The 121,896-nt window shown below is 46.9% G+C and overlaps 4 protein-coding genes across 4 annotated transcripts in view; all 4 read right to left on the bottom strand.

The window, feature by feature from the left end:
* Positions 1-6,985: 6,985 nt before the first annotated feature.
* Positions 6,986-18,754, bottom strand: LOC119445926 (proteasome subunit beta type-6). Its single transcript, XM_037710228.2, has 6 exons — positions 18,598-18,754; positions 18,342-18,409; positions 17,064-17,195; positions 10,187-10,316; positions 9,633-9,777; positions 6,986-7,175 (listed from the first exon to the last, which is right to left on the bottom strand). Exons 1-6 carry the CDS (start codon positions 18,721-18,723, stop codon positions 7,048-7,050), a joined length of 729 nt encoding a protein of 242 aa, XP_037566156.1. The 5' UTR covers positions 18,724-18,754; the 3' UTR covers positions 6,986-7,047.
* Positions 18,755-27,103: 8,349 nt separating this feature from the next.
* Positions 27,104-63,034, bottom strand: LOC119445924 (uncharacterized). Its single transcript, XM_037710226.2, has 8 exons — positions 62,822-63,034; positions 58,373-58,438; positions 44,387-44,555; positions 36,739-36,912; positions 35,647-35,696; positions 34,340-34,454; positions 27,706-27,855; positions 27,104-27,221 (listed from the first exon to the last, which is right to left on the bottom strand). Exons 1-8 carry the CDS (start codon positions 62,898-62,900, stop codon positions 27,182-27,184), a joined length of 843 nt encoding a protein of 280 aa, XP_037566154.1. The 5' UTR covers positions 62,901-63,034; the 3' UTR covers positions 27,104-27,181.
* A 16,882-nt stretch (positions 63,035-79,916) lies between these two features.
* Positions 79,917-116,545, bottom strand: LOC119445922 (uncharacterized). The gene is made up of 10 exons (XM_049663731.1): positions 116,158-116,545; positions 114,125-114,232; positions 112,516-112,711; positions 110,565-110,691; positions 107,775-107,949; positions 103,811-103,878; positions 94,605-94,683; positions 89,065-89,173; positions 88,560-88,663; positions 79,917-82,114 (listed from the first exon to the last, which is right to left on the bottom strand). Exons 1-10 carry the CDS (start codon positions 116,539-116,541, stop codon positions 81,731-81,733), a joined length of 1,734 nt encoding a protein of 577 aa, XP_049519688.1. The 5' UTR covers positions 116,542-116,545; the 3' UTR covers positions 79,917-81,730.
* Positions 116,546-121,293: 4,748 nt separating this feature from the next.
* Positions 121,294-121,896, bottom strand: part of LOC119445921 (uncharacterized) — a 4,587-nt gene continuing 3,984 nt past the window's right edge. The window contains exon 1 of the mRNA XM_037710223.2: positions 121,294-121,896. This exon is cut by the window's right edge and continues 3,984 nt beyond it. Coding sequence (XP_037566151.1) covers positions 121,296-121,896 — 601 coding nt within the window. The 3' untranslated portion in view covers positions 121,294-121,295.

Here is a 121,896-nt window from a genome sequence, read left to right as displayed (position 1 = left end):
ACGCCCGTGTGCTTGCGTTGTAGTGCACGTTAAAGAACCCCAGGTGGTCCAAATTAATCCGGAGCCCTCCACTACGGCGTGTCTCATAATCAGAACTGGTTTTGGCACGTAAAACCCCAGAAAGAAGAAGTACATGCAACTATACAGAACAATTTGTGCTTCTTTGCATAGTTAAAACTAAAAAAGAAATAGAACTCCTCAGATCCCCTTATTCTTTAAGGGACACTAAAGGGAAAAATGATTTCTTCTGTATCAGTAGATTACTCTCCCACGATACCAAAAACACCACTCTTACTGCAAGAAGGCACTTGGTAAGCCAGAAAAAAAGTAACACACAAAAGGTGAGTGGCGACGCCACCTTGAAGTTCCCGCACGAGCTCACCGTGATGTCATTGATCTTGACAGCGTCTTCTAGGTCTCAGTTAATTCTTTAGCGGTAAAGATTGACTACATTCTGTTCTAAAGGAGCCCAAGACTGAATGTGGCAAGTTTCGAGAACTTTTCCTGAGCCAATCTGGCCCAAATACGAAAAATTACTTTAGAAGTCGTGACGTCACATTGAAGTGCTGACGTTGAGGTTTCCGCGCGAAATTCAAAAATTAAACTTTGAGCTTCATTTTTTCTTCTAATTGACCTATTGCAGTGTAATTACCGACAGCAGAGTTTTTGAAGAATACTTTATCAGTCTAAGTTGATTTATTTTGCTTTAGTGTCCCTTTAAGCCGTGTTACATACAGAATTTTACACCAACTTGGGAGAAAAAGGGATGAACTTCATTGTCCAAACGGCTCATTGTGTGAACTATCGTCGCTGGTAACACACTCAAGTGTTGCTTTGAGGCATGAGGAACTATACACCATGCCCGAAATTGTGATGCAAAGTTTGTTAGCTTTATGAAAAGAATAATAAAAACAATACCATATGAGTCAACATAAAACGTCAAGAGCCCTTGGAATTGGAACTTGGTCTGTCGTTAAAGGTATAGGTTATAGCGCTTTTCCTCTTTCTCGTGTTAACTCAATAGTAGAGGTGTGCAAATATTCTAAATTTTGAATATGAATTGAATAGTCCCTGCTACTCGATTAGAGAATTCACTATTTGAAGTTGTCGAATATTTGGATCTTTCGAATATATGAGGTATAAGTGAGTACGAACATTATTGAGCTCCTGAGGAGAAAGAATTAAAGCGGGGCCTGAGACCCCGCCAATCAATCCGGTGGCTCCACCCAGGTCGGGGCCGGTAAACAAAGTCCTTCGGTGACAGCCCGGGCCCTCTGGACAGCCTTGAGCTGAGCGATGAGCTCTGAGCGCTGAGTCCCAGGAGGACTGGTCAGGAAAGTCAGGAATAAGGGATAAAAACACTTTTTGTTGTCTCCAGGAAGATAAAATGACGGATGTGACGACTGTTCTGAATGATTCTGCTGCAGGGACAGCGGTAGTTGTTGTACGGGGACACCAGTTCCTGAGCAAGTGCATGGGACCGATAACTGGTGCTGAATAATTTCTGATCGTTCAATAAAAATGGCTTGCGTTTAGGCAGCCTATACATGAATTTGTTCAACGCTATTATTTGACAAGTTTTACCACGTTTGCATTCCTTAAGGCAATGTGTGATTGCTGTGGTATTGCACTTTTCTCCTTTCATTGAACAGAACACTGTACGTTCACCTGTTAACACGCTGTTCCCTTCTTTCATTACTCTAATTGCCATGGTGCTCTAGATAATTGAAAGCAGATGTTTATCACATACAAGCTTGTCAGTTGTCGAGACATGTAGGTAATTGCATACGGTATTGCATGCATGTGCCATGTACACGGTGTCCCAATTATCATGCGCCGAGTTAAAAAAACAAAAACACGAATAGTTCTATGCGAATAAGACCAAGTTCAGAGTCTTGTTGAGAAACTGCCAGTAATGTTTTAGTCCTTGACATCCAATTAATTATTGAACAGCAAATATATGACTTTTTAATTCTTTGAAATGTCAAGAAGCCGTGAGTAACATATATATGCACGCATGAAATATGGAAGACCAGCGAAGCTGTACTTGTTGATAATTATATTGAGTCATATATGGTTAATTGCTATATTGATTGAATAAAGACACATACACATAACTTCGTTGTTGTTATCGTCCTTTATTTTCTCTTTACTTTGTCACCATGGTAACCATTGCTTGTGATATACTGCAATTGGTTGCCGATGCTTTCGCGCCCACTCCCACCTCTGTTCGCGAAGGCGATCCTCATGGGCATTCTAATGTTCTTCATCGGTCACAGAAGGGTTATCTGACGTTACGGATTCTTTGGATGTCACGTGTTCTGCTATAGCGGCTTCCCGTCGCCTTCACGCTAATTCACGCTGTTGCTCATGGTGACGCTCTTTCTATGCACATTCTTCGTCTTCACTAAGGACTACGTGCATCCTGGCCATAGCAAGAACTGCTGATGACGTCGCTAGAACGATGTCGACGTCGCGAGAAAACGAGGCGCATACATTGGTGGGTACACAATGACGTTTTATTATTCCGCCATCCACTCCAGAGCCACGGAGCACTGCCGGCATGCAGCAGTCTACTGTGAATTCAGTTTTGTCAACGCGACTTTTTTCTACACACCCTGTCGACGTACGCACTTTTGGTCAGAACCTAGTCATATCCAGCTTCGCTATAAAATGCAAATCCTGATGTCAATTAGGCGGTTGTAGACAATCGTTAAGACGAGTCAAAATGAGGTGCTTCCAGCAGGGTACACATCATGTGCTAGCTTTCTCTGGCAAATAGAGAAAGCCCACTAACTTTTAAAATTACCATGTGACTGCACACCCATGCGCACAAGATAGCAGCGACATCAAACTGTCCCAGTACGAAAGCAAGCTGCTTATCTTTTACTGGACTGAGTGGCAGTGATAACAGCATGCATCTTCTTTCCACGACGTGTGAGCAGCTCCCGGCGATTACTGCATACCAACATCAAGGAAATGTGCTGCCCTGAATGGTGAGTGAATTGAGCAGCTTGCTTTTCCCTTGAGACTGTTTGATGGTGTGGGTTTGATCCCATGCACACGGGTGTGCAGTGACATGGTATTTTTCATGTTATGGGCTGTCTCTACTCGCCAAAAAGAGTAAACATGCCATGTGTACCATGCTAGAAACACCTCATTTTTACTTTTCTTGCGATACTCTGCAAACACGCAATTGACATCTTGACAATAAGAACAATTAGAATGTTAGATAATTAATTTTGATTAAATAACTTGGTGTGAAGGAATTTAGCATTTCTTGCAGTTTTTAAACAAGACTAAACAATAGGCGCATAATATTACTTGCGTAGAATAATCTATTTTGTCAAAACTTGGTGCAGGATAGTTGGGACAAGCTGTATAAGCCCGATTTCGTTGATTGCCATATTGATTTCACGCAAACTTAATATTTCATGTTACTTAAGAAATGAGAAAATATTCTATATTCGATTCAGCAGTCGTTTTACTTGAATATTTGTGTTCGATTTAATTAGGAAATTTCACTATTATGGCACCCTTGCTCACTAGGCAATTACTTGTGAGCTTTACACCATCCATGCAGTTTTTACCAATAGGTTCAAAGAATAGCTTTATCTAACTTTCTTAACAATAACACTGGCATTAAAAAAGAGAAATACATAAAGGAGCCCAGCTGCATTTCCGCCCGCACTGACCACCCACTGAAGGCACGCAAATACAACTGCCAAATAAACGCATTGAAATAAAGCTGTTTTCCATGAACAGTGCACGACTGGAACGGTCTACCTGCGCAAATTGCTACTGCCTCTCCCACATTCTTTCTAACGGCATTACAGAACCACGTGTTAATATGAGTGCAATATTGCTTGTCCTAGTGTTTTATTCCTTTTGTTGATTATTCCCAAAGATGTTAGCCCAGATAACTATATTGAGATGTTGTTCTTTTGTGTGTGCATGACATGCATGTTCATCTTTATTAGTTTTTGTTTTTGCTTTTTACTCCCATAGTGCATAGGCATATTACACATGTTTGTTCATATTTGTATAATAGTATTTCTTTTTTATTGAAATAGTGCATAGGTATTTTAGATGCTTTATATGCTGCATCATTTGCCTAACTTATATGTCTCTTGTTATTTATTTCTGATGTTCCCCCGCCAATAATGCCCTAGAGGGCACTGTAGGTATTGTATATAAATAAATAAATAAAACGAAGCTATTGTTGCCTGCACCTCAGACCTGGATTCGAAGTGGCTACTCCTGCTGGGCCAGTATATTGCCAGATACGATGTGGTTATATGTCATATGCATGATAGATGCAAGCTCCAGCAAACTGGCTGATATAGCACCGAATGTTGACCAACAACGCAGTGCCATCGCAGGTTGTGTTCTGTGTAATCAAACATTAAATTGCAACATAAAACCTGTACAGTACTTGGAAATTCAAACATGACACTCGAGGCAGATGGCTGCCAGCACTTGTACCACCGCTAAACATTGGGGGGTCGAATGCAGTCACCATTTCTCACAAATGCTCTTACCCTTATTGTACGCCACAATGCACCAGCTCGGCTTCCCCAGCACCCAATGGTGGTGCAACAAGTGCTAGTTGCCACATGCTCAGAGTATTGCATTTAAATTGCTGAGCACTGTACGTACATATAATGTCCGCTGATAGGTATCTCTAAAGTACAGACCTACAAATGGAATAGCACATGACATTCAATGGCTTTCTTTATTTTATTTCTGCCACTGGGTGTGCGCCCATTCTTGGCCACTCACACACGACGAGGCGGTGTTGTGAATTGCAATGCACTGGTTTACCATGCAGCATTGGGCATGTCAGTTAAAAAAATTAGTACAGCGTAACCCACACCTGAATGAAAAACAGTGGGAAGCTTTGTCATGGTGTCCTGGACTGAAGGCTCCACCCACAACCAATTCCTCCCGGTGGGGAGCACTCTGGTGCGATTTTGCACCACTAAAGTTTCTCTCTGGCCAATCTGCCAGAGCATATATGTGCCAGGTATGTGCCAGTCCAACAAATGTATTCAGATGTGTCAAATTTAATTACAACATGCCGCATAGTAACCTATGCAAACAAAATTCGGTACAATCCATCGCATGATGACTGTCAGCAGTAGTGCATTTAGCACTGAATCAATATAGTGACACAACATATTGCCACTGTCAAAACGAGCTATGTAGACATCTAAAGCAGCGGGACTCCTCTTTCATGCTTCCCCCAAGAACATTATTCTTCTTTCTGGGGTCTTGCGTGCCAAAACCAATTCCGATTTTGAGGAACGCTGTAGGCGAGTGCTCTGGATCAATTTTGACCACCTGGGGTTCTTTAACGTGCACTAAACGCAAGCACATGCGCATTATTGCATTTCGCCTCTATTGAAATGTGGCCGCCGCGGCCTAAGAACATTCAGCGGCATCTAGCAGCATCACCGCGAAGCCTGCACATGGTCGACAAAATGCATGGTGCGCTGGTGCATGTGACAAACTCGTTCGGGCTCCTCTCTCGCACTTCTTTTTGGAAGTGCTGTGCCATCTAGTGCACTACAGAGAAGTTTGTGCATGGCCTCCGAGACGACAAGCAAGGCGCGTTGGCGCCGGCAAACTCTGAGGATTGTCCCCTCGCTTGCCACACACACCCAGTGGCAGCAAGAGCACGCTCTGCAACATTGCAATTCGAGTCGGAGCGCAGGATGGACCTGCAGAATGTATCATAAGACAACGCTGGCGCTATTCATCTTGTTGGTTTACTTATTCCCATAAAAAATAAATCAAACAAAATTATCCAATGCAGTCAGGAAGCACAAACTGTTATGCAACTAAAGCTGAGGTGAAAGCTGATGCTGCCTGCAGACCTGTTTTCTGGGGTGGTCTGGCGTCTTTTTTTACGGAACGGGAGATGTTATAGGTAAGCGAACACACAAATTTACTAGTCTAGGTCGACGGAGATTATCTCAAAGTTACTGCTCTCACCTATGTCTGGGTGTGCACTGATGTGGGCTCGTCCCAGGTGTTCCATACACAGGATTTATTTACTGTATTGACTCGTGTAAGGGCCACACCTCCAACTTGGCAGTCCAAAATTTCGGGGAAGAAAAAATTCCGGGAGAAGCAACGATGCCGCAGTGCCGCGATGCAGCGTGCGTACATGCGTGAATTTTTGCACACTGCGTACTTTTGCGTGCTGCTATTTGATGGCGAGAGCTGCACATTGACCTCTGATGCAATGAATCCAGGGTGAGCACAAGTCGTCAGCTGCACCGGCTCCATTGTGACCAAAAGTCCTCTGTAAGGCCTGCACCTTGACAAAATTGTGGCCCTTACACGAATCTGTACGATAGTTGTACAGCACACCACAGGACATAGATAGCTGTCCACAGGATTTGCGCATTACATGACAATCGTACAGAAGTGAAGTCTGCACCACGGTGTAAGAAATATACTTCAGGTATTGAGAATCCGCCCAACGGCATGATGAGATATTCTTCAGTGCAATGGCCTAGGTTGCCTAAGTTGATAGGCAACCTAGGCCATTGCACTGAAGAATATCTCATCATGCCTTTGGGTGGATTCTCAACACTGAAGTATATTTCTTACACCCTGGTGAACTGGTTTTGGCACGTAAAACCGCAGAAAGAAGGTTGCCTAGGTTACGGCTTGGCCCCCGAGCCGCAGCACCCCCCACCACACAGCTGCGGCCGGCGCAAGTACACCGCCGCGCTTTCTGCCGCGGCGAGCTGAGAGTGTCAACAACTGATGTATACTTACACCGTGGTCTGCACACACACAAAGCCTCTGGTCATGCAAACTGTCCGGGAAAGAGAAAAAAAAAAATCTTTATTTTGGGATGACTATAATTCAATGCCCAAGCTGTCTGTGAGTGCAGGTGTGAAGACGACTGACTCTGACTCTGAACCAGCAATTTTGAGCCTATAGGAAGGCTTGCTCAGGAGTCAAACGCTGGCCAGCACAACAGGTTTATTGAACTCCGCGAGAGCAGCAGATACAAAGAATAGGGGTAGCTCATCCCTGGTAAAACTGCGGAATCTCATCTCCTGTGAGAACCATGCGCTCCACTCCGTCCTTGGTGATCACTCCTAGCCGGACGACACCTCCACTGCTGCCGTCACGAGCAATGGCCAGGCCAATTGCTGAAAATAGACAAGACAAAATGCAAGCATGACTGGAATTGAAAGAGAAATTTGCTATCCACCTCACAGATGGTATCTCCCTTGGCAGTATCCATTGCTGTTTTGCTGGTTTCATGACCATATGAATGAGCCAGGTGGAAAGTGGAAGCGAAAGACCATCATATTAGAACAGAAGGCCACTACTGTAAAGGCCGTCATGTCAGGTGCTAAAAAGTCTTAGATTCCTTTGCTATTGTTTTATTAAAATTTCATCTCATATGTGGCTGGCTGTGAATCTGTCTTATTTGCATGTTTAGAGTTGAGCACACCATTGGGCACATGCTGTAGACACGGGCAAAAACGGATGTAATGAAGTACGGTATTTACTCGCATAATGAACGCACCCCCCACTTTTCCAATCAAGTGTGCTTTTTTCTTCTTTTCCTTGCATAATGAATGCACCCTGAACTTGCTGCCGTGAAGTATGAGAGACATGGTACGATTCGGCATATGATATGGCATCCGGCGGGTATGATTGTATCGGACGCCAAATCATACTGTGTGTCTCCTACTTTTATTGCGATAGCAATCATATGGAGACTTGAGGTGCATTTTCCAGGTGCACTTCGCTCGCTGTTGCTGCCACGCTTGCTCATGTCAGCAATTTGACAGCGAGTGTCCGCAGTTATCGAGTGTGATGGGTTTATATTTGCCTGTGCAGGTTGACACAATGCTTGTTAATTTAGATAGTTAGCGAATGTTTCAAGTTTATACAGCTGATAAAACTACTACCTTCACTTCGTATAGCTGTCTACACATTTGCTAGTGCAATTGATGGTTCGCCTTTCAGGGTGAAACTGCGACTTTTTTTAGAGGTGGCTGCGGAAAAATAGCTCAATATTTTACCCCGCATAATAAACGCACCCTCCTACTTTGCGCATATTTTTTGGGAAAAAAAAGTGAGTTTAATTATGCAAGTAAATACAGTAATTTTGGCTCCTTCTTCAGATTTGTTATATTGAGGTTTCAGTGTATTATTTTATTTAATAATTGTTCTACTTGAATATCTGTTAGAAACAAACAAATGTGAAAATGTGAATGATCGACAGTTTCAATTTCGGTAAGTAAGTTGCATTGCCATTTACACAGCCCAAAGCCAAGACAACCCAAAGATGAAAAATTTGCTTACAGTTAACCAAATTTTTGGACCTGCTTGATTACTAGAACATCCCCACGATCCTGCAATCTTTTCTATAGAACGAATGTATAACAACTGCAGTATCAGACATGATCCGCACACGTGATGTCAGAGAAATGGCATCTGTAAACAAGTTTGCATTATTTAGGTTGTTCCCCACTTTCCGGCTTTCATTGGCGAGGTGGTTTCTCAGCTTCGAGAGCCATACGGCTATTCCAAATAAATATGCATTGACTGGGCACCAAACTAACTTTGACTGCTGACACCCGGCGAAGCAAAGCTCGTTAGGCGTAACAGACATGACGGTGCAGCTGTGACGAAAATTCACTGCTTACCAATGAGGTGATGGGTGGCAAAAACGCAAACTGTCACAAGAAGTTTGCCGCTATGCTGACATACAATCGCAGACTGATAATTTGGATTCAATAGGGTCTGAATGATCGAGAGTCCAAAGTATCGGATTCATCAGAAAATGAGTTTGTTTATTTCACAAGTGTCCATAAAAGGTGCTGTATTCTCTGATTATCACTTTTTAGGATACTTTTGCGTGACTAGAGCCAGATGCATTGGCAGCTACAAGTGATGGCATACTAGGCACAGTGCCCGCGATCTTATCACAGTGCCAGGAGCCAGGAATGCTGTCGCCCGACGATGCGCTCAGTACTAGTTGCAAAATCTTGCGAAAGTGAAATTACCTTCAAAAGTGATCGTCTGAGAATGCAGCCCAAGTTTGTCAATGCGGTTCTGCGCATACATATGCTTGCCTTTGACCAGAGTTGGTATAACGTAAGGATTCTGTATCTTTCTTATCATCCACCATTCACAAATGACCAATTATGCCGATAATGTGGATGGATCGCCTCTCAGACCACTGACACAGCACATAAAGGGAAGTATCAGAATGAAAACGCTACATTATCTCGGCCCTGGTCAGCATGTATTCTGACTATTGTCATGCTGTCGCTACATCTACAAGAAAGTATGGTCAAAGCGTGCACCAAATCTCCAACTATTGACAACAGCACAGAAGTTGACTGCGCTGCGATAGCCAAATGATTGCGGGTTTCTTCGCAACAGTTATTTGCAGTTTTTTTTTCTTGACCAACCAGGCATGTAACAGTGCACATTTTCATACTGAATTACTTGAACCATAAAATATGAGTTGCTAAATATTCGAGCAAGAACAAGCAGCGGCAAGAGTGAAATATTTATTATTTGTACAATAAATATTTTAAACGTAAACGGGGTAAACGTAGTCTCTGTATACACGGCAAACTTACCGTTTGTGACAAACTTGAGGCACTCCTCCTTGGTCATGCCAGGCTTGTAGTTGGCATCGACATAACCATACAAATAGGTACTGCCTGAGCCACCCATTGCCACAGGCTGACGCAACAGCATGCCTCCCAGTGGAACCATGTATACCTGGACGTAAAGAGAGTGATATGGTTAACCCTTCAGATGCCATTAAGGCATTGTGAACGCGGTTTTGGTTGGTTTCATATCGGATTAAAAAGAAAAAAAAAAACATGCATTAGAACTTGGTAAATACTGTAATAATTCATTGTGAGCTACCGTTTCCGATTTAATATTTTCCTGAGGCAGGCCGAAAATGGTCAATTTCGATGGGAGATGACGTGTGCTGGACCCATTCACTGTACTCTAAGCACCGCCAAGATGGACGCTGCTGCTGTTGGAGTCACTATTGGGATAAGGCACATGCGTGCCGACTATTGAAGTTCGAATTATCTGGCGAAGGCTAAGAAACATGGCTGTCTCTCTGCATTCTGATAACGCAAACAATACCGAAACACTACACCAACGAGCTTGTTACCTGGCCTCCATTTTGACGGTCCCAACCCGCGCAGATTATCCCAGCCACCAGCTGATCACGATAGTTGTAGCAAAGCTCCCGGAAAATGTTGGCGGCCGTCTCCACCTTGGCTGGCTGGCCGGTTTCCATCCTGTGACATTGGAAAGCCAGAGCACCAAATTGTAAAGCAAAACCACAAACTGTATTGCTAGAAAGCCTACACAAAGATATGATGCTAGAAAAAAAAATATGCAGATCCAATGCACATATATGTGAAGCTTTAATAAAGTGGTAAATAAATGCTATACAACTAATAAAGATGCATACAATAGTGTTTATTTTCATCCTATGCAACGTGTAACCCAGGGGTTCTCAGGTACGTTCATCCCAGGGAACCCTGCTAAGCTCCATAAAGTGCCAAGGAACCCCCCCCCCCCTCCCCGATTTAACCGAATTATCGAGGGTATCAAGAAAACAAACAAATGCTGTACTACGTCAACACGCTTTTATTTACTCAATGAATCGTCAAATCTTGTTTCTATTTAGCACAAGACCAGTGCGGAAGCTGAAATTCTCTTTATCTCATGACTGATTAGCGCTAGCAGCGGCGAAGGCCTCGCGACATCCTTCGCGGCGCGCGTTTTCATCTGAGACGCGCTTTGCACCAACGGGCGCACATCCCGATTATTTTTTCGCCACTCAGCTGCTCGCCAACAAATTGTCCGTCCATCGCGATGTAGCCGGTGCTTTTTATCTTCGACAGCTTTGCACTGAGTAAAAGCGAAACTACTGCTTGCCGCAACCGCTGTCGACGAAACCGCGGCCGCTATATATCGACACGATCATGGACGGCGACCTTGCGGTTCAGAAGGCAGGCGGCTGATGCAAGCGCCAAGTCAAAACGAAACTACCGTTCGCTGCAAGAAGTGTGGACGAAACCGCGGCCGCTATCGACGCGATCATGGACGGTCACTTTACGGTTCAGAAGGCAGGCGGCTGACAGACGCATCGAGTGAAACCGAAACTACCTTTCACTGCAAGAAGTGCGAACGAAACTGCGGTCGCTATCGACGCTGCCATCGGAGGCGACTACGCAGTTGTGAAGGCATGCAGCCGACGTGCGCATCGAGTGAAAACGAAACTACTACTTGCCGCAACCGCTGCGGACGAAACTGTGGTGGTTATTGGTGGTCATCGACGCGATCAGAGATAGCGACTACGCACTTACGGAGGCACGCGGCTAGCCGCCAACGCGGTGTTACGCGCGGCGATAAACGCAAGAATAAAGACTTTAAAGGCACAATTAGGCACGAAGTGCTTCGGCGTTGCTGTCAGTCACGTGCCGCGTACGATTGCCGCTGAGGACCACGGCGATGCGGACTGCGCCGCTTCGATTCGGTTGGACGCTACGCCGTTCTTGCTCTTCTGCGGCGCGCATTTGCGATGCTCCGCATTTTTTTTTTAATTTTTCCTCCAACGTATAGGTCAGTGCGCACGCTATCGGCACCTACCCTATCTACAAATAGGAGAAAGGCGCATGGTGGTAAGTTACGGCCTCCGAGATTCAAGTGCGAAAGCTTAGGCGCGTTGCCCGTTCTCAGAGGTTGGGTGGCTACAAGCTGCTTGCGTATTTATTGCGCAGTTCGCGCGTTGCTGTTATGCACTGTGATGTGCTTTTTGACACTCGGGCATGGGTATTGGAGGTTCTTTGGATCAAGCGCACCTCGTGTTCGCCGTTTTAGACACTTGTCGAGAGCGGGACCAGGAAAAATTTATCAGTGGCTCGCGGAACCCCGAGCAGGGGCCTGCGGAACCCGTAGGTTCCGCGGAACCCACTTTGAGAACCCATGGTGTAACCCAATGCCAATTTTATATTTATATTTATGCATTACACTGTTTACAAAATACGTTGAAATGCAAGGACCAAATCAAGTGGATGCACAGAGGGATATGTCTCATGGCGATGTGTCATGCTTCTTGGGGAAAGACTGGCAATGGCAGGTGAGTGCTGTGAGGACGCTCAACTCACTTGCACTTCCTGATGTTGTTTTCTCTGCACGGCTCTCGCGTCTCCTCGAATCCAGCTTCCTCGCGTTGCAAGTTTGTTGCCGGTAGTTGCGCAGCCGTACGAGAGATGGCACTAGTGTTACGATGCTAGCGCTACCTGGTGGCATGGATACGCAAGCGCATAGGTTTTTCTCTTCGGCTTGGGGTCGCATGCTCGCTGACACACTCCCGCGATCGTTCAAACGCGCCATCATTCGCATGACTGTGCATGCGAATGATTAGGCATTGGTGTCTTGCATAGGACAAACATATTTGCTCGATATCCTGTAGCAGTGAGTCAGACTTTCTCGATTTGTCAGTGCCCATCGGCATGTTCCATTGGTTGTAAGCAGGCTAGCTGGAAATGGTGTAAAAAAGGCGCAATATATGCCCTTTTGATTGTTTGCACTACTGTGTTGTCGTTCCTTTCTCCCAAGAGCACATCTGAGATCCCAATGTGGAGCTCTTGGGCTATTGGACAATAGTTTTGACAGTTTTGTTAGGTTCAAGACAACCTTTGTTTAAACCGAAGCGTAGGCCTACTGTGGATTTTGATCACTAGCGTTAGCGGCACGTTTTAACTTGTCGACATGCTAACCCTTCTCCGAAGTTCTTGGAAGATATTCGTCGGTACGAGCGCCACATGGTCTGCATCCTGAAAGAGCAAGGCCTAGCACCCACAGAGCGTTGGCAAACCTGAAGTGAGTAAGCAAGGAGGCCTCGTGGGTGGTCCAAGTTTGTTACGTAAATAGCTTCTTCTACCTTTTTGATTCTGGGAGCCGGGTGGCCGCGGGCCACAAGTGCCGCTATACCAAGGCTGTCTGGTATTGCGGCCCGACATTGGTCGTGACAGTGGGCACCGTCTGTTCAAATGCCATGTGCAGCAAACGGGGTAGGACCACCTCACAGAGCTGACGTCTCCTTGCGGCTGCCTGTTTTGCACCCACTTTGGGTGTTGTTTTTGCATGCCGGTTGTTATCGAGTAGCAACTCGTTAGGCATAAGGCTTTTCTGAGCCGCCAGTAGCACGTGGAGGGCACAACCTGGTGGACCGTGGCGTTGAGGTGTCGTCCTGTGCTTCCCTCATTCTAGCTAGCCTTTCACAAATTGAAATTACTAGTTTGGCTAAAGCAAGCATGCTTTGTTCACATGAACTTAGCATCTGAGTAGCTGCCCAATATTTTGCTAGTGGAATTGAACATTGTACCACGTGGGCGATGCGCATGCAGAATTGCTCTCCCTTGTTTCAGTGTTTGTTAAGTGTGTTGAGTGCAGGCAGCGTGAGCGGAGCCACCCTTGGCTTGCTGCTATCTGCACATCGTCTGCACAGCCACCTGCTGCGCCGGACAACGATCTAGCCTCCCGAAGCAATGGAGATGCCTGTGGCAGGTTTGGTGAAATGGCTGCCTTTGTTGGCTCACAACCTGCGGCAACTAGGACTGAAGCAAGCAGTCACCAGTGGTTGCTGCGGCTCTCTGGGCGGGAAGACGCACCGGTGCGAGAGACGCTTGCTCATGCCGACCACCGCATTGCCATTTCTGAAATCCTAGGCTGCAGTTGTGCCATCTAAATCTGCAGAGCTGCTGCTGCGAGCAGTGGATGCCAGCGGTGTACCCAAGACATTGTCGGTGCGCGTTTTATGTGCAAGAGTGCATGGACATTTCGTCGGTGCAGCCACGGCTGCATGTAACTCCTCCTGTTCAAGAAGCATGCATTGATGTTAGACCGTGTGGCACGTTTTTCCGGAGTATGTACCGTATTTTCTCGCATATAACCCGCAGCAAAAATTGAAAAAAATTGCTTAAAAAGTGGGGGTGTGGGTTATCTGCGAATATTCGCAAAGGGAGGGGGTTGGGGTCGGCTTCACGACAACGCGCGGCCTGCTGTGCAGAGTCCGCATGTCTATCGACATGTGTTAAGCCAATAAAAGGCTAACACAGGTTATAGAGGTTATAGCCAGATCCACATCCGGTAAGATGCTTTTCGCACGCTTTTCGCATGAGTCAGGTGACGTTTATTGTAAACCCAGCTTGCACAGTTGGCCAGCCTTGTTTAGGCATGATGAGTGTCTCGGCCGCAGTCTTTTACAGTGAAAGAGAAACTGAAGATCGTCGCTGCTGCTGAAAAAATTGGCAACAGAGCTGCTGCGAGGAAGCACGACGCCGACGAGTCCTGCATTCGCGACTGGCGAAGAAAAAAGAGGCTCTCGAAACTGCGAACAAGAACAGGCGAGCGTTTCGCGGCCCGAAGACTGGCGCGTACTCCCAGCTCGAGACGCAGCTTGCCAAATTTATTGAGGAGCGAAGGAGTCGTGGCCATGCTGTGTCGACAGAGATGGCACAGATGGAAGCCCTGAAGCTGGCCCAGGAAATTAATATTTCACGCGAGTTTCGTGTGAGCCGTGGATGGGTGCAGCGTTTTATGGCCAGGCATGGATTTTCGATGCGGCGGCGAACTACCATGTGCCAGCGGCTTCCCGAAGCTTACGCGGAGAAACTGCTCAACTTTCAACGTTACGTCATCGGACTTAGAAAACAGCACAACTATTTACTATCTCAGATAGGAAACGCTGACCAAACTCCAGTATATTTTGAGATGCCAATGAAAACGACTCTGGAAAAAAAGGGCTCAAAATCTGTTAGTGTGCTGACTGGTGGGAACACCAAGCTTCGCAGCATAGTGATGTGTGCTTTGGCCGACGGTACCATACTGCGCCCGTATGTGATATTCAAGCGAAAGACCCTGCCAAGTACACCATTGCCCCCAGGAATTGTGGTGCAGGCGGAAGACAATTCCTGGATGAACAGTGACCTTGTCATTGACTGGATTCGAACAATTTGGGAAAAAAGACCAGGTGCATTGTTGGCACGCCGGTCAATGCTGGTGCTGGACTCCTTCCGAGGCCAATGCACCGACGCGGTGAAAGCTCACCTCGCTGACAACGGCACAGACCTTGTCGTAATACCTGGCGGAATGACTTCCATGCTCCAACCACTTGACGAGTGTCTCAATAGGCCGTTCAAGGCACACGTGAAGCGGCTATATGCCTAGTGGATGGCTGACAGTCTTTATGCCCTCACGCCGACGAGACGCGTGCGAAGGCCAGGTATTGAACTGCTGTGCCAGTGGATCGTAGATGCGTGGGGGGGCGATCCCGGCCGTGTCAGTGCCCTACGGGGCATTGACAACGTTGTGGCGGTCATTTGGAAATAAATTTGTTTTGGAAACAAAATAATGACTGCGCGTAGTTATAACTTCCTAGTCCTCATTTTTTCGGATAAGTGTGCGGGTTATACGCGAGGTAATTTTTTTTTTCATGGAGTTCAAAGTTAGGGGTGCGGGTTATATGCAAGGGTGGGTTATACGTGCGAAAATACGATACGTGCTTTAAGGTTGGGGGAATGTGGGGGCATTAGACTATCACCCGTCCCCTGATGTAGCTTTCCCCGCATGGCTCTCATGTCTTTTGTAATCCAGCATCCACGTGTAGCTGTGCGCCGCCGGTAGTCAGAGAGATGGCACTAGTGTCGCGATGCTGGCACTACCTGGCGGCGTGGATACTCGGGCACAAAGTGAACCAGCTTTCTCCTCTTTGGCTTAGGGTTGGGGTCGCGCACAGCCAACCGCGTGTTTGCTAACAGGCTTCGCGAAACTGTTCCACGAAAGGCTTCAGAGCGGGGCACCGGGATGGACAAACATCATCATTCGAATGCGCCACCTTTCATGTGACTGTACACACAAACGATTAGGCATTGGTGTCTGGCATGGGGCAAACATTCGCTCGATATCCTGTTGCAGTGAGTTGGACTTCCTCGTTTCGTCAGCGCCTATCGGCATGTTCTATGTGTTGTAATTAGGCTAGCTGGGATTGCTGTATAAGAGGCGCAATGAATGCCCTTTTGACTGTTTGCACTACGTATTATGTTGTCGTTTCTTTGTCCCAACCAAGAGCACGCTCAGACCCCACACTGTACAGAAAAGTACGAAAGATACCTAACAATACTTAAGTAGTCTGAACACTTTGTGTCACAATGGCACATATGCAACAGCCAAATCAAACCAAGTAAATCAAAGAATCTGTTGAACATAATGCACTATACTTTGAAGAGGTCTGTGCGCTTTAGAGATTTAGATTTGGTGATCTGTGTGCTTTAGAATCACTAGATTTGCAGCCTACAACACAACAAGAGCACTTCATGGTCCTCGCGAAAAGAAACTTCGAGACCAACAGTGACCGCGCAGCTTGCGTCAACATGAAGCACGTTGTAATACAAGCAGACGACACTTGCTGTGTGCCAGAAGTGCTTGAGTGTAGTGGTAAATGCTCGTGTAATCTCTTTCTGTTACTTTCTTTTTATAGAAACAGATTAACCATTCTATTCAATTCCATTAACCATTCTATTTTAACATGCTATTACGAACAACATTTGCTCACCATAAAGTTGGAAATATCATTGACACGACATGGGTAGCCAATCGGATAGCTCGCCCAACTGATGTCAAGCGCGCCTGCTAAATAGATGGCGGCAGGTTGGCTGAAAATTCGGGGGAGCGGCGCTGCTGCCATCGGTAGGGTTGCACATTTTTAAAGCCTTATAATAAATTACATGCCTTATGTGGAGGGGTTACATGGGTCACTTAATGATCAGGACTTACCCTAATGACTCAGAACACTTGTACAGCATTGTCAAAATCGTTTCAGGGTCCCTTAAAAAGACTTGAGGATAGGGCAAAAAAAAATGTAGCATTAAAGAACCTTTCAAGCTTCATTCTGCACTCAAGCGAAATGTTGCTGACTGTGCTCATATGTAAATAAGGCCTCAATGTAGTCTGAAGAATGAATCGTGACTCACTCATAGAAGCTGAGGTGGTAAGTCACTATGTCCGCGATGGCCTGTGTGTCTGCAGCGGAACCCGAGCGGCAGCAGTAGATTCGGTCTGTCACACGTGTCAGCTTGTCAGAGACACGGTTGGCCACGTAAGCACTGCAAGAAACCCATTTAGATTAAAAACATGCCTAACCAACATTTAAAGATAAAAAAAATAACAAAGCAGAAAAAAATAAACACACCACAGGACAAAAAATATTATAGGCAATTGATAGTTGGCAAACAGTAAGACATGACAGCTGGTTGAGATCACTGCAATGGAAAGTATGTAATCATTGTATTCACCTGGTATGAGGCCAAAAATTGGGGGCGAAGAAAAGCAGTTTGAAAGCAACCCAAGGACCATGCAATGAGCGACCAAAAGTAAAAGATGCGCACAACATCAAGAGACAGGAAGATGGCACTGTGGCGTAAATATGAAAAGCAGAAAGGTGATATTATAGTAGAGATTATGGAGAAGTAGTAGAGTTCGGCGGGTTGTGTCATGCAGTGAACAGATAATCGATTGTTTGATAAAGTAACAGAATGGGTCTCAAGGGAAAGCAGATGTATAGTCAAGAAAAATTTACAGGCATAGGATGGGTTCGATTGATCGAGGACAAAAGTAACCAGTATTCTCCGAAAAAAAAAAAAAAAGGTCTTGTGCTGTCCTTGTGCACAGTCCTTGTGCTGCTGCAGCAAATTCAAATAAGCTGATGATGATAAGTCATGAACAGCAACACACAGGCTTGTCCACGTGTAAACGCTCTATCATGTTGTACTCAAACAATAAGACCAGAGATAGTGTTGGACTCTGACAGTAATACTGCAGTTCTCAGTTGTTCCAAGCGTGCTCAGCCACGCGTAGCTCCAGCAGTGTCATGCACACCAAACCTCCTTCAGATTATGAGATGTGTGTGGTTCCCGCTATAAGTAATCCATCTGAATGAACAAATGCGAATCTGGAAGCCAAAGATTTAATGTGCTTTCTACACCTCTTCCGTTCTTTTGTGAAAGACAGAGCGTTCCTCAGCAAGTTCTGAAGCTCACGAGCGAAAGCAAAGCTACATCAAAGCGAGTACTAACCGCTTGTGTTGCCACTATGGTTTTTGCCACACATATGACAGCACTAGTCAACTTGTCACGCAGACTAAATTCAGCTACAACATATACTATACACACAAAAAAAAATTTTTACACACATGTTCTCTAACCAATCATACAGCAACAGCAAAACAAGCATGATTGAGAAACTAAGCTTACCCTGTGCTCGTCCGCGAATCTGCTCCGATCACGACGCCGCCATCAAACTCCACCGCAACAACAGTTGTCTGAAACGCAGAAACAACACGCTTATAGAAATCTTCGCGAAAAAATGAAGGTGTCAAAAGGTGCCTGAGCTTGGGAGATAAGTTTTAACAGAATTGCATGTCACTGCGAGCGCCGGTCGCCTCATGCACCCAACACACATGACACCCAAATCACTCACGCGCGATCACCTAGGCTGAGAGAAGCTCACCCCTGTTGAATGTTCAGATCTCATCCAGTCGGGGACAACGTCGCTCAAGTCAGGGGGAGCGAATAAATTCATATCTGCGCCGGTTTGAGGAAACGAAGAATGACCCAACACATTTGCGAACGCCATTTTTGCTTGTACAGTGATCTCGATGTTTATGCGGTTGTTGTGCAGCTACTGGCCAGAGCTGTAGCCAAAGAAGTCTGCAAAAAGCGTCAAGCCAACTTCAATGGTTCTTCTGGCTGCCCACAGTAAAAGCCTTTTAATATAATTTTCTCATTTCTACGTGGCTTTCTTATTGCTGTAACAAAGATAAAATACAGATATGAGTTATACAGAGAGAGATGCTGAAAATATGGCTACAGTGACCTGCCAGCCATGACGTGTTTCGGCGCAAGCAGGCGCTAAGGCATTGCCTTCGAGATCTGTTACTCAGAGGCAGCCGTGGCTGTGTTTTAGGCAGGGGCGTGGGTTTGAACAATGAAAAAAAAAAAAAAAAAAAAAAAAAAAAAAAAAAAAAAAAAAAAACTTAACGAGTTATAACCAGGATCTGATTATGAGGTGCGTCGTCTGGATTAATTTTGACCACCTGGGGTTCATTGAAGGAACCCTGAAACGATTTTCACGATTTTGTACAAACGTACCGAGTAGTTAGGGTGGAGTCATTCTGTTCATTAAGTGACACATCTAAGTGCTCCGCGTAAAGCGTGTAATTTATTCACCTACATCATAATCGGCCTATCTTTATGACCGCTGCAGGACGAAGGCATCTCCCAGCGATCTCTAATTACCCCAGTCAATTAATTGCGTTTGCTGATTCCAGCTTGCTCCTGCAAATTTCCTAATTTGATCACCATGCCTAATTTTCTGCTGTAATAAACTGCACTTCCCTTCCTTCCCTTCACTTGGCACCAATTTTGTAATTCTAGCGACCCACCGGTTATCTGCCCTACGCATTACATGACCTGCACAGTTAATATCGGCTATCACTCTTTGCTCCCTGATCCACACCGCTCTCTTCCTGTCTCTTAAGGTTACGCCCAACATTTTTCATTCCATCGCTCTTTGCGCGTTCCGTAACTTCCTGTCAAGCTTCTTTGTTAACCTCCAAGTTTCTGCCCCATGTGTGAGCACCGGTAAAATGCAATAATCACCAAGGTGGTTGAAAAGATAATCATCTTTTCAACCACAATGGTGAGCTCTCAGTGAGGATTTGGTAATGCCTGGCGTATGCACTCCTCCACATTTTTGTTCTTCTGTAAATTTCGTTCTCGTGATCAGGGTAACCTGTGCACGAGTAACTGACCTAGATAAACGTACTCCAGCACAGACTCTAGACGCTGACTGCCGACCACGAATTCTTGTTCCCTTGCCAGGCTATTGAACATTACCTTTGACTTCTGCATAACCGGAATAGGGAATATGGACGCAGGAGCCCTGAAAACTCAAGCTCAACTCATTTCATGGCCAAAAAGAGGCAAAAAGACACAACCTGGGTCACTTTTCTTTACTGCAACAAACGATCACCGCCAATCCACTCCTGCGAAGGTGGTCGTGGTCAGCGAAGCTGTAGATATGTTGCACCTAATGTAGGGAAACTTGTCAACCACCGATCCCATGATGTGCGCCCATTACCCACATTGCGGTTCAAAGCGATGTATGACACAGACACACGTTTCAATGCAGTTTACAAAGCCTTTGTTTCACTAATTATTACGCTGAAATGACTGCTATAACTTCTGTAGAAGAACTTCTTGCTGGGCGAGTTGGTGCATAGCTGTATCGGGAAGCGTTGCGCACACACACGGACAAATACAGGAAAAAAAGGAAACGTAAACGGATAGAGGATATCACGCGGAAAACAATTTTGTGCGCAGCTTCTGTTGATTTGAGGTGGGCCTAATTGGCGACCCCCCCCCCCCCCCCCCTAATTTCCCCCTTCCTTTTTTGTGGCACGTGTTAAAGCTGCCTATATAAAGCAGCCTCTACACAAATAAAACCAGTTGATAGTTTGCGCTCTATCCGTTTACATTTCCTTTTTTTTTTCCTGTGTTTGTCCGTGTGTATGCGCAACGCTTCCCGATATAACTTCTTTGTTGTCGTTTTTTTGTGTGATGTTTCCCGCTCTTACTTTGAAAATATTTTTACCCAAAGTTAAATTGATGCATGACCTGTGTATAGTAGTTGGTTGACTCGGATCCTTGAAGTAACCGAGAACTAACTTCCACCTGTTCGGGGTTTGTACCCCCCCCCCCCGGCTTAACCCCCCTCTTTTCTTTAACCCTTTTTCTTTCCTTGCGCATTTGAGTACTGCAACTAAGATGTAAGACGCGCAATCGTCTGCACACCCACAAAAAGCGCATTTTTTTGACAATTTCCCGTGAAAAAATTGCCAATACCATCTAAATAGCAGTAATTTCAAACTGGCAGAGATCCTGGGTACGCTACTGGTGTAGCGGTATACTTCTGGTGGTACCGCGTGGTACTCCGCTTCCCATGCAGAAAGTGTGGGTTCGATTCCCGATGGATGTACATTTTTTTCTCCATAATTTCTATTTTTTATGTTTTGCATTATAGAGTAGCGAAAGCGTTATAGCCCATTTCACCATCTTCACTAGTTAGCGGCGACGCTCTCTTTTTCCGCTGAAAGGTGCAAAAAAAAAAAAAAAAAAAAAATCTTACGAGCGTAATATAGGGACAATCGCAAACACGTATACGTGCTAGATATTTTCATGTTATCAGGCGATTATCAAACCGAAATAATACTGGAAACAGTGACTTTGTAGTTTATACATTGCACAAACGCTCGCAGCAATGCGACCATCACTCGCAGCGCGGACAATCTCTTTTCGCTTCAGAAGAACAGCGAACATTGTGCGTACAATGCCGCCACGTATAGAAATTGCGTAGGAAAGAGACCGGCGAGAACACGTTCGGTTCAAATCAATCCTAAATATTTAACCCTTGCGTCACCGCTTGTAGGAGGCGCGACATAACAATACCCGCAACACCACTTGGTGGTGTTGGACATAGCGATGGCCGCACGGTGTAATAGTTCGGAGGAACGCCGCGGCTTGAGAGGAGGGTAGTGTTTAACCAGCCGCCGGAAAGTAAAGCTAGTTTCGGTTTCAAGGAACATGCGCGCTCCTAGCGCTTGCCAGACATCCTAAGTTATTTTTTTCTTATTTCTCTTTTTGTGAATTTTAAATCGGGCGAAGCGCGGAAAGTGGTCGCCATCGTGCGTCCGTCGAGCTTGCCTCCGCTCACCCTTGCCACTCGCTCGGCAATATCACAAGTCAGATCGCGCTTGGTCGTCTGCTTCGGTTGTCGTCCCAAGTGTGAAGATGGAAAAGATAAGACAGAGAAGCTTGACCAGGGGTGCAACGAACGGAAGACACAGGAAACCAGGTCAACCAAGCATTAGACGAAGATGGCTAAATCGGGGCATCGCATGTGTTGCGCGGCTCTGTGGTGTTCGAACACCGGGACTTCCAGTTCTGCGAAGTTTTTCAGGTTTCCTAATGACCACAGGTAAGCACAAGTATTTCACTCTATTCTCCGAGCAGGTATTCATTTTGTATGAGTAAACCAGTTCTGTGCAAGCCTACATAAGGGCAGTGTGGCTCGACTCATTCGGCATGACGGCAGTCCATCTGTTGCCGATGAAATACTTGTAATGAAGGGCTTGAGTGCGTGTTTTTGGGCTATACATTTTGTTCACTCTTTGTCGACATGCACAGCCAAGGTAAAAAAAAAAAAGAAAAGAAAAGAAAGAAAGACGTGGTGGTTAATAATTTTCGCATTGGTTTGGATCTTCTGGAATCTATTTTCACTCATTATGTACAAATTTACGTTGTGAATGAAAATTGCTTCTGTAGATTGTCACTTTCGCACTGCGTGGAGGTCAGTCTTTTTCCAGTACCGAATGTGTGAATAAAAACAAAAGCGTTCAACTTTTACCTGTGTTGAGTTTTGGCTGGCCGAGAAATCGGCTAGTTTTAGTTGATCCACTTCACAACACACGAACAAAATTAACGATTGATGGTGCCAGGAAGTTATTTTCTTTATGCTACCTCCCACTATATCTGTGGACTATTTGAAGTGTGACCCTAAACGTAACCGCAAGTTAGGGATTACAAAGCGACTACTTTCACGAAATGACGAAATGTAATATATTAATCGCGAATATTGGTAATTAGTAACGGTTCGCTATATAAATATTATTCATTATAATTGCTTGACACTGGTGCCTACGAGTAATGTCCCAGTAGTTTAGAAAATGAATAGCAGCTTGCAAGGTAAGCCTGGGCCGGTATTTTGTAGCGATGCCTTTTCGGTAATAATGCCTTTCGCGCTTATCGCGCTTTGTCAGTGGTCAGAGCGACAGTCCGCTCGCGTTAACAACGGGATCAGCCGGCCGTGAGCGGTGGATAAGTCATAAGTCATCGCTACAAAATCGCGGCCCTGGTAGGAAGAAAACGCTTTCTAATACACGACACACTTCAGCGGGTTCTGCTCCGCGATTTGGCCAATGTCGCCGCACGGCCAGCGGACCTGCAAGAGAACACGAACACAGTCCGCTTGCATGCGAAGTGGGAAAGGAGGGCTTCAGCGGCAACCCTCCTGCTTCCGGCTGCCCGCCCTCTCCCTCTACTTTCTGACCTCATCAGTGACGTCATGGAGGCATTGTTGACGTCATGGAAGCGGCGCTGCCGCCGCGTATCGGCATGGGACCGAGCGTCCCATGAGAGGTACAGGGAGTTTCCGGCCCCTGGTTTAACCACTCGTACCTGCGTTACTATAGCGCGCTGACACGAAATGCTTGTGAGAAAGCATTCCTTGAGAGATACCCTCTGTGTCTAGGCGTATGACAAAAAATCCTTCCAGGGGCCCTCTAATGTGCACCCAATAAACGGTAGACGGGCGCTTTTGAATTTCGCCCCCATCGAAATGTTTCCGCCGCGGCCTCGGGAAGAGCCGATGCAAAGCACATGGAGTTTCACCACCGATGTTTAGGCAAATGGCTTTGTGGTTACGCGTAACCGCTACACGTCGTACGAGCATGGAACTTCAAAATGCCAGTCTCTGTATTTCTTGCCAAAAACTGTACTGACCTAAGTTCCAACTTTCCGTACGCTGAAAGCAACGCATTACATTACGGATAGTGCAATTAAATTACAAGAGAGAGAGAGAGAGAACAAACTTTTATTCTGAGCAAGCGCAGTCAGCGCCCTAGGTGGTCGGCCTCCTTATTCCAGGTATCCGCGGGCTGTGGCCATCTCCCGTGCCCGTTCAATGAGGCTGCGCTGTCTCTTCGGGTCCGGGTCTGATCGCTTGGCCCCCCCCACTGCTTTTCAGAAGTTAGTGCGTGATTGTCTATGGTGCCATGTTTTCCGACACACCTAAGAACCTACCAGAAACATACATCGTTTGGACTCCAGGTCACGAGTCCCTACTGGGGAATGAGGCAGCCGACGCTTCCGCTCAAGCTCACGTTCACCGGGCTTTCTCACAGGACGCGCCAACGGAGAACGGATGAAGTCCCGAAAAAGTACAGCGATAGTCTGCAACGTACACTACAGACTAGACAAAAGAACTTACCCACAACCTCACCCCAGCCTAACAAAGGAAGAGGCAGGAATCCTAAGGTTAACCTGCAAACCAACAGCTACGTCCACGGTATTCTATTGCACCGAATCTCGCCTATCCAGCATTCATACTTCGGCACGTATACTGTGATGTCCCAGACACCCTAGGCCATATGGTATGAAATTACAATAATTTTTTTTTCAGAGCGCAGTTTACTCGCTTACTGATGAGCTCAACAAGTTCGACGACCGACTTCTGTAGGAAGAGAGAATCCTCCAACGTAGACGTGCCTGCATATCCTATCAGAAGACTGTTAACGCATTGTCGTGCTTCTTGCGATCTATCGGACGGCGCGAACGCTTGGAGTACTTCTTGTTTTTTTCTCTTTATCATCCTCCTTTCTTTATAAACCGCTTCTCCCCAACCCACGTGCATGAGCCGGAGATTTGCTTCTGGTTAACTCCCCCCCCCCCCCTCTCTCTCTCTCTCTGTCTCTCCTAGCTATAAGAATAAAATGAAAGGCTGCCCGCTCGGTGCCATCGATAAACTGAAAACCGCACCAAAGTCGCGGCAACAACGGATGGACATCATGCACAATGAACGTCCCCAAAGCTTCGGCGCTTCATCAGCACTGTACACATTTGGCGTTATTAGACCATTGCACCAGACGGTGCACACCAGGTTGTGAAAAGATACGTCTGTGCTGTATTCCTTGTACTTCATAACTTGTGCGGCTTAGCGGTCTCTATATAGCTAGCCATATCTTTAAAAAAATCATATAAGCCCACATACGTCCGTATTTCCAGATCATTATGTATAGCTCTTGTAGATGTAAACTTGTTTCCACATAAATCCATACGATGTGTTATGGTATGGTGTATATATACTGCGTGTCCCACGTAACTTATGCCAAAATTTAAAAAAATATGCAAATGCCAAGTAGCTGGACAGAACCAAGGTAATGTTGCTTGCCGTCGCTTCGAGCAATCGTGCAATTTTTTCTATTTCGCCTAATTACATAATTAATTATCATTAATTAACCAACTTCTCAAATATATTCAGAGCAAAAGTGTACATGAGAAAATTGTAGACTATCCTGGAAAATTCCCTAGCCCGCTTTCTATTGCTCAATACATGCTGCACATAACAGTTTTTTTTTTCAAGCCTGAATGGAAGCCTGTGCAAAAAAAAAAAAAAAAAAAAAAAAAAGGTGCCACGCTATTACAGTCGCGCGGCATCAGTATGTACTACTTACCATAAAACATCGTATGAATTAATGTGTGAGTATAAGCGTATACACGACCCATGGAATGATCTGGGAATACGGATGAGGCCATATAGGATTTTTGAAATGTAGGGCTAACTATATACGAACAGCTGAGCAGCAAAAATTATAATGACGTGTAATGAACCACTACCCATCGGTATACTTAAGCTGCCAGCGCGTAGCACGAGAACTGCAGGCAACATGTGTTTGAATTTGCCTTGTGCCGCAAATACATACTGAATAAGATTGTTATAATTTGCTGGATATCTTCTCTGGAATCGAGTACTACTAAACTCATCTAAAAGCTAAAAATAATTTTATTCGTTGTTTTAAGAACGTTTCTGTTAAATTATCAAGTGTAGTCGCATTTGTGAAACGATATCACGTGCGCATTAACGAGTGTTTGCCATTTTAACATTCTTTTGTTGTTCTTTATTTTTTTTGTGGAGACATGAAATTATTGCGCATTGTGTACTTGTATTCTTTTGTTTATAACCTTGAATCCGCACTAACCTTTACAGCTATGGGTTTAATTAAGATAAATATCTGTAAAATTTTATCAGACTGTAAATAAACTTCAAAATAAATTATTTTGCACACAATATTCAGCGTGCCTAATAATCAGATAGTGATTTTGGCACGTAAATCCCAGAGAACATGTTTGCCCTTTAAAAAAAAAAAAAAAAGATTCGCGCTTGGTTAACTGCGCAAGGTACTTCTTGCACGCCACACAGTGGTGCATGGCGTCTGTATTTTGAAGGTTGCAAGGCAAATTTGTAGTAGACGAGGACAACGCTTTCTCCATCCCAAAATAAATAAATAAATAAATAAATAAATAAATAAATAAATAAATAAATAAATAAATAAATAAATAAATAAATAAATAAATAAATAAATAAATAAATGGAAAGTACTTATGGGGATTGGGAATGCCTGTTGCTGTCGTAGTAGTTCATCGACACGGCCGAAGTCTGCAAATTTTTTGCTTGGTTTTGAGTTTGCATTATTTCCTCTTTTAGTTCGCATTTATATATGACACTTCCTTTCGTGAAAATGTGCACTTTTTCTTTTCTCGCTTTACGAAAGGCTGTAATTTTTTGTAAGCTATTTGCTCGAAAAAAAAAAAAAGAAAGTCTGATGGAAGGTACGTCGCCTCTAGCGTGTTCAGTTTTCAAGGCCGAGTACGAAATCACAAGCTGGCTGCTCCTTGACCAACGCTCGTCTTTATTCCGGGGATACAATCGAAATTTTATACTCACCTTTTCCAAGAAAATTCGAAAAATTATGAATTGCTACGCTTTCACTAATTATTATGAGACATTTAGTAATAGATTTAAAGCTATACCACACTGATGATGATTGAGACCCATATCCCTGGAATTATACCTCTGTAACACCATTGGCTGAATACCTTCACATACACCGATCCTGCGGTAGTCTGGGAAGATCGGGATTATTTGGACACGCATGGTTATTGGGCGAGGATGTTCTGCAACATATTTAGTTGTCGTTTTGCTCTTTAAGTATGCGGATATTACTGTGACCTCGTTTGTTTGTTGTTATGGGCATCAATTGGCCAAATGCAAGCTCGCTTATTTACGCGCACATTTCAGGGGGACGGCAGAAAAGAAAAGAAAAAAAGAAAACAGCTAATCTTTTGGGAAAAAAAGTTTATTGAATCTAGTAAAATGGTAACCAAACAAAAAGAAAACAAGACAAACACGGAGGTGGTCACGAGCAGAAGCTTTTTGGCATGACGACGACATTCCGGCTGAAAAGAGAGAGAGAGAAAAAAAAAAAAGACGTGAAAGTTGAGAAATGATTAAACAAGAATGGCAGGTGTGGCCACTCCAACATCGTCTACCCTAATGAAAAAAAGAATACAAATTGTGCATCGTCCACCCAGGGTGAATACATAAGGATAGAAACAAGAGGACGGTACATATATAGCACGTTTCCCCCACTCGCCGACTCATTGCAAAAGGTTAGCTGCTTCAAGGCACAAAAGGGGAAAAAAATAAATAAAGAACGATGCAGCCACATTTTAATCGTGAAATTTCTTGTGCGAAAAGATCCATGTATCAGAATATTCGCTTATATAATGCAAGATCATATTCACAATCTCGTAAAATGTATAAAGTTCACACGTGTACACTTAAAATACTCGCTAGCTTAATTTGACTGAAAAGTCTATAATACCAGCTGGGGCGCCCACGATGGACAAGGCGATAGACTGAAACTTCGTGCGCACCCACCCGCAGTTTCTCTGCTGCATGCGGCAATGGTTGAGGTAGCGCTGTCCGTCCGACCCGCACACGGGGTCCAGTATGGGGAGGCAGCGCTTGGGGCACTTGGGGGGCTCCAGGCACCGGTTCAGGGGCACCATCTGCACGGGGTCCTTGCTCCTGCGAGCACAGCCGTTGTCTTTTTATTGCGATAGCAATTATATGGACACTCAAAAGCAGATTTCTGCCGTCGGCGTCGCCGTCGCCGTCACCGTGAGGTTCCGTATGACGTCAATGGAGATGAAATTGTCGCCGCGCGCCGAACGCTGTATGTGCGAGTGAAAGGGCGCGAGGGACGCGCGCTTTCACGGGGAGTGAACGCACGGCGGAGAACAAACGCGCGTTCTGCGCTGTGCTCCCTTCTTAAGGGCTGCAGAAGTAGGCGTCTCTTTCCTCCTCTACAATCACCATATATGTAGAGTAAACGTACCTTCTTCCGACGCGCGAGAGGCCGTGGGGGAGGGGAGGGAGGCGACGTTTAGCTGCGGCACCAAGTGCCTATTTATATCAGAGGCTCCGGCAACAGTCACCAACGCCGCACGCATTTTGAGCGAACGCGGGCAAAACGCCGACGGCGTCGACAACAGTTCTGCGTGTTGCCGGTGCTGCTGCATGTCCAAGTTCATACAGCTGATAAAGCTAATATCATTACTCCGTATAGCTCTCTACAAATTTGCTATCGCAATTGATGCTTCGCCTTTCAGGTGAAACTGCGACATTTTTCCCCCTCAGATGAACACGAATTTTTCGAGGTTTAAAATAGTAGTAGTAATTGGTCGTCATTTTTACTGCGATAGCAATTATATGGACACAAAGCGGATTTCTGCCGTCGGCGTCGCCGTCTCCTGTACAATCACCATATATAGAGAGCAAACGCGACTTCTTCCGTCGCGCGAGAGGCCGTGGGGGGACAGGAAGGAGGGAGGGGAGGCTACGTCTAGCTGCGGCAGCAAATGCGTAATTATATAAAAACGTTGCGAGGCGAGAAGGTGGTAAGTACTTCCAACGCTGCTCGACGAGTGTCCCGTTCTGATCTCGTCGAAAACTTCTGAGCCGCCCCCAGAGGCACCGGCAACAGTCACCAACGCCGTGCGCGTTCGGTGCGAACGCGGGCAAAACGTCGACGGCGTCGACAACAGTTCTGCGCGTTGCTGGTGCTGCTGCATGTCCAAGTTTATACAGCTGATAAAACTACTATCCTTACTCCGTACAGCTCTCTACTAATTTGATATCGCAATTAATGCTTTGCCTTTCGGGTGAAACTGCGACAATTTTTCTTGACATGCGGTTTTAGGAAGCAACCATAATGATACACGTTTTGCGTCGAAACATATAGTTTCAGGCATATTTGCCTTGTTTGTGGAGCTGTTATGTTAAAGGATATGAAGGAATCTTTAAAAAAATATATTTCTGTAAATGTTTACGTTATGTTGTTTATAATGCAAATTTGATATGAAAACAAAGTTTGCGGACTAGCCAGACCAAGTATGGGGGCTTTTCAAGATACCGTATGTTAGCAGTCTGTGTTTCTGCGGCTGCGTTGCGACGGTTCTTCATCAACAGTTGGCATCGTGGTGCACCTTTGATCTCAGAGCATCACTACAAATATATGTAAAGTGTCTCTGTTGCATTATCATTGTAAATAACCCTGTGCGTTTCCGTGGGTCCGTATGTGGTTGGTTATATGTTAGTGAGTGTGGACTCGGACATTTCTACAAAAGCGTGCCGTCTATACAGTGTGCCGTACTTTGTATATATTATCGTCCTAGTCGAATTGTGCCGTCATTCTGACTCAGTGTTCGTATCGTCTTTTGTTGAAATGAACTTTTTATAAATACATTCATGTTAACGCGATAGCGTTAAGGGCCCTATGTCGCAGAAAATCGGGCGTCGGCGTGCGATGTCGGCGGGTGGTGGCGAAAATCATGCCCAACCACGCCGGCCCTCCGACAGGGGCGTAGCCAGGGGGGGGGGGGGTTGGGGGGTTCAACCCCCCCCCCCGAAATTTTTCCGCCCCCCCCCCCCACTTACCCACCCTTTGTTCTTGTCGCTTCGCGCTGGCATAATTCATGAAACCGGTGCTACCATCACAATTTCATTCCTGGGCGCTTCCGTTTGGGTTGGTAATTTACAGCGAATCATGTCTGCATATGGAAAAAACTGTCACGTTGTTTGTCAAGGCTTTAACACTCTGTGAAGTTTTGGGCGAGAATGTGGCGGCCGCATTCTGAAGCAAGAAATGCACAACAAATGAAGCAACAAATGCGGCAGCCGCATTTTAGATGATGGCGAAAACGCTCGAGGCCCGTTTACTTAGATAGGTGCACGTTAAAGACCCCAGGTGGTCGAAATCTCCGGCATAGGTACATTTCCGCCGCTGCCCTTCAGGTGCCGGTTAGGCCGCGCTCGCGCAGCTACGTTCACACTTGGTCTCGAAGCTGTTGGAAGCGGCAAAATCTTACAAAAATCCGCCCGCCTAGGCGGCAAAACAGGCAGAAAAACAGGCTGCGAGCCAAATCGGTCTCGGGCCGATTTTTTCGCCATGGCGAAGCGGAAACGCGGCGGAAAGTCGTTCTGCTTCACTGGAAGCTACACTAGCATGTAAACAACCGGTCGTAAAATTGAACATGGCACCAAAAGTGTAGGCTATAATGCTGATCGACGCAATCAAGAACCAGCCCTTGCTCTACGACAAGAGTGGCACTAAAACGAACTGTCAGCAATACTCGCGATAGTATTCAACGTCGCGCGACCGCAGGTGCGGCAACGAAGCCTTGGCGTGACACAACTTCTCGCGCTTTTGCAAAGCCAGGAGAACCCACCACCGCCGTTTTCGAGGTGTCCGCGTCTTCCGTTTATTTATTTTCCATTTCTAGAAAACAAGTAGGTAGAAGTATAAAAGCCATTTCTTCTTCCACTTCCACAGCAGACAATAGTTAGGCAGATTCCTCGTTGGCGCTCCATAATTCTCCTCGCACGTGTACGGTATGTTGCAGAAGTCGCGGGGTGCTTTTCTCGTCGCGACGATAGAGTGGGAGCGTAGGTCTCACGTAGGACGCGCAGGCTTTGGCGATCCCCAACACAAGGGCCAGCCCGGGTTTTAGCTGTGGTGTTCCCGTGGCCCCTTCGGGGTCCTGGAGGCGCCGACAATACGAAATGATGAAATGATATTACAACTTGTAAATAAAAGCTATTAAAGAAATATTGTCACGCCTAGGCACCAACCTGTGACCCAGCGCTACCGCGCCCGTGTGAGGAGAATTACGGAACGCCAACGAAGAATTTACCAAAGGTCACATATGACACGCGAAGTTGCGTAAAATGATCACTTTTGATGACGGTACGTGGGTCAATGAATGAACATACCGCTCGAAATAATGCGATAATGAGCACCACCCCGCCGACAAACGGACGCAGACTAGATGGATCTGGACGAAAACGGCAGCGGCGGCCGCGGCGGCAGCAAAGCAAATGTGAACAACTTGGACAGGCGCGGAAAAATTTTCCGGCCGCTTTAGCTTTTCCGACCGCTTTGGCCTTTCCGCCCGCTTGCCGCTTCCCAAGTGTGAACGTAGGCTGTCTGCGCGAGAAACGTCTCTTGTTTGCGACTGCGCCCCTACGGAAGGCTGGTAATTATTGTTGTGTTGTTGAATCCTAAACCAGCAAATTACGGAAGGGTGGTAGTTGTAAGTAAACTCTTGTTGCAGGCGCTAACAGTTCTCGTCGGCGTTCACGCGTCCTGAGAAATTCATTATGTGCACTATGCACTGAACAAGACCGGAGTTCATTCCTGCATCACTAGTATACACTAATCAGTCGAGATTCTGTGAGGTACAAGGTCGCTTCCTGTTTGCACTGGCGTAAGTGAAGCAGAAATGAGTTGCACGCACTACTTCAAATGCGTACACATACCATATCTATGCTGTGCGGTGAAATATTCTGTACAATTCTGAATCTGTTGACGTAAAGGCAAATGACGGCTGCACGCTAGCACACAGCGGAAGACACAGCGGCCCACGTACTTGCCGCAGGAAATTCAACCCTGTCGTAGGAGGGAGCAGGGGGACGAAAGCTTCGAAAAAAAAAAAAAAGTCTTACGCGTTTTTGCGCGTATTTAAGTTTTCTAGCGCAAAGACGCAGCGAACAAGCTATTGCTACGGGAGTAGGTATAGCCTGGTCACACGTGCATTTTCACGCGTATAGCCGTCCTTGACTTGTGAAACTCACTTCGCCCCGACAAGGACGACGCCATCTACGCTTAACGGAAATTAACAATTAATGATGTCTTCTCCGATCGCACGGGTCGTCTCAATGATGCGTTTTTGAAGACTGGTTCATTCAGTGGTGCGTTGACAGACCGTCGCTCCAAACGCCCACTGTACCTGTCGTACTTACCCTATTTACTGAGCTTACTTTACTAAGTTCTGCACAAGCACACGCGCACGCGAGGGGGGGGGGGGGGGGGGGGGGGCGGTCCAATGTCTTTGATATACATGTATATAGTCTGCTTAAACTACCGATATTTACTATCGATAACGTGACGTAGCGGAAAGCAGAAGGATTTATGTTACCACTCGTTGCGGACAACGCCGCCTTTTCTGCCTCTTTGGACATATAATGCTTTCGCATTAATATAACTCCGAAAACTTTTTCTGTTTGCGCTGAAAGACAGAATTTTTCTTGATTTTAACAGAATTGATCCCTATATGATGAAGTGAAGAATATTTGTCATCAATACTGAGATATATTAAATTTGTTCGTCTCTTTATTATCTTCAACTAAGATTTGTGTGTAGCTTCATCAGCCACTTAAGTACAGGCAGATAACCATCATATGTGCGAATGAATTGGTTTTAATTTTTTAACACGGTGCAAAATACGATCCTAAGACCTACGGTGTTTCGTCATCATACTTCTCATGGCTTAAGACCGTAGGTCTCAGATCGTACCTTGCACCATTTTATTGCGATAGCAATTATATGGACACTCCAAGCAGATTTCTTCCGTCGGCGTCGCCGTCGCCGTGAGGTTCCGTATGAAGTCCAACGGCGATGAAATCATCGCCGCGCGCCGTATGTGCGAGTGAAAGCGTGCGAGGGACGCGTGCTTTCACAGGGGAGGCGACGTTTAGCTGTGGCACCAAATGAGTATTTATATAGGGCAGCAGAAATAAGCGCTATTTTCCTCAATAAGCCATTACTACTATTTATAAAAAAATGTCGCAGTTTCACCCAAAAGGCGAAGCATCAACTGCGATAGCAAATTAGTAGAGAGCTATACGGAGTAAGCTCTCTAGCTCCCAGCTGTATAAACTTGGACATGCAGCAACACCAGCAACGCCCAGAACTGTTGTCGACGCCGTCGGCGTTTTGCCCGCGTTCGCACCGAACGCGCGCGGCGGTGGTGACTGTTGCCGGTGTCTCTGGGGGCGGATAAGAGTCCACCTCCTGGACTGTCCATTTGAGTCGCTGCAGATTGGCTGGAGCTGCACGAGTGAGGAAGAGACAGGTGCCCCCAGCCAGTCTCCTCGCTCGTGCAGCTGCAGCCAATCAGTGACAAGCGACAGATGAACAGTCCCCTAGGTGGACTGTTCACTTTTTTTCTTTGGGGGGGGGGGGGGGGGGGCATTCTCCTCCCTCAGCACTGTTAGGTCATGTAGAGCAGCTGAGTGGCGAGGAAGTGAGTGAGTGATACTTAAGTTGTCAACGCGAGCGCGTGCGCGCGCACACACACGCACACTAGCGCTAGGCGTTTAGGGAAATGGTCCCATTGCATGTATGCGTTTCCGGTGATAACAATTTGTGCGCGTACCAATAAAAGAAAACAAAAAGTTACTAAAGCAAAAAAAAGCTAACTTATTTCTTCATTAGTAGCTTTCTCACTCTCCCCCGTCCATCGTTTCTCTCTTTAATAACCAAACTTCTACCATTCCCCTGATTGAAGAGGCAGTTTATGGAAAAGGAAATAAAGTTGCAAATATCGCGCTGCTCCAGTGCCGTCTTCGTCTTTTCTTTGTGTCCCAGCATATTATTTCACCGTAGCGCGCTGCGATCGTTCAACTTGCTAATAGAGTTTTAAATTTTCTATATAATTTGTGGCTGAGTCTTGATAGGACACGTAACAGCAGAGGACAGGGGACATCGGTAAGAAAAATAATGAGAAGGATTTGCTACGACAGCAGGGAGAAGTGGAGAGAGTGATGGGAACAACAGTGAGAAGGCAGCGCGTCGGACACTGAGCTCGAGTTTGTGGGTAGGTGTATGATGTACACCGTATACATTCAAAGTCCGCGATCCGAATGAAGAGCCAGATGAAAAGCAGTTGCGCAGAAACGCCTGTTACGCGTCCTGAACACCAGTTATTATGCATCGCAGTTATATACGTTCTGCCAACGAAGGTATATAGATGGTGGCGCCTCGTCCTCCGGTAACGCGCACTCCACATAAACAGCGCACATGTGGAATCTGTGAAGGCAACAGTAGCGCGAACACGACGCACTAAAAGCTCTCCATTACCAGATGACGGAAGCAATGGGCCATCCGTGTGTACCCCCCTATATAAAGGATGTCGTGTGCGAGGGTACAAAGACGCTTGTACAGACTCACCCGCAGGTCTCCTTCTTGAAGAAGCACTCGTTCAGGTAGACCTCGCCGTTGGAGCCGCACACGGGTTCGTACAGCTCCGAGCAGTCCTGCGGGCACGAATGCAGCTTGCGGGCCTCTTGCGCACGGCGAGATACCACGAGAGTTGAGCGTGAGAACGGTATAAGCACAACGACGCTATCGCAATGCTTTTGTGCTATCGGGCACTTTTTTGTTTCAATGCATAAAACGGTACGTTTTGTTAAGAAAGTAACTGGAACGCCAATGCATTTCTCCGCAAAGTTCGGGAATTAATATCGCGAAACTTGTGTCATCCTGAGAAATCATTACAAGTGTATCCGCCTAGCGAAGTTCACGGCTAGAACTTGTAAATTTCAATATGGACCATAAGGTAATTAGTTAAAAACTTAATTAGTGAACGTTTGTTAATTATTCGATTATGGATTTCAATTTATTTGTGCAAGTAATGTATGCCTCTTCGAGTAGACCAGCTCATGAACTAGAATTGTGCTATCTGTCACAGGCAACCTTTAAAAATTTTTGACATTGTTCGTAGAAACACCCCGCATACGGTCACAAATAAAGCGCCCCGAGGACAATTTTAGCTATATCTGGATTAATATTGACCGTCTGTGGTTGTTGAAGGTACACGAAAATTTTAGCACGTGTGAGTTTTTTTGCGTTCCGCTTCCGTCGGAGTACATGCTACGGGAACTGGAGTAGAACCTGGAACTAGACCAAAGCCTTAACTGAGTTCGGAACGCTGTTTATCGCAACGAAAAAATGGAATCACTGTTTTTTACTAGATACATGGTGCATGATGCACCTTACCAGAATTCTCCTTGCATTACAGGACGCAGGTAAATTTACAAGTCACAGAAAGACAGCGCTGCGTTGCTATTTCGGTCCAACCTAGCACGCGGCGAAACTAACGCATTCAAAGCCCTCGATAGCGTAAATTAGACAACTCGTAGCGCGCAAGTTAGACATACAGAAGATAAAAGGATAAATGGAACGGATGTGATCGACTATTTATTAGCCCCAGACCCATGAAGCTAACTGACAATAAAGGAAAGTGCAGGGGAAATTAGCCGTTTCTTTTTTTAAATTGAAACGTAGAAATAATAAGGAGCCATGGGACAGCACGGAGGCAGTAGCACCCGCGCTGCCTTGTCCTCTGTATTCGGTGTTCATCAAGTTCGCTTTGGGATGCCATCCCCAAATATGATGCATGATGCAACAACATTTTTTTTTTGATAGCCTTCCTGATTTGTGAAATCGACAGAAACTAGCGAGATGCAATGACTCACCTCTGGCGCTCGCTATGCAAACGGCCAACGTCTGGGTACCAATAACCTTCCTGCAAAATAAAGATAATGAAAGAACAGCGGTGTGAATCTATACTTCGAAGTGACCCGCACATCTTGAGTTCATTTAATTGTGGCAACGGCACAACCACAATGACGAGCGAATCGTTCTCGTATAGCTCTCCTCGTCACCTTTCATTTCTAAGCGGCCAACGAAGCAGGAAAATCCGTTTAAATCATTGTGCGCTCACTCACACTCGAGCTGGTCAATTCACTTCCCGCTTTATCCCTTGGTCACTATTGCGACCGAGGTAAAGTGACAACGCTATAGACAACTATTTCCTTCTTCTTGCAGCATCGTGAAAGTGTTCCCTTGAGACCATAACATAATAAAGTAGCCTCAGTAAGTACGAGAAATACACTGCGGTAAAACAGGCAGACGCTGTATACGTAAGCAATCCGTTAGTGCTTGAATTTACAGTTTCCAATCACGTTTCCCCAGATATGCTGCCTGTTGATAGCGCGATAATTCCCCTTGATATCTGTGCGTGTGCTCCTATGCTAACTGCTGCACAATGTCAGTGGAGGAAGATTTACAGTTTCTTTTTTTTTTTACGTAACATTGCAACGTCCCTGACAACTCAAGTGCTATCCCCTTCTTTGGGATGTTCAAACCACGTTGATCTATCAGTCCTTACGTATGTTTGCGCAGAAGGTCGATTTCCTTTCTTTCTTTCTTTCTTTCTTTCTTTCTTTCTTTCTTTCTTTCTTTCTTTCTTTCTTTCTTTCTTATTAGAACACAAAATATACAAACAGATTTCGTCAGCCCGCCAAAGCAATGATGCTTTGGACGGTGCGTGTGTGCTGTGCTATGTGCTCTCTCTCTCCTCCCCATCTTTCATTCTCCCCCATCCGGCTCCCATGTGTAGGGTAGCAAACCAGTTATGCTAAACAGGTTAACCTCCCTGTCTTTCCTTCTCCCCTCTTTCCTTCCTTGAGCGGGAGTGAGCAGTGCTTTGGCCTGAATGACACAATTTTGTGCTCTGAGAACAAAGGAAACGATAGGAATTTCCTACGTAACACGTGGTCACGTACCCGCAGTTCCTGCGCTGCATGATGCAGAGGTTCGGGTAGAAGCGTCCGTCCTTGCCGCACACCGGGTCGTAGATGTCGAGGCACTTGTCCGGGCAGAGCGGGTGCCGGCCGCGGCAGCGCTCCCAATCCACTACGCGCACCGGCTCGTGAGAACCACGCTTCCGTCTCTGTTTCCTGCGGAAGAAGTGCGCGATTGTACACACAAAGCTCATCGTGCTCAATGAGCAAGAGCACGTTGTCCGAGAGCGATTACCAGCATCGTGGCCGCCGGTATAGTCATCGCCGCGTTTTCACGTATTCCAGCGGAAAAACAGAGGCGTAATAAACGGACGGGGCAGTAGCGTCTGCCTAGATTTGGGCTCCAACTCGGAACCAATGGATCAGTACAAACTATACCCCAATAACTTTAGTGCGAAATCTCTTTATCCTTGTCTCCCTGCCGCTTCACTAGAAAGTTGAAGCCGTTTTATTTTCTTTCTTTTTTTGTGGCTGTTTTACAGAGAAGAGGGAAAAAAGAGAAAAAAAGTATAGATACTAAAATACCTATGTGCTTCGGACCGTAGTCCCTTTTTGGACTCCCACCACCAGGATCCATTTCAGTTGCGGTGATGTAAGGAAAGAGCCGGGGTAATGTAACGATTCTACTCTAATGTGACTCCTTTTCACACTTCGTCAGTGGCTCAAGCTGTGCGCCACCTACGTTATCATCGGGCTCGTCCATTAATGAGCGGAGATAACAAAAAAGAAACAAGAACCAAACACGCGTGCGCACGCTCGCACGCACGCACACACACACACACACACACGCGCACACACACACACACACACACACACACACACACACACACACACACACCACACACACACACACACACACACACACACACACACCACACACACACACAACACACACACACACACACACACACACACACACACACACACACCACACACACACACACACACACACTTTCTCGCGCGCGTTGATTCGTAACTGAGGAAAACAGAAGCGCGAAAGAAACAAGGACGAGACGAGTGCACAGGACTGCCGATAATTTCCAACTGAGGTTTCTTGCAGAAACGTCATATTTATATCCACATACGAGACCAGCTTGGGGTATCACATTCATGATAAAACAGTCAAATACCATGCTGGTCTCGTGCTGTACTTACACATATCACGTTTCTTCAGTAAACCTCAGTTGGAAGTAAGCGTCAGTCCGGTGTACTCCTCTCGTGCTTGTTTCTTTGGCGCTTCTGTTTTCCTTCTCCTAGATGACTGGATCTCTCAGGGCTCCCGTTTCCATCACTCCGGAGCTGGGGTAGAAGTACATGCGCGAGCGACGCCTCTTCGACCTTGCCGCGAGGTGCATGGTAATAGATGGTCTTCAGTATACCCTGCTGTCTCGCGATCTCTGAGACCAAGTAATGACCTGTAGATGGAAGTTTAGATTCGAGCCCCTTTGCGCACTATATAGAACCATGATTCGAGGCTGTATATCGGGGACCTCCGAGTGGTGACGCTTATCAAGGTTCCCCTTCATTCTTTGCCAATATCGTTCTTTCTACTCTTCCGCCATAGGCTTTTTTTTTAGGGCCACTTGGTCGTCCTAGCCAAGCTGTTGGTCAGCAGGCAACCAGCATACTTTCTCGAAAGCGGAAAAGTTGGGGTTGCAACCAAGTCCTGCTTTATACGAGCGGTTGTGATGAAACACAGCTGCATGCCTCCATGGCGTGTTTCCATTCACCTTTTGAAGTCTGGGTAGAAAGAAACATCTTTAGGCTCTTAATCAGCCTTTCTGCAACGGGAGTTAGCTTTAGGCTGGCATTGGTGCTGGAAAGTGTATAGTTTGATGCCTTTTTATTCTGCCCACCATCGAAGCTTCAGACTTCGAAAAGCGGGTCGATTACCAACAGAGATGACCTTGGACATTTTAAAACACGCTTCGTCCGAGGAGTGGAATCAACGCGCTTTGCATCTTCACGGCCAGTCTTGGCAGCCACATACCGCGTGCACTCGTTCGCAGCAACCAAAAATGCTTGAGCTTTTTTCACGTCTCCTGACGCCGATCCTCTTGGGTCACTACATAATTATTGCGTGTCGATTTATGTACCTCCAGCCTACATAATACAAAACTGCTAAGCAGGAGCTAAGCAGGAGAAAAGTTTTCAGAGATTAAAATAATAATAATAATAATAGCAATCGCCCTAAGGGTAGCGAAAATTCTGTGCAGTACCACAGGGTGAAGCCAACCTAACAACAAATAGCCGCAGCGTTTGCTTCACCGCAGTGTCACTCTTAGCGCAGTGAAGCACACGTTGCTGCGGAAGGAGAACGATTACGGCTATTCATTCGCGTTAAACGGCCGCCGCCCCGAGAAAAAACCCTACACAAAGTTCGTTTCAATCCTGAAAATCTAGGAGGCCGTGGCACAAGACGGAAACACGCTGGTTGAGCTGGCGTTGGTCCTGTGGACGCGCGACATCGCCATGACCATTGGGGCCCTCCAAACCTATGCCAAGAATATAACTTTTTTTTTCGCTCTATATCATTGACGTTAATGTTTATTGCGCGACAAAACACTACAAGTGACGCAGCAGAGAGAATACAGGGGAAGCGCTACTACCAGCTGAAGCTTATTCTGGACATACATGCATTTATACCACGTTGATATAAACATATGCCGAAAGGGCCCAGCATGACATGGCAACGGAATGAAAATAGGCTTTAAAGAAGCCCAGGTTGTCAAAGTTAATCTTTCACGTAGCTTATGTGTCACTTTGGAACGTTAAAGGGCCTCTAAACCAGCTCCGATATTTTTTAAACATTTCAAGTAAGCGCGTGCATCGATTTCGGAATGCCGTCACGATCAACCATGTCAAACGCTGCGCGCTACGCACCGCGGGCGCGCAAAAAAAAAAAAAAAAAAAAAAAAAAACAATGCTGTGCTTCTCTCCGAGCCTTTCCGGTATCCCCACACCAGGGTGCATCTGGTGATGTCAACGGCGGCGACGATCTCGAATTGGTCGAGCAAGAACCTACGACTTCCGGTTAGTCTGCTAGCAGGTACGCGCGCTCCCTGCTCTGCCTCGTCGCGTTGCTCGCTTATGAATCGGTAATTACAGCCTGCAACGCAAGTGCCAAATTGGTCACATTCGAACACAGTCGTGCTTAGTGGTCTGATTAGCTGCGCGAACAGAGTTCGACGACGTTGGCCTTTCTAGACGTGCGCACGGGCCGGCACGGCAGCAACAGCTGGTAGCCGAGAAGTGCGGAGTCGCGGCTAAGGCTCCCCCACGTTACCGGCACGGTAACTTGCTGCACGGCGATTACCATTAGCGGGCCGCCGTTCGACGGTGGTTTTGCTCGCGAACGGAGAGATTTCCTTGCCGTAGAGACAGCCTCCGGCAGGACTCCGGAATGTTTTTGGGAGGGGGGTGGGGGCAAGTATTGCCGTCTTTGTATGCTGTGTTATTATTTTTTTCTCAATATCTGTCAATCCTTTTTCATTTACATTACTTTTTATTATTTTAATAATTAGTATGATTTTAATTACATAAATTATTATTTTAATTCATTTTAACCGTATTAAATTTTACATAATTGCATCCTCGCTTATTCTGCATTGGTATACTCTTTAAAAATGGTTGGGAATTTCAGAAGTACTGAAAACCTGCGCAGAAGTACTGAAAACCTGCATTGGTATACTCTTTAAAAATGGTTGGGAATTTCAGAAGTACTGAAAACCTGCGCAAACCGCGCAAATGACAAAACGGGTTCGAAAGCTGCGAAAAATCATTTTTAATATTACTGCATTCGCTCCCGCAGTGAAGCAAATGTGAACTGACACAAGTACACAAATGTGATACAAGTAGGCAAGAAAGTAGGCACTATAGGTACAAAACTATCATCACAGATTGACGAGCTTCATGGCTGGCATGACAAGAGGGCGTTGGGCAGGAGAGGTTGTCAAAGGAGGCCGAAGGTCGCTATTCAAAGGTTCTGCCATTCTAGACACGGATCGACTCTTTCATAACGGCATCCAAGTGCAGTTCCACAGCTCTCTTCTTGTGCACATGGAGGAGGAGGAGGAGGTGTGTCAGCCTCCTCTGCGTCATTAGATTGCGCAAAAATGTTTTTACTCGCCTCAGAGCACTGAAAGATCGCTCTCCTGAAGCAGCTGACGCAGGCAGAGTAAACACGAGTTGCGGGTACCGGACAACCTGGACCATCATCTTACTCATATCTGCAGACTTCCCCTGCAGAATTTGTAAAATGCGCTCACTTGCGGCCGGACCCTCGTCACACAGGAGCGTTGGGAGAAGCACGAGTTGCGCTGAAAGCCTGCTGATGTCAACATTTGCAGCGTGTGCTTCTGAAAGCTCATTTAGGTCGTTTGCCGCGAAGTTTCGACCTTCAGCAGCGTCAGTCAAAGTGCGCTCGAGGCTAATCAGCTGCTCCATGCCAGGCTGTTCAAATCGCCGTCGGATCTCGCTGGTAATACGATCGATAGCGGCAAAAAACTCTCTTCCCTGTGACGACTTGCCGTGAAGCGCCGCAGGCTCCTCGGGCTTGTATGTGAATTCGAGCCGTCTGGGCGGCTGCAAAACTCTGGGCACAGGAGGTTCCTTTAGACTGAACTCTGTTGCTCTTGAGTTCGTCCGCTGCCATAGGACGTCAAATGAGGCGTCAGACCGTAGCCTTGACAAGCGGTCACAAAGAGCCTCTGCTGCTTCTTTTGCTCCAGCAGCGCGGTAAACTTAGCAGTGAAGCATCCTCGATAATTCCTCGCATGGGCCAAACAGGGCTGTAGAAAGGTTGACACCCAATAAAGTTTCGAACTTCCTTAATACTTCTTCATATCCTTTTATGGCTGTCTTGCTGGTGCCACTGGGAGAGCTTTGAAGTTGTACCAGTTCCTGCAAACTCGCTTGCACCCTTTCATAGTTCTCAACGAACCTGTCCATTGATTTTACTCTTACTGTCCACCTCGTTGGACATACTGCTAGCAGTATGGTGTTCGGCCAGGAACGATCCTGTAGGGTGTCCGACCAGGAACGATCCCAGCTATCACGCAGCACGATTTAAAAAAGGAAGAACGGTGTTACGCGAAGCAAACTTAGTGCGTATTGTTTCCAGTACTGTGGAGTAGCCGCCAGTAATTTTTTGGGTTACTGAGATTTAATTAAATAATTGTAATTAATTACCTAATTCGAGAAGTACTGTTCTAATTATGAAAGTGCCAATGAGAAAATTGTAGAGCAACATGAAAAACTTCCGCTACACCTTTCTGTTGCTCAATACGTGCTACATAAATATGTTTTTCCGAGCGCGAAAGACGCCCGCGAATACACGCAGAATTGCCGCGCGATTGGCCGCTCGAGGCACTTTGCGTGTATTCGCGGGTTTCTTTCATGCTCGGAAAAACTTTTATGTAGCACGTATTGAGCAACAGAAAGGTGTAGCGGAAGTTTTTCATGTTGTTCTACAATCTTCTCATTGACACTTCAATAATTAGGACAGTACTTCTCGAATTTGGTAATTAATTACAATTACCTAATTAAATCTCAGTAACGAAAAAATTACTGGCGGCTAGTCCAATGTACTGGAAACAATACGCACTAGGTTTGCTTCGCGTACCGTCATTCCTTCTTTTTTTAAATCGTGCTGCGTGATAGCTGGGACACCCTGTATATATATATATATATATATATATATATATATATATATATATATATATATATATATATATATATATATATTGTTAGACAGCTAGTACTGTGAGATGAGCTCAACCGGTTTCGAGCGCTTGCTGGGACGTGGAAAATTACGGGACCTTCGGGCGAGTTGGTGTAGCTTTATCTTAATAGCACAGTCCGTGTCTCTGGCTGTGCTAAGATCACAGGAACACTTCATTTTCCAACCTGGTGTCGCACTAATTGTGCTACAGCAAATATAAGATCTTTTATATAGTTTTTTTTTTTTTTCAGCACACTAGGCTACACACGGGAACATTACGAGTCATATTTGCGCCTGTGTTGTCAGTCTGGCTGAGCCGAATGATTAGACGTATAGGTCCGCATGGACGCAACAAAGCAGGGCGTTCTTATTCTGCCACGAAAACGCAGTACCCGCTTCGGCTGCATCATCAAAGGCCGTCTTTGATCTAGGAGCCTCTCTACGGAAAGTATCCGCCAAAATATTTTACTGTGGTCGCTTTTTTGTCCGCGATTCATTAGCTCTGTTTTCTTTTTTTTTTTAGAGATAAGAGACAGCGAGAGGCAACGTCGCTTGACGCATGCGATAACTTGCAGAGCCAGCAGCGGCGTCGCGGATTTCCGTCCATGCGCTGGACGGCTCACGGCTGAGAAAATGAGGTGCAATCAGACACGGCTGTCTGCTTTGAAAAGAAATTCTTGGGTTTTACGCACCTTAAACCACGACCTGATTATGAGGCACGCCTGTAGTGGTAGACTCCAAGTTAATTCTGATCACCTGGGGTTCGTTAACGTGCGCGTAAATCTAAGCGCAAGAGCGTTTTCGCATTTCTTCCCCTCTGAAATGCTGCCGCTGCGGACGGGATCGAACCCACGACAATCGGCAAGCTCGGCAGCGCAATGCCATAGCCAACTGCGCTACCGCGGTGGGTAGTGCCTGCTGAAGCAAAAGTGCTCGAGGGACAGAGTTTGTACTCAAGCTCCCCGTATACAGAACATTTAGGTTAGGTGTTTTCATTCTTTCTTTTTTCTTGTTTTTAGTGAGGTACTGCACTATACATACAATGCTTCAGACGGTACACAAAACACGTGCGTGTTCTTTTTTTTTTCTCATTTTTTTTTTCATATTGGCCATTTAGATGTACTCATAGAGATTGTGATTTTCTCTTAATGATGAAAACTTACACAGCATATTCAAAGTTGTTTGGTTGTCCTCTGGCTCAGGGTGTCTCTACTGGTGAAACAGAAGACTGAAGCCGGAGGAGGCGCAAGGGCAGGCCATCTCCGGGGGGAGCTATTCTGGATATTGGGAAATTCCGCAGATAATTGTCGTATTCCGCCTTGTTGGAGCTTCGAGCCAGTAAGAGAGACTGCAGCAGCGCTTTGAGCCGATGAGAGTTGACGAGACGTCAAATTCGACGATATGGCGGAACTTTAAAGCTTCCACAATAGCACGCCGGGTCAATAAAAGTGACGTCATTCCTCTCCACAAGTGGCGCTGGCGTCCCAGGTGCCCGGTAGGCCAAAAAAGGTTTCGCGAATGGAAACTCCGATGGTGGCTTCGTCTATGCAAGCTGCTGCTTACATTTTACTTTACATGTCTCTTAACTTCCCACAGACGTTGGACATCTCCCCTCCTTTCCCGTACAGAATGTTTAAAAAACTGGCCTCCTAAATCGCTCGACACCTGAAGATTGACGACTTGTCATGCCACCTTTGAACAGGAAAGTAAGTCTATGAGCGCCGCTATTGTTGACGCTCAAGCAAAGCATAGCCAGCAGATTCCAAATAGTGGCCTCCGAGAATGACGGCCAGATATTGAAGCGCTTCATATCGCAATAGGGACGTGAATCAGTGAAGTGGCTGCCACTCCCCACCGTGTCGCCAGCTCTGTGTTGATGTTCGCCGTAATCAGAGCCACGCCACTTACCGACAGTTGGCGTTCATCATGGAGCATTCGCTGTTGTAGACTCGGCCGTCGGACCCGCACACGGGAACCGGAAAGGAATCACTGCAAGGCGCACCACACACAAAGACTCCAGGGCTGTCTGCGACTCGCGGTGCATTTGTAGATGTCAGCGGCTGCTCTGTGGTCGTGCCTGAAGAGGAAGCAGACAGAAACGAGAGAGAGTTTTATTTCACTGGCAAATATAGCATGTGACGAAAGATACGCTCTATAGATATGCCGTCGACATTCTTATAGGTCTGAAGCAATTATCTCTGTCAACTGGAAATTTTCCATTATATAGTGTACATCACATATGCGTCAAGTATGCGCTGATGACAGAGGTGGCCCTGACTGAGGTCGGTCTGCTCATTAACGCGCTGAACAACAATAAAGTTTTATCGCTCTCTATCTCTCTATCTCTCTCTCTGTGTGTCTCCCCTGATCCCGCATAAAGGAATTCCGCATCAACTTCCGTACTACGTTCGTACGTGCCAGGTCGACCGAGCCTCCCGAGAAAGAGAAAAGTGCCGTCGGCATGGCTTACTGTCGCCCACGCACTCTTTCACGCCGGGGTCCGCGAATTCATGTTCTTTATTTCTTAATGTTTTTCTCCGTGTCCTAAGAGGTGGCCGCACACTCAGCGTACCGCAGCAGCCTAACGAGAGTTGCGCGCGCCTATAAACGCGCTCAGGACCGACGGACCTCTTAAGAGCAGAGTGGGCTCTCATTTGAAAGTCAAGTCTGCGAGCGCGCGCGCGTACTCGAGGCTTTCAAAAACGTCCTCGTCGTCGTGTGAACGAGCTACCACGGCAGCGGGTGAAGCGTTTTATCGTCGCTACGCCTCGGCTGTTTTGCCGCTGCATCTGCGGCCCGCCGTGTGTGTGTACGTGGATGGCATGCGTCGTTACTTCCTCACACACCCTCTTCTCGGACGACGAGGCCCTATAGATGTTTCTCAAACAACAAAGCAGACCTTGGTGTAGAGTTAAATTTTCTTACGGCTGAGCCTTTCGAGGAGCCCCCCTGTCGCCGAGAAAGCCGGCGCGTGCGCGCAGAAGCTGTTCGTTACGTCATTCACGAAAACGAATGATTGCGTTGCGTTCAAACAACGTCACCATCTCTAGGATCTCGATGTGGGCCAGTTGGGGCACCATCTTGGAACACTATAGCGTAGCGCAAACGATACGCGCGCAGGAACAGAACAAACTAATAAAAACTCGTTCCCTTCGCTTCCTTGCGTCCGCTTATAGCTGTCGCTGCGCTAGTGCTAAACGTTTTTATTGCGATAGCAATTATATGGACACTCAAAAGCAGATTTCTGCCGTCGGCGTCGCCGTCGCCGTGAGGTTCCGTATGACGTCATTTGGAGATGAAATCGTCGCCGCGCGCCGAACGCTGTATGTGCGAGTGAAAGGGCGCGAGGGGCGCGTCTTTCACGGGGAGTGAACGCACGGCGGAGAACAAACGCGCGTTCTGCGCCGTGCTCGCTTAAGGGCTGCAGAAGTAGGCGTCTCTTTTCTCCTTTACAATCACCATATATGTAGAGCAAACGCGCCTTCTTCGGACGCGCGAGAGGCCGTGGGGGAGGGGGAGGGAAGGGAGGCGACGTTTAGCTGCGGCACCAAGTGCCTATTTATATCAGAGGCTCCAGCAACAGTCACCAACGCCGCACGCATTTTGAGCTAACGCGGGCAAAACGCCGATGGCGTCGACAACAGTTCTGCGTGTTGTTGCTACCAAAGCCGCTCACCTTACTTCGTATGACATTGCTGTGCTGCTATCGCATTCATTGCTTCGCCCTTAGGGCGAAACTGTGACATTTTTTTTTTTTTCGAGTGTAATTCTGAGGCACCGCGTCCTCAAGACATGCATGGCTGGTCAGAGAACGTGGAGTATCGCGATGGAATAGAACGTGGCTTCTTCTTGTTCCTGCCTCGCGGCCGCTATTCACTCACGTCTGCAAAAACGCTCGAAACGCAGTTTTAGGTATATTCGACTTTTGGGAAAAGAGTAACAAGAGGAGACGGAGGAATCGGGCGTTTACGCGCGAGTGGAGCGTACTCAACTTGCTTTAAGGATTTACTTGGGTAGGGTTATACAAGATTCAAGATCACTCAAAGAACGTCTGTAACTTTAAACAGCAATTCGCCGAGCACTAGAACCCAATTTGAATTGGCGCACGACGTCGGTGGACCACGTTTTCCTATTTGGAGCCAGCTCTGCAAAAATTTGGATGACCTACGCGGAATTAGGAACGAACAAGCACGTCGTCGTGAATGCCACGTAGCTTTGTTGCATCGAGAAGCACATAAAATGGGGGCCACGCCGTGGTGCTACACTGGACACCGAGCCATCACGGCCACGGCATTTTACGAGCTCATTCAGCGGTTACAGAAAAAGCAGAACTTGACATTTCGCTGCCAATTCGATAGCAATCGCGTTCTAAAGATATCGATGCTACCGTCTGAAATTCTGAGCGCCTCCTTACTGCGCTTGACTCATGTGTATAATAGCTATAGCAGTTGAACCCGGAGATATCGAATCTGAAGGGGATTACAAAAGAGATCGATATATACGTAATATGATATATAAAAGGAATAATTTAAACAAAATTTTTAAGGGGATTTTACTGCGTTCGTTATACACAATAATTCGTTATATGTGGGTTCGAAATATCCTGGTTCGATTTATAACATCACTTTCTCACGACGTATCTACCATTGAAGTTTAGGAGTCCACTTAGATCAAAGCGAAGCCACGGAACGTTACTCTGTGTAATCGAGAGTTTGACAGAAGCTTGTCTGGCGAGTGAGAAACATGATACAATAAAACCAACACTCGCCAAAATATATAAATAATGAAATGACTAAAAGTTCACGTCTTGGGGACCACGTACGGGTCCCTTGCTCGCAATGGATGGCCAAGGCAATGAACCTCCTCCGTCAATGGCATCCGTTATCGCCACGGAGAAACTTTTGCCGACACGGTTACTGCTAGAATAATTGCATGTTCAGACGATGCTCCAAGTAATAAACAGGACACGTAGTAACCTGCCCGTCATCTACGCGCTCGCGCTGCGCAATCTTACACATACTTAACCGAGGACCATTGCCTTTGTTGTCCATTGGGACCAGGGGACGCGTACGGGCCCGAAACGTCAAGTTTAATTCAGTCATTTCATTATTTTTAAAATTTTACGAGCGTTTCCTTTATTTCACCAACTTCAACACTTTACGTTTACTTGACGGTATCTGTACAGAATACAGCTTTGTGAACACGAGGCCGTACGACCGAATGGTTAGTGAGAAGGTGTACACCGACCAATCCTGACAACGATTAGCGAAGGAGACTGGTCAACGACGGAGATGTTCTCCCGAACGGAAAACCTTGCGAATTGAGCCTTCGGTCTTCTTAAAGTTCGGTGCAGAGTGTTATCAGCGGGCAAATGGATGGATGCCCAACGCACGAGACACGCTGCTAAGGCATACACAGTCGCAGTCCGGCACACGGTATAGGCACTCCTGGCGCAATTGGCGCAGCGAATCGGTTTAAGAGGTTAGGTAAGCGAAAATGGATGGCAAGCATGCGCGTCGATGTGCCCAAGTTCCTTCTCAGTAGCGCAACTCCTTCTACCGAGAACAGCACGCCAAGTAAGAACGAGAGAAATAAATAGCAGGAAAGCTGTTTCCGCATCCACGTCACGTACGCGTAACAGCCGCGGTTCAGGCTATGTCGGAGAGCGAAAGTGCGCGGTCGGCGAATTGACGTCGCAGTCAAAATAGGCCTCATTTTTCAGTGCGTTTACTCCTTTCGTTTGTATTGTCTCAAGGCTGCCCGCGCCGTAGACGTCACCAGCCCGTTGGCAAACACCGCTTTGCCTGCGTCTCCACGAAGAAAAAAAAAAGTAAAAGCAAAAATGAATAAAACCAGGATGAGAACGGATGACTCGCTCCAACTCTCTCTAGAGTCGCGGTGACTAAAGGAGGTGGCGAAACGTCCATTGCTCGCGCCTCAACGATAAACCATTCCGAGCACGAACCATAGCATGGGGGGGCCCCCCACGTAGTTATGTACACAAGAGAATCGCGCTTGACACCTAACGTGCAACAGTTAATAGCGACCGCGCCCACTCGCTCAACAAAAGGCTGCGTCGCGCAGAAAACAGCCAAGAATGCTAAGTCGACCTGGGAGGGAGTCCAGAGAGCTGGGGCGTGCCCTTGAAAAAAAGAAAAAGAAAACACACTTTCGAAATGCGTGACTTCATCCCCTTCCTAACGCCGCGTAGGGGCCTGTCCGGCGTCGGCGTGCTGTCTGCCGCGCGATAACCCGAGAGATGCCCTTGGCGAAGCGGCGTGGCGCGGTGCGTACAACGCTCGCAGCAGACATTCGTGGATGAAAACAAGAAGGAATGATGCGGACGCCCCACACGGACGTACGTTGCCGAGCTCACAATTTCTTCCACGCGCATAACCACGTGCGGTCCCCTTATAATGGACGCCACTATATTCATATGCGCCCGTAAGCTTGGCCGCTGCGTGTCTCGCCTGCGAGGGCTGCGGCAACAGATTGCGACCGGCAAGGTACACCGGGGTGTGTACAATATACCGTAGATGGGCCGCGTTTTCAGGCACATATACCAGTCGTGAGCAGTGCTGTAATCGCTGGTGCAGCTAGGGGAACCGAGATTGCCACTGGGGGGTTCTTGAACGCGGAGACGCCGCCCTGCGCCCTTGTTGTACCTATTAAATTCCTGCAAGATTGCGAAGGGGCACTGCTGGTGCAGTGCACGTCGCAATCTGTTTGTGTTTTAACGTGGTTCCATCCCTCTTGGCGCAGTCCCTGCGAAGTGGAGGGAGCGCACGAGATCTCGACTGCTTCCTTTGGGCCTGCCGAGACCCCAGGGAGGCCGAGAGAGGCGTTGCGGGTGGAGTGAAATGTTCATAGCGTATGGGCTAGCTGCGGCCCGTATATAGTACATGCAAAGTGCAGGAGTCCCGGCCGCCTAATTGTGGGAGCAAGCTGGGCACAAAGGGGACCGCCGGCGGCTTTGAGCTGTGACTTGCAGTGTCGTAGCAGCAACGCATGACTTTGTCAGGGCTCGTATTCTGTAACGTCCCGTTTAATGTTTCCTTTCATTTTCCAGCGGGCGGCACTGTAATGCAATGGTGGTACGTTGCCCCCATCATTTGATAAACACTTCTGATGTTTGTAAGTTTCACCACTCGCTGAAACGAAAGTTGCTGTTGCGGGAGAGAATGTGGAATTGGTTATACTGTCGGCGTACCCTTCCCTCCCAGAGCAAAGCAGCGGGAGTATAAAGCCGCTTTCCGCAGTAGGTTCGCATCCCGGGAACTCACAAGTTACTTCAAGCATTTGTGTGTCCGTTAAAATCATGTGGGCTTATAACGAAAGTGGTCGTTTCAGAGGAGTCGCCTGAATCCTCGAGCGAGCGCTCGGATCACGGTCAGGTTTGGCAAAAAGATCCGATCTGCCAGAAAGAAAGAAAGAAAGAAAGAAAGAAAGAAAGAAAGAAAGAAAGAAAGAAAGAAAGAAAGAAAGAAAGAAAGAAAGAAAGAAAGAAAGAAATATTAGCGCACTGCGCTGGATCGCAGTCGAAGTTGTTGCGCAGAATCTGAAAAAGTGATGGTATACGTTAATGATACGCACTGCGAAATAAACGGCCCCTTGCCCTAACGGCGGAAGAGCAAAAGGGAGCAATTCGTCGCTGTGTTATAGGTAGTTCATAGAGTTTCCTTCAATAATCACTAGAGAGAACTATGGCGCTGCAATCGTTCAGCCACTATGGGAATGATGGGAAATACATGCACCTGCCCGCGAGAAATTCATAAGGGCGTTCTTTGCCGCTTGTCGATGTTCCTTGGGGTATAAACAGTTTATTATATCAAAAGCCGGAGACGATTGAGCATGTTTTTCTTTACTGTAGGAACGCGGTTTTCTTCTGGGACATACTTCAATGTACGTTAAAGAAAGACCTGCCATTACATGAGCATGGAATAAGGTGTTGAGCAATAAAAAATGATGATGGTGTACATTTTGATGTATTAGTGTTACTGGGCCTGCACAGTATATACGGATATCTCGGTTGGCTTTCCGCCACAATGATGTTGGTGCAAGATATGTCCGAGAATATTTTCGCGAGGCTGTAATAATTTTTCTCGAAGTGCATTAAACACAGAGTTGTGTTCCGGAGTGGGTGCCGCGTGTAGAAACTGTACTGCACATGAAAGCTTTCTAATTTCAACAAGTTAAGCTCATGTTAAGCTGGCATGAGGTTGGCAACTTGGACTGAAAATCTCTCCGTCGCGGAAGTCAAATAGAAAACTCGAAGCGATTTCGTAGCGATTTATTACATTCCTTATCATCATCCGCCGCTCCGAATGACCAATCCCGTCTTGCACGGTGGCGCGAAGTGGCTATACCGAGCCAATGACGAATTACTAAAGTAATGGAATCGCTGCCGTAGCACAACTGCATGGTAGGGCGACGCACACACAATGCGGCTTGCACCGGCGGCAAGTTTTTTTTTTTTTTTTTTTCGTTCACTTTCCTTTAGCTTATTATTTCAACGCTTCAATTAAAACTGCAAATAACTTGCATTATGCCTTCATTGGCTTCATTCTGGGTTGGCTTCATATCGTTGTAACTACCAAAATTGGGCCCCTCGGTTTCCCTTGTGCTCGTTCATTAAAGGAATGATATATATATATATATATATATATATATATATATATATATATATATCATTAAATAGGACACCTGATTTGGGGCGACAAGTGGAAGAATTTAGTTTCAGTGGAACTTAGAAGAAAAACAAAAATGGGGGACCATTCTTTTGTCACGACCAACTTAACTGTCCGTTCGTTATTTTATATCATACGTCGCGCCGCGTTGCTGATACCGGCGATAACGATCGATGGCGTGATAATAGAAACAGATCCTTACACAATACGGGTCCTTTGGATATATCCTCATGAGACCCCTTGTACACATTATATATTGCACATTGCTGGCAATCGTTTTCCAAATTACCTCGGAAGCCATTATCACGCAAAACATCAACTTCGAATATCAAGTCGGTTGCATGCGGCACTGATATGAAAGTGGTTTAAACGTGTGTCTTACCGTCAGCTTTTGTGAATATTGGCACTAATTTGATGTAGGCGGTTGTGTCGTCAAAGACAACGAAAGGCGCTCGTGGGATGCGCTTTGAATATTGCGAGTTGGCAAGAAAATTCGGGATGTAGTATCAACCTGCCAACTTATCACCACACGATGTTACGCCTTATATATGTGCTTAGGCAAATAAAAACGGTTTTTACGGCAAAAAAAAAAAAAAAAAGAAAAAGACGAGGAAACGGTTACTTTCTTCGTGTACACGGGTCTGCTGCCTTACGAATCTAACCGCGGTATTTAAGCGAAAATTGGTTGCCACGTTGGCTACGTATGTAAGTCGCTAATGGATTTTAAAAGTAGTTAATGTCCCAGATCTGCGGGTCTGAGGGGGATATAATGCAATGAAAAGCTTTGCGGTTCGCTGCTTGCTACAGTCGGTATACACGTATACAGCGCGCGGTATCCTCAGCTTCGCATGGGCCACACCGTGCACCGGAGGAGCAAGGAGGTTACTCGCATTAGCTCGCATTACCGCCGCACGCCGTGAGCGGCCACTCGTGAAAGTAAATGGATGGAGAAGGAGGACGGTACGCGTAGCAGCCGTTTAGGCCTAATTGCACCGACAGTTTGTTCGCCGGCGTCGTATACTATAGAGCGTTGCGTCGAATCCAAGAAGTACGCAGCGTCAGCTGGCTGCGGCGCCGAAGAATACGGACAGCAGTTCCGTGTCCGAGAGTACAACGACAGCTTATTGTGTCGATTTACGCTTTCTTTCTCAAGTATGTGCAAATGCATGTGCCTTTAGCGGCGTGTGCCTGAGGGAAAGGCAAAGAAGGTAGGGCATAATTGTAATTTCTTGAATGTTTGAAAGTAATCATCATCCGCAGCAGCAACAGTTGGGGGTGTAGTGCTGCGTACGCATAGAGTTCGGTTCTTGAATACTAGTGGGAAATGTCGCTTCACGACCCGTTTAACTATATGTGCCGTGGAAATAGTGGGTAATTAATTAATTTTTCCACGCGATTTCGCACCGGTGTTGGTTGGAGAAGCGCGCTGCGGCTTCGTTGCATCTGATAACAACACGCCCTCACAGCACACAGGTGTTATTGCATTGATATGGCTGAATGGTTCCAAAACAACGCCTACGCTATATTATAAGGGACGCCGCGTAGTCAGCAGGCTTGTGGTGAGGCAGAGAGGCTGTGGGGGGTGGGGGTCGATAGGTTTTATTTTGACAGCCTGGTTTTCTTCGACACGCGCACGAGCGTTATCGTACAACTCCCGCCGCCACGGTTGGGAAACCAGATTCGCCAAACCCTCATGCCCAAGGCATGTACCCGCCGGGATTGGTGTTACAGCAGGTAATACACGGTAGTGTACAGGCGCACGAGCCTCGCGGTGTGTGCGCGTGCAAGGGGAGGGGGTTGGGGGGGGGGGGGGGTCTGTAAGTGCATGAGACCGGCACCGGAAGGAAGGAGCAAAGGGTTCGCCCCTCCGTGGGCCCCCGCGTGAAAGCGACGTGAAGAGGGTCTGGGATCGCCGTTTAATTGCGCCCGACAATTTGGCGCGGCGCGGCTTTTTCCGGGAAGGGAGAGTCAGCTGGCCGCCCGGCGCTGAAGGAAAGTACGAGAGAGAGAGAGAGACAAAAGAACAGCGCGCAGGCTGCCGACGCTTTCTTCAGCAATGAACCTGACCTTGCGGTACGCCAACGAGCCATGGCCTCCTCTCCGTACTTGTCTCTCTCTCTCTTATTAGACCAGACCACGCGCGGTACCGCGGTTCTCCGCGGTGGTCGCACTCCACGCCTGCAACACATAATGAGGAACGCTCGCGGGCTAATAGCGGCCAGCTTGTTTTGCTTTCGGATTGTCTTAAAATGGCTAGCGGTCATTTATCAAAGCACTCGCGGCACGGGATAAGACAAAGAAGGGGGAAACCTATAGAAGAGGGCCTCGCGAGGGTGAGCTCTGGTGTATACATATCTACGTAAGCACTTGGTGTTACGGAACTTGGCCGATACGAGAGAGACGCCGACAGGTGTAATGCGTCGACCCCGAGTCTTTTCGCGTATATAACCTGTTGTTACCTGCCCTCCACCCCCTTCTCCACCTTCGCGCAGATACTTCCCTGTATAGCAGAATTCTTTGCTGGGCTAGTTGGCTAAAAGACACGACGGAAGTAGCGCGAATATTCGAAAAAAAATAGAGGCCGACAGGACAGAGCGCTACATTGGCGCAGTCCTGTGAGACGCTATATCCACTCCGTCAAGAAGACATCTTTCTTGGTCCTCCGCGCACGCCTTAGTAGCGCTCTGTATACTAGTCAGGGCAAAGCATATAGCTGGGAGAGAGAGAGAATAAAGGGGAAGGCGGGGAGGTTAACCAGAGGGGAAGATCCTGTTTGCTACCCTACACTGGGGAGAGAGGGGAGGGGGAGGTAAAGTGACAGAGCAGAGTATTGCTATTAACGCTCTGTCCTGTCGCCTCAGAGTAGGAGAGAGCATACGAGAGAGATCTCTCCTTTCTCTTTCGAATTTTCGCGCTACTTCCGTCATACTCTCCTGTGTTCAGGTTTTTCGCAGCTGTAGAGAGAGAGTGAAAGAGAGAGAGAGAGAGAGAAGGAGAACTTATTGTGAAAACTACGAGATGCAATTGGCCTGAGGTAATATCCTAGCCTGCTGTACATGCAGGCACGGACTCGAGGAAGTGCGTCATTGAAGACCAAAGCAACTTGCTACGGGCTTTCTCGTGGGAGCTAGAGCAGATCACGCTCACGGGCAAACGCGGCGAATAGGAGAACAAGAAAAAGCGGCGTATATGGTTGCTTGTTATCGTGCGTGAGACTGATAGGGAGTGTACCTGCTTTCCGCTTGATGTCTGGGGCCACTATCTCGCATACTGTGACAGCATTATCTCGTGACAGGCTTTTGACCACACAAATAGATAGTTTTGGTATGCGCATGAATGTGACACTTCGAAATTCTTATTTATGCACGTAAAACTTACTGAAAAGCATATATTTGACGATTTTTGATACGCTGGAGCGAGCTTTCAGTTCAGGATAGTTCAGCAAACCAGTAACGAAATAATTATTTACTATGATAATTTTTACGCAATATTTCACTTTTTCTGTCGCGAAGGTATACTATCTGTGGCCAGAAATAAAAGAAAACAGGCTGTTATAATTTTTTCTTGATGTAGAACACTGTTTGGGTGTTGCGAAGTTAAGTGGCAAATAGTCCCAGGTAAGCTCGATTGAATGACAACGATCGTTAAACGATTGAATGTGAAAGTCAGCGACCTTGCACTCTTGCCACTGATAGGATCTTTGTATTAGTTCTCGCTAAACGTCGACAATTTTCACCTCAGACGTCGCCTTCCCACAATGTGAACAATTTCAGTATGCGTAGAATAGAAGAGTGTTTCTTCGTTAAGACAAATCAGGTGGCTTCCAGCGTTGAGGAGGCAGGCGCAGCAGGCTTCTAATAAAAAAATGTCTGACTTGTGTCGTTTGGCTGGTTGATTTCTCCCGTCACTTCGAGACTCACATTTCCGCGCAGATGGATCGAAAAAAGTAACGCAACCGAGTCGTGAGATCGATTTTATAAATGCAGAGCTTGCTGCATAGGGAACCATGGCTAAACAGACAGCAATTTACAGAAGTATACGCTCGAGCTTGCTAAGGGCTGCAGGCCGTTGGCGATACAGCAGTGGTTCTTAACTCGGTGAAATCGAGGGAAAAAAAAATTAATGTGTCAGGTTCTGTGCACTTTCCCATGCCCGCGCGTGAATGAAGTCACGTGCAGGAAGCGAATAAATAAAAAGAAAAGAAAGAAAGAAACAAAGAAAGAGCATCATTAAAATAATCCAGCTATATACAAACGGAAGGACTCTACCTGTACACATCAAATTGCACACACATACACCCCCCCCCCCAAAAAAAAAAAAGAGAGAGAGAAGCATTTATTTTCTCTATAGTTAAATTATTGGCGCTTCTTTTTCTTTCATCGCAGGTGGTCAAAGTTGATGGCGCGATAATCTTTATTTCCGAAGAGAGCGGCAAAAGCACGACGTCTGCAAAGTGCCGTTAATAGAGGCTAATGGCTGTGTCCGTATAACAACCGGCGAGTCCTTTCGTAATACTACGGGGAATCTTTATCTCACCGGGTGTTCCCCAAGCTCGCGAACGAAAGGGTCTAAAATTGCGTATAGTCTCACTCGTTTCGATGAACGTAGCGCAAGCCTTGACCCCACTCCTTCTAATCGGGCGAGCCAGACAAGTTTGTTCATTATTCCGCCGCCTGCGGCAGCCTTTCCCTGCTTCACCCTTCCGACCGATTAAGTGGAAATCGTGCGAAACTGCTTGCAGGAGCTTTGGAAACCCGGAACTTAGGAAGAATAAAAAGATGTTTGCATTTATTCGTCTTTTCGGTGGGCTTTCTGAAAGTGAGAGGCGGATTTAGTATAGATCGCGCGCACGTACGTCATTAGAATGCGCCCTTCGGTTCCTGGCTCAGAGAAGTTCAACTGTTACGTGATTGCCTCATTTCGGAAACTTCCGCTTGTAGATGCTAAAGATTATGTTAAATGGAAAATGCGACATCCACCCCCAGTCGTAGCAATTGCTACAAAGGAAACCAATACGGGTTTCTAGAAAGAAAAGCCTCGCAGTTGAAGAAAATTTCGTCCTGGCCCGGGACTTGAACCCGGGACCACCGCCTTTTCGGGGCAGCCGCTCTACCATCTGAACTAACCAGGCGGCTAGCAGGTGGCAGGGCGACGTCAAATTTATCAACAACTCGAAGCAAAGGCAAGTGTTTGACGTAATGGTTCAGTGGAAACCCGCTTCCGACTGTTTCTACTAAACTATTACGTCAAAGATTATGTTTTTACCTTCTTTAACCATCGCGAGTAGTTGACTAAAGTATCAAGAAGCCGCTATATATAGACAGATAGAGAAAATGAAAGGGAAAAAATCATTTTTTATAGCCGACCCTACCAAGGAACTTCGTATTTAATAAAATGAGATTATACTCGTACATGGCAGCAAACGCGTATAGTTCTATTCTTAAGCTAATGAGGGGGGGGGGGGGGGACAGAAACGCTGAGATTAGTTGAAGACGCAACCAAGAATTGTTGCAAACAGATGAAATCAGGGGAGGCGTGAAGGAATAGAAAAGCGGTTAGTGAACCGTCACTAAACCGCTGCTCAGTCGCGCATCTGCACTGGCAGTCAACACAAAGTCTGCCCTCCCCCTTTCCTCCCTAATACCTCTTCTCTACTGTTTTCTAGTCTTTCTACAGCAAACTAGCTCGTAAGTCTCTGTATCACAATATGGACCACAATATATGGCCAAAATTTGCGGCAAGGTAGCACGCGGTATTGCGGTAATGAAATTGTTGAAATGGCAGACCAAAGGAAATTACACTTTTTCAACGAGCTTGTTTTTATCCGCGCTGTTGCAACAGTGCATCCATGACCCCAGAAACTTCCGGTCATGCATTTCTGACAGTCAAGTTAGTGAAGGAAAAAGAAGTATTTTGTTTCATAATATACTATAGGCAGATGTTCTTGATGCGTTCGAATATCAGGAAAGTGCCCCATGCGTCGAGATAGTGTATGTAGCTTTCTAGTTGTACTTAGCGGTAAAACTCACTTATAAAACATTCTTACTCTGCAGATAGAACTGGGGCCAGCAGGAGAGTTCTGTAGAGTTCTAGGCTACTGTAAGTTTTGTGGTTGCAGAGCACTTGACCGTAAATCTTTGGGGAGCTTGGTTTATAAATACAAAAATTGGAGGACGCTTCGCTTTTAAGAGTGGAACGCGATAGCATTCAACTATCTTTCCTGACTGCTTCTCGCGCTTCCCGACAACTGCAGCTTCAGCAACCGTAATGGTTACCGGGAAACACTGGCGGCGAACGCTATGCACGAAGGCGAGCTTTCTGGTAGAAACACGGCCTCTTACGCGGGGCGATCCCGGAGACATTGCACAGCCGCGGCAAGAAAAAAAAAAAAAAAAAAAAAAAAAAAAAACGCATAATTTTCAGGTTTCCGTTTTTGTTTTGTATTTTTAATATTTCAGTCTGAGAAGATTTAACATAAAAGGCATGCGCTGTGGGTGTTTTGTTTCATGACATTTCTTTGTGGATTGTTATTCTCAAAATTCCGGGGAATAGCTTTGCCAAGAATGCAAGACAAGGTATGAGCAACATTAATGATAGAATTGTGTGACAATATAACCCGCTTATACCGCATGTCATATAAGAAGGCGCGGCATATAAGAAGGCGTGGCATATACATGTATACATGTACCTACATATATTCGGAGGGCCTGCGCGGTTGGGCGTGATTTTATCCGCCACCCGCCGACATCGCACGCCGACGCCGGTTGCCGACGCCGGATTTTCTGCAACAGCGGGGCCCTTAACGCTATCGCGTTAAAATGGTCTGTAGACTTCGTAGTCAGAAAGACGAGTCTATAAGGGGCCACAAAGCCTTCTACTTGAAGCCTCTAAGCAGTCTATGCATTGTACAGCCCTTGCGAACGAAAACCTTTGTGAACTCGGCCCCAAAGGTTTACGAGAGAAAGCACCGTCGATTGCCCGTTACACGAAGGTTGGCTTCTTACGGCTTCTTAACTAGGGGAAGCCCGGAAGGCCGATCTTTATTCGTCGACGCGTATAACGATGCAGCGCCTGCTTTGCAATGGCGCCGGTAGTTGGGCAGCGTCGGTCCCTTTGACACGCACGCCAAGCGCAGCCTTGCGATGGGACGGAGGACGCAGTCTGTGTATGTGCGAAGAATAGTGCGCGCACGTTTTCGGCAACTCACCCTCGCTGCCGACGCCGTCCGGCTGGAGGTCCCTTTGGCCCGGCGGCTCGATCGTTGTCGGCACGGCTGTGGGAGAGAGGTTCGGGCGGTGACAACAAATAACAGCGGACGCGAGATGCACTCAACGCAGCAGAGGCATTGAAAAATAATGACAATGATAATGAAATAACAGTCGAACCCGGGTACAGTCTAACCCGGATATATCGAACCCACATAAAACGAATTATTGTGTATAACGAACAGCAGTAAAATCCCCTTGAAAAAGTTTTCTATAAAATGCTTATTTTGTATATCGAATTACTTATATATATCGAACTTTTTTGTGATCCCCTTCAGATTCGATATATCCGGTTTGGAGTGTATATCAAACCCACATATAACGAATTAATGTCTATAACAAACCGCAGTAAGATCCCCTTGAAAATTGTTGTACAGACTTTTTTTATATATCGAATTACCTATATATCGAACTTTTATGTGATCCCCTTCAGATTAGATATATCCGGGTTCGAGTGTATATCGAATCTGAAGGGGATCACAAAAAAGTTCGATATATAGGTAATTCAATATATCAAATAAAAAGTCTGTACAAAAATTTTCAAGGGGATTTTCCTGCTGTTCGTTATACATAATAATTCGTTATATGTGGGTTAGATATATCCGGGTTCGACTTATAAGTTGTATTTAAGAGACAGCTCCTTAAAAGGACACTAAAGAGAAACGAGTTGAAGCTAATTACAGCTGTTAAAAAAAAAGAAAGCCTCTCTTAACGCGAAAGAAGGCTTCGTATGCCAGAGAACACCTGAAAAACAAAAAAGGCCGATGAACCCCTATCGGCGCCGCTTTGAAGTTCCCGCACCAGATCGCAGTGACGTCACAAATTTTGATGGTGTCTAATTAGGCCCATGATAATTGTCTATCGGTAAACATAGACTTTAAGGGAGCCAAAGACGCAACTTAACAAGTTTTGGGAACTTTTAGACAACCACGACGGCCGTAATACGAGACAACACTTTGAAATCCATGATATTACGCTGACACTGCGGTTTTGGTGCGAAAAAAAAATGTAAGTTTGGCCTTCACATTGTTTTAATTAGTGAGATACCTATTACCGAGAAATTAACGAAAATAGGGTTTTGAAAGAATAATTTGTAGGTCTAGGTTGATTTAGTGTTTCCATTTAGTGTCCCCTCTGGTGTCTCGATACTCCGACTATAGAAAGAAAGTACCTTTATGAAAGTGTAAGCGTAAGGTGTCAGCCCCCGCTCACTGCATAGACTTTTCAACGGTGAAACAGCTCGATGTAGTGGAGAGCCAAGCTTGGCACACCTTTGCAACTACAGCATAAGTGTAATGCCGGCCTTTAGTGTATTTATGGGACATTTTTCTGTGAGCTGTCTTCAGTGGCTTGTGTGACCTGACTTTGAGTTTGAGTGGGCTTTATGTGAGTTTTCCATTGTTTGCTGTGGCCTATCTTTTGTACAGTGCCGTCTTGTCTTTATATTCGCAATGTTATTCTATGTGAAAAAGCAGCGGCCCCGCCACATAAAAGTGGCAACATAACCTAAATGTCACATATTAAAAAAAAAGAAAGAAAAGAAAACGCCACAAATCTCGGTAATAATATTGTACGTCAGGGTGCGTAATAACAAAAAGCTCATACGCTTGAATTGTTCGTAAGAGCAAATTCCAACCACTCATGATTCTGTGCATATTATCAGCCAGGGTGGTCGGCCAATGGCAGCAAAGAAGATTTACGAACTAAAGGCGCTGTGAATTCGGCCGCTGATCCTTGAAAGACAAATGAATTTCAATTTAATTTCAAAGCAGCTGCCACATCTAGACGCGACTACTAAACATGTCCCAAACGTATGCCCCCCTCCCCCTTCTGCATCCATCCTTCAACACAGCCTTACTCGTCACAGATTTGCTCCTCAAAGCTAATCCAAAGGAAAAGCAGATAATTTAAAACACGTTTATGTGCTGTGATCGACACCAAATCTTGGAATCAACGGAAACAAGTTCTCGTCGTCGCGCGCTGTTGATTCGCGGCAACATGCCACATGTCATGTTACAACGGTTCTGTAAGCAGTAGCTTAAAACGGAGGAATTATAAAACAGACGTGACGTTAAGTGAAGTGTACGCGCATAAGCATACAGGTATGTGGAATAATAAGGAGCAACGGGAAAACCCTAAACACGCTGCAGGCGCAAAATCTCAACTGACGGCGTATTGGCAATATATCGGAAATGGCCATGAAAGTAATGAAAAAGTATAAAGACCAGGCTCACATCACTTCAAAGATGGCACAATAAGGCGATCGAGCGTGAAAAAAAAAGAACAGCAAAAAAAAAAAACAATCAATCTACAAACGAGATTTAATCTTGGAAGTGAATTAATTCAGTTTGGATCAATCTATCAAACTAGAGAACAACGGCTGACTTTCGTGGTTGCTCTAAGACAAAAAGTCTCTTAGGGCAGAGCTTCTTGCGGTGTCTCTGACTGAGTCTCCCAGAAGCTTAAAACAAGACTGTATACATGTCCCACGAGTCCTAGCACCTTGTTCCGCGCCGAACCGTCTAATCCGGCTGTACAAAACGGGTTCATTCCAACTTTATACCTCAGCTCACTGTGCAAAAAGAAGCATCGAAGCGGTTAGACGGAATGTATGAAAAATAATTCTCATGTTAGGGAAAAACATCTACGTTAATTTTCGGGGTCGAAAACCCGGTTGCAAGGTCCGTGCGGAGTTGACAATATGGGTGTCGCAGTCGTCAATATTTGCGGGCACGTTATAAATGCTGATCTCGAAACAACGCAAGAGTGGCCGCAAAACCAGTTTTTAGAGCAGAATCATGAAATAAAGCGTAGTTATAAACTTATTGGAATACGAAGCTTTAATTTTGGGCCTGCGCTGTGCGGTGGCCCAAATGAGATCCGAACCTCTGGAGATGAAAGCGAATTTACTGGTTTGACCCCTGCGCGTGCTATGAGATTTCCCTCGTGCCCTCCTGTCTGAGCTCACCTCCACAGTCGATACACATGGTTATCTATACGTCACTCTTTGAGCGTTAGAGGGAATTTCAAAATTTGACTGCCGGGCGTAACTTCCTCAGGATTCCCAAAATTCCTGGCTATGAGGACGCTCAGTTTACATTAAAGAAAAAAAAAAGTACACCATGCTTCCACAAAGCAGAAGCAGTCATCGAATGTCCTCACTCTCTATGTCGTTATTTAGTATCGCCAATACCCTGTAATCTTTTATTTCGATCACCATTCGTGTTGTCACGTGCACTATCACGTAATTCTTGCCGAGCAGCGTTGGGCTTTGTAATTCCTGGTTGTTCTCTAAGTACCCTCATCGTGAATTCGGGTTGTCTATATCTTTTTTGTTTTCTGTTATGTATTCCACACGACTGCGAATATGCCATCGATGTGCCTGAGCCTTCCTGTACCTTTGTTCGCACTGTTCCACATCATCTCGACCAGAGTGCAACAATGCGATCTTCCTATTCTTACTCAAGCGCTCAACACTTACCAGACATCAATCATCCTTACCTTCTTATCGCAAAATAAATAGTCCAAGCTTATCATCAAAACGCCATCAGCGACTTTGCACGAAGACACATTGACTCATTTATTCGTTTTGAGCGAATAAATGCAAAAAAAGAAAAAAGCGGATGTGTTGTCATTGCTGTACGTAGTCTGTGTCAACCAAAGTTTGTTCAAGACCTGTGGCTGGGACACTAAACTTTGTCCCTTCTTTCCAAGCGACCATAATTATGGTTTATGACGCTTCAGTACCTCTATTGAAGTTTGAGTGTTAGTATCGACAAGCATGTACGCATAAACAAAACAAAGAGACTATCAACTATGTTCTTTGACGGAGGGAGAGCTCCATTATTGTTGGCTCGCTGCACCTACATTGCAGCGTTGTTCGTTCGTTATCACAGCTTCTGAAGGCAACCCAACTTTAGCATTAGACACTGCATCACCTACTCACGCTCTCGTGAGTTTACAGAATATCCACGAAGTATGATTGAGAAGTTTTAGGATTTGCGAACGTTTGTATCGGCTTTCCTGCTACCGCACTTCAAAAAGTGGCCTGCGTAACTTTTCTTTTTTCCCCTAGACATTCATAGACGGCAGACGAATGAACTGCTTCCACTGAAAAGAGGCGATTGCGTGGATAAACACTACATCCCGAGGATTTTCTCGCTAGTTGTTGGCTTTGAAAAATCAAAGCTACAGTAGAGTAAACGACCAGAATTGATGCAACTCAGTCCTCGCATCCATGTAACATATTATTTCTTTTCTTTTCTCGTTTTGTTTTGTCCGTCTTCGAGCACTGCGTACCTCAACCAGTCATCGGTGAAACAACTATCTCAACAGGAACCTAAGATAGTTCAGTTGCGTCCGCTTTGACAAAATGCAAAACCCGGGCTTACCTTGTGCCGCATGATGACTGAGGAGCAGGAACGCAACGCAGGAGCCGACGAGGATATTGGGACCGAATCCGGTAGACATACTGCTTCCGATAAAGACGCGACGCTCTCGACTGCAGGCCGGCAAACGGCTCTGCCAGTCTAGCGGCAGTCGGGTTGCCCGCGCTGGCCGGGATAAAACGAAAAAGAAAGTACGGAGAGGGAGAGCGTTGCAGAGACGGAGAGAGGGAGCGAAGACCCGCTGAGAACTTTCTTTCGCCTGTTGTCTTTGGCCGAGCCAATGGGGGGAAAAGAAGCCTCGACGACGGGGGGGCAAGAGGAACCGCGGCGCGCCGACGCAACCGCTCCTCTAAAGATCCTGCACGGCCTTGGAGAAAGGGCGCACACCTGGAGAGGCGCCGAGGTGCCACCCTGCGTCGTCGTAGGTTTCGCCCCCCTTCTTAGGATGGGAACAAGGGAGTTGAACCCCTCTGGAAGGTCATGCCCCCTCCGCGGGTGATCATCACCCCCCCCTCCCCCGTCCTCCCCCCCCCTCCCCCCCGGCGTCACCAACATCACGCCAGCTGGGATCGCGGTGGCTTCAACGCGCGGTGCGATGTCGACAAATATGCGCGCCGATCTACAGAGGGCGAACGTCGTCTGCTGCAACGGCGGCGGCGCTTTTTTTGCCGTCTACTTACATGCAACGCTGTATGTAGGCTCGCTATCGTCTGCTACGGACCCTCGTTCGTCGTCTGCTGCTTCTTTCCCTCGCCCACTTTCTCACGGATTTGAGACCTTCTCCGAAATCCAGTGGCGGCTCTTTCCGGAATCGCGAGCCGACGATATCGCCGCGTGCTTTTTTGATGAACGGGCACGGAGCACCCGAGTAGGGGGTTCAGTGCCAGTTCTTTCTCACCGTGTCAGGAAAGCGAGCCACCCCGCTGATTCGGTTGGTAGCAGACGCGTTGTCCAAGATAGCAGACGATCCCTGCCAGACGATGAAACGTCTGGCTATACTCGCGAGCGCAATATACCTGCGAACGCTGCAGAATACGCGGAAAATCTGTGAGCCCATCTGGTGTGGTCGCCCGTATCCGGGCGCCTTATAAGATATGCGAAATAAAACTTTCAAAAGACTTCGCTTTACTTCGGTCAACGCCAGAAAGAAATGCGCGCGTGACTGGGAATAATCCTCGCCGAGCCGCTGAGTAGGCATTAGGCACATCGAATGCGGGCGCGCGTTTCACTCTCAATAAATTTCGCGGAACAGGGAGCTCATTGTGTACGGCACGGGCGAAAGAGCTCGGAACGCCGGGAAGGCGCCGTAGTAAAAGAAATAACAGAAGAATGAAGCAACAGAGTCATCCGTGTGATGTGGCCCATACTTCTCGGCCAACTCGAGGGCGTGACCGAGGTCAATGGCACATCCGTGAAGAAGGCGCGCATCCGCCCCAAGAGAAGGCTGCTTTGTCTACGGGTAGTTTATAATACAGGTCGTTCTAGCTGCACGTTCGCCTCCCCAGCATTTAATACGTCGTGACCTTTTCGCGTTTTTTGTATATTGCGCACGGTTTTCGCTCTCTCTTTTTATTTGATTGCAGCGCTGCCCCACCATCTCTTCAGCACGGCGGGTGTGGCGTGTGGCCCTGCCCACAAGGTTTTGATAACACTTATTGCCCGCTTCCCGAGTTATACATTGTAGTCTTTACTCGGTCGTGTTGAAGCCGAAAACGTGCAAAAGCAAAAGACAGCGGAAGAGCGCGCTTTCTGACGGGTGACTTGGGTGCAATACCGGGGCAACGGCTTCAACGGAAGAACGAGTGCCGCTGTAAAGATGCAAAAAGCTTATACCCGACGGGAAATCGATAATACGCGACCAGCATGCAATCTATCGAGTGAATTCTGCGAGAAGCGTTGCGAAGACAGTGGCAGATATCAAGCGCTTGTGGATCGTTGTTTCGCCTTTAACGAATCCCGGTCACGGTACAGAGATCCGTGCCTTATTATGCTTGCGCATTATTGGCGCACGCAAACATGGGTTCTGTCAACGTTGTACTGAACTTTGCGGGGCTTTTACCTTTAATTTTACATGATTTTTTTGTAGCAGCATTAGCGCGGAGAAATCGAGTATAGTAGAATACTGCGGCACCTAAGCATGCTGTCAGCACGGCTTCGAACGACACAGCTACTATTAAATTATTACATTAACGCCGCTATTACAGGTTTACGCGTGTTAGTTACCGCGTGGCTGTTTTCGCATCAATACAGACGGCGCTGCTGCGTTCAGTGAGGCAGAAAAGAGGCACAAGAAAATTACACCTATTTCTCGTCGGCTACAACTACACGCAGCCCCCAGACAACGAAGCCAATGAAGTTACTTTCCTACCCGCCGGGGTGGCTCAGTCAGCTAAGGCGTTGCGCTGCTGAGCGCGAGGTCGCGGGATCGAATCCTAGCCCCGACGACCGCAATTCGATGGAGGCGAAATGCAAAAACGCCCGTGTGCTTGCGTTGTAGTGCACGTTAAAGAACCCCAGGTGGACAAAATTAATCGGGAGCCCTCCACTACGGCGTGCCTCATAATCAGAACTGGTTTTGGCACGTAAAATCCCAGGAAATAAAAAAGAAGTTACTTTGTTAAAAAAAAAAAAAAAAACATCGTTTTATTCATTGAAGCACAAAAGTAGCTGGAATGCCAATGCATTTCTCCGCAATGTTCGGAATTTAATATCTCGAAACTGGTGTCATCCTGAGAATTCGTGGATCCGCCTTGCCAACTCCACGGCTAGAATTCGTATATTGCAATATGGGCCATAAAGTGATTAGTTAAAAACTTAATCACTGATTTTTGTTCATTAGACGATGATGCACTTCCATTTTTTTTGCGAGTAATGTCCGGCTCTTCGAGTAGACATGCTCATGAACTAGAATTGTGCTATCTGCCACAGGCAACCTTTAAAAATTTCTGGAAGTGTTCGCTGAAACACCCGGTATGTATACTAATGGCAACAATTAACCATTTTTCTCGACGCCTAAACTGTCACTCACTGGCACTTAAATTTACAAGTTGCTTTCTTCTTTCTTTTTTTTTTCTTTGCTCCCATATAGATCGCTGACAAAATGTCGTACTTGAATCCTCACCGAAATCTTAACCTGAGCTGTAGTAAATCTATATTCCTGGGAGGCCCCTTACGACACCAGCAGCTGTGTGCGCGTTCCCTCGGGTGCTCCGCGCCGAAATGGACGCATTCATCGTATCGGTCCAGTGCGGTATAGTGTCGAAAATCTCGACCGCGGACTCGCAGATATATAAATACGCGGAGCAGCTGGCTCAAACGTGAAGAGAAGACCTGTCGCTTGCCTTTCGCGAGGAATTAAGAACGCCTGCATCCCGCAGCACTCTGAAAGGCGATGAAGAAAACGCGCTGTCACGTGGGCCGATCCGTTCGTCTTCCGAATTCGCGCCGATGTCCGGTAGCGGTCTTATAGAGTCGCCGCTCGCAAAAACACGCTCGCGCTATAAGCGTCGAATGCGGTGGATCGGCCTCGTACTTACCGGCGAGATCTCAGCGTCGATCTCGTCAGGCTCTGCGGTGGTAACTGCAGTGAAACGCTGGTAATTGTTGTCGTTGTAGTAGTAGTAGTAGTAGTAGTAGTAGTAGTAGTAGTAGTAGTAGTAGTAGTAGTAGGAGTAGTAGTAGTAGTAGTAGTAGTAGTAGTAGTAGTAGTAGTAGTAGTAGTAGTAGTAGTAGTAGTAGTAGTAGTAGTAGTAGTAGTAGTAGTAGTAGTAGTAGTAGTAGTAGTAGTAGTAGTAGTAGTAGTAGTAGTAGTAGTAGTAGTAGTAGTAGTAGTAGTAGTAGTAGTAGTAGTAGTAGTAGTAGTAGTAGTAGTAGTAGTAGTAGTAGTAGTAGTAGTAGTAGTAGTAGTAGTAGTAGTAGTAGTAGTAGTAGTAGTAGTAGTAGTAGTAGTAGTAGTAGTAGTAGTAGTAGTAGTAGTAGTAGTAGTAGTAGTAGTAGTAGTAGTAGTAGTAGTAGTAGTAGTAGTAGTAGTAGTAGTAGTAGTAGTAGTAGTAGTAGTAGTAGTAGTAGTAGTAGTAGTAGTAGTAGTAGTAGTAGTAGTAGTAGTAGTAGTAGTAGTAGTAGTAGTAGTAGTAGTAGTAGTAGTAGTAGTAGTAGTAGTAGTAGTAGTAGTAGTAGTAGTAGTAGTAGTAGTAGTAGTAGTAGTAGTAGTAGTAGTAGTAGTAGTAGTAGTAGTAGTAGTAGTAGTAGTAGTAGTAGTAGTAGTAGTAGTAGTAGTAGTAGTAGTAGTAGTAGTAGTAGTAGTAGTATCGTAGTAGTCAGTAGTAGTAGTAGTAGTAGTAGTCAGTAGTAGTAGTAGTAGTAGTAGTAGTAGTAGTAGTAGTAGTAGTAGTATGTAGGTAGTAGTAGTAGTTAGTAGTAGTAGTAGTAGTCAGTAGTAGGCAGTAGTAGTAGTAGTAGTAGTAGTAGTAGTAGTAGTAGTCGTAGTAGTAGTAGTAGTAGTAGTAGTAGTAGTAGTAGTAGTAGTAGTGTAGTAGTAGTAGTAGTAGTAAGTAGTAGTAGTAGTAGTAGTAGTAGTAGTAGTAGTAGTAGTAGTAGTAGTAGTAGTAGTAGTAGTAGTGTATAGTAGTAGTAGTAGTAGTAGTAGTAGTAGTAGTAGTAGTAGTAGTAGTAGTAGTAGTCGTAGTAGTAGTAGTAGTAGTAGTAGTCTAGTAGTAGTAGTGTAGTAGTCGTAGTAGTAGTAGTAGTAGTAGTATAGTAGTAGTAGTAGTAGTAGTAGTAGTAGTAGTAGTAGAGTAGTAGTATAGAGTAGTAGTAGTAGTAGTAGTAGTCGGCGTCGTCGTCGTCGTCGTCGTCGTCGTCGTCGTCGTCGTCGTCGTTAACGTCGTTAACGTCGTCGTCCTTAAACTGCTTACTAACTGTACCCGCATGGAAAAACAGGCTATACTTCATGCACAGTTTCCCACGAAAGTAAGACTGAACTCTGAAGCTTCTGTGTGCGTTCATGCCTGCTCGAGCTGCAAGCATGGTTGTTCGAGCAGCGTAGGGATAGGGATAGGAATAAACTTTATTTGTCCAACGGTTATGGCTGTTGGTGCCCGGCGCTAGGCAGCGTAGGGAATGATGGACATTACGTGGATTTGGCTAAACTTTGTCCTCCTGGCGTCAAGTGAAATTGCGGCTTTGCGAATTGATCCATTTTGCAGTGCTATACATACGTTAGAAATGCAAGAATTCACAATCTAATTAAGCCTGTGCGCAGGGACTAATTGTCTCACTGCGTTTCGAAAATGAATGGTAAAGCGTGATAAATAATCCCATGAGAAAATTTGAAGCCACGAGCATGGAGATTAAGCAAATCCATGTACTTACCATCCAAACACTAATTGAAATAAATAAATGACAAATTAATGGAAATGAAAGGGGTTGAAAAAATCACCAGCCTTTCCCCTGTCGAGAAAATGGGGGTAAGCGAAGCTTGTCGTCTGTGTATCTGACCTTCGTGGTGATTTTCTTTCTTTCTTTCTCTCTCTTTCTTTCTCTTTCTGTTTTTTTCTCTCTTCCTTTCTCTTTCTTTTTTGTCCCTGGTATGTGCCATTGAGCTTGGACCCTTTCTGCACTATCGCCAGGATAGGACCACTTTTCAGCGTGCCACCACCCAACGTTACTACACCACCACCACCACCACCGCCGACACTTGTGAGCCTATAAAGCTTCGCTTAAAACCAACTTGCCGCAGGTGGGGAACAATTCCACGTCTTCGCATTATGTGTGCGATGCTCTTAATAATTGAGCTACCGCGGCGTCCTTTTCCCATCCACTTTCTGGGGCAGTTATAATTTGCTACTAGAGCTAACCCTGGGACTGTTAGCCAGCGCCATCACTCACAAACCTTGGCGGCAGATGTGGAACATCCTTTCTGGCGCAGGCTGCACGAGTACGTGATCTTTTTTGGGTGAAGGCAACTGGTTAATAAACTTGATATTCTGTCTGTGTATGGTGATGTGTCGTGCCGTACAATCATTTCCTTTCTTCTTTCCTTCTCTCGTAACTGATTCGTGTACTGTCCTTTCGAGGATGCTATTGTCGTCCTGTTTTTCTTCCTATCAGTGTGGTGTCCTTATTAGTCGGACAAAGGGTGCTCTCTCGGGCAACCGCGCTGCGTGGCTTGTTTTCCGTTAGAATAAAGAATAAAGAAAAGAAACATTCGTTGCGAACGTAGTTCTTACAAACTTAATAATTCCGGAAAAGTCATTTGGAACGGTAAAATAAATATTTCGTCAAATGTCATTAAACAGCCAGGGCAATCCCGGAGCCTGCGAACATTGGTAATGGGCGACAATGCGTAGGTAAAGCTCAGGTCCGGTAGACGCATTGGAGAATTCATTAATCGTGTAGATCCGCAGGGTAGTGTTTTGAGCCCCACACTCTTCAACCTTGTGCTCATTGGTCTCGTAGAACGCCTACCAAATACGGTGAAGTTGTTAATCTATGCCGATGACATCTGCGTCTGGGCATCTGGCGTGACACGTCCTCAGGTACGTGCAAGGCTAAAGAAAGTCTGTAACGTTGACATCGACGTACCTTAGCAAACAAGGCCTCAAGATCTCCCCAGAAAAATGTGCATTGGTCCCGTTTAGCCGGAAACGAATGACTTCGTACGCCGTATCCATCGATGGACAAAATATTTCTTATGTCAGAATGCGCCGATTCTTAGGGGTAATACCGCGGCCTCTGTAGGAGCCCCCATTGTGGCCTACCTAAAAAAGCGCCTGACCGTCATCTCTCATCTGTTCAAGTTTCCTGGAGGAAAAACCAGCAGTACTTCAGTACAAGGGATTATGCAACTGTACTGGACGCCCTTTCTCGGGTATCTGAGGTACAGTTTGCCAGTGCTGGCCAATACCTGCAGAACTTACATCCGTACAATCGAAAGTGCTCAGGCCCAGGCGCTTTGGGGTTTGCCTAGGGTTACGACGATGTACATCAACAGCTAAAACTATTGATATTGCGCATGACTACCCAGCTACGATTCACATTGTTATGGAAGCACTCAGAGCCCACGTCAGGCACCTTGCTCGCGCCCCTTCCCACTATTTAGCCTCACTGCCAGAAGACCGACCACATGCCTCTTTTTGTAAGACCATACTCCCTTATTTGTATACCGTCCATCAGATTACACAGCTGCAGCGAGAGTTTTGTTTCCTCCTTGGTGTTTGGCTGAGCCACAAGTTCGGCTGACAGTACCAGGAATTCGAACGAAGGCACAACTATCATCACCAGCTCTCAAGCAACTTTCGCTGCTCTGGTTGTACGAGGAGGAGGAAAGAGAAGAGCAGAAGGCAGGGAGGTTAACCTGAATAACGTCCGGTTGGCTACCCTACACCGGGGGAATGGGAAAGGGGAACACAAAGATGACAGGGAGAGACAGAGGAAGGAAGGAAAGAAAGAAATTAGCGGTGAATTCGCTGACGCGTGTGGTATTGCACTAATAGTCAGAGACGTTCACACAAGCCCGTTGTCCTCAAGAAGCACAAAAGTGCCTTCACCGCTTTATGGGCCGACGAGCGATGGGGGCGGTGTTCCAGCAGCACCTGCACGTACGAAAATACAACAATCATACCCATCTGGACACTGATGGTTCAACCACCGTGGAGGAGTCTGCAGATCAGCGATTTTTTCTGCGAAAGTCACCACTGTAAAGTTCAAGACGACATCGAAAGCCGCAGAGCTTGCTGCTCTTCGTCTCGCACTTCACATAATTCGTGAGGAACTACCTCAAAAATGGGGTGTTTCCAGTTACAAGGCAGCTCTACATTGCTTGCTTTCCGCCTTACGCCGTGGACCCTAGGAACAACTAGTTCTAGAAATCCGAGAGCTCCTTCATCGCCTCGTCGAGGAAGGACACAACGTTACATTTCAGTGGCTCCCTAGCCACTGCGGCGTAATGGGCAACGATCATGCCAATGAAGCTGCTCGATCTGCTCACGAAGATGGCATGCGGGAGCCAATCCCGCAGTAAGAACAGATGCAGCAGGGGAACTTCGAGTGCTTGAAAATGATGACCCGCAATCGTTGTGTAACACACCTAGCTTCCAGCACACACGTCTACATCGACTGGACTCCTGTCTTGGACATTTCCCTCCACCTGGACTATGCCCACCCTAGACAACAGTACTTTGCCGACTGTGGCTTGGCGTCGCTTTTACCAAATCATTTGCTTTCCGCATCAAAACGGAGTATAGTGCTGCATATGACCACTGCGGCAGTGAGGAAACTATTGAACACGTTCTTTGCTGTTGTCCTCGATACAGCGTACACAGGCAGTCGCTCGCGACCGCGCTGGCCCGTCTTGACGACCGGCCGCTTTCGGAGCAGACAGTCCTGGAACGCCGGTCCATACCGTCATCACACCACAAGTCGGTCAAGGCACTCTTGAAGTTTTTGCGTGCGAGTGGCCTATTAGAGTGACTGTAGTTCTCACGGACGTCCCCCACCTCCTCTATTTTTTTTTTCGTGCTTTTGCTTTATCTCTCCGCTATTCTTTCCGTATTCCATTTTCCCTTACCCTTCCCCAATGCAGGGTAGCAAACCGCTATCTCGTCCAGTTAACCTCCTTGTCTTTCCAACTCCGTTTTTTTTTCTCCACCTCTCATTAGCCGGAACAATTGTTGGTGTTACCTGTAAGTATTAGTGTACACGATTTTCCAAGTTACGGTCACCTATGTTTTTATTGTTATTAGTACACCAATAAACTTCCCTTTTTAGCCGAGGCATTTATTTGTTTCCATAATTGAGAATGTCACAATGGCTGTTCAGCGCAAAGAAATGGCTTAACCGCAAAAAATTTACAGTCAATGGTTAGTTTCCCTTTAGCAGCTTATATATCACGCGTAATCAGTCGTTTAAACAATGACGTTGCAAATATTGAAGTGTAACTTCGCGCATTTGGCTTCCTCTTGTGGAGTTGGCACCAAACTTCTCCTTTGAATACATTGTTCTTGGTCACGCATTTGAATTTTTTAGTGATAAATAACCATTTTGCCTCCTCTAACAGCTACTGCCACAATCTGTGTCGTCACAAGCAGACGCTCCGGAAGTCCAAATAACGCTTCTAGATAGTTCTCATTACTTGCGTTTCAGCTTTAGGTCTTTTTCCTAAATATTTTAGCTTCTGGTAAATGCGAGATTTTCGTCAATCAGTAACAACAATCTTCCAGCCTATAGTTTAACTTACTGTTTTACAGTGCATATGCTATTGGCGTGCCTTGACGCGTGTATACGTCGCAAAGTAGCGCAACATACTGCCGCCGCTGGAACCTTAAGGACGCTGTCCAACTGGAAAGCCAATTAGTGAACATTGTCCACAAGCAACGTTTTGTCAGCACCTCTGTCCCACCGAATCAACGAGCGCAAAAAAAAAAGTTTGAATGTATGATGCGAAAGCGTGTCCCAACAATTGTGGTAGCTTCGGTGTTGGTCAACTTGTTGTCCAGTGTGACATTGCCTTGTGTAAACTAAACTCTATAAGAAGAAATGTTCCACACAACCCAGAAAGCACATTCACACGTGACAGTGCTTATCACAAGCATTTATTAACATTCATAATATACAACGAAGAGGTAATTAAACTCCTCTCTGTCTTTCTCGACCTTGAGATAACAAGCAACTCATTGCCTCAAAACAGCTATTCTAAGAAGGCTGTATTTTTTTTTTGTACGATGACGTCTAAGTTACTCCTCTTTTCTTTGTGTTGAAGGCGACACTCTTTCTTTTTTTTTTAATGATTACACAGGTACAACACACAAGCAATGAAACAGCAGGTGAACCGGAATGAGCAAAGAAAATAAATTAATGGTACAGAGACTCAACAATCTTGGTTTCTTCACATTTCTTAGAATCCGAAGCGCGCAGCTGCGTCCACATCCTGCCTAAAGTAACCGTTTCCCATCGCATACGCGACGCCTACCATCTGGTTCACAAGCTGAGACTACGCAGTTAAATTATTCTTACGGTGGGTACTTTCGTAAACACTTTAATACTAGCCCTTACGTAGCAGCCACGAGATGGCCCGCAGCTTCTGAGCCAGCTGCTTCGTCGAAGACCTTAAGCACATAATTTTTGGAGAACAGCGTAGCGGAGATAGGTCATTTCTTCGGCGACGTAATACTGTCTCGGCGGCGGGCACCCGAAATTGTGGAGTAAGAAATCACCGAGTGACTTTTTCATCGGCAAGCCATTCACCAGTTATAGTATTTACTTGATTTCGGGCACACGCTGCTAACGCGAAATCGAAGCCGGTCACTGATCAAGACACGTTTAATAAGTAAAGGTATTCCGCTCCAGTCTTGCAGCGAGAAGCCGCTGGCGTTCAGCTTATTATTTATTATTTAACAACGAACCATTGCTTCGACCCGTAGGTACAAGACCACGCGTCTAGATCTCTTTTTCAGGGTTGTTTATGTCATTCATAGGGTGTGATACATTTGTTTGAAATTGCAAACGTTGGCAGCTATTTATCGCAAGCTTCCATCGCGAACCATAAATTGACATCTCAGTAAACGATGACAGCGCGAAGTGTTTGCGCTGATGGCCTGCAATAACGAACTGCGCGACGCACCAGTGTTTTTCGGGGGAAAAAAAAGTTGCGGAGAGTCGATTACCTCTAAAAATTGGTAATAACCTCAGAACCTCTACATAGTGAACGTGCCTTGCACACAGAGCGGCGTAAGTTCTACGAATGCGACGCATCTCTCAATACTATAATCGATTAAAAAGTTATTTAATAAATGTTTGTTACATGATTATTTTATCAGTAATTGTCGCGCTTCTACAAATGCCCACCGGCCCTATAGTAATGCGTCGCCGAAAGAAACACTTTATTATGTCCTCTTCACTATCTTCGAGAGAACTGGATCTGATTTATTTAAACATCTGATAACCTCAGCCTGTCACGAGGGTTCAACATCGATAACACGATTCTTTCGAGCAACGTAGTCTTGCACTTGTCCCCTCGTTACAGCGTTCTTTATCTCAAATAAGAGAAGCTGCCTTCCCTTAGTAGAACCTCGGTGATCCGATAAGTTACCTCTTCCACGTAAGTAAAAAACAGGCATTTTCTATTAGCTACAGAAGCGATTAAATTGCGATTGGAACGCAGTAACCACCTAGTGAGGCCACCTAAGACACTGGATCCATATACAGAAAGCAGTTCGTATATGTTAGAGTGGCTCGTAAGAACACGATCCGACCGGTACACAACAGCAAATATTCTATTAGCCAAAGCGGACAACAAATCAGAATCATTTCTTACGAAAAAACAAAACACAAAATTATACCCCGATGCTCTTATGGCATAGCAAATGGTAATGTCAACACCTAGGCGCTAATTGAATACACTTTCAAAAAAATTAACTCCGTGATTTTAGAAATAAAATACGCTAGATAAGTTCTACGAATATAAGTGATATTGTAACGCTTCGGTGCTACCACTGACAGGCACAGCAAACGACATTTAGCCATTTTTATCTTGGAGAGGTTATTAGATGTAAAATCGAATACCTGCTAAAGTGGGATAAATATTTATTTGTATACTGCGCCGATCTGCTAAACATATCGATAACGGGGCTTAAAAAATCAGGATCCATACTCACAAAAAGTTCTTAAGGCAGAACTGTTCGTAAGAGCAGATGCTATGGCCAGTCATGGTGTTGGACGCAAAGGCAGCATGGCCAATGGCAAACAGGGCTTAGGAAAAACAAGCTTGGTGATTTTCGCCCCAGATATCCGGCGAAATATATTGCCTCTAAACAAGTCTCGAATCCGCTAGATCTGTCGGGAAATCAGCAAAAATATCAACACTGCGCGCGCTGTTAGAAATAGAGGCAAATAACGAGGAGCCCTAATAACAAAAGGCTATTACGATAGAATTGTTCGTAAGAAAACATTCTTGCCAACCCTGATACTGGACATGTCATTAGCGAATGGGCCTGGCCAATAGCAAAGAACATGTACGAATATAAAGTATTCTCAGTACGGCCCCAGGTTTCTGGGGCCTTGCTGAATTGTTACGCATCCACTTTAGTGCTCCCATACATTTTCCCGACTATTAGAAAACTCGTTCGAATACAAATTTATATATATATATATATATAAGAAATCGTGCGAAGAAAATATGGTGCTGTAGAAGTGCACGCTGTCACTACTGGTGTGCAAGACATTTCAGTGAAAGGGAGAATAACTTCCTGCAGTGCCAAGTGGAAGATAACGCAAGGTGCTGGCCGGTCGACTGTGCATCCCTAAATGGTGTTGAACAAGGCACATCGGATAGTAGCTTTCACATTTTTGGACAAGCCATAAAACAGACACAGGAAAGACAAGACCGGGGGCACGATAGGCGCTAGACCCCGAAATAGGCGCTGATTGCGACAGCGATATCTCTGTTTGTTTATACGGAAGCGAGATGGCGATTCTGGGCCCGAATTCCCAAAAACTTCTTACGCTAGAATTTTATTGTGATAGCAATGATATGGACACTCCAAAGCGGATTACTGCCGTCGGCGTCGCCGTGAGGTTCCGTAGGACGTCCAACGGCGATGAAATCGTCGCCGCGCGCCGTATGCTGTATGTGGTAGTGAAAGGGCGCGAGGGACGCGCGCTTTCACGGGGAGCGAACGCACGGCGGAGAGCAAACACGCGTTCTGCGGCGTGCGCCACGAAGGGCTATAGAATTAAGCGTCTCTTTCCTTCTTTACAATCACCACATATATAGAGCAAACGCGACTTCTTCGATCGCGCCAAAGGCCGTAGGGGGGACGGGAGGGAGAGAGGGAGGGGAGGCGACGTTTAGCTGCGGCACCAAATGTCTATTTATATAAAAACGTTGCGAGGCGAGAAGGTGGTAAAGACTTCCGACGCTGCTCGACGAGTGTCCCGTTCTGATCTCGTCGAAAACTTTTGAGCCGACCCCAGAGGCACCGGCAACAGTCACCAACGCCGCGCGCGTTCGGTGTGAACGCGAGCAAAACGCCGAGGGCGTCGAAAACAGTTGTGCGCGTTGCTGGTGCTGCTGCATATCGACTACTATCCTTACTCTGTATAGCTATCTAATAATTTGCTATCGCAATTGATGCTTCGCCTTTCGGGTGAAACTGCAACAATTTTTTGTAACGAAGGATTTTAGCCAATTCGGATGCAGACAGATCATTACTGAATGCGGCCAACCAATGGAAAAGCGAACTACGGAAGAAAGAAACGCGGGGGCATCGAACTACTGTCTTTGGAGGCAAATCGTTTCAGCAACTTCTCACGCAGCTATTATGAAAAGCCACCGTGCTTGCTCAAGCTCGTCTGCAAATTTTGTCAGCATATCTAATTAATACTGCGGGCGTCTAAAACATGGAGCCCCAGATATATAACTCTTGAGAATTGCTTCATATCCTTTAATCGAACATCACCAAATGAAAGGTGAAATTGCGTGAGCGTTTCTTGCTTTAGCCGCGAACCACCAGAATTGAAGGAGGATTAAGCGTTGCCTTTAAGAGTGGAACGCGATAGCATTCAAAGATCTCTGGCTGCTTGTCAGGCTTTTTTTTTCTCGTATATTCAAATTACAATCCGACGATATCATGTCTGTAGGTTGTAGTTAAGTCGTACTTTACAATTTTAACAGCGAAGCTGTTTAAGCCAGGCGTAATTTGTGGTGCGTGCCAAGAAACTGCCGCGCCGTAGCCATGACAACCCGGAGGAGGAGGAGGAGATCACACGGTCTCCTCCTCGCCAGCTCCCTGCCTTCCCGACCCCCGCCTCGATCTCTTCTCTCCGCGGCGCGTTGAGCCAGGAGAAAAAATCACATGATGATGATAAGTGGTTCTTGAGGGAAAGGGAAAGGTTGGCGCTATCTTCTGCAGCCCTTGAGGGAAAATCACAGCATATCCACGGGGTGAATGATGATGAGTGGGCGAAGCTCCGGAGGGAATCATCGGATCTCCCCGCTTAAGGGGACGCTAGCACAAACGCGTTAGAAACGTGCAGTACTCTCTAGTAAGGGGGAGCGGCCACAGCGTCTTACGCAGCCATTTACACATGCCGGAACGTGCACCGCGTTTGCCGACGCCATCACATGACTGCTGAGAGAGTATATCCCCCGTATTCATAAACGCTCCTCGACTTGAACTTGACTTGCCACCGCCTTGGGCAGCGCGTTCGAAACGCGTTGAAGGTAAGGCGGAGAGGCCACAGCGTCTTACACCAGCTTCTTACACGGGCCGTAACGTGCTAGCACAAACGCGTTAGAAACGCGCTAGAAACGCGGCCTTTCGTTAATGTTGGGTATTTATTGCCATCGTGGTGCGTGTGTTTATGTGCGCTTCGTGGCGTAGTGGTTAGCGCCGCGCGTTCGGAAGCGAGGGGTCCCTGGTTCGATTCCGCGCTACGGACACAACTTTCGGAATTTTATTGCGATAGCAATTATATGGACACTCAAAAGCAGATTTCTGCCGTCGGCGTCGCCGTCGCCGTCGGCGTCGCCGTCGCCGTGAGGTTCCGTATGACGTCATTTGGAGATGAAATCGTCGCCGCGCGCCGCCGAACGCTGTATGTGCGAGTGAAAGGGCGCGAGGGGCGCGTCTTTCACGGGGAGTGAACGCACGGCGGAGAACAAACGCGCGTTCTGCGCCGTGCTCGCTTAAGGGCTGCAGAATTAGGCGTCTCGTTTCTCCTTTACAATCACCATATATGTAGAGCAAACGCGCCTTCTTCAGACGCGCGAGAGGCCGTGGGGGAGGGGGAAGGAAGGGACGCGACGTTTAGCTGCGGCACCAAGTGCCTATTTATATGAGAGGCTCCAGCAACAGTCACCAACGCCGCACGCATTTAGAGCTAACGCGGGCAAAACGCCGATGGCGTCGACAACAGTTCTGCGTGTTGTTGCTACCAAAGCCGCTCACCTTACTTCGTATGAGATTGCTGTGTTGCTATCGCATTCATTGCTTCGCCCTTAGGGCGAAACTGTGACATTTTTTTTCATAAAACGCCGGAAGCGTTCTCCGGAAGCCGGAAGCTGGCTTCCGGAACAGGAAGCGGAACCGGAAGCGGAAGTCGGCTTCCGGTTATACTATACGTATACATATATATGTATACATACATATACGGACACACAACGCCATCTATTGAGCAATTCATAAAACTAGACGTGGCTACCTACTACGACGGGGACGAACGGGTGCCGCTATAAGGAGCTTCGCCCCTAAAAAAAATGGCGAAAGCTTGCACTAGGTCGCGCAAAACTCAAGACACAGCCAAGCTGGTCGATTGATATCGAGCGGCTAGCCTCCAACGCGTTCGGCGTCGCCAAGCAGCAGCGTTCTTGGCTCTGTGCCAAGCTTGGTTATCTCTCTTCTCTTTCCTCTTTACCTCCTACTCCCCCTCTCCCCTACGACGCTGCGCCGTGCTCCCTGATGGGCTGCAGAATTAAGCGTCTCTTCCTTATGCATAATAAACACCAGTAGTAGTAGTAGTAGTAGTAGTAGTAGCAGTAGTAGCAGTAGTAACCTTGGTTAGCCTGTCTGCGTTTGTGGCATGCCAGGAACGTTGTCGCTCGTAGGCGCAGATGCGTCCAGCGCTAGTCACGCGAAATGTCGCCAACGCGTTCGGCGTTGCCAAGCGACAGCGTTCTTGGCACTGTACCAAATTTGGTTAGCCTAAAGCCCCTATATAAGGGCTTTAGGTTAGCCTGCCTGCGTTTGTAGCATGCCAGGAGCGCTGTGGCTCGTAGGCGCCGGCGCGTCCAGCGCTAGTCACGCAAAATGTCGCGAAAGGGAAAGTCCCTCCGAAAATGATCGCTCGAGAATACTTTCCTACATGCGTAGTTAGGTTAAGAAATACGCTTGGAGTGTCCATATAATTGCCATCGCAATAATAACGTCACATGCTTGTCAGTTACGTCACGATTAACGATAATAAAATCACGTGTGGCGCATACCCGCATCGGATATGAGGGTATGAGCCAGGGATATGCGCGAATTAGCAGAACCTCGTGAAAATCGCTTCCGAAACGCCAGTCTGGTACCAGCACAGCGCAAGGGAGGGCGCCAGCACGCCACAAGCGCTCGATTCCTCCTCACTTGTGCAAGAATAGCACAAGAATAACATAAGGGAAACACTGGCGCATCACTACTTCGCACTTCCCCAGGTTCCAGGTTAGTGGAGCTGCATTAGCGCTGGATTTGAACTACGCAAGCGCATAATTTGAATCCAGCGCTTAATGTAGCACCAATCCTAGCTGCTCAAATCCTGCGCTTGTGTAGTTCAAACCAAAAGTGAGTTAACATAAGGGAAACACCGGCGCATCGCTGCTTCGCACTTCCCCAGGTTCCACGTCAGTGGAGCTGCATTAGCGCTGGATTTGAACTACGCAAGCGCATAATTTGAATCCAGCGTTTAATGTAGCACCAATCCTGCTCAAATCCTGCGCTTGTGTAGTTCAAACCAAAAGTGAGTTAACATAAGGGAAACATCGGCGCATCGCTGCTTCGCACTTCCCCAGGTTCCACGTTAGTGGAGCTGCATTAGCGCTGGATTTGAACTACGCAAGCGCATAATTTGAATCCAGCGCTTAATGTAGCACCAATCCTGCTCAAATCCTGCGCTTGTGTAGTTCAAACCAGTGAGTTAACATAAGGGAAACACCGGCGCATCACTACTTCGCACTTCCCCAGGTTTCACGTTAGTGGAGCTGTATTATTGCTGGATTTGAACTACACAACCGCAGAATTTGAGCAGTATTGGAGCTACATTAAGCGCAGGATTTGAGCAAGGGTTTGAATTAGAACAAGCGCAGGATTTTTACCGCGACACGGGGCCCTTTACGCTGTCGCGTTAAAAGCTTTGTGAATCTGGCCCCTGTTTACAAAAAAAAAAAAAAAAAAAGAAAAAAAAACCGCATAAAAAGACAAAATTGTGCCGGGATGAACCTGTGCGCATGCGCATTCTATTGTACTTTTTCCTCTTGGGGAATGTAATAAATCCCTAGGGAGTGTAGCGCCTGTGGTGTAGGTTCTTGTCTTTTTACGTCTGTTTTATTCACGCTACGATGACCTCACCAAGCGTCAACCAACCAGCCCAAGAATAAGTTATTTTGCATTCACAGTTGGCGACGCACCTCGGCGTCATCTGTATATCCTCGCCGCGATAGGCGTTGCCTTTGGGCGAATGCTTCAGGCGCAAGACGGAAACAGTGCGCACGAACCGCGGTCAAGGGCTATAGATGGCCTGTGTACAGTCAGCGTGGCTTTGTATAGACGGTGAAGAATCGACATTGTAAGGACGGACGCGGTAGCTAAACGTTATTTCACCCTAATCAGTTGACACACATAAAGAATGGAGAAATAGTCAAGACCAATGAAAGCCTTCCTCGAAATAAGGCAAGGTGAAAAATGACGTATTAGAAGTCCCGAAGCGTTTAGTGGCGACTTCTGCTTGTTCTTTTTTCTTTCAGGTAAGAATTTCTAAAGTTATTTCTTTAATTAGAAAGTTAGTCTTACAGTATATAAATCGATGTGTACATGAAACGCACGTTTCGTGAGAAAAAAAATCGAAGAGGAACGGTCGGTATACAATTACCTGGAGTTGAGGCATTTAACATAATATAACGGTAAATTAACGTATGGTAAGTAGACGTTAGATTCTAAAACCCACGGTTTTTACTCGAACGCTTCATTACTACTATGTTCACGGCCAACCGTGTTTACACGTTAATTACCTTTACAGATGACTTCAATAATAATTTATCGCTGAATGCTTCGGAGTAATTCCTACTCGTAGGCTGAATCTATTTGATAGCCTATACTCTAATGTGCAAAAGAGGCCACAGAAGAAAAAAGCCTCATTTGCAACGCGCTTTCATTGCGAAAATGCACGACGCAAAGCATGAACACGGTGGCTATCATTGACAGGAGAGAGGGTTAATGGGAACGATATAAAGAATTTATCGTAGCACCTGGCACTAAATCCAGCTATCAAAACGCAGTATAGTACGTACACCTTATACCATGGCTCATAGTTGCGAAACGCCTTGGTACCTGATATCAATTTCTTGATTTATTCTGCAAGAGGCTGCGGGTAGTTCCGTCTGCAATCGTATTTATACCTTGATACCACATTTTAGGTACTTTCTTAATGCTAACGCCCCAAGGTACACATGTACGGCTAGAAATTGGCATTTATTTCTTTAACGACAGATATCGTCAAACACGAGGACCCGTTGTTGGAATAAAAATATTATGCAGCCTCAACACCTCGACAAGGAGGAGGAGGAAAAAAAGAAAGGGGGAAGGGAGATATATTAACCAGAAAAGCGCCTGGTTGGGTACCCTACGCTTAGGGAAGGGAAAAACGACCGTGAAGAGCGAATGGACGTGGGAAAGAAACAAATGGAGGTCTACATGAACTATAGGCTTACTTTATAGAAAAGATCACGACATATATTATTTACTCGAAACAATAAATGCGGTAACTCGAATTACGTACATTGACAACTTTATGGCAGGTGTTTCTTTTTTCTTTTTTTTTTTTTACGCTATAGCATAAGGATACGACTTAACTTTCTTTTTCACGACCGGCGAGGGACGCGAACAGTCAACCTTCTCCCAGTTTCTTTACATTTTGAGTTCGTTAAATTTTTCGAGACACCGATCGAGACACTCACTCACCGATCACGTGCCATCTCTCTGCGCGTTCTACTATTATGGACTATGCGGTCTGCAGCGAACAAGTCTTTCTTTACACGGCTTCGCATTCCCAAGATGACCAGCAGCAGGAGGCCTCGCTTCTTACGACCATCGCCGAATCGGTATCGAACGCTCTCTTCCAGAAGCGAACGACACCGATCAGCCGCGCAGTTCGTCCGCCGCCTAGTCATCGCTTCGACCCTCCGCGCGAAGTGTTGACGAAGCGGTTGACGCGCTCAGCTTCCGAAGCCTTCCTTGCCGGTTGCCGCGACCCGGGTTGCGACTGCGGCTGTCTTGCATGGCCGCGGCTCGCCGCCGTTAGGGGCGCTGTCGACGTCGTCGTCGCTTGCGACTGTCGCGCCTGTTGCGGGCGCTGCTGGGAGACGCGGAACACGCTGTGGCTTCGCGAGTTGACCGCGGTCGAGGTCGACGAGAAGGAGATGCGTCGCTGGTCCGTCGACGAGCCGACGCCGACCGACGCGTCCGATGCACCGCCCGCGCTGCTGCCGCTCGCGCCCGTGGCCGGGGCTCCCGCAGCTCGCACGCTCGGCCTGGGACCGTATCGATGAACCTGTGAAGGAGCGCGCGATTTGTTTCTCCTTTACGATGTACATACAGTCAAAACTACTTCAAGAAAGAAAAAAAAAACAACAAAGAATGAAACGTGTGGTTCAAACCTCCCAGGCGGCCTTACACGCCAGGAGGAGGTGGTGTTGCGGAGACTCCGTGTGGGGGTGGCACTTACCCCATCGGTCACTTATGCCTGGCCACAACACCTCCGTGGATCATTTGCGGATACCTGCCCATATTGCCCAGCTCGAGCGTCCTCGGCAACAATCAAACACCTGTTGTGGACATGCCCTGGTCTAAACCAGGTCCGACGGCGCTACCTGAAAACAGTGGGCCTTCATCCTACGCGACCACCGGACTATGAATCATGGCTCTATGGAAGCAACCATCGAGCACTATTGCTCTTTATCGCCGAAACCGGCCTACATTGTTATACTTAATGGTTTATGCCGTTGGGCGAACTTTCGAAAAAAAAAGAACGAAACAGACTGGTGTGCTAGTTAGTATTGCATGTTAATAGTTTTTAGCGCATAGCAACGCACTGCACGAGAGCAGGCACACAGCACACAAGAAACCAGCCATGGCCTGAAGCATAAGTTGCTTTTATTAAGGAGTAAAAACCACCGGAATATATTGTGCCGCCACAAGCCTTTTGGCAAGGTTCTTATACTGTTAAGCTCTTGATGTAAGTGATTGTGTGTTTATGTGAAAAATCGAACCAACGCAAAATATCCAAGATTATACCGATGTGTCTTCTCGTGTGTCGTCTGCTGTGGCGGTCACGTGGCATTAAAACCTAAGGAGGTTGTAAAACCCCCTGAATGAGGCGCCAGGAAGTCGGGTGCGGTGTGCACTGAGCGCCAGATGTGCTGAATTGTTATTTATATATATATATATATATATATATATATATATATATTGACGATGATGCTGACACTGAGGTGCATACCGACGCCAGTAGCATTGGCCTTGGCGCAGTGCTCGTCCAGCTTCAAGATGCAGTGGAAAGAGTTATAGCGTATGCCAGCCGCTCCCTGTCCCGTGCCGAGGCGAATTATTCGACTACGGAGAAGGAGTGCCTCGCGGTCGTGTGGGCGATCATCAAGTTTCGCCCCTATCTCTATGGTCGTCCCTTCAAAGTAGTGACGGACCACCATGCCCTCTGTTGGTTGGCAAGCATGCGCGACCCTTCAGGACGACTGGCACGGTGGAGCTTGCGGCTACAGGAATTTGACATCACCATCGTTTATAAGTCTGGCCGTAAGCATGAAGACGCTGACACGCTGTCCCGCGCACCCATTGATCCTGCCAGTCAGGAAACAGAGGATGATGACGGCTTCCTGGGCGCCATTAGTTCGTCGGACTTGAGCAGACGGCAGCGTGACGACGGTGAGATTCGACCGATCATCGATCATTTAGAGGGTCGCGACACAACCATACCACGCCATCTGTCCCGCTCGCTGACGTCCTTCTGTCTGCGAGATAACGTGCTGTATAAGAAGAATGCTCGTTCGACCAGCCGTGCTTACCTCCTGGTGGTTCCAAGGGACATGCGCGACGACGTCCTCTTCGCTTGCCATGACGAACCGACATCTGGTCATTTAGGCTTTTCACGAACACTCGCTAGAGTAAGCGAAATGTACTATTGGCCCGGGCTTTCGGCAAGCGTCAAACAGTACGTTAAAGGCTGTCGTGAATGCCAGCGCCGCAAGACACCATCCGTTAAACCGGCTGGCTTACTTCAGCCAATTGAAGCACCTCACACGCCTTTCGACCAAGTCGGCATGGACATTCTCGGACCGTTTCCCCTTTCTGCCGACGGCAACAAATGGGTGATCGTCGCGACTGATTATTTAACACGCTATGCTGAGACGCAGGCGATCCCACGAGCCACGGCCTCAGAGGTAGCGCACTTCTTCATGCGCCACATCGTCTTGCGTCACGGTGCTCCCTCCACTGTAATAACTGACAGAGGGACAGCATTCACAGCGCAGCTTATGGACGAGGTTTTTGAATTGAGCAACACCAGGCATCGCAAGACGACCGCGTACCATCCGCAGACCAACGGACTTACCGAGCGACTGAATAAGACGGTCACAGATATGCTCGCAATGTACATAGACGTTATATATATATATATATATATATATATATATATATATATATATGTGTGTGTGTGTGTGTGTGTGTGTGTGTGTGTGTGTGTGTGTGTGTGTGTGTGTGTGTGTGACGCGAGCAGGAGGTTGCGGACGTAGAACAACATGGTCGCCCGAACACTGCCTTTAATCTTCATCTTCCTCTTTCCCCACTAATGCACCGCACCGTCCTTGTGTGGTTCGTTACACACTTCCCCCCTCTCCCCGAGAGAGACGTATGTACAGGGGCGGATGATACCGTCTTAACCTTCTCACATGAACGATGTCAGTCTGGCAGTCCGGTGACGTCCAGAAGAGCTCAGGTGGCCGAGGCTGGCTGTTCTACTCCGGACGACATATTACGCATGTCCCAATGAAGAAAGGTTTGGACACACGGTAGCCGTGGGAACTCAGTTGTCGTTGCCACGGTGTCTCCTGCTCGAACGTTCGGTTGACTGGGTCGTTGCGGCGACGTCTCTGTTGGTGCGGTGTGCCGGGAAGGTGCCCGTGTTTTTTCCGTCGTTGTGCACAGCGTTTTCGCAGGAATCCTTGGGGTAGTAGCAGTTCTGATAGGTGGTGCTGTGTGTGTGTTCGGCGACGTTTCTTTCTTGCAAAACATAGCATTCGTCGAGTTCGCCTTGGGTTTTTTTCGCCTTGCTGGTTCACGTCTTTTCTGATGATGCATTTGTTCTTCCGGCGACGCTCTTTGTCGTCGTCTGTGTCGACGTCGTCGTCGTGGTTGAGGACTTTGTGGATGGAGTTGATGATGTTTCTTATATTACGGCGGGATTTGCTGAGGTAGTGTTTCCATCAGAATTAGCCTTTGATTAGCTTTGCAAATTGACGTGGTAACCTGTCGGTAGCTAGTACAGTGCTCGCTTGTGGGAGACTTGACTGGTGGCAAAATCATTGTGCCAGACATCACAGAAGGTTCTTCTGAGGCTGCTGGGACGCCATAATGAGTGGGCGCTACTGTCATATGGTAGGGTGCGACGCTAGGTGCCTGCGACGCTTCTACAGAGGCAGTGGCTCCTTGTGGTGTTGTGCGCGGAAGAAAGCTTATGTGTTGCGAAGTGATTTGGTCTCCTAACGAACGTGGCTTATCCACTGTTGCCGAAAGTGAATTATCTTCCTTGTAAAAAGAGGACACGCTCGTGGTGGTTTCCTTCTGTAGCCTTGGCGGGAAGGCAGTTTGCTTCATGTCACCGCTGGAAGTAATAGCAGCGCTCTATGCTTGACTGGTGTGAACGGTACCGTAGTCTGAAGTATAGCAGCTTGGAATCCTGGATGATCGATCATTGGATGATGTCGCTGTAGACGTGACTTCACCACGCGCTTCCAGTGATAGGTCCGACTCTGGAAAATTAGAGGTGCCATGCGCGAACGAAGCAATTCTGTGAAGCACGGGCTGCGCATTAAGCGTCATAGAAGACTGGCGTGACTTGAAACCAGGCGGCGGGTCGCACGTATAAGACACAGTGAACGCAGCCGATGCTTTAGCGATTGCACGAGTACGATAGCGGAATGAAGACGCACATATTGATGACTCCTGCACGGAAGTGAAGTCAGGTGGAGTGTTTGGTCTTGAAGGAATGCGACGTGAATATCGCTCAGCGAAAGGAGGCTTTACTTTGTCCATTGTGCGTGCTGAAATAATTCCAGGCGTGCGATTCTGTTTCGTCTTTTCAGGAGGGTTACTACATGACAAACTTGTTGATGATCTAGTCATGCGTGGCTTTTGTTGGCACTGATGATGATTGCTAAGTGGAGAATGCGGCTGATTACGGCGACCCAGTTGTGATTTCTCCAACTGCTGCATAATGAGGGGGTCTGCAACGTACGTGAAATCTACTGATCATCTCTTCTTTGATTTTGTCCCACGATTCGTCGTTTTCGAAGATATGCGTGAGGTAGAAGCGAAATGCCTCACCAGTGACGTAGTCATTGAAGTTGGAGACCATATCCCGTTCCGACCATGATGCAGCGGATGCGTGGAGCTCGAAAAGGTGGAACCAATCTTCCACGGGCCCATCGTCCACTGATCCGGTGTACTTGGGTATGTCCAAGGGTTGCGGGGATGTGGTCATGATGCTGGTCGGTGTCGGTGGGGAAGCTGTGCGCTCGGGATTCACAGCGTGGCATGCCACACTTGCATGTTGATGTGTGGCTGATGAGGTGGCTGCAAGGTCTTCATCCTGTCGACTAGTGTGACGCGAGCAGGAGGTTGCGGACGTAGAACAGCATGGTCGCCCGAACACTGCCTTTAATCTTCATCTTCCTCTTTCCCCACTAATGCACCGCACCATCCTTGTGTGGTTCGTTCCGCCTTGGGAACTCCACAGCTACAATTTGTAAATTGCAATATGGGCCATCAGGTAATTAGTTAAAAAATTAATTAGTGAATTTCTGTTAATTATTCAATATGCATTTCAATTTCTTGTGCAAGTAATGTCCGCCTCTTCGAGTAGACCAGCTCATGAACTAGAATTGTGCTATCTGCCACAGGCAACCTTTGAGAATTTTTGAAAGTGTTATATGTAGGGTGTTTCAGCGAACACCTTCAAAAATTCTCAAAGGTTGCCTGTGGCAGATAGCACAATTCTAGTTCATGAGCTGGTCTACTCGAAGAGACAGACATTACTTGCACAAGAAATTGAAATTCCTAATCAACTAATTAACAAAAATTACTAATTAAGTTTTTAACTAATTACCTGATGGCCCATATTGCAATTTACAAATTGCAGCCGTGTAGTTCGCAAGGCGGATTCACTTGGAACGAATTCTTGGGATGACACCAGTTCCGAGATATTAATTCATGAACTTTGCGGAGAAATGCATTGGCGTTCCAGTCAATTTCTTAACAAAATGTCGCATTATACATTGAGGCACAAACTTAACTGGAACGCCAATGCATTTCTCCGCAAAGCTGGCGCTGAGCCGTGCTCCCTCAAGGGCTGCAGAAGATAGCGCCAACCTTTCCCTTTCCCTCAAGAACCACTTATCATCAGGAAATTAATATCTCGAAACTGGTGTCATCCTGAGAAATAATTCCAAGTGTATCCGCTTTGCGATTTCCATGGCTACAATTTGTTAATTGCAATATGGGCCATCAGGTAATTATTTAAGAACTTAAGTAGTGAATTTTTGTTGATTAGTCGATTATGCATTTCATTTTTTTTGTGCTAGTAATGTCCGCCTCTTCGAATAGACCAGCTCATGAAATAGAATTGAGCTATCTGCCGCAAGAAACCTTAAATAAATTTTGAAAGTGTTCGCTGAAACACCCTGTATATATATATATATATATATATATATATATATATATATATAAGATATTATATATTGGCCAAGAAAAGTAGAAAGTTACCTATCAAGATAGGGGTCAGGCAAGGGGACGCATGTTTAGAAGAAGTATTCAAGCTCTTAGACTGGGAAGGCTTAGGAGTGAGGATAAACGGCGAATATCTCAGCAACCTTCGGTTTGCAGATGACATTGACAACAAATGATTGAGGACATCAACCGAAAAAGTGTAAGAGTGGGGTTGAAGGTGAATATGCAGAAGAGAAAGATAATGTTCAATAGCCTGGCAAGGGAACAAGCATTCAGGATCGCCAGTCAGCCTCTAGAGTCTGTAAAGGAGTACGCTTATCTAGGTCAATTACTCAAAGGGGACTCTGGTCATGAGAAGGAAATTTATAGAAGAATGAAATTGGGTTGGAGTGCATACGACAGGCTTTACCAAATCCTGACTGGGAGCTTACCAATGTCGTTGAAAAGAAAAGTGCACAATCATTGCATTCTACCGGTGCTAACCTATGGGGTACAAACTTGGATGTCAACAAGGAAGCTCGGGAACAAGTTGAGCACCGCACAAAGAGCGATGGAACGAAAAATGTTAGGCCAAACGTTAAGAGACAGGACGAGAGCGATGTGGATCAGAGAGCAAACGGAGATATATGCGATACTTTAGCAGACATTAAGAGAAAGAAATGGAACTGGGCAGGCCATGTAATGCGTAGGGTAGATAACCAGTGGACCATTAGAGTTACAGAATGGATACCAAAAGAAGGGAAGCGCAGTCGAGGACGGCAGAAAACTAGGTGGGGTGATGAAGTTAGGAAATTTGCAGGCGCAAGTTGGAATCAGCTAGCGCAAGACAGGGGTAATTGGAGATCGCAGGGAGAGACCTTCGTCCTGCAGTGGACATGAATATTGGCTGATGATGATGATGATAATGATGATATATTGGCTGACGCATCTGGTATAAGGCCGGCCCTACGGAAGTGCGGCGCATTCAATGTCAAACTCACGGGGTACTGTGAGAGAAGGGCATGGTATGGCCTCTGCGTTGGCTCCGCTCTCCTAGGCAAGGATCCTGCCGATGATCGGTCGAGCGGCGTAGGCGTCCTGAACACTGGAAAAGAAAAATTTAAAAGAGAGAGAGAGAGAGAGTTGTGCAAGCGAGTTAAGGCAAGCGAGTTAAGATTAAGGAGGACAATGAAAGGCCGAAGAGGGCAGATGCGATCTATTAAGCTACCACGTTTTCTTACTTTCTTACGTTCGCACGCACCAACGTTACTATAACTGTCAAAAACGATCACGAGTGTCTGAAATTTAGAGCATCAGCCGAGGCCAATTCTTGAAGTCCTTTTGTGACGGGCTTATTACCTTAAAAAGCGACGCCTCCCGCGAAAAAAAGAAAAGCTTTCGTAGTCTCGTCAAGTTAGAATAGCCAAGGGTCCATTTCCTTTTAAAAACTAAGTTTCCTCGGGCCCTTTCCGATTTCGCAGCGCTGGCGCGTGTTCTTCCCCTTACCTCCGATCCTGTCCACCTGCAGGCGCTGCAGTAGCCGAGCCTGGCGCGCGATCACCTCGGGGTGGTTCTCATGGAGGCAGCGGGCGCCCACCAGGCACAGCTTTTCTTCCTGCGTTTGTGCAATGAAGAGGGAGGAGAGGGGAGAGAGAGAATAGAGGGTAGTAGATGTTGTGAGTCGCCACTCGAAAAAGCGATATAGGTATAGCCAGTAAATTAAGTGACCAACGACTACGAAAGACGACAGAAGATGGCGCTGTCGGCCAAGAAAGATTGGAAGTTCGGTTACGGTGGCTAGATGGGTAGGTGTGCCGACCGAGCGTAGTTCTCCACTTCTCCGCATCATGACGCAAAATTGGCGCTGCGGACAGTAGAACGGTTCAGCGGCGCGCAACAGCGGCTGCGCTGTGTAGACGAGCTGCTAGTCTGATAGTATCGCTTGCCTCTGATTTTATCTTTGAAGTGCGCGTTATAATACCGTTCTGATCAGTGTAGGCCAAGCCAGAATGAGGAACTTGTTGTTGTCGTCTAGTCAGAAAAAACGAAATGCTGAAGTAAATTTTCTAGCTTGGCAATCGGTCACATTTATTGATATAAACGCGGCGCTCCAGCCCATTGCATTAAAGACGTAAATGCATTTTTTCCATGCATAAAACAATACTGCAATGGTTTTATACGGTATGTGGAACAGTGTTTACATGACATTTAGCGAGTTCTAATGTTTAAATTTCGAGAAATCCAGCTATTGTTTTATTGCTGCGTCAGTTACAGTATCTAAATTGGTGCGAGAAGAATTGTGTTGGTAAGTGCATATGGTTCACTGTTTCATTGTAATAAAATAAAGCAATATGTCTTGGACTAGATTCGTGAATATATTTAAAATACAAGAAAAGCTCTCGTAACTTGAGTCAGCAGACACACCAACATCAATTAGCTAGCGCCAGCAAGGCCGCAACGTTGGTCCACCACATCATAGCATTGTTCACAGCACACGCCTCATCTTCAGGTGCTTCCTCTTCTCCCTGTTGCATTCGCGCGCCATGTTATTGCCCTTGACAAGAAAGTAAAGGCGTGTAATTGAATAGAACTTCACAACATCGTTTGTGAGCTCTTTCTTGTGCCGCTTACAGCCGATCAAATTCGGGTGATTCAGCTGCAGAAAGGATGCAAAGTCAGCGATACACTGTTCCTTCGTAACTCATTTAAACTGAAGCACAGCTTGAAGGCGTCTTCGAGTGATGCTACCAGTTTTTTTAGTGCTTCAGAAGGGAGTAACAGCCCTGACCTACTCATTCTGTTGAATTCAGTAATGTCCCTGAGCAATATTCGGAGCACTTGGCTCTTTGCAGGAACTTCCTTGCTACATAGCCTGCTATATAGAATATAAGCCTAGAATCACTTTTCTTTTCCCTGTAGCAGCGCAGCGGTGCTCGATGTCGCAGGCGCTGAGCACCTCATGTGCGGCTTGCAAATTTACAATGTCGAGGAGCTCATGGACGTACGCTTTTCGGTGTACCGCTTGCTCATTAACGTCACCGATACAATCTAGCCACCGTACCGATACTGAGCAAGCTACTGAGCAGCTCGGGGCGAACATTTCCGCTGTCAGACAGCGGAACAATTCAGCTGTCTTTCTCACAAATTTAGAGCCCGACTTGCAGTTTGGAGCGAAGCAGTAGGTCTCCTTGGTGGTCTTCTTTGGTGGAGCAACGCCGCCACTAATCTTGCAGGTCATCTTTCCTACCTGGAACATTCCACATCGCTTAGGAACTTACAAACAGTACGAGAGATGCGGAGCTCTTCACCTTTGAAACTGACACGAACAGACGACATACAACTATTCCAATACGGGCTTTATTTTTTTTATTTTTTTTGCTCGCCGCCAGTCCGCCAGCCCCCTGTAGCAGACGACGTGCGCTGCGGAACCGTTCTACTGACCGCAGCGCCAATTTTGCGTCATGACGCGGAGAAGCGGTGAACTACGCTCCAGAGGCGCCGGTCGGCACACCTACCCATCTAGCCACCGTAGTTCGGTGGCAGAAAAGTAGGGAGACGACAAACAACGGAGGTGTACAAAAACAAAGTTCCCAATAGAGGTTCAGAAAGTTTGATGATGGGCATTCTTTGCGGTTTACTTTTTAAATATAGGTAGGGCATTAGGCGAAATAATAACAAGAGCTTGGTGGCGCCACCCACCGCCCCGTTTCAAAGGGGACGCTCGTAGCATCCATCTATCCATCCGGAAAAAGAACGATGTCGAGGACACGCTGACGGTGTCAACGACGACTACCAAACGATGGCTCACTCATTGCAGAGCCGAGGCAGAATCATGGTGGTGTTAAGAAATGTAGGCTTATCTTCTGCAAGGGCGAGCATTTCTGTTAAGGAAGCGTAATAATGATAAGCATGAGGACACCTGCGGAGATCGCCACGGAAGCTCGAGAAATACGTTTTTAGAAGTTATCGCTGCAAAAAAAAAAAAAAAAAAAAGTGCGGGAATGTATGTACACCGACAAGTACTTAGCGGAAAACTTCGGCAGCGGAGAATGTAATTCCCGGAACAATAAAGTTTCTTACTAACATTGCTGGGTTCAAATCAATCCTTATACCCCATTTTCTAAATAACTCAATTGCTGATATTCTTCTTTCTTCTCTGCTGATTGCGAAGAATAGGCAGTGTTGATAATTCGAAATATTGGACAACATGATTGTCATGTCACCGGCGCTGTGCCGGAGCTTTATCTTGACCGATGATACTCGACCGCGTCGTCGAGAAAGATGGTTGCTTCGCCGAGTTCGTTCAGGAAAACGAGGACGCGGCTATCCTCAATTATTCACCTCGATACGCCCGTACTCCCGTATTCACCAGTGTAAATCCACTTGGAGCTGCTCTTCGCTTCTGTGATTTCACGATGATGATGATGATGATGATGATGATGATGATGATGATGATGATGATGATGATGATGGTGGTGGTGGTGCGTGCATACCCATCGAAATGTGGCGGTGGCACATGTCACCAAGCTTGTTCTTTAAGAGTTTGAGGTGCATTTAACTCTTCAAATATATGTATACTCTAAACTACATTATTCACGGTCCCTGGTAACCCTAACGCCTCGGTCAAGCCTATGCACTCGTTCCGAATTTATAGCTGTATGGATTCCCTGACATTCTGACAGAATGTGCTCAGTGGTTACTGTACCATTTTATTCCTCTTACTCCCTCTTCCCAGCACAGGGTAGCCAGCCGGTCTGAGAACTGGCTAACCTCCCCGTCTTTCTGTCTATTCCTCCTCCTCCTCCTTCATTCACGTGTTATCTTCACCCAAAAGTTCTACGACACCCTGAACATGCTTAAGAGAAGTGGAGCCGTTCGGAGTGTAACATTTTCTTCTCTTATGATTTATTTCGCTGCTCTATATTGTTCCATACCTAACTTCCTCTCTATTGTTTCATCATAAACCAATAAAGAGCAGTTGAGTGATGCCCAGCATCGCCCCTCCAGTGAAGACGACGCCGTGCTTCCAGAACGGTCGTCGTTAATTCATACAGCATTGAGTTGCTTTAGAAACGCACCTTTCTGCTAGTGCATTTGAATAGACGCCAAGAGCAGCTGGTTACAAATTTTTCGCTCGAGAATACTCGCAAAGTGTAATTGACGCGCCTAACTTCCAATTTTGACGGTGTTCATAGCAACAATCAGTCACCAAACTCGAAAGAAGGTCGAAGCGACGCAAATGAAACTCACATGGCTTCCCCAGAGATACAGCTTCGCAGTGGGGAAAAAAAATCTTCTTGGTCCGGGGGTCGAACACAGTACCACCGCTTTTCCAGGGTTCTCGCTCGATCAGTCTTGAGCGCTGCCTTCCTCTACTTCGCGTTTTTTTTTTTTTTTGCAGAACTTAATTTACTTAAGCGCACCCGTGCCGTATTCTGCCTGCCTGGCTTATAGATGATTGACGAGAGCAGCTCGGGCAGCGCGCAGGTCAGCGTGCGTTATACAACGACATATGGGTGACATTCGAGCGCGCGTGCGTGTCCCGGAAGTCTCCTGGGCAGCAGGCCTTTCTTCTTGGCGGAAGTTAACAATGCGACGGCAAAGCGTGACAGGAAACAATGGCCGCTTCTCGAGGTCAGAATACCTACAACGCGAAAATAATGAGCGGACACTAAAAACCCCGTTTCAGGATCGCACTTGTCACGCAGTGTATAGCGTGATTTTGTATATATAGCTCTCTTATTAGCGCATACAGATGAGCCCCCTCTTTGTCCTTCTCTGGAGCAACGTCGAGGCTTTTCAGGGCCCCTGAATGATTGTCGGCGTCTAAATGGCGACAGCTAAGCACGCCAGACAGTCCAGTCAATGCACGAAAGACAGTACCGCCTGGCGGACTGTCTTTCCAAGTGCAAGTTCGTTCTAACAACATGTAAACGGCCTGAAAAAAAAAAGCATTATTTTTATGCTCTTCTGCAGAGAAAAGCAGCATACTCATATACGTCACACAAACCAGCTTTCCAGCTTGAGTTCCCTTTTTTTCTGATGTGCACCTTGTGTACGTAGCAGTAACCCAAGGAAACGAATTGCTATGGTGGAAGCACCAAAATATTGACCGCTAATGAAATTGCACGTTTGAAATGATTCAGCGTAGATAGAGCGTTACGGATAGTAACTCAGACGCTTGCTTGATATGAGGAAGGTGCGCTGTTGGAATGTAATCAACTCTGTATATATAATATTGTATATAGGCACAGAACGACGCAACGTGTTTTGAAATTAGCAGGATTTTACATCCACATGTAAAATCTTATATTTGCTTTGCAATACTCCATGACTTCAGGGCACTTATGTCTAGCGACTGACACTTGCATGATGGCGATACCGAATGTCCTCCTTCCCATCTCCCCCCTCCCTTCCCCCCATTTTTGTCACTTAAGCTGATATTACGTAGTAACGTTTCCATTTCATACAAGCTGTCACAGCCCTGTATTTAGTGAGTGGTTATTGCGCAATGTATGACGTTGCGCGTGCCTTTTTGCGATGACATATCTTGTTTTGCGCCTGGAATCACGACTTTCCTGTTTAAAAGGGACAAGTGAAAGTGTTGATGGTCTTCTTTGCCTTTGTGTAGGATGTGGCCAACGCGTAATTTATATTCTTGAATGTGTATTTTGTACATTTATTTTTGGTTGCATTTCGTGCTGTTTTGAGACCTGTTATTTTGAGCTTTTATTTGTTCTCATCTTTGTGTGACAACTCACTGTAACGCCTCGTGGCACTGCGGGTAGGAAAATAAATAAACAGAGCGCTTACTGCGCTAGTACGTGCTGCGGCGCAGTTTCATGGCTGGTACACCCACAGAGTAACAGCAACAGAGGTGCGGCTGCCCTCTGAGCACACCGGGATGCTGTGTACTTTCATTTAGCCCGAAAATCGAATACAACTGTGCACTCGCGACATGTGGTCCCTACGGTCAGAATTTTTGATCGTGTTCATCTGCTCAACGTGACCGTTCTACTATCAAAAAATTTCACGGTACTACTCACCTCTGTCTGCAAGGTGGGGGTCATCTGGCCTTCCTTGGACTTCAAGCTTTCGCTTCTGGTGTGAGCCAAGATCTTGTCGCTACGTGGGTTAAAGTAAAGAGCACGCTCAAACGTTCCACACAGGCCGCATTATCGGTGACCGTTCTACTATCAAAGGACTTCACGGTACTACTCACCTCTGTCTGCAAGGTGGGGGTCATCTGGCCTTCCTTGGACTTCAAACTTTCGCTTCTGGTGTGAGCCAAGATCTTGTCGCTGCGTGGGTAAAAGTGAAGACCACGCTCACTCCTTCTGCACAGACCACATTATCGACGCGCTAAACTAAACGTTGGGAGGAACCTGAAGTAAAATTGGCGCTATGCTTGAAAGGTTGCTATGCATACTTCTTTTCCTGCGCAATGTAGAAAAAAATGTATTCCGGAAGGTATTGACAAAAATAAACTATAATTTATAAAAGCAACGAGGCACGAGGTCGCGGGTTCGATTGTCAGCCCCGGCGGCCGCATTTCGATGGGGGTGAAATGCAAGAAAGCTCGTGTACTTGCATTCCGGTGCAAGCTGGTGGTCCCCTGGTGGTCGAACTTAACCTGGAGAAGTGTCTGTAGTGTCTCTGCAGTGTCTCTCATAACACCAGCGTTGCTTTGGGACGCGTTAATTCCCACCAATCTATATTAGAGGCAAGGCTCCCTTGACGTACACTTATTTTAGCCATATGCGCTTTTACAAGGAGTACACGGAAGTTTTACGTATGACCGAGCGCGGACCGGAATTTATCTAGGCAGCAACGATCGCAGCTACGCATCATAAGTGCTGTTTGTCAAGTCTGTACCGTTTCGCAATCCTCTCAACACCACAGACATTGCGTTGAGATAAGTTTTTCCTTATAAAAAAATTTGCAATTGCGAGATGTAGACGACGTCGTAGTTGGAAGAGGAAATGTGGAGATAATGTGAGCAAAAAATGAAAGGGGACACTTTATAAACCGGTGCAAAGCTTTCTCAAGAGAATTTAGGAGAAAGAGAATAAACATTTTTATTACGTCAATGCAACTTTGGAGAGGCGTCCTCATTCCAGAATGCCTTGAGCTCGGGCCGCGTCCTGTCAATCCAACAATAGCAGTTTTGCTTAATCATTTTATGGCTTACTCAGCAGCAGCTGATTTCATTTCACTGTCAATAGACAAGGTTCGATTACAGTGTGACTTCGTCAAATCAAACGGTCCTTTTATGAGCGATTTGCATTACCATTTTACGTTTTTTAATCAGCGTTGATAATAATGGTATTCTCATTATCAACGTGCAATCATAAACGGAACTGAACGAGTTCGACGTAATAGGAAAGGAACACTTAATTATAGAATTGTTCATAGCAGAAACTGCGCTTGTAATAATCATCATCGTTTTCGATGCTGTGCATATTTGTCTGAATATCGTCAGGTAAAATAAAACGATTAAGCGAACGAGGAACGAACCATTGTTTTACTGTTTAATGTTTTTCATAATTTACGTTTAATGTCTGCGGAACATTTTCTTTAGGGTGTACCCAGCATGATTTACCTTTATGAGGCTGTAACTACACTTCCCATTGCAAGTACAGGCGTCTCCACATATGTCTAGAGCACTCGAGTGCTGGGCAGCAGAGCAAAGAAAGAGTAATAAAGCAGCAGCTTCCAGGTTCAAGGTCTGAATACCACGTGGCCCGCACGTCGTTATGGTTTCCGCTGAACGGTAAGCTGCTTCTGAAACCTGCGGCAGATATCAATTTCTTTGCATATCTGCGCACCAGTTCAGCGCTCTATATGGAACAGTGGACGGTTGCAGACATGAATCAACGTCAGAGGCATCGGCGCATTTTTTTTTCTTAAATTATAGCTTGTATACGTATCTAAACGTGCATTCCACTGGTGCCTTATGGGGTCGAAAAGGCTTTCCGAAGTGCCATGCATGTCGCAATTAAGCGGTGAAAGCAGACCAGCGGGTGCTCTTCATTCACGCTAAGTACGCGTTTTTTTTTAATGCTCTCACACGGAGTCATGCACTTTGAAGTTAATAATGCTTGGATACTGTCGGCACCTACGTGTTGTCTCCGTTAGAGACATTGCGTCATCCTGTGGCCCAACTCCACTCTCAGATAGTAATGAAGTAAATGTGCATACTTGACACACGCACACGTCTGTAAACACACGCATACAGATGCACACGACACGCGCACGTTTGATATATATATATATATATATATATATCGAGCAGCTACCGCGAGGATAGAGACGAGATCGAGCACATATCAAGATATGATTGAAGTATATGTCAGATGACGACTACGATGCCTATATGAGCTCACATAGAGAGAGAGAGAAGAGAGAGAGGAGCTTACGCACTAATTGAGGCAGTGTTGTGGCAACAAGAGCTGGCACTGATGTGTTGGGAAGCGAGACTAACATTTAACTTTCTTTTAATTCTGTCACCTACAGTTGTACCAGCTTTGGCAAGCCATGTTGCTACTTCACCACTCAACAATACCCTGTCGACACTCGCCTAACGGCCAATAAGATGTATCTGTCTTAATATGAAATTAACAATTAACCACGACCATAAAACGTTGATATTTCAAGGTTGAACTTGTATTCTTCGAGTGAAACGAACTTGCAATATCGGCAGGCAGGTTCGCACGCATCTGCTGCCTTCAAATGTCGGCACCGAAGCGCGCCACAGTCGAAGGGTTGCGCTGGCAGTATGAAAGTGAAGCCTATATTTTAGGTCCACTGTAAAACGAAGGCATCTGCCAGCGATGTCCAGTTGCCCCTGTCTTGACACCAGCTGACACCGTCTTGCCTGCGAATTTCCTCATTTTATCCCAACACCTGGCTTTTTGCTGCCTCCGACTGTGCTTCTATTTCTTTGGCACCCATTGTGTAATCCTAATAGAACAGCCTATGCTTTACATGTCCTGTCCAAGTCAATTTCCTTCTTTTAACGCCAAATCTAGAATGCCGACTATCCACGTTTGCTTTCTAATTCACACGGCACTCTTCCAGTCTCTTAACGTTACGCCTATCACTTTCCGTTCAATTGAACGTTGCGCGGTACTTAATTTCCTCTCAAGCTTCCATGTTAACCTCCAAGTTTTTTTGCCACTTATGTTAGTACCGGTAGAATGCAATGATTGTACGCTTTTCTTTTCAAGGATATCGGTAAGCTGCCGATCATGTCTTGGTAATGTTTACCGTATACGCTCCAACTCGTTTTTATTATCCGTGCCAATTTTCTTCTCATGATCAGGGTCCTCTGTGACTAATTGGTCTAGATATACGTACGCTTGCGTATATTTTAATGACTGACTGCTAATCACAAATTTGCAGATTGCAGGTTACCTGCCTATTGCAGCTTACTATTGCAGATTTACCTTAGTCTTCGGCGTATTGATATTCAGACCTACTCTTGCACTTTGTTTACTAAGGTCCTAAATCACCTGTTGTATGTCATCTCAGCCAAGCTGAAAAGGCCAATGCCATATGTAAACCGCAGGTTGCTGAAATGCTCCCCGTTGATCCTCACTCCTAATCCTTCCCAATCTAACGATTTGAACACTTCTCCTAAGCATGCAATGAATGGCATTGGAGATATTGTGTCTTTTTGCCTGACCCCTATCTTGATCAGGATTCTTTCCACTCTTCCAGCTAAGAATTAAGGTAACTGTGGAATTCTTATATAGAAGTCTCTAAAATGGCAACACTGCTGCCAAGCAAACGTTTTATATACGGAAAAACCTTACTTTCAATGAACTGTTCGTTACTGCGCAAACGTTACGTAGTTTGAACGGGTTTCTAATTTCTTTAACAATACCGCCCTTGTGCGCATATTTTTCTTTCCCTTTTTTTTTGTAAAAGAAGCAGGCCTTTCCTTGTTGTAGCTGTAAATACTAACCTTACGAATGAAAAATATATTTATAGCATACATGAGTAACTCAAGCAGGCTAGGTGTCTATTTGTCACCGCCCCGTTTCAAATGCGATGGCAATAAATCATCACTATCATAGGCGATGCACTACGCGCATACCCTCCTGGGTAACGAAGCCGGAACTGGCTGCAGAAAAGCTACTGCATTAAAGTACTTAGCGTGATCTGATGTTAGCCAGCACCACGGACTTGGAAAAGTTCAGGTGTCGCGTTGAAGGGAAATATAGCATCCCGTGTTGACTGCGACAATGCATACAAGTTCTGATAGAACTGGGGCGCTAGATCAAGCACGCCGTCAACTGATTGAACAGGTTACCAGACGCAGGACCGCACAAAACGGAAAGCGTATACGGGAAATCCTCTGCGCCAGCCGGCAGCAAAGAAGGTGCCTGCTATACGCCGTTTCAATTTCCTTTTGTAGAGAGAGATAAAAGGTCGAAGGATCGCGTCTAAGCAACAATTCTGGGCTTCTAATCTTCAATCTGTGTCCGCCTCTTGCCTCAGTACGTGAAGCACTCGCGCACACATGGGATTTACATGATTACAAGATGCACCGTCGATATCGCGATGGGGATGAAGAGAGCTGAATAAGACGGTAGATGCTTCTGCTAACTTGCCTCCAGTGGGAAAAGTTCTCACCGGAGGGCAGGTTTTATTTTCTTTCACTTTTATTACATTTTTAATGCTTTAGCATTCTTAGGGTACTTCACGTGCTTTCCGGGGCCTACCCATCTATGTATACATTTGTTTGTATATACGTATCTAACCGTTTTCCCGTCTATACTTGGGTCACTGGGTAGTTAAGTGGTCGATTGGGTAGCGCATAGGGTTGCTGTGCTGAGGTAACAGGGTTCGAAACCAACCATCGGACCAACTTGGGTCACCGAGTGTGTGGCAATGTGTACATGCGTGCCGCTCTTCGACGAACCTCTTTCTATCACGCGGACATGGGTCACTGCAGTTGACGCGGGATTGGGTAGGTACCGGTGTTCGACGAAACTCTTTGACGCCCGCTTGGAGTACTTGGTATGTGCCACTCGGTCTGTGCCGCTCTTCAATGAAGGTCTTCGATGCCGACTTGGCGTCACTGGGTGTGTGCCACTGGGAATGTGCCTTATCCCTCAGCAAAGCAGCCCGATGCGCTACCCAATCGACCGTGGATCATACCATGACCCAGGTAGGCGGGAAAACAGTTTGATGAAAACGTACATAGATACAAACATAGATAGATAGATAGATAATAGATAGATAGATAGATAGATAGATAGATAGATAGATAACCCCAGAATAGTGCGTGAAGGATCCTAAGAATGCTAACGCAATAAGAATAATAATAAATCGGCGCCCTTCCGCTACTGTAAGCCACACGTGATTTCTTTCTTACCTTCCTTTCTTTCTCTCTTTCTTTCTTACTTTCTTTATTTCTTTCTTTCCTTCTCTCTCTCTTTCTTCCTTTCTTGTCCCTGGCTGATACCCGCATATCCACTCCGGGTATACGCCACACGTGATTTTATTATTGTTAATCTCGAAGTAAAAACTGACGAGCGTGTGATGGTTATTGATGTCATGACCTATCAGTCCTGTTAGTCATACATTCATACCCTTCCATGCCAATGTTGGTATGTACCAAGTGAACGAGATGCCACAAAACGAGACGTCAAAAGATTGTTGCCTACTTCCGGTGTACACGGACGCGATCTCCTGGAACCTAGCCCTTAACAGCTTCGCTGTAAAAAAGAAACTCTCACAGAGCTGCTGGCTCGGAGTGCACGGTGTCGCCACTCACCGACACCTGGGGGCAATGTCGTTACCCCTGAGGTGCTCCTGCGCTCTGCTGCCCCGAATCGACTCTCTCGCTGAGGCGTGCGTGGCTGTTGGCTCGGAGTGCACGGTGTCGCCAGTCACCGACACCTAGGGTAACTTCGCTACTCATAAGGTGCTCCTGCGCAATGTCGCCCCGAATCTATAGTCGAGGTGCGCGTGGCTGTTGGTTGACATTCCTAGCTAGTTTATCTTGCAGGCGCATGGCAGAACCACTACGATGCCAACCTGGTCCAAACCCCTGTCACTAGTATTCAGTTGCGGGATCTAAAGGTGTCAGACGCACGAGTCATTTTAATGGTTTGTCTACAACCACAGCTGTGTGTGATTCGTTATAGCAGCCATTTATACATACTGCTACTCAGGTTCAGCGCCAAGCACTTCGTGCCACCAAAGCCCAGAAATTGACTATATCGCAAACGGCGCTCTTCAAGTTTTGCAGCTCCTACATGCTGGTCTTCTTCCCGAGAACCATGATCTACCACTGGAGCTGTGCGGGGAGACATGAGTTGCATCCTGCACATTATTCTTAACTATAACCTAGAAAGAGACCAACCACAGCCTCTACCACCGCGGAAAACCAGGCAGTGACCTCAGGTACCGGATGCTAACAGCACGCCTACTGCAGCGTCATACCCAGTGCAAGGATTGTGTACAGGTGCAACTTTGCTGCCGAGCGAGCGAGCACAGCGAAGGACGAAAGAGCGGACGCGGAGCGCAGCGGGGGATGGAAGACGGCGAGAGCGGAGAGAGCGCGAGACGGAAAGCGGCGGAGGAGGGTTCAGCGGAACCACGAGGTGGAAAGCGGAGGAGGAGGGTATGGCGAACGCGTGAGAAGAATAGCGTAGTGCCACGCAAGACGGGCTTGGCGGCGACGACCGCTACGAGATTGCGCCAGAGTAGTGCGCCGTCGTCTGGTCACCGATGGCATGCGGCGAGCGCGTCCACTAATACCATATATGGAAACAAAGCGCTGCATGAGCGGAGGTGTCTCGGCGGCGGCTGCTGTGAATCACGCCCACGCGTCACCCAAGTGCTGCCTCTCGAAGTCTCCTGATTAGTGAGGCAGTCGCGCCACACTTCGCTTTTTTGCAGTGTGCCGCACGAGACAGATTGTCCGCGCCAGCTGGACACGGAATGGAGGAAGAGGTCAAGGAAGTTGTCCACTAAGTACAGAGTAATTGAAAGTGTAAATACACAACCAGGAGTAATCAGAAAGAGAGAGAAACAGAGGCGGCGAATTGGATGCAAAGAATGGAAACAGGAAAGACCGTAGAGATTTACAAGAAGAAATAAATTAAAAAGGAAAATCTGTACGATACCACAACGGGCAGTGCCTTTATCATCATCATATGCGGTGTTTCTTGAATAAACTGCAGTTGAGAGTCAGCGCACCATCCTGTTGTTTCTTTTCTCTGTCTACATCCCTGGCGCTGTTCTATAATTATGTTACCACACCAACTGGCCCAGCTGTACCTACTTTTGCTATGGATATGTCACGAGATCTATGTTAAAACGACGATGACATTTGTACTCCGGCGAAGAAACGTTAAAAGCTGTTTGACCTGAGCCGATCGTGAAGGCACAATGTCGCACAAGGTCTACGTAGTGTTAGCGTCTACGAGGGAAGGACTGGATGATGTGGTTCGATCCCGAAGATGATGCAGTCTAACACAGAATCTCAAAGCGCTACTGCTGCCACGAGAGAAGAATGACACGTGACGCAAGCGCTAAACGTCTCGAAGAATTAGTTGGCTTTGGAGCGAGATAAGTATGCGTGCGATTATGCCATAATCGGACGAGAACCGGTGTATTCATTGTTGGGGGTATTTGGTAATATACAATGAGCATGGCTCTCCTTACGCTTTAATTGTACTTGCGGGTATCTATATGCTGTTAATGGCGGTCCAAGATGGCGGGCTACCATTGTGACCCGGATGCGCGTCCAGCGCGTATGTACTTCAGAGAATGTATGGCGTGGTTTATGAAGTTACCGCAGACACAAAAATTTAATGTCGGAGTGACCACACAGGCTTGAAGCTCTGACTGTACTAAATGAATCTTAAATGACAATATCACGCCAATGCGGCGGACGCATACGATGTACATATTTTGATGGTTTGTCTTTGATATTACGTTTGTATTGTGGGGGTTTTGAGCATTCGCAATAATTGCGGGAGGGCGTTGCGTTGCGTTTCCATACGCAGCGTAAACCGAAATTTGTGCGCAAGTGTTCGATATGCGCAATTGCAGGCGATGGGCGGCTCTAGCGTAAATCGGCCTTTAGAACGCAGGCGAGAGCGTGCGCGGACAAGGAACTCGCGGATAACACAGGCTTCCGAGAGCGAGAGCGAGGGTGACGTGGCGTCGCGGCGATGCCCTCTCCCTTCGCGCAACACCTGCCGCGCTGTCCCGGCAGCAGGTGTTCCCTTTCGCCCGCTCTGCTCCGTCGAGGCGCGCTCGGGACGTGGCGTCGCAGCCAACGGCAATGGGAGCTTAGGGGTGCGATCTTGTACGCGTTCCAAAATGGAACGGAGGCGGTCCGTTCCATCGAGCCGCACACGATTGGTCAATTTCAACCGCGACGTTCAAATTGACCAATCGTGTGCGGCTCGATGGAACGGAACGCCTCCATTCCATTTTGGGACGCGTACAAGATCGCGCCCTAGGTGACGTTTCGCAAGCTGAATGGGCCATTTGACGCTTTCGCATCAATGAATAAAAATTGACTGTGGCCTAATGTTCAGTGCATTGTGCTGCTGTTCTTGAAGACAAAAGTTCGATCCCCACATCGGTCACGACGTATTCGTTTTTATTGAAGAGTCCCGAACCGAGGCGAGGCTAGGAACCTACCTACATAGGTATACCTACATACCTACCTACTGCAAAGCACTCGAATGAGGCAGCCCGTGTCCCGTGCATTGGGGGCCCGTTAAAGATGCCCCGGTGGTCAAAATTAATCCAGAGTCGCCCACTACAGCGTGCCTCGTAATCAAATCGTGGTTTTGACACGTAACACTCCGGAATTCAAATTAGAATGAGGCAAAGAATGATTCGAATTCAAAAAAAAGAAAAGAAAAACTATTCAGCTTGCCGACACTCGCGGTTGCTTTGACCATCTCAGTACTTACCTGACTGCTAAATAACGTTGCAGAGAAGTAAAAATAATGATTGCATTCACGTTGAACGCTGCAAGCCACTCTCTGCGATAGCGAAAGAAAAGAAAAGAAACAGTAATAAACGAAGCAAGGAGGGCGTGATGACGCGAGCGAAAACCAAGACCAAACAAAAGGCAAAAGTGAGCATGCGCAAACAAAGCGCGTCCGTGAAGTGGGAACTGTTGCGAACGAGTGGCTGACGAACGAAGCAGTGCGTTGGCGGGCCGGCATCATCGGTCGTGCATGGAGTCGCGAACGCAAAGGCCCCTTACTGTTCCGACAGGAGTTCATCCATCTGTTGCTGTTCCAGCAGAAGTTGATGCACGATGGCCTCCTTGTCCTGTGTGGCGATGCATGGCGGATGAGGGGAAAGAGGAAAGCAGTATGAGTACAGCTGGCGACAATCTTTAGTGTCCTTTGCCTCATGGCGTTAGACATTTAACCTTTCGTGGGCGAGTGTTGCCTTCAGGTAGCACATCGGGAAAAGATATTTCTTTCTTGCTGAAATTCGCCTTTGATAACAGGGTTTCTGGCTAAACGTCGGCGGCCAACACTGAATGCTAGGCAGCAAGCGTCATTTGTTGGCCGAGGGCAGGAATACAGAGGACGAGGAAGAAGAAGGTTTTGCGCTTGACCCTTTTTCTTTTGAAAGCACGATCAGAGGAGACAGACCGATGCAACATCCCCGGCTTCAGTGGTGTCACACCGGTAATGTAGAGGAAAGTACAAGTTCCACGCGAAGCCACAGGTGGCTTGGGGTGAAGCTCGCTTCCAAAGTGCTGCCTGTGGTTGTCCACCTCCTGCTCAAAAAGTTTCCTCAAAATATACTTATTTTCTTTGAGTATCCTTATTCTCACTGTAATTTGCACGTTTCAATGAAAAGTTAACATTTCCCATGGATATTTTTATCACTCATCCATAAAGGGTTAGCGGCCCTTTGCGTCGCTTTAATGGTGTTGTCGACTTTCTCGCACCCGTAGGTGAATATATACACTGGCGTATAAGCGCCTTCAAGAAACGCATTGTCACTTTGGTGGCGCTTCAGCACGTCTTAGATGTCTTTACTCAAGGTCCCACGATGTTTACTTCAGAGAGCGTATCTTTGACGAAGGATGGACAGTGGCGCATAATTTACTGTTTAGTTTCATGCTGATCTTTCCTTTCCCCTTTCCCATTCCCAACGTGTAGGGTAGTCAACGAAGCACAACGATGGTTGCCGAAAATTAGACACACCAGGCGCGCGCCTGGTGTAGAGTGGACAACCGAACGAGTTGCGCCATTTTTATTACACCTGATCTAGACCAAACAATGTGCCTACGCAAGCAAGCACCGAGAAGAACGAAGGGCTCAAATGAACGGCTTCATTATAAAGATGCTGTCACATATGCTGAATTTAGTGAACGGTGCCAGTAATACGGTCAAACAGTGATACCGCCAAATCCCGACGTAGTGTCTCTGTACGACACAATCAGGTGCAGTTTTCTGGGCTCTGGAGCGTACCCTTGGCAGCGCTAAAACGCTATTCCGAAAGGCTCATAATACGGATTCACATCTCGTTCCTTTTTGCCAAGTCATTCATGAACTCTTGTGCTTGTGAGTCGTGCGTCGACTAAAAATATTGCTGGTACATCCAACGGACATAATTTCTGTGTCTTAAGTTTGTCAAAGCTAAGATCAGCTGAAGTCGCCAAGTCCCGCGCGTTCTAAACTTATTGAGCTCAACTTCAGATTGGTTCTTGAAACGACGCTTCTTTACCGCCACCGATGTTTAATTGTGGGCATTGCTGTGGGCTGACCGATACAGGCTGCACGCCAGTGTAACCGTTTGTGTCACGAAGCTTGACTACAGTAAACAGTTGCTTTCACCTAAGCAGATCAGCGTCAAAGAAAGAATAAATCGATGAAGCTCCCTCGCGCTTTCGATCGCCTATGCCACTTCACGTTCTATACCGCGAGAACCTAAACAGTCTGCGGCAAATGAGGCAAAAATGACGTGACGTGTGCGAGAAATCGGCGCACTGAGATATGAATTCGCAGTAACGAATGTTTTAATATCATTTGTTTGCTGAATTAGGCAAACTGGGAGAACATAATGATTGATTACGAATTTATTGCGGCAACGACGGCGATCATTTTGCCGCAATGCTCGTGCGCTGTCCACGCTCCCGTGCCTCTTTTTCTATAATTTGTGCAATCGTTGTTGGAATCCATGAGTCCGCAGCCGGTGTAACATGCTTAAATTTCTCACTGTTTCATATTCAGGAAGTGATACAATCTCCCATACCATGTCGAAGAGCGTATGCGCGTTCACATGAAGCTTGCGATTCGCAATCAGTGCAGCGCGTGACCTTTGTATCGACTCATATTTCTTATATTCCCGCGTGGCAGAACTTAGTTGGCAGAATAGTGTCATTTTGTACATAGCACTGAAGCAGATTATGGCAGTTATTGTAATCGCGGAAAGATGTGTTTCGTACGCGAGATAAGCGTAATATCACACCTTCAAAGAGGCAGGTAAAAATAGTACATTTATTTCATCTGTTCAACTTCCCCAGGCTCCTGATCGTAGTAAACCAGTGTCCAATCGAATTTTCGCCGAGGAAGTAGAAAAAGGCTACTACCTTTTTATCATGCATCAAATTCTCGTCAATAAAATATCATCAGCTACAAAACTACTTGCTCGTAGCCTATGATTCATCACTAACTGGAATTCTGCCATGGGGTTTATGCGAGTGATTATGACAATAATCACCGGCAAGGGATCGTACACCACTCATACCGTCGTCGGACCCAATACACGTTTAAATACTTACAAAGAAGGACGATTATAGAGATAAGAGCAAGCCTAACTCAGTTGTGAAAGATAATAAATAGTGCTAGAACATAAACTCGCTCTAGGAACTAAAAGCGCCATTAATGGCAGCTGGATTTCTTATGGCAGCGGCCTTGGCGTCGGATTCTCATCTTCAGCCACGATTTATAAGCTGAAGCTAACTCTTTTATGAAAAGGTACATAACGCCGAAGGCTTCTTCACCAGACGAAAGCGTTTTTTTTTTTGTGCCATGCACAGTCTTCCATGTTAGCGCAATCCCAAAGCCGCATGACTAAACCGTCGTCGACCAAACCGGTGACCCCTTTTACAGACTGCGTGCAATCAACTCACTTGCGTACCTGCTCATATTAGCCCTTTAAACACTTGCGCGGCTTGTATAGTCTCACCGGTCTGCCATCTCGAATGAAACGATAGTGCAAATAAGCTCAACAGAGGCTCTCCAACTGCTTCGCGTTTGCTAGCCATTTCATACATCGTCTAATTCTGCTGCCAAGAAATGTGTGAAATAATGCTTTCATTTCAGCGTAGCATCTTTTCTTGTCATGTATAGTTCTCACTCCTTCCCGAAGCAAGCGGCCCGCAAATATAAAATAAATAAATAAAGTTTGCGGGGTAATCAATGTATAGCGCGTCTATTTTGCAAGTTAAAGTTCATCTGCACGCTTTCGCTTATTTGGCCGCGCCTATAACAATTGATGATAAAGATATCGGATTGCTGCGAGCCCATGGGCCATTTTCGCGGATGCCAGCTGGAACCAGCTTTGTGAATCACGCAAAGCTCTTCGTGTCCACATGTGCGAATGTGCCTGTGAGTATACATTCTGGTGAACCAAAGGTAATTGCTTCAATCCCTAGCCGTCTGATGCGCTCTCCCTATTTAAAATCCTTATCCCTCGACAACCCTTAATCAACCGCTGCGTGCATTCACATTGACGATGCTCGTTTCCGTGACGCGACCTCCCTTAACTTCGAGGCAACCACTCTATTGCGTCGGTTGCATCTGTCGACTGAGCGCATCTCTTCCCGATCACATTCGATGACATCATCGTTTTGTGGCATCCGCACCTGCCCTGTAGTAGTGCCACGTTTAGTGCCCTCAAGTGAAACATTACTTTTCTTTCTCGCTTATTCTTAATCACTCTCGGCTTCCCGAAGCAAAATAAAAATAAAATAAACAATAAAAATAAAGCTGGTCGTGCTCTGTCATACGATGCCAAGTTCTCCATATGTCTTTCTCTCAATTCGATACTATAGATATCTCTGTTACATTAGGCCTTCTATCGCTGAATCTTCAGTCGACCGCAGCTCCCCTGCGCGGTTTCTATAACAGCCGTAACGCGGCACTATGTTCTGCCCGCGTTTAAGACGGCGGCGCGTCTGAGCGTTGGAGGTCGGTGCCTACAGCCAAGTCCTGGACGTATTCGTCGATCGCCGATCCCCGGGGCCGGTTGGCGGCCGCCTCCCTTCGCAGCTGGGCGATCCTGTTGGCGGTGGCCTCCAGCTGCGAGCTCACCAGCGCCGACAGCCGCCGGTGCTGGCTCAGCTGGTCCAGGTACACCGGCGAGGAGCTGTCCAGCCTGCGCCCCACGAGAGAAAAGAAAATGAATAACAGAACACGTGAGTAGTCACTCCGGTGTCACCACTGAAGTGACCAGACACTGTGACCATCAGACACCATCAAACATTGTGATCGATCTGTTCCTTTTTACCTTCTTTGCCTACCCTCGCGGGTTTGGCGTGGCTGCTGTCTACTGCTGGGTGGCTCAGTAGTATCTGTGTTTATTCCAACAAAACACGATACGAACATCGTCGATGCCAGTGCCAGTGAGTGACAGTTTGGGCGGCGAGAAAACGGTTAATTGGCGCTATTATTATACGTACCGAGTGTTTCAGCGAACACTTTCAAAAATTTGAACAGCGGAGTTGTTTAAGCCGACCGTCAGTCGGTGGACCGTGTACAAAAAATCTCGCTGCAGGATGACGTCACCGCGCGTTGCCTAGCAACCACTTCGCGAAGCAACGTGTGCTTCGCCTCCTCTCCCTGCCGTGCACATGACCACATGTTGCCTTGACATGGGACGTTAAGGAGAGGGAAGGAGAGCATGCGCGCGGAGCGCGTTATGCTCGGGAGAAAGAAAGAGAAAATGTGAGCGAGAGAGAGAGAAAGAAATTGTAGCAGCACCAACGAGGCAACGCGCAGAGCTGCTGCCAGCCGACGCCGCCCGCGTTTACCCGTGTCTCGCGTTCGCGCCGAACGCGTGCGGTGTCCGTGACTGCAGCAGGCGCTTCTGGCGCTCGGCACGTTTCGACCAGCCACGCCCCGGCAAGTGTGGATGCGCAGCTTGGCCGTGAGGTCACCGGGGAGATAAAGCTCGAAGCCGTCGGGACGGCGGCAGAACTCTCGTTGGCTCTGTGGCGAGTACATGTATCTTTGACATGGGACGACCAAAGAAGATCCAGACACTCGAAGAAGAAGCCGCTCATCTTGAAGCGCATGCGCACAGTGTGAGATTCTACATGGCAATGTCACGAGGACGAAGGGGAAGTGGACGCTTGTCAAGGAAATAATTAATGGTGATGACAGGTGTATGCGCAGAGAGGTACGTCACGTATATTGCTACAATTAAGGAGTGTGTATTTTCTGTGTCACGGTCACACGTACCCTTTATGGAGGATTTATCAAGAATAGGCACACACCCTGTAGCATATACTGAATGTAGAACCAAGTAAATCGATGGACCCGGTGAATATATTGCGCTACTCACTCTCCTATGTCGGTCACCATACCATGTGTTTCAGTGAACACTATCAAAAATATTTAAAGGTTGCCTGTGACAGATAGCAAAATTCTAGTTCGTGAGCTGGTTTACTCCAAGCGCGGAACATTATTTGCACGAAAGACTGAAACTCATAATCGACTAATTAACAAAAAATGTCGCAGTTTCACCCGAAAGGCGAAGCATTACTTGCGATAGTAAATTAGTAGAGAGCTATACGGAGTAAGGATAGTAAGTTTATCAACTGTATAAACTTGGACACGCGCCGCGCGCATGCTCTCCTTTCCTCTCCTTAACGTCCCATGTCAAGGCAACATGTGCACGGCACGAAGAGGAGGCGAAGCACACGCCGTTCCGCGAGGTGGTTCCTAGGCAACCCAGGTGACTCATCGCTCAACGATGTTTTGCGGCTCGCGGCTCAACCTACGGCAGGCTTAAACAGCTCCGCTGTTAAAATAAACACTGGAGGAAGTTGCACGCTGCATAGGATGAAAGTAAACGCAATTCTAACCATCGCCATTAGTTGTATACAATTTATTACACACGGCTTCACTGACGCTTCGCATTACATGGATTCTAACATGAGCGTTGTACCTGTGTTTCTTCTTCTCTTTTTTTTTTTTTCGCAGGAGAGACCTGATCCCCCTATATTAGTTGGTTGTTTGGAAAGTGAGAACACAGCCACGCGTACGGTGACAGAAATCACTCGGCCGAACGGAAAGGCGCGCAAGCCGACCAGGCATCGCCGGAATGGTTTTTCAGAAGTTAAGGAATCAGGAACAAGCGAAGGCACGCTTTAAAAAAGAAAAAAAAAATGCATTAAGGTAATGTATTCTTTGTCTAAGATAAGAGGTTCTTGCATATCTAAGAAATTCATTTAGTAGATAAAGATAGCTCTGTCTAAAACGTAAAGATTCGACGGCCTGGAATCTGCCCTTCACCTGGGAGCACTATTTGACGCTTTGAATTTGTCTCTTCGTACCATCGGTGTTAACTGCGTCCCACTTCGGAGTACTCGCCTAATTTTCTGTTGTTTCGACAACGACAAGTAACCGCAATCGGTTACACTATATGTGTAGAGCCTACGTGAGGCGGTGATGCTGGATATCCTGTTCGGAAGAGCATTGCAGCTGCAAAAGACGCATTTCGCGTCGTCGTGTATGTCAAACTAGAAAATGCCGCCGCACGCGCAGTACTATAGAAATTCTAGGAAGTTATTCTTCAGAAACAAACTCGCAAATGCAAGCTATGAAAGCTTCTGATCCAGTGTGACGACAGTGTCTGAAATCACGCGTGTGCAGAATATATTGCCCCCGGTTCAGAAAAGAAAAAGAAGCAAAAGCACGATTGGAGAAAGAAGTGACACAAAAACTCGTGTAACTCAATTCACATAGCGTCTGGTGCACCCGGCCTACCTGATTCCTTTGTAAGGCGATGAGCTGGACAACGGTTGCTGTCCACTGTCGGGCGTCTGGACTTCCTTGTCGGCCCTTCCTAGGACGTCCACCATAAGTAGGCCGCTGTCGCAGCTCTCCTGGAGCACTGCGCGTACGAGATTATACAAGCGGTGGCACGTTGTTCAGATGCGTTCGTGGGGCTAGCGCGCGCGGAAGGTTATGTTGTGAGTGCAGTGCGTGCGCAATAAAAAAAAATTGTACAAGGGTTCTGAAATTTACAAGCGTCTCGATGAATAAAGTTCACGTACAGATGTTTGGGCACTGACGGGGTGCTTTCTTCAATGTTTGTTCTCACTGTACACTTGACACTTGTACATGACACCGAACAAGCGAACAGTACTTATCTCTACTTCTAGACGGATCTACTGACGTGAAGGCTATGCCATCTGTCGGGAGTCAGAATAACCACGCATGTCGCTTTGAAATGGAGAGAGGCAAGAGAAGAAGGAAAGTGTGGAGGGTTCACCATACGCGCTTCCGGTTGGTTACCCTGCACTTGGAAAGGGTTCAAGGGGAGAAAAAGAAGGTTGGGACGGAGGCACTAGCAGTGGGAACAAGTTGGGCTGCTCATCACGCCTATACAATCGGTCACTGAGGTCGGTCGATATCGAAAAAATGTAGCGAAATAATACCGTGCTGTTTTCGACGGAAGTTTACAAGCAGTCCGCAAGGGCTCTAGGCCCGACAATATGAGAATATAGATGCCTAGCATGGGGGCCATTCTTTCCAATAGCTTTGCAAAGCTACCCTGTTTTCGCCCAAAAGACTAGACTAGACTCCCCGGATGTATGTCCGCTTGCCGATTGGCTGCTCTCTTCCTCCCGTTGTCACAAATTTTGCATACTGCCACTTTGTGACGTTGCAGCAACTGAACAGAACGCGAAACAAACAAAAGATCTCCGATCGCGACCCAGGATACTAAAGCTCTCTGCTATCTTGCCTGCCGTATGCTTAGGCTGTTTCGCGGCAATAGCAACGCCCCACGTGTCTTGGACACTTCATCTCCATGTGAAACTTCACCATCTGCCCTTTGACGGCCATACCCGGAATGGCAGAACCCTCACCTCGCGTGCAATTTCGCTGCTCATTGTTTCCCAATAATCTGTAACTGGAGTGGACTAAATACGAGGCGCGCTCTGTCACTCGAGATTTGATTCGAGACATGGCAGACGACGTACTGACGCGGAAACGTGCGTACGCGTGTGCCTGATTGGCTGACGCCAGCCGTAGTACGTATACACAGAGGATAAATTGATGTACTTAAGCTGGGTGAGTTAGTAATTGATATTTCTTGGGTATTGGTGCAACATAAAAAAAAAGCTGGCTAGCTGGCTAGCCGAGTGAGACCACATAGACGGCGTCGTCCCCTATATCGCCAGCAAAAAAGTTATTGAAATGACGAATCTAACTGCAACAAAAGTGCTGATTAGTAATAATATTTATTTAGCCTTGCTTACAGTGTCTGCGCACATTTTATTTTCTCAACACTCAAAACTAAGATCTCTGCACCTAGTCTAGCTCTACAAGTGGCGTTTCATAGTTATAGTTTTGCTAGGCGCGCTACACGACAGTTAGCAAGCCAGTATACCTCGCTCATCCCCAATCACTGTGTCCCGGTTTTTTTAAACACGAGGCCCCTCAGGAGCTTTGCAATTGGTGTGGTTGAAGAGCTCTGGCTGCAGGCCGCACTCTATAATGCTACATTACAGGGAAAAGTGGCAACAGGCAGGAGATGGCGTCGGTTAGTTGTAGTTTTAGTCATCGAACGCTGTGGTATCGTAAGCGTTCCGTGTCAGTGCGCGCATTTACTTAGTGTCGAGTTAACAGTATACTTGCATACAGTGTCAAACCAGCTGCCCCCTGCGTGCGCCATATCCGCACCCTACATAGCTTGCACGCGGCCACCCACCGAGCATCTGCTCCCGGAGCCTGTTGGCCTCCTGCCTCTGGGCGGCCAGCGTGTCCTCGGTGTCGTCCAGGTCCTCCTTGAGCTGCTGCAGCAGGAGCTGCTGCTGCTGCACCGTCTCCTGCCACGCCGTCAGTTCGTCCCGAAGTCGCGCCTCGCGCGCGCTCTGCTCCCGGCGCTCGGCGTCCATGGCACGCAGCTGTGACGCAAGGTGACAATAACATTTACAGCGAAGGGAGCTCCGCAACGGTTTTCATATGGCGGCCGGCACAGTCGGTATAGAGCAGTCACGGGCGTATCGTATACAGCGCGAAGATGGTGCAGCATACAGGAACATGCATTGGATATAGTGGGTAGTGCAGAAGTACTAAGCTCGGGTATAGTGAAGCGTCTGCAAAGCCTTGGGTAGGTTTCCGACAAACTCAAGCCGCCCTATAGGACTTCCTAAGTGTGTGATAATTCTCTTATGCAGCTTCGCCGTCTTTGATGCACGAGTAAACACCACAATATTGTTGCTGTTGTTGTTGTTGCCTCAAAACAGGGCTCGCACCCACGAGGCGGGATTGGCCACACCACGATGTTTAGCGCCGTGGTGTCTGCGTCTTTCTCTTGTCTACGTCTACGTCTTCGTCTACGTCTTTGTCTACGTCGTTGTCTATGTCTTGCAGTGTGCCGTAAGCAACACGGTGTATAGCGCCGTGGTGTCTGCGTCTTTCTTTTGTCCCTGTATATGCCTGCGCTAAAATGCTTTCCAACTATACGCTTGTTGTATCTATAGATGACATGAAATCTCAGCAAGCCAGATAGCTGGGCGAATTGGTTGGTGTTCACGATATGACAGCTCAAAATACAAAAATTGAAGAGACAGCGCGCAACTTACGCGCAATTAATTTTCGAATGAAAAGAAAAAAAGACACGTGCGCGCGCACGGGATGTTCTAGAACACGCTATATCTACATTTATTAAGAGTAAGGAAAACGACAATTAAGTGACTTCCCTGCAGGACCGCTTTACCATAGGGACAAACACTTAAGATCCCTCGAAGTAGTAGTTATAAATTAAGCTAACTGTTTAGCCGAAACAGTAAAGCGATCGATGCTAATGTGAGGTTTAAATCCCGTCTGCCGGAATCTACATAACCACTTCCAGACTCGCTAAAAACTGCCGCTGCTAATTTCTGCTGAATGCCGACACATTGTACCCCCCCCCCCCCCCCCCCAAAAAAAAAAAAAAAAAAAAAAAATGAGGAAAGAAGAGAAACTGAAATCTCGTACATAGCAGCTGTTACGACCGTAGCAAACTATAGCATCTTTATCAAGGCGGAAACAGTTACGCAACGTCTGTCGGTACGTGGCACTGTCCGCGCTTGCGCTCACAATAATTGAGTCTTCTGTTCCTGTCACCATCATCGTTCTCTTCGCTCGTCTTCTTCCTCAGCGGATAAGGTGCTTTTGTAGCAGTTGTCTTGTTGTTGATGCAACATGGCTTATATGGTAACAACCCTGATATTTTTTTTTGATTTCTCACTTTCAATCACGGACACACAAAACACAAACAGCCGTTTTAAGAAAAGCTCCGTGGACTTCCACGCAGCCAAAGTGATTCTTCTTACCTGTGTCCTCATGAGTGACTCGGAGAGCTGCATCGCTTCCAGTTTCTCGACCAGTTCGCAGGCAGCCTTCATGTCCTGGCGCCGGACCTCCTCTTGCTCGTTCATGGCCTGAGAAGCACATCAAGACATCCCTTTTACGTGTCCGCGCGTCAAGATGCGTGCGTCGAAAGCTGTCGGCTAACGAACACAGAGATACTTTGCGTTAGCAGCAACATCCATGGGCCGCTGGTTTGTGCAGTACCATCTTCATTTATTTAGCTTTTGATTAAAAACTACAATGCAATGTCGTATAAAACTGCACACATCGAGTGCGCTGAATTAGACAAACCAATTGATACCGCGCACCCTTAGACAGAAGTGTATGACCGGCATTTACCTCTTGATGTGCTGCTTAAACGTAAAAGAAAGAGTTTATACATTTCAGATGCTTTCAATACAAAATAAAAAAGTGAGTACATTGTGCAAGGTATTTTTCTTTACAACACGGCCTAAATCAACTCTAGCGACTCAATTATTGTGAGAAAAGCGTTGTTATCAATGACAAAGATCAGATGCAAGCATTCCAGTCAGAAGGCAGTCATGGTTGTCAGTTTGCGCTGGGTCTGCAAGTAAGAAACGAAGCTACAGGGGTACAAAGCAACACGCAGAAGGGATATGGCACTCTCACAGGCGAGATAGTCACCTTAAGCACGTCACAATAATGATTTATCTGCCACGCGGAGATAATATCACGTGGATGAAGGCAAGCAACATTTGCGAGAAGCAAGCTGTTAACTGAGCGAACCTGTATCCCTGATATAGGTAAACAGCGGCGAAAATAGCAACTATGGTCCGTCCGTCATCATCGAATGGTATTGTCATTGCTTAGAGACGTTCTTCATGGGCGCCACCTAAACTACGCCTACACGAATGCGAAAGAAAAAGCACCGCGACATCTTCGTAGCGTGTCGCATTCATGACGAGATATTAAGCGCCACATTACACCGCGCCGTGCTGAAATCGAACGAGAGTGTGAGGTCGCTTTCAACGATTTCATGTGAACGGCCGGGGCTTCGCATGGAGATCACGAGGTAAACCTCGAAAGCGCTGGTGCGTGTGTCCTACCTCCCCTCGTCGCAAACACAGGCGTGCTATGAACAGATACGCACTGCGCCTACAAGCCGGTGATTCTGACATACCACACGAGGCGCTGCAAGTGTACTAGAAAATGCGACTGGCTGCCGTCGCGTTCAAGAGAACACGGCGCTAAAGAAATCTACGAGCACCGCGGGGAACAAACAGACAGATATACTGTTAGTGCACTTTGCGTTAAATGTAGTCACGACAAAACGCCTACAAACCTATGTCATGGGTCACGTGGTGCTGATTGTGCCGGCTCGCGTCATACCACTGAAGCTAAGAAGTCTTGGGAAGGAGACAACCTATGGAACTACAGGTGCTGATGGGCACCTTTACCGTTGAGGAATGACTTATAGGCATCCGCTTTGAGCCGAATAGTTTCTTTCCCCACCTAACACCTAGAAAAATATTCCCATGTTTCCTTAGCTATCGCCTAAGAGACGTGAAGGCTGAAAGCCTACTGTAATTCACCTTAATCCACCTTAATCATCCTTAATCCACCCCAATCGACCCTAATACTCCTTAATCGACCTTAATCCACCCTAATCCATCTTAATCCACCTTTATCCACCCTAATCCTCCTTAATACACCTTAATCCAGCCTAATCGCTCTTTATCCTATCCTAATGCACCTTAATCCTGTTTCATCCTCCTTAATGCGCCCTAATCCATCTTAATCCTCCTTAATCTAGCTTAATCCACCCTAATCCACTTTATTCCCCTTGATCCAACCAATAAACAATCATTAATTAACTCTGCTAATCATTCATCATCTCTTATACACGGCTGGACATGCTTTGGTTCGCTTCTGGACTTCCTTGGGTCATGTGACTTTCTGTAGCTCACAACGCGACCTTTAAACATAGATATCTAAGGCTTTCGCCTTAATACGAAAATATCAGAACAGTACTTACAATTTGGAGCTCTACGAGCCTGGTGATGCAGTCGTGCTCGTCAAACTCGACCTGCACCCCCTGGTGGACGACGCTTGGAAACGCCTGGACAGCTACGCTGCAGACGTTGCCGTCGGGGGAGTCCGGCATCGGGCAGAGGCCGCGCCGAGGAATCGACATTGCGGGAAAGGCTTGTTGGGGCACGAGCGCTTCCTCCACAGGCTCTGTGACATCTTCGTCTCGCCCATCCTGTCGAGCTCGCTGGTGTGCCTCGCCCCTCATCCACTTCGCGTACGGCAGGAAGGAACGCGTTCTCCGCACGGTTCGAGTGGATTCGGTGCGCTTCACTGTCCTTTGGAAGATTCTGGTTGACCGGACTCGGTCGCCAGAGCCAGGCGTTGTCATCGCCTTCGGTTCGTTCTGACTGCTCGACGGCCTCGGTGACCTTGTGGGTGGTATCCTCTTTTACATTGCGCGAGCCACTCTCGCCAACATTTTCCCCGCCCGCTGCCGAAAGGTCAAAGCTCTCGCTTGAATCTGTCTTGAGGCTGTCCTCCCGATTGTCATTGTCGACCTTATCACCTTCCTTAGCGCCGGCAGCGTTACGCGGCTGACTTTCCTTGTCACCTTCACCTGCGGTCCCCCCAGGAACGACGTTCTCGTTGGATGCTTCTGCGATGACAGCTTCGTCGTGAATTCTACCTTTCTCGACACTTTTCCTATTGGTGGCAAACACGTCGCTGCCGTCTGAAGAAATCAACCTAGAAAAATCTTCTACGGCACATTTCAAGTCGCCATTCACCACGACGTCTTGCTTTTCAGATCCTGCTTCGCTTTCCGTGCTTGACTTGTTAGATGGACTTTGTATGTGCTCCGGTACAATGGTATCTTCGACAGCGTCGCTGGACGATCTATTTTGCTGTCTTCCGTCCTCAGTGCGCTCTTTAATTTCAATCTGTGCGCCTTCTTGGTCAAGACCACTGCATTCCTCAGTGGGCACTTGCTGATCTCCGTATGCACTCGACATATCTGCTGACGCTGCCGGTAGGCCAGCAGTTGGTTTCTCAACGCTGCCTTCGTCAATCCCAGCATCTGCATCTAGTCCATCGTTTGCTTGTTCGTAAATGTCGCTAGAGAAGTCAGCTTCGGTCGCAACGCTGTGCAGAAGGTCTTCGCTGCACTCCAGCGCTTCTAATTTTGTTTCCTCGTGAACCATCACTGCCGTTTTTAAAGCCTCGACTGCCGGCGGCAATTTATCGGATAAGCTTTCCGCATGCGGGCTCCCAACGTGAACGCGTGTGCTAGTGGCACTGGGTTCTTCAGCTTCGACTTCAACGTTTTTTACTGGAACTCCTGTGTCAAGCTGAGCCAGATTTGTTTCTTCTGTGCTACTCGCGTCTCTCTTGCCGTTTGAATCTGTAGTCGTCGCTGCAGAGCCACTAGTTTTAGAGGAAACGATTTCGTCGCGGTCACCTCCTTGCTCGATTTCGGCAGTTCCTATGTTGCCTGATTCTTGACTAATGGGTATATCGTGCACATCCACGAAGACGATGCGTTCGTGCGCGCCCGTACAGTCTAAAGAGCGCTCTTCTTCGTCTGAGAAGTCCATGGTCGCCACCTCGTCTTGTTCCAGTGCCTGCTCGACTTGATCGAGCGTCTCGTGTCCATCTCCAATCTTTGTTTCGGGCAGTTCCGGAATAACCACATTTTCCGTGTCATTTTCTCTGCTCGATAAGTCGTGTCCCTTTATATATCCCTCGTTTCGGCTGTTATCTGGGAGGCTACGCTGTTCCCCTATAGCTGAAGTGTCGTTGCTATACTGAGTAACATATTCACCGCTCTCCGTTTGCGAATCGCCTTGGTTTCCTTCCAATTCTTTTCGCGATTGAATTGGATAGCCGAGATCTCCTTCTACAGCGACCTCCGCTTGCCTTGTTTCCGGTAAGGTGACCCAGTCCTTCAATGCTTGGAAATCATTTGTTTCTCTATCTTCTCCTGCATTTGTGGACATTTTGCCAACCGACAAACCGGTTATGTCGACAAGCCTGCCTACTGCACCAGCTGCTTCTTCCCGTATGAAGCCGGGAGCTACTTCTGGGTCACTTGTTGCATTTGCCCCATGCTGAATGCTGTCGTTTCCAGTGCCACCACTTAGGTCTGTTTGAAGTGGGCAGCTTGGGGCACTCGCCGTTGATTCATCCGAGTTCAGTTCGGCTTTTCCGTCATCGCTGTGCTCGTCGTTTTCGAATACGCCACCAAAGGCACTGCTATTCTTGAGGGGCCAAAAATTTGAATATGTTGTACCAACAGCGTCATAATCGCGGCTTACGGTGGCGGTGACGTTGCTTGCACTGACGTGTTCGTCAGTGTAAGACCTAACGTATTCCAGTGAACTTTCGTACACAGTGCTAAGAGCACCTAAGCTCTCCATGTCGTTATCTACTGTAGCTGAACTTTCGTGCTTGGAGACAACTTCGTCGTTTGACCTCGCGGAGCTGTTAAAGTTTGTCTCTGTACAAGTCTCACTTGTTTTATTATTTTCTCCGTTATTTACCGCTACTTCAGAACGCACTGCTTGCGAAAACGTGTCGTGGCTTTCGGGTACAGTGGTTCTCTTAGCTTGTTCGCGCATATCCCAACCTTGATGGCCGATGCCGTTACCATCTTCTACATTACGTGGAATTCGGGATTGCCAATTCGAACCTTGAATGCTGGCGCGATTCTCCGGTTGACTTGTGATTTCTTCTCGCCCTTCTGCAATGTTGTTATTCGTGTCGGCAGCACTATCTGGCATATCCAGCGAATACGTTTCGTTGAATTCGTTATTCGGTGCGTTCTTAGCATCATCGTGGCCCATGTCTGTAGTACCGGAGTTGTGTTCGCTCACTTCGTTGGCGGGAACAGCGTCCTGACGCTTGCTCGCTCGCTTTCGTGGAAAACTCCGACACTGCTTTCTGCTGAATCCTCCGTGTTCATAGAAACCGTCGTCACGGAAGATTCGCTGAAACTATTGGTTGTCGCTTCGTTCTCAGCTTCTTCACTTTCTCGAGCGTCATCAGCTGCCGGCGCTTCCATATCGGATGCTGAGCGTTCGACACGCTTCGTGTGGACACAAGCGGCGCTGTCTGAAAATGACTCTTCGTTTAGCTGACTTTCCTGGCGTATTATACGTCCCGTTGCCGCGACGCTCTGCGCAGGTTCAGCGTTTTCGCCCGTGTTGTCACTCTCGATGAAGTTTCGCCGTGTCTCTGATCCTCCGGGAGGGTCACTGCCTGCTGCATCAAGCAACCAGTGCTACCGCCGATCTTTCTTCTTCCTCCAGCTTCTCTTCTGACTGGTCAGCTTGCGTTACTTCTTGATCTGTAACTTCTTGATTTTCTTTCGCTGCGGAAACGGAGCTGTGAGGCTCAGCCTCGCTCGACGCAGCGTTTTCGGTTAACGCTTCGGAGATACTCGCGCTGTCACTGGCGTCTCCATCGCGGCGCTCTTTTGTTAGTTGTGACAGACCCTCGTCTTCTGTGCTGTCCAGCGGCACATCAACTTTAGCATTCTCCGCGACTGCATCGGAGGTAGCCAACTTCATCACTTTGTTGTTTGTAACCGTTTCGTCCATTACATCCATGTTGACTGATTGGTCATACATTTCGCTCATGATCGCATAGTTGAGCTTCTCGTTCGAATTTCTCTCCTTTTCTGCAGCGACTGGAAGAACCACCGCCGCATGGTTCGCATCACGGCTGGTAACAGGGTATTGATGGTCAGCAGGCGGTATCGCTTCCTCGAAGGCAGATTGTCTCGAGACAATCGGCTCGAAGGCATCACCGGGAGTGTCCCTGTTTGTGGTGTCCGACTGCGGAAGAGGAATATGAAGCTCTTCTTTGTGATCATCAGAAATCGTTCTCTTCTTGACTGCATTTTCTGTGTCGGCATTCAACTCGCAGTGATTTCTTCCCACCAGCTCTGCTCTCCTAAATGCCTCGTCGTTTTCTCCGAGGTATGTGACGCACTTTGTCAGAACGGTTGACACAATCTCTTCTGCATACGCCAGCAACGACGACCTGTTGTCCCGGTTTTCTTGTTCTAAAGAAGAGTTCAGTGAAATACCGGCAATGTTGGCATTATACGCTTCAGTTGTTCTGGGCTCCTTGGCATCGACGACTTCTTGAGAAGTCGAAATTTCATGGTAAAGCAGTTCGCTTTCCTGTAATTTTGACCCAGTGGTTGTGAGCATCAAACGTTCTTTACTGTCGAGGATAACGTTACCAAGCTCTTTGTCTGCAGCTTGTGCTAGTGCTTCAGTGTTCCCATCCGTTCCTTCGCATGAATTTTTCATAGGCTCCGACGTACGCTTGCTCCGTTCGCTATTAGAAGCCCCCGAGTCGCCATCAGCTGAGTCTTCTAGAATAATATGCGAAGTGCCTTTAATGTCTTTTCCAAGCTGTGCAGATTCTGCAGGGGCACCCTTGAGTGCACTGTCTTCTGAGATATTATCTTGACTGGCGTTCTTCTCATCCTCAACGAATTGATATACAGACTTCTGCTTTTCAAACTTTTCATGTGTACTGTCGTGTACGCTCTCTTCCTGACTCCGGTGCCGTTCTTCCTCCAGCGCATGTGCACGGTGTAAATCATTGATTTCTATACATTCCTTTGTAACGTTTCCTAGGCTGTTCCCAGTGACGTCTTCCATAACTTCGTGAACCTCTTCAATGCTGCCACCTTCGATCGGTTCACCGGAGCGTGCAATCCCCAGCAGTTCGCTGTCCGCGCTCTCTGCGCTTGTGCTGGCGGTTTCGTTGTCCTCAGTCATCTCATCATGAGAATCCGCATTTGCGAACGTTTTCGTCATGTTACTTGGCAAGCTCGTACATTCGAACGCCGCTTCCTGTTGTCCCTGCGCAGCGGTGCCACCCGCGGCGATGTACTCTTCTGTATTGTCGTTTGTTATGCGCTCCAGGCAAGTATCTGAGGTGTCTGAAGAGACCTCACATTCAGAATGTTTTCTTGTTCCATCAAATTCAGGAGACTTGCTTACCGAGGTCCCAGGCGTCACTTCGGTGGTATCATTGTCATCGATATTTCGCGTCACAGATCCTTCGCCAGCAAGTTCTTCGGATATTTGTTTGTTCGCTTTATCAGGCTCTGCGATCTCTGGCGGGTCACTTAGCTGTATCTGGTCTCAGTTCGCCGTTCCCTTTATCACTGTTGCTTTGGTGCACATTTTCATTGCTTGTAAGCTCGTCTGATATTTCATTTCCTATGCTCGCTTCATTTGGCACTGTCTCCTCTGGCAACTCGATTACCGATGCACCGGCCATCACTTCAGTGACCTCGTTATCATTGGTGCTTTCGTTCACTGTAGCATTGTTTTTCAGCTCTTCATGTGATTTCTTTGGTAGAATCACTTCATTAGACACTGCGATCTCTGGCACTTCGCTTATTGGCACATCTGCCTTCAATGTGGCGACCTCAACGACACCATTAGTTTCCTGCGTACTTTCTCCGTTTGCGAATTCTTCAGACGCTATGCTCTGCACGGAAGCTTCATTAAATGGCAGCTCGCTAGCTGAAGCCTCTGACTTCACTTCCGGGATAGCGTTGTCACGTGGGCTATCGTTCCCAAGCGCCTCATTTTCAAACTTTTCAGGAGTTTGACTTAATAGGCTCGCCTCGCCAGACACTATGTTCTCTGGAACCACACTTGTTGATGTCTCAGCCGGCCCTTTCGTGGCCTCATAATCACTGATGATCTGGAACTCA

Source organism: Dermacentor silvarum, chromosome 3 (assembly GCF_013339745.2).
Source record: "Dermacentor silvarum isolate Dsil-2018 chromosome 3, BIME_Dsil_1.4, whole genome shotgun sequence".
NCBI lineage: Eukaryota > Metazoa > Arthropoda > Arachnida > Ixodida > Ixodidae > Dermacentor > Dermacentor silvarum.
This window is presented reverse-complemented; position numbering and strand designations above follow the sequence as displayed.

Excerpts from the sequence above, each read along its gene's own strand:
- LOC119445924 (XM_037710226.2), bottom strand. The coding sequence starts at position 62,900 with ATGTCTACCGGATTCGGTCCCAATATCCTCGTCGGCTCCTGCGTTGCG. Across the intron at positions 44,556-58,372 it reads GGACGGCGTCGGCAGCGAGG|GCACGACCACAGAGCAGCCG; the intron begins GTGAGTTGCCGA and ends CTTCCTCTTCAG. Across the intron at positions 34,455-35,646 it reads TTGCATAGCGAGCGCCAGAG|AGGCCCGCAAGCTGCATTCG; the intron begins GTGAGTCATTGC and ends GCCGTGCGCAAG.
- LOC119445926 (XM_037710228.2), bottom strand. The coding sequence starts at position 18,723 with ATGGCGTTCGCAAATGTGTTGGGTCATTCTTCGTTTCCTCAAACCGGC. Across the intron at positions 9,778-10,186 it reads ACCGTCAAAATGGAGGCCAG|GTATACATGGTTCCACTGGG; the intron begins GTAACAAGCTCG and ends CTTTACGTCCAG. Across the intron at positions 7,176-9,632 it reads CCTCAAGTTTGTCACAAACG|CAATTGGCCTGGCCATTGCT; the intron begins GTAAGTTTGCCG and ends GTCTATTTTCAG.
- LOC119445922 (XM_049663731.1), bottom strand. The coding sequence starts at position 116,541 with ATGACAACGCCTGGCTCTGGCGACCGAGTCCGGTCAACCAGAATCTTC. Across the intron at positions 112,712-114,124 it reads AGTCACTCATGAGGACACAG|CTGCGTGCCATGGACGCCGA; the intron begins GTAAGAAGAATC and ends CTTGCGTCACAG. Across the intron at positions 94,684-103,810 it reads GATGAACTCCTGTCGGAACA|CGACAAGATCTTGGCTCACA; the intron begins GTAAGGGGCCTT and ends TAACCCACGTAG.